This window comes from Barbus barbus (assembly GCF_936440315.1).
Source record: "Barbus barbus genome assembly, chromosome: 26".
Taxonomy (NCBI): domain Eukaryota; kingdom Metazoa; phylum Chordata; class Actinopteri; order Cypriniformes; family Cyprinidae; genus Barbus; species Barbus barbus.
In genome coordinates, this window is record NC_136754.1 from 9,956,293 (window position 1) to 10,100,471 (window position 144,179).

At 36.7% G+C, this 144,179-nt stretch overlaps 10 protein-coding genes and 1 pseudogene across 16 annotated transcripts in view; 4 read left to right on the plus strand and 7 right to left on the minus strand.

Annotated features, from left to right (window-relative positions):
- Positions 1-3,966: 3,966 nt before the first annotated feature.
- LOC306845623 (growth arrest and DNA damage-inducible protein GADD45 beta-like) lies at positions 3,967-5,782 on the minus strand. Its single transcript, XM_079378529.1, has 4 exons — positions 5,549-5,782; positions 5,339-5,440; positions 5,008-5,233; positions 3,967-4,612 (listed from the first exon to the last, which is right to left on the minus strand). The coding sequence occupies exons 1-4, from the start codon at positions 5,599-5,601 to the stop codon at positions 4,508-4,510; spliced, it is 486 nt and encodes a 161-aa protein (XP_079234655.1). The 5' UTR covers positions 5,602-5,782; the 3' UTR covers positions 3,967-4,507.
- Positions 5,783-9,299: 3,517 nt separating this feature from the next.
- Positions 9,300-17,672, plus strand: LOC306845802 (microtubule-associated protein 1S-like; the record flags this gene model as incomplete). The annotated part of the gene is made up of 7 exons (XM_079378784.1): positions 9,300-9,447; positions 10,871-10,972; positions 12,159-12,241; positions 12,590-12,730; positions 12,944-16,064; positions 16,148-16,353; positions 16,647-17,672. The coding sequence occupies 7 exons, from the start codon at positions 9,300-9,302 to the stop codon at positions 16,803-16,805; spliced, it is 3,960 nt and encodes a 1,319-aa protein (XP_079234910.1). The 3' UTR covers positions 16,806-17,672.
- A 2,635-nt stretch (positions 17,673-20,307) lies between these two features.
- Positions 20,308-23,836, plus strand: LOC306845522 (interferon-induced protein 44-like; annotated as a pseudogene). Its single transcript, XR_013786004.1, has 8 exons — positions 20,308-20,438; positions 20,657-21,140; positions 21,244-21,295; positions 21,436-21,631; positions 21,749-21,901; positions 22,087-22,258; positions 22,799-22,899; positions 23,390-23,836. The product of XR_013786004.1 is annotated as an interferon-induced protein 44-like (transcript).
- LOC306845523 (rab GTPase-activating protein 1-like) lies at positions 23,760-27,436 on the minus strand. The gene is made up of 8 exons (XM_079378386.1): positions 27,263-27,436; positions 26,473-26,541; positions 26,218-26,328; positions 26,009-26,113; positions 25,843-25,926; positions 25,685-25,756; positions 25,402-25,593; positions 23,760-24,612 (listed from the first exon to the last, which is right to left on the minus strand). The coding sequence occupies exons 1-8, from the start codon at positions 27,368-27,370 to the stop codon at positions 24,418-24,420; spliced, it is 936 nt and encodes a 311-aa protein (XP_079234512.1). The 5' UTR covers positions 27,371-27,436; the 3' UTR covers positions 23,760-24,417.
- A 6,615-nt stretch (positions 27,437-34,051) lies between these two features.
- Positions 34,052-48,441, minus strand: LOC306845589 (protein FAM163A-like). The gene is made up of 4 exons (XM_079378469.1): positions 48,007-48,441; positions 37,262-37,361; positions 36,944-37,058; positions 34,052-35,708 (listed from the first exon to the last, which is right to left on the minus strand). The coding sequence occupies exons 3-4, from the start codon at positions 37,034-37,036 to the stop codon at positions 35,349-35,351; spliced, it is 453 nt and encodes a 150-aa protein (XP_079234595.1). The 5' UTR covers positions 37,037-37,058; positions 37,262-37,361; positions 48,007-48,441; the 3' UTR covers positions 34,052-35,348.
- A 3,327-nt stretch (positions 48,442-51,768) lies between these two features.
- Positions 51,769-63,647, minus strand: LOC306845831 (nardilysin-like). The gene is made up of 31 exons (XM_079378807.1): positions 63,596-63,647; positions 62,987-63,198; positions 62,457-62,706; positions 61,692-61,773; positions 61,441-61,594; positions 61,175-61,248; positions 60,990-61,085; positions 60,775-60,897; positions 60,631-60,688; positions 60,476-60,549; positions 60,323-60,392; positions 59,940-60,017; positions 59,680-59,800; positions 59,296-59,354; positions 59,124-59,178; positions 58,881-58,985; positions 58,652-58,775; positions 57,850-57,936; positions 57,627-57,746; positions 57,440-57,491; positions 57,093-57,243; positions 56,884-57,011; positions 55,861-56,023; positions 55,621-55,652; positions 55,385-55,523; positions 55,220-55,267; positions 54,484-54,536; positions 54,313-54,396; positions 53,273-53,480; positions 53,074-53,163; positions 51,769-52,597 (listed from the first exon to the last, which is right to left on the minus strand). Exons 2-31 carry the CDS (start codon positions 63,160-63,162, stop codon positions 52,376-52,378), a joined length of 3,276 nt encoding a protein of 1,091 aa, XP_079234933.1. The 5' UTR covers positions 63,163-63,198; positions 63,596-63,647; the 3' UTR covers positions 51,769-52,375.
- Positions 63,648-69,479: 5,832 nt separating this feature from the next.
- LOC306845849 (SLIT and NTRK-like protein 3) lies at positions 69,480-72,128 on the plus strand (the record flags this gene model as incomplete). The annotated part of the gene is made up of 1 exon (XM_079378834.1): positions 69,480-72,128. One exon carries the CDS (start codon positions 69,480-69,482, stop codon positions 72,126-72,128), a length of 2,649 nt encoding a protein of 882 aa, XP_079234960.1.
- Positions 72,129-114,137: 42,009 nt separating this feature from the next.
- On the minus strand, positions 114,138-119,801 carry LOC306845582 (programmed cell death protein 10-B-like). The gene is made up of 8 exons (XM_079378462.1): positions 119,650-119,801; positions 118,609-118,770; positions 117,589-117,642; positions 117,275-117,392; positions 117,045-117,171; positions 116,464-116,542; positions 115,083-115,165; positions 114,138-114,923 (listed from the first exon to the last, which is right to left on the minus strand). The coding sequence occupies exons 2-8, from the start codon at positions 118,696-118,698 to the stop codon at positions 114,842-114,844; spliced, it is 633 nt and encodes a 210-aa protein (XP_079234588.1). The 5' UTR covers positions 118,699-118,770; positions 119,650-119,801; the 3' UTR covers positions 114,138-114,841.
- A 79-nt stretch (positions 119,802-119,880) lies between these two features.
- On the minus strand, positions 119,881-129,320 carry LOC306845989 (uncharacterized protein). 4 transcript variants are annotated; one of them, XM_079379024.1, is made up of 14 exons: positions 128,811-129,285; positions 127,664-127,738; positions 127,438-127,487; positions 127,285-127,338; positions 127,021-127,171; positions 126,799-126,881; positions 126,525-126,608; positions 123,919-124,080; positions 123,238-123,571; positions 122,817-122,887; positions 122,220-122,357; positions 121,255-121,323; positions 121,073-121,150; positions 119,881-120,874 (listed from the first exon to the last, which is right to left on the minus strand). In XM_079379024.1, exons 1-14 carry the CDS (start codon positions 128,995-128,997, stop codon positions 120,785-120,787), a joined length of 1,626 nt encoding a protein of 541 aa, XP_079235150.1. In that variant the 5' UTR covers positions 128,998-129,285; the 3' UTR covers positions 119,881-120,784. The 4 variants fall into 4 exon arrangements, with proteins under 4 accessions (XP_079235150.1, XP_079235152.1, XP_079235151.1 ...); XM_079379026.1 differs by lacking the exon at positions 123,919-124,080 and having other exon boundaries at positions 128,811-129,320; XM_079379025.1 differs by lacking the exon at positions 121,073-121,150 and having other exon boundaries at positions 128,811-129,274.
- A 4,268-nt stretch (positions 129,321-133,588) lies between these two features.
- LOC306845571 (pentraxin-related protein PTX3-like) lies at positions 133,589-136,832 on the minus strand (the record flags this gene model as incomplete). The annotated part of the gene is made up of 3 exons (XM_079378444.1): positions 133,589-134,205; positions 135,466-136,023; positions 136,700-136,832. The coding sequence occupies 3 exons, from the start codon at positions 136,830-136,832 to the stop codon at positions 133,589-133,591; spliced, it is 1,308 nt and encodes a 435-aa protein (XP_079234570.1).
- Positions 136,833-143,727: 6,895 nt separating this feature from the next.
- The window catches only part of LOC306846634 (cyclin-L1-like), a 4,634-nt gene continuing 4,182 nt past the window's right edge, over positions 143,728-144,179 (plus strand). For 2 of the 3 annotated variants that reach the window (XM_079380131.1, XM_079380132.1), the window contains exon 1: positions 143,731-144,048. In XM_079380131.1, the coding sequence (XP_079236257.1) occupies positions 143,809-144,048 (240 nt within the window). In that variant the 5' untranslated portion in view covers positions 143,731-143,808. Of the gene's footprint in view, positions 144,049-144,179 lie in introns of all 3 variants that reach the window. The other variant, XM_079380130.1, reaches the window with a different exon arrangement.

Sequence of the window (144,179 nt, forward strand, 5' to 3'; positions counted from 1 at the left end):
TTCGGTTCTTCCGTATTAGCAGACCATTAATTTCCAGTGTCGTAAAAGGAAACATGCTGTGGTGACAACAGGAAATGTGGGCTGTAAAGCTGTGTATGATATGCTCATGATTTTATTTATCATAGGACTGGCCCAGTGTTTGCAAAGGTCCCATTGCGTCAAGGAGAAGGGTGGGCGGATTGATGCACCATTAAGATTTAATGGTTAATAATAAGTGATGCAAGTTCAACTCTTTATCAATTGATACCTGCTGTCTTTACCTGTATTGTCTAAAATAAGTGTGCTCCACAGTCTTAAAAATAAATGTTCTTAATTGGCATTCCATGAAGAACCTTTAACATCCATGGAATCTTTCCACTGGACAAAATGTTCTTTAGATTATTAAGTATTCTTCAAAATAAGACATATTTTTGTTTAATTCCCATATGGCCACTATCTCTGCTTAAGAACACTTATAGCCTATAGGTTAGAATGCTATAGCCTATTAATGCACTTTCAAATAAAATATGAATTGTACAAATGTGCAGTTCTGCTTTAGGCTATTGTTAAACAGACATTAACATTCAGTCAGAACTAATTGAATCTACTTTCAGACATTAGATGTCTTGTGAGTCTTAAAAGTCATGTGACTGCTTTGTTTGCTGTTATAAAGAATGCATAATGAATGCAGTGATGAGAGGGTCTTATTTTTCTCGTCCTCTGACCTTGGCTCAGCAGAGCATTTGAACTCATTAGTGTGTCAGAAATAGAGGGTGACCCAGCTGCACATGACATTTGTTCTGACTCCAGTTTTGCATGGCATATTTGAATCTGTTATGTTTTATATTGACTTGTGATTAAATACAAATATATTTTCTGAGTAATAGATTAAACTCTTTCTTGTATATACAATTTCTAGTTTATATATTTGTATTTCCTATATATATATATATATATATATATAGTTGTTGGTTATTGTGATGTTTTTATCAGCTGTTTGGACTCTCATTCTGACGACACCCATTCTCTGCGTGATATGTAATGTAATGCGTGATATGATATGTAATGTAATGTAATGTAGTGTATTTAATGCTACATTTCTCCAAATCGGTTCCGATAAAGAAACAAACTCACCTAAATCTAGGATGGCCTGCAGCGTGAGTACTTTTTTTTTTTTTTTTTTTAGCAAATTGTAATTTTTGGGTGTGCTTAAAAACCTTAAGGGAATTAATTAACATGGGCATGAACTAAAATGACTTGACAAATTAGTAGGTCACAATTAAACTAAAACAAGGGGAAAAATGTATAAAACATGGCCACAAATTAAGTTGTGGGAGCAAATTCTTAATTCTAAATAATATCTACAGTATGTTTTCTTCTACATTACACTGCACGACAGATATATTGTATATATTTATAAAGCTCATAGAATATTTTCTGTTGGAATAAATATGGAAAAGAATCTTCAAACCTGTTGATCAGCCTGTGATTTTCTTTATTTCATGAATAGCCTGCCCTATAAATATACACACTAAAAACATCATAATTCTAATGTGCTGTGTTCAGATTTAGACTATAATGTTTACATCTGATGTCAAAACCCCACCATGCTCCACTTTTTGCTTTTCAGTGATTATTTGAGTCAGTGACATGCTCAAATATAGCTCAGTCTAAGAATAGAACATGCAGTCAGACTATTCATAGTAGTGGCTGTTACCTCAGTATAGCGAGTATCATTGTTAAAGGGCTGCGCTATTGCTGCCATGGAAATAAGAGCCTTCTGTTCCTGTTTTTCTTCTATTTTCTCCCTCCGGCTTGACGTCAGCGCAGCCCTGAAGTGCGCAGCTCAGCTCAGCCCAGCAGCCGCCCAGGGTACGCACCATGCTTTAGTCATGTCTGTCTGCAGAGGAGCCTGTCAACGTCGGCTTTGTGCACGTACGAGAGCCTTGGGGCAGAAGACACTGTTTTCTCTCGGGCTTTTACAATGAAGATACAAATATAACTGAGTTGTTAACTGATCCAACCCACCCAAACAATGGCCCCTGTTGATGACTTCATAAAGTGGGTGATTATTGCTCACCAACTTTCTTCTCATCACCGTTCTTGAATTGTGCCATTGTTTTTTTTTTGTTGTTTTTTAAACTCGCGTTCAGTAAGTGAATATTTTTTGGCACAAGGAAACTGTAAACACTGCCACATGTGAGAACACAGCTCCCAGTCAAAATACAGACATGCCTTTCAAACCCTTCCGTGCGGCATGATATGTTCTCAAGAAAAGACTGTACTCTCAGACTGTACAGATGTAGACGTCTCTGAGTCATCCGTATGACATTATTCACTTCATATTACTAAAGTTGTAGTGGAATCATCGCCAGACGTATTAGCTGGAGTTTAAGGGAATATGGTGAGTCAATGCAGTCTTGTGGGAAATCAGAGCACACCCATAGTCTTGAAGATGCGGGGTCTAACACGTGCAGTAAGGGCAGATTCTTTCATCCAGTCTGCTTCACTGTCTGCAAAGTTAATGGGACAATCATCACAGCAGACCCCTCGTGCATGCTTTCTGTGGCCTGCAGGCAGCCACCAAAGTCAGTCACCAAAGAAAAGGTCACTGAAGTCAGAGTGATCAAGCTATTTTTCCCTCTTTTTTCAGTCTTCTGAAGAACAGCACAAGTGTGTGACTAATAAGATGTTTGTGCATGTTTTCATGACAAGTCTATAAAGACACCGATTGTTCTTTTGAAAGAAATATTACTATATGACTAAGGCCATGTTCATACTGCAAGGCTTAGTGCTCAATTCTGATTTATTTGACTGTTCACATTATTTTTAAATGTGGCCAATATCAGATTCAAGTGTGAATTGGACAGAGTCCCAAACTGACCCGCATGTGCAAAAGAACTATAACAAGACGGCACAAATATGCTGTAATACGAAATTAAACATGGCGGAATTTATAAAGTGAAGTACCATGGCAGCCAGGCAATTTGAAGATGAGGATGAGGAGAAAGAGAGCAAGTTTTTTTTTTTGTTCATTTGGTTTTCTTTCAAGTTTTGCTTGTATGGAATTGTTACTGTAAAACTTACGCCTGTCGCTCCACTGATTACCTGTCTTCAAAATGAATCGAGTGAATAAAGAACTGAGTATGTAAACTCTTTGGAGTGAATTCTGTCAGCTCAGAATTGTGATGAACGTCAAGCTAGAGTGACGGAAAAGTCATGTATTCTGACATGACTATTCAGACTGAGGTTGCATTGTAAAACATTCAACGTATCTGATTTAGTATCAAATATGGAAGTGGCACAAATCAGCACCAAAAAGTCTGATTCCATATGATTTGTGCTATTCGTACTGTTATGAATAACAGATCTGAGTCACATCAGATCTGGGCCACTTTAGACAAAGCCACTTTCTTTTCCTGACTGGTAGTATTATAGTATTGGAATCAATCAGTGAAACAGAATTGCTAAGCATTTTATGATCTTGTTGTGATTTGTCTGGCGGTTGTTGCTCTTTCATCCCTTTATGCAGAAAGATATTAAAAAGCAAGTGCAGAATTTATATCTGCAGAGTTGTGCCCTTGTGTACATTTTGTACCTCTTGCAAACAAACCCCTGTGTTTGAGAAACAGATAAGGAGCCTCTTATATTTGTAAACATTGTGCTGCATGATTTATGATCCAGGAAGAGGAAAAACAGGTGTCAATATTTGAAAAGCTATCTTCTTGGTAATAATATTTCTTTACCCTTAATCAGAACTGTCTGTTGTCCCACAGAACAATTTAAGCCCCTTTCTTCCTTATTGTTGTGCTTAAAATAACATGAAATGATAATACTTGACTATAAGGAAGCAAGAATATATTTAAGTAATTTGTTTTTGTTATGAGCGCTTAACTGAAGTCATGTAAGTCATGTTTTTATAATGTCCAACAAGATGCACTTTGTTTTTAAATCTGGCATAAAAAACACAACAGGAACTGTTTGTTTTAAATCATTAAGCATAAAATTTATTTCATAAGAAAAAATTAAACATTTATAAATGTATAAATAACCAAATATATTATTTGTTGTGAATGACATCAGTGTTATACATAAATAAAAACTGAGACAAGTTCAGTCCTCATTTTTCAGTCTCATTTTAAGGCAGATCTTCTTTTCCTCTGTAGACCCATCACAATATTGTCAGGTCTGGGTCATGTGTTATTCATTCATTGTCCCTCCACGTGGAGTGCAAAGTGTGGCATTACGCCACGGTCCGGATCCCCTAACATCCTTGCTGCATCACAGTCCACTGACCACCCTGGTGCTCCTTTGGTCCCTCCAAAGGGCGACACCACCGATCATGCAATATGAGAGGAACGTGGACGGATGTCTCTAGTATCCTCTGACACTTAGAATTCCATAAATATGGAGATGGAAGCTCCGTAATGGACTATTAGACAGTCCCCTTGATGAGTATGTCCTCATGACTTTTGAAGGACCACATCAATATTCTGGTTCTCCTCAGCACATTTCAGTGCACAACACCTCAGCGCTCTTGCAGGGCAATGGAGGGCACCCACTGGTTCCGGCAGCGGCTTTCCTTGCAGTAACTCCCCACTTCGTTCAGCTTGAGATGCTCGGCTTGTGGGTTCTATATGAGAAGCAACGAAATATGATTAGTATTGAATATCTTTGACAGTAGCTTGTTTGTTACATTCTTAGTTTGTGATAAGGTGGTGAATTACGGTGGGGGTGGGAGAGTGGGTTTCTTATAACTAGCCTACAACAGGTCTTTATGAATAGTATAAATACATTTCCAGTTTTAAAACATTTACACTAGGAAAGTTAGTATAAGCTAATTTTCGGACAGAACATTGGGAAAACTGTCATTTTACATTCAAATATATATTTCAATACTACAAAACACGTGTTTTCATTTTAAAAAGTTCAAAGAACTATCGACGATAAAAGCTACAAACTGCACCCCCTCTAGCAAATGTTATACTGCACGTGTATTTGTAATATGCGTATTAATAGCCTACTTACAGTTACAAGTATGCAGTGGAGGTCTCTAGGTTCGTTAGCGTTGTTGTCGGTGGACAGAGGCTCCCCGAGGACCTGCGCCAAACGCCTCATGCCGGAGACGCGCACGATGTTGATGTCGATGTCGCAGCAGAAAGCTTGGATGAGCGTGAAGTGGATCTGAAGCGCAACATCATTCTCGTCCTCCTCATCGGTCGCTAAAACGCAGAGGACCACGCTGTCTGGATCCCTGTACAAGTCAAGAAATGCGTTTAATTTAATATGCACTTAGTTTTTTACAGTTTGATCCAATGCATATCAATGAATTACATTGTAGACTGAATAAAATACTTACACATTCATGAGCTGTGCAGACTCGTAGACTCCTACTGTCAGACAGTTTTGTCGTTGTGCAGCTACTAGCAGCTCTTCAAGAGCTTCACTTACAGTTTCCATTCTTTAAAGAAAAAAAAGACCAGTTTTAATTTTTGAAACCCCTTAAAAATGAAAACAAATATTTTTGAGACTCATTCTTTTGAAATGCTAAGAAAAACATGTAACTTACTTTCTGTCAGTGCTGTTGCATCCAACAACTTCTTCCAGAGTCATGTTTGTCATTAAATTATATTATTATAATCCAGAAATCGAAATTTCCTCCAAGTAATAGGCTATAATTCCAGTGAAAACGGCGATCTTTGACGGCAGTAGTAATCCACAGAGATTTCGAGTGGTTTCTCTTTCGCACTGCTCAGATACTTGTCTCTACGATACTGTCTCGACTCGTGTTTGACTTGAAGCTGTGGGAGCCGGAGTTTTTATTGCAGGAGAAGCATAGTAGGCGTGGTTGAAACTGCAGCCGAAACCTCATGCTATTTGGCCCCGGAGGTTTCTATGGAGTCTCCTATTTTGTGAAGTATTATGTCAACTGAAATCCTGCAGACTAATTTGTTAAAAATTAAAATGCATGAATATTGATTTTTTTATTTTTTTTGTCAACTGCAACCCAGCCTACACGAAGTACCCTTTTGCGTTTTTAATTATTGTTAACCTTTTAAAAGATAACAAATACATGATTTACATGATTATATAATAGGCTATATATATATATATATATATATATATGTATTTTTTTTTTTGCAAAAGACGTCATGTTTGCACATTAAATAATCAGTAACAATAATGCATCATAATATGAACTTATATACGCAAGATTGCTACATGCTAAAAATGCACTGAGAAAAACAAAAATGTCAATTAAAAGAATTTATTAAAATGCATTACTTAACCATCTGCATATATTGACTCAAATGAGAAAAACACATTTATTAATATTTAATAAATAATCAAATTCTCATAAGTATTTTGAAAAGCATTTATTAAACAGTCATGAGCCCCTGTTACTGTATTTTTTGTCCAGCGCTCCATCTAGTGGCGAGAACTTTACCTTCTCGTGGAGGCCTGAGCACGAGGACAGGAACATGTGTGGGCATGCCATGGACCTCAGAATTAAGATGATCACGAAGGTACTCATTCGGTGATTACATCAAAACTAATAACTACATTTAAAAATGACACGAACTTCGTTGGTTTCGGTGATAATGGCTAGATAGCATACGCTTAAAATGTTCGGTTTTAATGTTATGTTAGTGATAATGTGTTACAACAAAATAAAGAAGAGCTGTGAATCGAAACACGGAGCGGAGGATTACTTGATTGTTAGAGGAAAATCATTTTGCATGATAATAATCAGCTCAGTCAGGGCTATCATGATTACATCAGTTGAATAAGATTAGTTTGACAAAGTTTGTAGGACCACAAATCGGCTGTTGACAACGTGTTTATCATCTTAATCCTTTATCAAGTGACATAAGCAGAGTTAGCTAATAGCTCTTCATGTTTGCAAAAAGACCTCGCTCCATGATCAAAAAGTTAGTTGCCTATTATAAAATTCAAGCAATTCCGAAATTCTTGTAGGTCATGTACACAATTTAACTTTTAAATTTACAATATATTTCTAAATTTTTATATAGTATCTATATTCACGCACTTGATTAAATATTTGAGAATTATTCTGACCTTTTTATCTATACTTAAGCTATTTCTTATGTTTTGCAATCAACATCTGGCCTATAATGTCCATAAATAAATAAAATAAATGTAACTTAAGCTTTTTAATGTGCTTTCCCAATGTGTGTTTGTGATATATACATACACACATACCTATGTTATCGTTATAAATACATAGGCTAGTGTACTATATGTAGTGTTTAGTTTAAGAAATATTAACATGGGATTAAAATGACTGGAGTTTTATTTCTAATTGTCTGAATTAGGTTAGAATTACTCACTTTTCACTGTTCTGTCACCCAGACATGCGCATTGCCTTTGGGTTTGTCCCTTACAGGTTGTCTCATTAGTACCCGAAGAAAAGCCACTGACCCTGGTTACTCTTCATACATGCCCCCAATCATCTGTTCCTCCTCGCCAGATCAATGTCAATATTGGACTTGACCCGCAATCATCCAGACCATGCAATCCTCTGGAGTTTGTCTGCCACATATCTTTAGTAATTTCTATATTAATTTTAGTAGTTTGCTGTAAAAATGTTAATGAAAATATGTTTTTAAATGATTTACTTTGATTATTTGCTTAGAACATCAGCCCAAATTTAAGGGCCACACAATTGTTCAGGATTTTAATCAGAGGTTTGTCAACCCCTGCTGGTGTGTGAAGGTATTGCACTGATAAAGGCTAACACTAAATACACTATATTGCCAAAAGTATTGGGTCACCCCCTTCTAATGAACAGGTTTGACTACTTTAGTCATTTCCATGAGTACAATGTTTAATGTTTAAGCATATAATGATATTCTAGGGAATTGTGTGCTTCTAATTTTATAGCAACAGTTTGGACAGGACCCTTTTCCATTCTAACATGTCAGTGCCTCTGTGTATAAGGCAAGGTTCAAGAAGAAATGATTGATTGAGTCAGTGTAGAACAACTTGACTGATCTGCTGAAAGCCAAGTCTTAATCTCATCTGAACACCTCTGGTTCAACTTGTTCAAACTTGTTTCAGCATCATGGTTAGTGGACGGATCATTCTTATTGCTGCTGCTTCTGCCCTGTCCTTTATTCTCACAAGCTGTGATGACTCACTTGACAGTCGTTCTTTGGAGAGTGCCACAAAAACACTGGAGGAGAACAATTTGGTGAGTTACGCATTTTACCCTTATTTCACGATCGAACACTGGAAAATGAAATGAGAAGAACCAGTCATCTTGAATAATCTCAGGAAATGGATTTAAACATTGTAATTATTTTACAGATAGAGGCACTGCAAGAGGTTCTTGAGAAGTTAAAGAATAAACAACTGCCACACATTGGAAAAAAGTTTAGCCTACTTCCTTCGGTAATGTAGCATTTCACACAAACGGAGAATAATTACACTTTTTTTTTCAATTCTACCCTCATTTAGAAATTGTTTTAATCATAATTATGTGACTTCATTCTCTGAAAGGCTTTAACTTTTAACTTAAGTAAAATTATAAGTTCACGGCACTTTTTCACTTTGAATTGAATCATTTACAAAGAATATACAGTTGACATCAAAATGAGTACGTATTGTGACAAGTCAAATGCATGGAAACAAAGATGTTAACATTATGCTGTAATGATTTTACATAGATAATAAGAAGTAGGCTACCCATGGCATCATGCACTGCAATATGTGTGTCTGTTCATGTACTGTTATTACATTGACCACTTCATTACTCATATATGTTCTTCTTTTTATCTAAAGTGTGATGCAGGTGAGCAGTGTGCAGTACGTAAAGGTGCAAGAGTTGGCAAGCTATGCGGCTGTCCACAAGGAACATCATGCCACTTTTTTATTTTGAAATGCCTTTAATAAGACAAAGGAAATCTGGGAGAAAATCTACAATTTTTCCTGATGCGTTGTTGCCTTTTACTTCATTTTTTCATATTACTGCTGTGTAAAATCCATTTAAATTTAAAATAAAGTCATCATATACTGAATGCTTTACTTGTTTTGTTTTCCTTCTTTACAGTAGCCTACACAGTGTGTGTGTGTGTATATATATATATATATATTTGATTGACAGATTAATATGATTATATGGGCTGTTAAATGCATTCCTTAAAAAAAAAAGACACATTTCAGATTTCTGAGAATGCAACAAGGCGGTCTGAATACCGACTTTGATTGGTCAGCTGCAGTTCCATTCAAATGATCCGCCTGTTCCTTCAATAATGCTTGATTGTTGGTGTATTACATCATAAGAATAACTTTCCAACATGGCGTCGGGTCTAACGGCAGCGATGGAATCGGAGGACCTGACAGCCCATCCTGGATTCAGCAATGACAAATACTCAATGTTGATTGTCATCGGTGCGCTCTATAGATCGCATATACTGGACTATATTGTGGTGGAGATTGAACGAGGTATTGCTTTTTTACATTTTGGATTTAGAAGAAATGAATAATAACACCGTTAATCAATGCTGTTGTCATATTACATTAGATATTACCCTTATCTCTCGTATCTGTATGCTATAGAACAGGTTGCGAGCATTCTGGATATTTCATTCTTTGATTTGAAGATTCACCGGTTTCCTGGTGAATTGAGATGAAACACAATGTGACTTAATGCGCCAGACAGTATCTCTCGCCTTCAGCAATACATGAGATTTTTTTTTCATTTATTATTATTATTTACACAATATAGTTCCACAAGCTTTCCTACTGTATACATTAGAGTTTAAAGCAATAATACCATGCTCTGGGACAATATTCGTGCAGCTGTTCTCTGCACTGCAGTGTTATGCATAAAATATAAAACAATAGAAAAAAACAATAGAAACCATCACAGAAATTCCAATGGTTTCCATTAAAATACCATTATAAACCATTAGCTTTTTAAACCGTAAAACCATTACAAAATTCCTTTTTGTAGTGTGTTTTGGGCATTTTTCCAATAGGATTTAACATCCCACCAATAAAATCCATTACACACCAGTAGACACCATTATAGTTTCCATTAAAACCAATACAATTCCCATTATAACCATTAAATCCATTACATTTTCTATTGTGTTTTGGGCAGGGTTCTATTGTTTTTTTCAGCAGGGGCATCAAGATAGTAAACATCAAAAATTGCTTTGATGTTGTTACCATTTTAATGTGACTACGGAAGGCTTTAAAGACATGTCAGATATTGACAGATGTGTGGGCAATCAAAACACTGTGAAGAGCCAGTCTCCATGGTAGTGAGCAGCAGGCAAACATGGAAATTTGTCTACAAAGGAAAATGATTAGCCTAACAGTTAACAGTTAAATGAAAGAAAAAAGGGTTTTATTTAGGTTTTGCCGTACACAGGGAGCAATTCGCCAGGTTACAATATTGTTTTAGTTCATTGTCAGTAAATCCCTTCCTATCCAGATCAGGAAATATACCTGATTTAACTGCTATTTATGCCAACACTGTTAGATGTTTTCTTATGTCAGTCCTAGCAGTAATGAGTTAGCTTCTTTTTTTGGCCTTAAGAGATGAGAACATGCTGTTCAGAGGCTTTTATATTTCATGAGTACAGAGACCAGGATGAGGCTTTTTTGAGGGCTAGTCAGCCAACCATCTCATTTGTCTGAAATGCCACATTGTGTCTCACATGATGTTTCTGTTACATGCTGACTGCAGTGCTTTTGCTCTGGGGGGTTTAGAAAGCAGTTAATTCAAATCAACATTCATTGTTTTTGCAATAAGCCCAGTACATCAAGTGTCAAAAAATAAATAAATAAAAATTAGCACGTGTTTTGATGTATTGAGTTTATATTAAATTTTACATATATTTGCATTGCTTTAACACAGGTATCCGTGCATGGGATGTGGACCTGACAGTGTGTAATTTGGATGAGCAGCTGAAACTTTTTGTTTCTCAGCATTCTTCTTATCAATCCAAAGACATAAGAGGTAAGGGTCGCCATCTTTTGGGTTTGCAGTGAATGACATGAGCTTCAAGTACAGTAGGCTACACTTTTAAAGAATACTGGGCTATCTTTTGATGCCCAATTGAAGCACATGATATATGTGTGGGATGCAATCTTGTGAATTACCAAAGAAGCAACTGTGTAGATCAGGCCCAGCACAGCTCAATATCAGACATGCACAGCATTATTCCTGTAAATAATAGAATATGGTCATATTAAGCCAATATTTCAGTTTCTAGACATCTGAAAATGAAAACAGGCATATTTCTGTATTGAATTATGGGTCATGCAAACACAAGAAAAGTAGAAAACGAACATATGCATTAGATTATTCAGAATACTTATTACCATACGTAATATATTACATATATAGTATAATATATAGCTAGTAAATATATTTTTAAATAAAGTCTTAATATGGACTTTTATCAGAAAATTATGTGTATATAAATCTGTTTCTTGCTTAGTTTACATGTAGAAACCCAATAAATACTTGTTCATTACAACCATTCTGATGTAAAAAGGCAAAGTATGTTTTGTTTTTTGTTTTTTATTGGGAGAGAATCATTTATTTATTATCATTTTAATATTTATATTGTGTAATGTGAACTGTCTAAACTGCACACAGTTGCAGCTTCTGTACTGCTTCTATTATTCAGTAAAAGTTGTAGGTTGGCTAATTTGCTATTTCAGTAGACAACAGAAAGACAGGAAGGAAGTGCTTTCTACCAATTGTTCAGACTTTGGCTGCTGTGGAAAAACAGTACTGGAACATTTTGTTGCAGTAGTTTTGAAAGTGATTTTTGCTGACAAATTATATTGTGGTTTGGAGCTCTAATACTCAGAGAAAACCTTTTAAATTTTCATTAGTCTGGTTGAGAATTGACTGTCAGCATCAGAACACTTTGAAGTGATGATTTAAAAAGATTTCAGTATATCTAAATATTTAATCTCTTGCGCTGTAGAATAGTGCAGTTTTTTTCCACTTTAAAATTTTGTGCAAATTTAGTTGACTTAACTTATTGTGCATTCCTTTTTATTAGTAGATTAGCTATGCATTAATGTTTGCTATTGTGAAATGCACATGTGCGTGACATATTTGTGTGCTTATTCTAATTAATTCTAATTAATTATTTAATTTTGTCTGTCTCCCAACAATCCCATCATAGGTCAGAAGACATTTCATTTCAGTTCAGATGTACTGGACATTAAAGTTGTAATAAATCCATCTGAAGGGTTTCTCTACTCTGAGGTGTGTGACTGAAAGGCATCTCTTCTTCTGTTCTTCAATTCCATTTTTTGTTTTACATGACAGTCAATAAATGACAAGGGTCACATTACATATGTTAGGGCTAAAATTATACAGTGCCTTGGGAATATTAGACACCATAACCAATTCAAAATTTTGAAACTGCTTAAACTCAAATTTCAAAATGAATGATTGATGAATCTTTTTGTATCATTTTGTAATACTCTTTAGAGGCACATTTTTACAATAATAACTGATTGAAATTTCATTGAAATGTAATATGCATATATTTTAAATAGTTAAATATATATTTAAATATTTTCACAATTTATAAATATTTTTGCAATTCAGGTCCACAGCTTGATATCATCCACACCTCGACACAAGTTGCTGGTGCTCACAGGACAGTCTCTTGAGGACTCCGGGGATCTGGTCCTGCTCACGGGCCAGTTCACTCCAAATGATTTCACCCAGATCTTTTCAGATGAAGAGGTTTGTCATACTGTAAATGTGTATGCCAATATTTTTTAAAGTCCTTTTAATTGTCCTCACATTAGCTATGGATTTGAAAAACTGTCCATCTTTGTAATATAATATAATATGACTTTTCTGAGCATTACAAATAATTCTGTTGTACGGTAATATAATATCTGTTTTTTTTCATATATTTGACTTCATGCCTTGTTTTCTGTACATTTTCAACAGATTCAAACTCTGTTAAATTCTGTTAGCATACATGGCAAAGCAAACCTCACCTTAAGCTGCCCTAAAACTGGAAAATGGAAAAACTCTGTGCTAGGGAAGCACAACATACATGACATTATTGAAATTAAGGTGAATCCTCTAATGGTACTACCCAAAATGGGGGGCCTTCAAGAATTCACAGACCACCTTTTTGAATCCTCAGAGCCACAGTCTCCATTTGACCTCTTAGAGCCTCCTGGCACAGTGGGATTTCTCAAGCTATGCCGTCCGTGCTGTTATGTCTTTCCAGGCGGGAGAGGCGACTGTGCTTTTTTTGCTGTCAATGGCTTCAATGTTTTGGTTAATGGTGGAGCAGATCCACGCTCTTGCTTCTGGAAACTTGTCAGGCATTTGGACCGTGTTGACTCAGTGTTGCTTACACATGTTGGAACAGACAACCTGCCGGGAGTTAACAGCTTGTTGGAGAGGAAGGTCGCAGAGCTTGAGGAAAATAAAACTGACTCACAGGAAAAGGAGCAATGGGCAAAGAATCTAATATCTCCAGAGCTTGGTGTGGTTTTCCTCAATGCCCCAATCAGACTTAAAAAACTTCAGGGTGATCCTAATGTACTACGAAGCAGTGATCTATCAGCACTTATTTTACAGCATTTGGAAAAACTAAAGATCTCACCAGAACCACTTTTACGCAGTTCAAGTGGCTCCATAGAACCAGTCATTTTGTTTCAGAAAATGGGAGTGGGATGTCTTGAACTTTACATTCTAAATCCAGTCAAACGTAGCAAAGAAGTAGAGTCTTTCATGAATAGCTGGCCAGATAATAGTTCCAAATCCAAGAGTTTAGATGCCCACCTAACCTCTTTGGTCTCTATATGTGCTTTGCTTGTTTGGCATCCTGCTAGCCCAATGGAGAAAATCATCAGAGTCCTCTTCCCTGGCTCTACACCACAAGGGAAGATAATGGATGGTCTGGAGAGACTGAAGCATCTAGAGTTTCTCAAGCGGCCTGTAGTGTGCGCCAAAGATTTTGAAACATCAAAATCAGAAAAGAATCCAAAAGTTGCAGACAGTCAGGATAGTCCCAAATCTGGTAAAAATGAATCCATACTAAGCAATGGTGCTTCAAAGGACCGAGCTCTTCGTGGAGATCTAGAAATAAAAGACAAAACCAAAGGAATAAATGGGAATGATCCAAAAAGTGAAGAAAAGCTGAAAACTGTAGAAAGCAATGTGAAATATAAACCCTCCAGATTAGTTACAAGAAAGGAGTCTTTGAAGGACAGAAGCAATGAAAAAACAAACATATCAGACTCAAAGAAACCAGAAAATGGACAGAAAAAAATGTCAGGTAGCAAGGATTCTTCAATGAGAAGACCAAAGTTAGATAGCAAAACCGAAGAGAGAAAGTCTCTTGGGAAAGATATCAAGAAAACCTCCACTGGACAACTGAACTCAAATAAGCCCGGTAATGTAAAAAATGAAGCAAAGTTGAACAAACAGGCCGAGGACAAAGCTAAAAACTTTAAATCTAACAAGGAACAGCAAAATCAGAAGTTGTCAACAGACTCGGAAGATGTAAATCACTCTATGTCTTCACCAGAAGATATGACAGCAGCATTTCTGGAAATGGATCAAGAGCAACATGAATTACTTGTGAAGAGGCAAACTGTTGACTCTGGGAACTTGAAAAATGTCTCGACGGGTAGTGTACAGTCTCAGTGTAGTAGCATTGTAACCCCTATCAAAGCTGCAGCATCTGCAAGACCCTCTGTCAAAATAAAAAATGAGCAATCTGTGAATGTAGACCACACTCCCACTGAATATACTTTGCTCGATGGGGCTTTGAAAGAAAATATTTCAACAAATGAGTGTGAGGACATTTGTGTCAGTCCTGATGAAAAGACGTTAGAGCTAACATCCCCTAGATCAGGTCCAAATAGTGCTGGTCATACTCCTTATCACTTGTCACCTGAAGAGACCTGGGCCTCAAAAGATCATAGTAGCTTTGGGGTTAAGATGTGTCTTGGTTCAGAGAGCCAGCAAATGGGATTATCCAAGTTTTCAGAGTCCGGATGCCCTAAAAGTAACCAAGAGAGCATCTCAACTTCTTCCAAAGAGAAGCATTCTAGCTTCCTGTCTCTTAGCTCTTTCAAGGATATAATGCCTGATATATCTCCCACTGTTACCACTACTCACTCAATGCCTGCGGAAGTATGTTCACCGCAGTCCACTGAGGTTGATGAGTCATTGTCGATGTCTTTTGAACAAGTGCTGCCAACGGTGAGCGAGTCCACCAACGAAGACGAAACATCCTATTCCAATGGACACCAAGTCAGTTCTGATTTTAAAGTAGGGATGTCTTTGTCTTTAAAGAAGCCTCACACTCAGAGAGCACCTCATGATGGTCCAGACGGGTGTCCGTCCGGACCTCAGGGTCTATTGTTTGATACTACCCATGATGTTGACCTCTGCTTGGTCTCTCCATGTGAGTTTAAACATTTCAAACCAGTTGGTGATCAAGAGGATCCACTCTCACCAGGTTTTAGTAACACCAGTCCGTTGCACCTTTCTGATGATAGTGACCACTCCCAAGATGCAGCTAAACCCCTTCCACCTTCATGTTCAGGTAATAAGGCCACTCATCCAGCTCAGGAGACCCCTCTTACTTCTAGCAGTGACAATTTCCCAATGGCAACAGACTCAGATGTACATCAGGGTGTAGAGGATTGCCCATCCATTTCAGCAGACGGACTTCTAGATTCTGATGAAGAAGGTGGTGTCCACCTGCAAACGCAGAACCTAAATGATGGTTTGAATTCTTACAGAGGAAATCAACCTTTGCCAATGGATCCCCCACCCGCACCTGTGAAAGACTTACCTCCTCTTCCCCCTCAGCCTGGCGCCTGTATGCCTGATCCTGTTAGAGCTGTAAAGTCTGCAACAAAAGGCAGAAAAGCTGCAGGAGTTACACAGAGGTTAACATCTTCTAGTGTTTCAACACAAGGCACCAAATCCAGAGCTGGAAGTCAGGGTACTTCTGTTAGTGGCTCGAGAAGCAGCTCAGCAGGAGACATAATGGCTAGTCGTAGCACAGGCTCCACTTCTAAAAGATCCACAACAGCAGGTTTGAACTGATCTTACATTGTTGATTTTTGTATGCAAGTGCATGTTTATTTAGCACTGATTTGTGTCTTAATTCATCAACAGGTAGCAAGGTTGGCACTTCAATATACTTGGACCTGGCTTACCTTCCGTCAAGCCATGCAGCTTCCACTGTTGATGTTGAGTTTTTTTGCCGCTTACGATCATCCTGTTACATAATAAGTGGGAATGACACACTCAAGGAAGGCTTGATGAGGTCCATTCTGGACGCATTATTAGAGGGAAAATCTGTGTGGCCTGAGGACGTGCCGGTATGTATGCGTATATAAATGCAACAGAATTCAGTTTAGGTGCACTACAGAACTTTGATCTCTCTATCACCATCTGTGGTTAATATATTAAAATGCAAGTTACTTGTAGAGTTATTTTTTATGTCTAGCCGCTTTCTTATGTTTTGTATGGCAGTTCTACACGGATAGGTATACCTGTTGTTGCCTGAGAACACCATATAACAGCAGACCCCAAAAAATTCTGTAATGCGCCTTAAAAATCGACAAATTTTTAAGGGAATACTGTCACACACTTAGTCTGTATCATCCTCCAGGTGACCCTGATTCCCACGTTTGAATCACTGACGATGCATGAGTGGTACCGGGAAAGCCAAGAAAAACAACGGCAGCTGGGAATTACAGTGCTAGGCAGCAACAGCACTGTGGCTATGCAGGAGGAGACATTCCCTGCTTGTAAAGTAGAGTTCTGCTAGATGACACATGCTTTATATTTACCATTTGTGCATCCCATGCTTATGTAAAATCACAAGTATTAAATCAGCACCCATAGATGTATTTACTCTAGGAGTATAACTGCACTGGTTAATTATTAAGAAGAGTATTTACTAGATTCCCACTTTGCAAAAATAGTCGTAATTAAATACTGCAAACTTTAACATAGCCCAGAGTTCAAATTGTCACATTACACCTGTGCATGAAGACCACTAAAAACAGTCATTCAGACAGACAAACAAGTTAGCAGTGCCAGCGGAGGTTAGATTAAGGATGGCTAATATTTTCAATTGTCCATCCAGATCAGATCACACAACATGATTACAAAGAGAGCTATTTTTATATTTTGAGATTTACTTTGTTTTGGGTTGCTCTTAAAGGATTGCGTTTAAGCCATTTCCCAGTCCCTTTGACTGTTTGGGGACCAGTAGCTTCACACTAAGTCACACAAATATTGTATGAATGCAGTGCACTATAATAGAATATCACTACGAAATCTGTAGAAATATGATGGCATGAAATGGATATTTTAGTTCATTCCGTTTGGAAATGTGATGAGTGGTAGAAGTGTCAACTGCTTGACACCAAGTATACTGTAACTTGTAACTGCAGTGCAGAGGCTCTAATATATGCCTACTGTGTTTCTGTTAAATACTGACTGCTGTATAGGGCATACTGGCCTTTATTAATTAATTTTTTAAATGCATCTCCTTAATTCAGCACTGTAAAAAAAAGCTAACTTTGTGGGGTGCAAAAGAATTTTGAATCCATGTATTGCTACACTCACATCGGAAAGTGTGTATACGTATATGTAATATGAATTATATTAATTAAAACATTAAAATGTGCGGATTCTTTGCCAGTATAAGATTAAACAAACCCACAATGCACTAAGACATGATTACTGAAAACAATCAACCAATATGGTAGATAGAGTTGATAGAAACAATCTAATTAATAAAATATTGAATTCCTTACTGAAAATTATCAATAAAAATAGTTGCAGCTAATTTAACTGGACTGTTAGTTTAACAATGTTAACGTTAAATTATGAAAGAGTCGATTGTAAATGTTGGTTCCCCAGTGTTTTGTAGTGCAATTTAGATCAGTGGTTGCTGCCTAATTTGAGAATTTCAAATAAGTCACTTATGAGGGTTCCATTTAGGTTCAGATGAAGAAATTTGATTAGTGTTTGCCGTGATGGAATCCACCCATGATCTCTGGACTGAACTTAAGTTTGCACAAGTCTTGACAGGTGAGAGTTGACCAATGAGATCGACTGCAGGTCGGGGTTTGCACCTAAGGTCAGGGATGGATTAACGCACGGGCCTACCGGGCACGTGCCCAGGGCACTGGACCAGAGGGGGGTCCAGCCGGAATACCCCTACTCCCAGAAGGCGATTTTAACCGTGCCCCCTCAGATTTTTGAGGCAATTGGATTTTGAATGCAGCATCCAAAAGACAAAAAAAAAAAAAAAAAAAAAATTGCAGAATAATATTTTTTATATTTAATAAACGATCACACCGGCACATCATCAGCTGCTAAATTAAAATCTGCGTTCGCTCAACTTCGCTGGCTGGCACGGAGCCAGACACTAGAGCAAATTTAACCTCAAATTTAGGCCCTAGCCCGGCCCACATCTGACAGTTTATCAGGATTACCGACCCGAGCCCCCCCCCCCTCTCCCAAAACAGTTTATACTACTGTTTCGGCTATTAAAATAGTTCAGTTTACTATGTAGTCCTAAGTTTTTGTTTTTTAAAGTAACGACCAAGCGGCCAGCGGCAGACAGTGAGCTGATAGCCTATGTTTGATCAATTTAGCCTCCTCAAATCATCACGACTTGCCTAAAATAAAATCTATAGATATACTAAAACAGTTCAAGTATATAACAATGTTTAAACGTTAAACCTGCGCTATAATAATAATGTGCGCTATATCTGAGTTTGTGCAGAGAGTTGAAGCTAAAGCGCGCTCTGCAGGACATGGAGGCACCAGCGCAAACACCTGCATTGTTTTCAGTGGAAACAACTTAAAATAGCCTACACCGCCTTTTTTTTCCTGATAAAGATAAGAGTAATACATCATTCGGACCTGTAAAGGGTCTACTTGTATATGTGTGCACTCACAATACCAACAAAAGGTAGTTCTTTTATAAAACAAAGAAAACAAATGATGCGTTTTCTGCCGTCTTGAACAGGAGCGCTTCACAAAAATGAACCGAAGCTGAGCAAATACATGCCTCACAGACATGATAAATATATCTATAGAAAGCTGCTCTCAGTCACGGCACGGTCTCGTGTTGTTGTTTTTTTCATCACTAATTGATGGATGTCTACAATGTAAAAATAAGGAGAAACCTAAAACAGGCCCGAGGCCCGGCCCCCGTCTGAACTATGACGTGAAAATTGGCCTTTTGCCGAACTTTATTTCGCCCTTTTCAAATCTCATATCACATCTAAATTTACGATAAATACACTAATAAATAATTTTCTGATTAAAATGTGCTTGTGTGTGTAGTTTAAATGTTGTGTTTCATCTAAGGTTGATTATACATATATATGACCATGTTTGATTATAGGGGCTCAACTTAGGACAAGACAAGAGCATGCGTAAAGTACAGCCTTATACTGCTAAACTGCACTGTGTTTTATACATGTCTTAATATGCTGGACATTCATATTAAATTTGCATTATTTTCCTATGTTTTTACTTCATCAAAAACTATATGCCTTTAGTTGTATGTAGGACATATGATTAAACATACATTAATATTATGCAATTGATATATGTGTGTTTTTGCAGCATATATGTCTCTTACAATATTCTGTTGGAACATATAAGAATCACAGGTTTTTTTAGCAAACCTTTTCCATATGGGAAGGCATTTATTTTTTATAAAAATAAAGTATCGGGTAGGGTTAGGTGTAGGGAGGGCTTTATTATCAATAAGGTGGCATCCATTTAATAAACTGAATTAAAATTATAATTTACACTCAATATGTTATTATTGCATACTGTTTTATAAAGTAATACAATACTGAAGTGCAGATAATTGCCACTATTTTGCAACAAGTAGTATAAATAGCAGAAAATCCTGCTATTTTAACATAGTGTAAATATAATCTATAGCTATTTGCACTTAGTGTAAATAACATATTGCTAAAAATACTGCTGTTTTCACTTAGTGTAGATAAAATCCATTGCTATTTGAACTTTGAAAATGACCGCGATTTCAACTGAGGGGGCAGTGCCCAGGGCGCCTCTGCGTCATGATCCGTCCCTGCAAGCTTAGTGAAGAAGTCAGGCATTCAAGGCAAGGGTCATGATGATGATAAAACATTTGGGAATTGGGATACAACGAAGTGTCACATGCACTGTATGAGTGTGGATGTATTAAGTAAATCAGTACATTTAATCTAGAAACGATTACACTGTAAACTGACTTTCTGTAAACTGGCACAAGCGACCCTGCGCCGCCACTCAAATGACGTTTTATTTTTATGACGTGCGACATAAGTTTCGTTTCTGGTAAAATGAAATTCATCTCTTCTGGGGTCCCGACTGAGCGAAAGAAAGCAGACGAATCCGACGTCTTGTACCAACTACCAAGGTGAGCAGATTTAAATCAATACATTGCTTTTGCATGTTTAATATAATGTGACCATTTTAATTAGGCTACTACTTAATTACAACTTGGTTGGAGGCAATAATCTATAGCTACGTTGCACTTTACTGCTTTGTGCAGTAGCCTACATATTTCTCGAAATACTTTTAAAATGGCCTTTTCTTTCTATTTTGTCATAACAGCATACTTTAAATGTTTTTCAGATCATCATGAGCACTGTGACATCAAGCTTGAATAAACGGCAGAAGAAAAAGCTCTGCTCATTGTTCAACAATGCCAACCTCAGCCTGCTGTTCAAAGCTAGTGTGCATGGATTCAATACCAATACATTTCACCAAAAGTGTAATATGCAGGGACAAACTGTCATTGTAGCTTACAATAAGTCTGGATATGTTTTTGGAGCTTTCACTAGCAAAAATTTTGCACAGACAGGACAACATATTGTGGATGACAAAGCTTTTCTCTTCAGCTTTAATGACAAAGAAATGAATGAAGATCCTCTGCGTGTGCTCAGTGGAAATCCACAGTATGCTTTCACTGACAATGGTCCAAACTTTGACTCTTTGGTATTTCTTTACAATAGCTCAGATAATGCCTACAGTAACCCAGGAACATACCAATTTGATCCACAGAAGATGCATGGGAATGACTTACAGCTGACAGAATGTGAGGTGTACAGAGTGTAAGGTTTGTATTATTTGTGCTACTTTTCAGATAATTGCTAAGAGAGTAATGCACTTTCAGTAATGGTTGTGTGAATAACTTGTGCTCTGGTTTGCATTCTCTCCAGACTGTGGAGGACTCATGGAGAAACCATGGAGAAATATGCAGTGGAACTCTGAGTGAGTAAAGCAAACCAAATTCACTCTTCTGTAATAATACAGATGCTACTTTGGTCTGTTCATTTATTTTTTAAGAAATGCTTCTGACTTAATATTTTCCTAGAAATACTTTGACAATTTGACAATGATACTGTTTTTAGGAGAAGGAAGGTGCTTTTGAGCACCATCTCTGGCTGGAAGCCTTCTGTTAGCTCAGTCAAACAGGCTCGAATTCTTCTGGTGGGTCCTATTGGTGCTGGGAAATCAAGCTTCTTCAACTCCATCAACTCTGTGTTCAAGGGTTATGTGAGCATGCAGGCAAACACTGGCACTGCTGGCACCAGTTTGACTACTCAGGTAGACATGATTTTTTCACCTCTGATGTTTCTTGGTGTGAAGTATTGTGCAAAGTATTAGTTATACAAAGTTTCTATATGTACCTGAAAATAATTGGCATATGTTTGTGTCATGTAGTTCCGTACCTACTACATCAAGCCAGGCAGCGGTGTCAGCAATGTTCCCTTCTCTTTGTGTGACTCGATGGGTCTGGAGGAGGGTGTGGACACCGGTCTGGATGTAGATGATTTTGCCAGCATTTTGAAGGGACACGTTCAAGACAGGTATCAGGTGAGAACTTTAGGTAAAGGGTGATCATAATCAGTAATAGGTCTGACAGATGTTTCACTAGCTAATTACATGAATAAAAAAAAATTATGGGCTTTACATTTATTGTAATTAATTACATTTTTAATTCAATATTTTCTGTCTCACGTCTTAATGATTTAAAGATATTCTACATGTTTCTTTCTCAGTTTAACCCATCGATGCCCATACAGCCTGACTCCCCTCATTTCAATAAATCTCCTGGCTTGAAGGACAGGATTCACTGTGTGGTGTATGTGATCGACACCTGCAAAGCCAAGCTCCTCTCTGACAAAATGATCAACAAAATTGCAGTTTTTCGAAGGAAAACCAACCAGCTGGGTAAGGGATTAACAGTAATGAAGCAGAGTTGAATGAATTAAATTGATCAAGTGACATGAGTGTATTGTGTCAATTAAATTATGGAAATTCAATTTGCAGGACACTTACAGAGCAACCTGAAGTTAAAGGGATAGTCCACCCAAAATTCTGTCATCATTTAGTCATCATTTAGTCAGTTTGACTTTATTTCTTCTGTAGAACGCAAACAAAGATATTTTGAAGAATTCTGGTAATTAAACCATTTCAGCTCCCATTGTCTTCCACTGTAGACAACAACAAAAAGGTTTGGTTATCAACATTCTTCAAAATATCTTCTTTTGTGTTCAGCAGAAGAAAGAACTGCTTACAGGTTTGGAATGACATAAGTAAAGATTTTTGATATTTAGATGGACTGTCCCGTTAAGTCCCTTGCTCAAGGGCACCTCTTGTGGTGTTTGAGTGTACTACTAGCGTAAATATTTAACCACTATGGGTTACATCACCAACAGGATAGCAATCTCTGAGATTTGATAACATATAAGGTGTTGTTCTGTACTTCAGGTATTCCTCAGCTGGTTCTGATGACTAAGGTGGATGAGGCCTGCCCCTTAGTGGCGGAAGACCTGAAAAATGTCTACCAGAGCAACTATATCAACAAAATGGTACAAATTAATATATGACTTAGTCAATATTCTGTACTATTTTGTTTCACATTATGTGACCCTGGACCACAAAACCAGTCACAAGTAGCATGGGTATATTTGTAGCAATAGCCAAAAATACATTGTATGGGCCAAAAATCATTAAGATATTAAGTAAAGATCATGTTCCATGAAGATATTTTGTAAATTTATTAAAACTTAATTTTTTATTAGTAATATGCATTGCTAAGGACTTTATTTAGACAACTTTAAAGGTGATTTTCCTCAGTATTTAGATTTTTTGCACCCTCAGATTCCAGATTTTCAAATAGTTATCTCTTGGCCAAATATTGTCCTATCCTAACAAACCATACATCAATGGAAAGCTTATTTATTCAGCTTTCCGAGGATGTATAAATCTCAATTTTGAAAAATTTACCCTTATGACTGGTTTTGTGGTCCTGGATCACTTACTGTTCTTGAGTATTTCTGATTAACTGTTTTTTGACAGATGCAGGAGGTTAGCACTCAGCTTGGAGTTTCTCTGTCTTCTGTGGTCCCAGTGAAAAACTACTACCAAGAACTGGATATAGACTCTCAATCTGACATACTGCTTCTAAATGCTGTGGTTCAGATGCTCAGAGCCGCTGAGGGCTTTTTTGATGATCTTTACAGTGCAGAAGAGTAGAGCTTAGCCTTATTTCCCTGTCTGTCCTAAAGGTTATGAATGCACTGTATATATTAGCATCATTTATCTCTGTTTACATTGTTTTAGGTGACATGGTTATCTCTATTTATGTGTTATGAGGTCTGTTGATTTCATCTGTTGCTCTGCTCTGAACATGTAGACTATTTGTGATCCAAAACATGTAACCAGATGGCTAATATTGAAAGCTTTATTGTCAGTTTGAGTGAACAGTTAATGGTTCTGAATTAAAATAAAGGCATTATTGCAGTTACATTGATAATTGTCTTTACTTCATTAAATTAATTTGTTGTAGAAGATAATGAAAAAATACATTCACATTGTGCAGTACTAACAGCTGACCATAAACCATTAGAAGACAACTATTACCTTCAATTTTGTACCTGATCCAACCCTCAAAAATATTTTTATTGATGTAACCAAGTTAGGTGAATTTGATGAACTTAAATCAATATGAAACTAGTTCACTTAGAAGTTACCACATCAAGCACAATTTGTAGGTTAACTGGCAAAACACTCAGTGTGACTTTCGTAATAGATGCTTGAACTCAGTAATACAAAAACTTCATATAGCCTTCATGTGAGATTGCCTTAAGAGCAACTGATTTGTTGCACTCATCTCTAAAGAGGCAGATATTGCTTCCTGCTGTCACCCATCCTTTGAGAATCCTCTCATTCCCAACGTTAACAACCATACGGATCTATAATGTCCGCTTGTTTGAGGGAATAGCATTCTCATCATTTGTGAGACTCATTTCAGGAGTGCTCTCATTAAATACATTTCTTCTCCACCAGTATGCTAAACCTTTTCATACTTTGGCTGCTCTCCCTTCTCAATGGGCCCAGGAGAGCCTTCTAGTGACCCAGCTGGAGTGGGGGTTATGAGCAGGGCTCCAGGCAGGATCTGTTTGAGATGAGTTCTGATGCCCGCTGGCAGCTGTCCTGAAAGAGCCCAGAGTTTTTCTGAGCCATGTGTTTTTAGCAGCCTGAAGTTCAGTCGTCAGAACTGCATTTTGGTGTTCCAACTCCTTGGGAAATCAAGATGACAGACAAATGATGAAAAAGTGAAATACAATTTGTAGTATAAATCTAAAGTCATTGATAAGACACATTAATAACACATAATAAGCTTCGATTCATTAAAGGTGCAGTAAGTGATTTCTGAGAAACGCTGTTGAACGTGGATCAAACCAAGCACCAAAAAACACTTCTAGCCAATCAACAATAAGTGGCGTATCCACTCATGATAGGGGAGGTCCCTATTGCATGTAGTATGTTTGTGAATTTAGGGGCGGAGCTATCATTGGGGTGTGTTCCTTTTGTAGGAGCATGTTTGCTTTGATTAAGATCTAAGAAATTGCTTACTACACCTTCAGTATAGGGTAATTTATTAGATATTATAAGCGATGAACAACATTTTTAACAGCATTTATCTATATTAATGTTAATAAATTTACTATGGCTCATTGTTCACTCTCAGAAAAACAGTAAAAAGCTATCACTGTAACTAAACTCTGCTTTTCGAAAGGTAACACTTTAGGTACACTGCAAAAAATGCAGTGTATTTATAGACTGATTTAGAAGGATTTTCTAGACAAGTAAAAATAATTGTCTTGTTTTCAGAAAAAAATTGTAAGAAAAGTAAGAAAAGCATTTTTTGCAGTGTACTGACGTATTTTTACTTTTTATGTAATGGATAAAAAACGTTTCCTCCAATGTTAAACAAGAAAACTTTTAATATTGCCTTTCTTGGTTAATTAAGAAATATTTCCAGATTTAGAAGTGTTAATAATAACAAAAAGATTATTTTGCATTGCCTGTATCTTGCATTTGGACTCCACCATTTGCAGCTTGGTCTGGGCAAGCTCTCTCTCTAACTCTTGGACATGTTCTCTGAGAGAGGCCGTCACTTCATCCTGAGCACTGGTATCTTCATTTTCAGAGCACAGCTGAATTGATCCATCAATACTAAAGATGTGTCTGCACTGCTCACACTCCAGCATCTTGCTCTGAAAAATTATCATGTACAGTATCACTAAATACCATGCCACTAAAGCAAGACTAATGGTTAAGGCGCTTTGAGGTCAGTCTCTTTCTTACCTTGATAACTGCCAGATCTTTGTCTGCTTGAGCTTTCTGGTTTTCAAGCTTAGCATTCAGCTGAGAGCAAATCTAAAGGATGCAAGAAATTGGGCTGAATGTTAGCATCAAATGCAATAATGTTTATTGAATGTGTAGAGTTATAATTGAATGTTTACCTGCTTGTAGTCAGCGATAATGTTGTTTGATCTCTTAATAGCTGCTTCTGCTTTGTCCAGCTCTTTCCTAAACATCTCTTTCAGCTGTTGAAGGCATCAATACTTTACACAAGGCCAGAGATTGTCCAAACACTTTACTGTGAACATCAGTGACGTTAAAGCTCACCTGTGCAGCCTCCTCCTCCTTTCCTTTTTTCTCCTCGTCTGTAATCATCAGAAGCTGTTTGGTTTTCAAAAGCTCTTTGGTCAATTCATCCACCTGGTCCTCGGTCTGAAAATCACAGCAGATGTATCTAAACATACACAGCAAATAAAACAGAAAATGAAAGTGGCCTGTTGCGTACAACATCCATGGCTCATAATAATTTGACAGACCTGATCTAGGGCATTCCTCAATGCAATCTTGCTGGTGACGAGTTTTTGTGCAAGGTCATCATTCTCCTGCTCCAGGCGCAGACTGGTCTCCTGAAGCTTACGGTTTTCTCTCTGGAAAGAGAAAGCATTCTTTTATTCCACAGACCTAAAACCCAGTGCATGATTATACAGTTTTCACAAAGCGTAAATGTTGAAAGACTTGTGCTGTGGAGGAGGACTGAAGCTTTTTGTTTTCACCAGGGTGTGATATCTTACCTCGTACCTGTTGAGCGGGTATTCTGGCTGCACTTGGTTATCTCTTAATTTTGTTTTTTTAGAGGGAACCTGTTCAAAAAGAAGATTCAAAGACATTTTGGATCATTTCAGGTGTGCAAGCTCTTAAAGGCATGAAAAGAATGTACTGTAACATATTATACAGTAAAAATTGCAGGATTGATATGAGCTTTATTTCTTGAAATGTATTATTTTTTTCTTAATTTCTATTTAAATACACTAATTTGTATTACAATAGAATATCTGAATTAATACTGTATTTATGACAATATCATAATATGTAATATTTACTTTTTTATTAATTGACATGTAATTACATTAACCTATTATATGCATCTCTATATATTATGTATGTGTGTGTATATATATATATATATATAATATCTAAATTAATAAAATAAATGATAAAAGGTAAAATAACAATAATGTAGATAATTTATTTTACACACAAACACACACATTTATATATATATATATATATATATATATATATATATATAGTGTATGTATATATGTAGCCTATACATTATAAAATGCTAAAACATTCCAAAAATAACTTATTTTATACATGTATTTATTATAATATATGTTTCGTAAACACCAAGTCGTAAAGGATCGCAAAAAGTAAACGATCGCAAATGCACTAATATTTCAACATTGTTGTAAAGACATTTGAATCAAAACATGCTATCGTGCTACGCCTTAAAAATTCCAGTATGCCAGGTTTGAATCAACATGTGACAAACGTGAGGTCAAAGGCTGCTGAACTTACCACTTGCTTTGGTAGAGTCTCCACTACTAGACTAGCCAGAATCTCCTCCTCTGACATCTGGTCAATATGGGCATCATAGGCCACAACAATAGACACTTCTTCCATCATTTTGGCAGGTGAGCAGAACGGAAGCGATCTCTAAATACAAAGTAGGTAGCTAAACTTCGGAGAAATGACAACAGGTTTGACAGGCAGCAGTCTATATCTGTCTGTCTCAACACAAGCCCTGCCCCAACGTAAGACTATGGGAGGGGGTTCATTTCAGTCCACCTTTGTTCTCTGGATCTTCACTTACCTAATAAGCAGGCACCAAAATTCTTATTATTTTCTTACTAATTATTTCCACACACAATTTCCTCATTGCTGAAGCAGAACTCAGTTAAATATTATTAAAATGATTAATCCAAAACAAGTAGGACCTGGAACAGATATATTTTTCCGAAGAGCTTTTACCGTCACTGTTTAGACTTTGCCAGCCTGCCTACGGGTTCAAGCTCAAGGCTAAAGACTGTGAAATTGAAATTCTTGCTGTAATCCTGTAGGTCGCCTCTTACACAAAAAATACCGTGGTTTTCCTGGGACAAGCAGGTGCCAGTACATTCCTGCATTCCTTAAGCTGCTTATATCTGGCCGCTGTATGTTCAGCAGGATTGATGGAGGCTGTGAACTGTTTTTTTATCATTTCACTGCAGCTTCAGAGAGGCATAATGCAGATATTACTCATCAAAACTGGTTAAAGTTTTACAAGTTTCTTGTAAAACTATGTTTGCTTCTTTGTCTTTAATAAAGAGATAATCTGTTGGTCATCAGCCTGAACAAGCTAATAAGAGAGAAAGAGAAGGGGACAAAAGTGAACAAAAGTGGGGGAGGATGTTACTAGTAATTGAAAGAAGGGAGGAGAAGAGAGCAATAAAAATAAACAGCAAAGTGTCATGGTGTTCAAAGGTCCTTGTATTGGAGGAGGTGCCACCTCTCAGTCTTCAGGTTTCGTCATGACCCTGTGAAGTAAACAAACACACAGCTCTCTCCAGGGGGAGTGATTCTCTCATTCATTTGTTAAGTGTGCTGCTTATTATGGCTGAAAACTCAGAGGAAAGCTTCATCATGCTGAGAGTGAAATCCTTTACATTTGCTGAACTGCAGTGCAAATGAGATGCATGAAACAGCTATTTGTTTAACGAGATCTTAAACTGGTCCTTCAAGCAGTTTAACACAATACAAAGAGAGAATGCAGTCCCAGCCCTGCTTGGCACTCCCAAATGTCAAATGTCTTCAGCGCTTTAAGATATAAAAGTGAAAGAAAAGGCTACAAATAGAAAAGTGTAAGATAAATAAAGATTTAGTCAAAATGACATAAAATGTGTTTTCTCAAGCACTGTGGACTACACCATTCAGAAGTTTAGGGCCAGTAATATTTTTTAAAGAAATGAATAGTTGTATTAAGCAAGCATACATTAAATTGATAAAAACTTACAGTAGAACAATTACATTGTTTGGAAAAATCTATTTCAAATATGCTGTTCTTTTGAACTTTCTATTGATCAAAGAATCCAGAAAAAAAATGTATCACGGTTTCCACAAAAGCACTAAGCAGCACAACTGTTAGACACTTAAGACTGGAGTATGGCAGTTGCAAATTCAGCTTTGCCATCATATGCTGTAAATTACTTTAAATAAAAATTAATTAATTAAAAAACACTTTTTTTTAGCAAATAAATGCAGACTTAGCATAACTTCATTAAAAAAATACTGACCCCAACTTTTTTTAATGCTAATAAATGTTGGATTTTAAATACTTGCTTCAAAATCCCTTTAAATGTTTTTGCTATGAATTCTATCTTCTAAGCTAGAATAACAATATATTTTACTATAGCTGTTGAGTAAATAAGTGAACACAAAAGGCACATTGGCATTCACATATGAGTCAATGTACTTATTTAGCTTATGCTGAAAAACTTATATATGACCCTATGATGTGGGGCATGTTGTCACAAACTGTCAACATGTGTTCAGTGAAATGGGGAGTAAAAGTGAAAATGTTCAATCGTTTTTTCAAATGTAACAATCAGTCTTTTTATGGTTTTACTTAATCCACTATGTGCCAAAGCATCTCCATGCAGAGTTAGTGACTCGGACTCGAGTGGCATTTTTATAGACTTCAGACTTGACCTGAAATGACTCCAGACTTGACTCGAGGAAAAGGACTCGTGAATATTTTAAAAGCAACTCGAATCTTTTATCCTTAAATACTTATATAGGCTAACTGATATTTAAAAGGCTGACCGCATCCTCACCCCGGCATCCATCCGTAACAGCAGCACCATTTTAAGTGAGCAGCGCATCAAAACAAGGGGGTGGATCACATAACAAGCGCTCAGGGTCGTTTGTGGCAAATATCTTTCAGCGCTATATCCTCTAGTATTTTTTATTTAAAGCTAAACGCGCTTTATTCAAGCCCTTTCAGCTCCGTGCGCTTTCTCTCTCTGTCCTCGGGCGCGCCCCTGCGCGGATGACGCGGTTATTTTAACAACAACAGAAACACGGTGAGCAGCAAAATTATACATTACTTTCACTAAAACACAGCAGAAAAAAACAATGCTGCAAATATAGCTATTTTTCGTACTATATTTATCTATCTATAACCTGACTCCGACTGTTCAAACCAGATGTGACAAGAGGTTTCTGATCTACATTTAGGATTATTAATCTGTAGGCTAAAACATTTCAAAAGAATCATGTAGGCTAATTATAATTGGGGAAAATGTTGTTACATGGCTTGGATAGAACTTAAACTTTGAAACTTCTAGTTATCTTTCTTTTCTGGTCAAGATGAGAACGTTTTGATTATTGTAGCTACATTGTTTTTAGTAGATAAAGCTTTTAACCCTTTAAAACCGACGGGTGCGCCCGCGCTCCGGTTTGCGTGTCTCTGTTTAAAAGCCAATAGAAACCGAAACCAAAATGGTAGCGTTATAATTCTTTTTGCATACAAAATCAGAGACATTACACATTCAAATCGAGCCAACAACATGCTCCTGTTGCGTTGTTTTCACCCTCTAATGAGTCCGCACAAATTGCATAAAATGCAGCGCTCTCTCCACCCTCAATACCACGACTGAGGTGCCCTTGAGCAAGGCACCGAACCCCCAATTGCTCCCCGGGCGCTGCAGCATGGCTGCCCACTGCTCCGGGTGTGTGTTCACGGTGTGTGTGTGTGTGTGTGTGTGTGTGCATTTGTTCACTACTCACTGCTGTGTGTGTGCACTTGGATGGGTTAAACGCAGAGCACCAATTTCGAGTATGGGTCACCATACTTGACAATACGTCACGACTTTTTACTTTACTTTTTAAAATGCGGTTTTTCAACAACGGCATTGCACATCTTTGCACACGTTATACAGATCTGAGGTTGCTAGTTACCTTTTCCTACGACTACTATGATGTAATCACGTTCTGTGCAATATTATATAATTGTAATATTTGACAATATTACTGATTTTGTCTGTATTTTTGATCAAATAAATGTAGGCTGATAAGCATAAGAGACTTCTTTCAAAAAACATAAAAAAATAGTAATGCGTCCAGAGACATTTGACCAGTACTGCATATAAACAAAAGACAGAGACCGTTTCCAGCAAATTTATTAGCGTGGTCAATATCAAAAGCAGCAGGCTGAACATGAGCAGCTTTGAGTACTACATTGCATTTCATCCTCAAGTTCTCAAACACATCTGGGTGTTCATATGGTCACATGTGGTTTGGCACTGAAGAACAACCAGCTGTTTTAGGTGTCTTACATTACAGATGATGGCTTTCCTAAAGACAAAAGTAGAAAAACTATTTTATTTAATGCACAATATTTACAAATAATAATACTATTATTGTTTAATACATCTACATGTTGGAATTAACATTAGACAAAGTTAACTGTTTCACTATTCAACATTCAAGTTTACAGTAGCTATACATTTCTATAACGTGTTACTCTCTGCATTTATCTGCTGACAAGACAGCTAGACAACTAATGTGAACTCACTTAATTATAGCCCACATAACGCGGAAATAAAAGCTTGGCCTTTCTCACCAAACATGAATCAAAACGCATATGTCAACAATGACGGAAACACAATGCTGCATCATACTTGAAGAGTTAACGTAAATAAATACAAAGAATCAAATGGAAAAAAACAAGAACTTGTCCTTACCTGAATATCCAAGAGCTGCTAGTGGCTATTCTGCTTCTCGCTTCACTGCTGCAATCCAGGCGCGTTTCTCGGACATTTAACCCGTTTATTTATAGATTAATGTTAGTTCCAGCCCAGAGGGAGCACCGAGCAACAAGGATCTAATTTTAATTTCGACATTTTAAACAGCAGGATTAAATAAATTAATGTCAATCCCACTGTGCATCAAGCGCCTGCCGCCATTGTTTTGATTGCGCTCAAACGCTGACCGGAAACGTCCGAGGAACATAGACGTCACTTCCTTATACCGCCGAATATCCGTTGAAATTGTCCATACACGACAGGAAACTGCGGAAAAGATCAAACATTGCTTAGCAAACATAATTTCTAACACTCAATCTGGATTTCTAAAAGGTAGACATATTTCTAATAATATTAGATTAATTATAGATATATTAGATTATTCAGAATTCATAAATAAAGAGGCATTAATTTTGTTTATTGACTTTTATAAAGCTTTCGATACAGTGGAGCATCTTCTTATTTTTGAGGCCCTTTCTAAGTTTGGTTTTGGTAACGTTAAGTTAGATCCTTTATTAACGCGATTCGGACTCTACAGTATATAACGGTAACGTTAGTAACAGTTGTGTTTCCTTAGCTTCTGGCACTTCCCCCCGATTTTGTGTGGGCCGAGGTATTCTCCAGGGATGCCCTATCTCTCCTTTTCTTTTTTTATTGGCCGCTGAGCTATTAAGCCTGCACATAAAGCACTCCAATATTGAAGGTATTGGAGGGAATACGTTGATCATAAGTCAGTTAGCTGACGACTTGTCTTTTTCTTAAAAATGATTCGCAAGTTTCTGCTGCTTTAAATGAATTTAATCTTTTCTCCAAAGCTTCAGGTTTAGTAGTAAATTCCAACAAAAGTGAAATTTTATATGTACATGATTCAAATAAAAATTGTGTTGATGGAATTAAAGTTAAATGTCAGGTAAAATATCTAGGGGTTGATATCTGCAGATCTGATTCAGACCGTCTCCATCACAATTTTCAACCAAGGCTTGATAATATATAAAAAAAAATTATGTTGGCTGCAGAGAGACTTGACTATTTATGGGAGAGTCCTGCTGACTAAAGCTGACGGCATATCACGCTTACTTTATCCTGCTTTTTCCCTTTATGTTGATCAAAAAACTGTCAAATCTATTAACTCTTTGATATTCCGCTTTATTTGGAAAAATAAGACAGAGTGTGTTCAAAGGAAATCTATGATTAAAAATTATAAGGAGGGTGGTCTTAATGCGTTAGATTTTAAAACCATTAACCAGACTTTCAAAATGAACTGGATTAAGAATTGTTTATCTAATGATGAGTTACCCTGGTTTTGGATCCCTAACCTAATCTTCGAATGTTGTGGTGACCTTAAATTTTTATTGTCCTGTAACTTTAAGTGTAGTAAATTACCTACTAAACTCTCAAATTTTCATAAACAAGCCCTAGAATCCTGGAAGATTGCTTTTAAACATAATTTCTCCCCGCACACATGTATTATTTGGAACAATGAAAATATATTGTCTGGTAATGAATCACTTTTTTTCATTGAATGGGTGAATTAAAATATTTTTTTGTTTGTTTCTGATTTATTCAATGCACAGGGAGACATTCTTTCTTTTCCTGATCTTGTGTCTTTAAAAGGTGCAACAATCTCACTAAGAGATTATAATAAAGTGATTAAAAGTATCCCTGTCAGTTTAAAAACTTTGTTTAAAGCACATTTATGTTATGGCTGTGTAAACAACCATTTTTGCATTTAATGGAGTTTATGTATTAGATAAAAAAATGTAATAACGTCTTTATCAGAAATGCCCTATCTTCAACTCCAGGATGCCCCTCTAAAGCACAATCTAAATGGAGGATCTGTTATCCGGTCTCTGATTTGAATAACTTATGGACCTCTCCTCACAGATTTTTTATTCCAGGTAAAATTAAAGAACTCCATTTTAAAATTGTTCACAGATACTACCCTTGTAATTTATTCTTAAGTAGGTTTTTCTAGAATATAGCTTCATTGTGTTCATTTTGTAATACTGATGAAGAATCTATTCTACATCTGTTTTGTCATGGCCCATTCTCTAAAACTTTTTGGTCAGAAGTTACCGTGTTAATTTCTTTCTGTTGTAACAAAACGATCGAAATTACAGAAGCTATCATCTTCCTGTCAGATTTTCACTCTAAAGACAGTAATCTTGAACTTACTGTATTATTGCTTTGTCTTCTGGGTAAATTTCACCTTCATAAAGCCAGAACTATTCATTGTAAACCTAATTTTAGAATTTTTTCATCTGATGTAAAATCTCTTTTTACTTCTTTTAAGAATGTGTCCAAACCTTTGAACTCAAAGGCTTCTAAAACATTTAACATTCTTGATTCTGTTGTAAGGTATCTGTAATTTTTTAATTTTTTTTTGTGATGATATACCATGCTGATTTATGTTGTCCTTATATCTACATGTGATGTTGTTCGTATACCCCTTGTTATTTTTCAAGTATTGTAATGCTTTTGATTTGCCAAAAAAAAAAAAAACGACAGGAAACATTTCAATCATTGAAATAATTTGATCTTTATGTACATGTATTTGTATAGATGTGAAATGGCTCTGATCACAATTGACCAATTTTATAAAAGTCTACAGGCATATTTATAAATGCTTAATTTATATTCAAAAGCATTCTGTGAAATACGCTTTTTTTCCTCAGTATTTTAACCCGTAGACTGATATACTTCCATATTCTTTCCCCATTTTTGCCAAAAAGTATTCACGTGTAAAATAGAAGTGGCATCCTGTGATTTGTAATGTGATCCAGTTTCTAACAAAGATGGTGAACACAGACACCAGAATGCACAATTCATAAACCAATGGCTACTGAAACAAGAATGTGAGAAAATATAATAATTTACATAAACACATTTGCAAAGATAAGGAAACTATCGTTCCTATAAGTATCATTTCCACTGCCATAATATCATACAAACAGGGACAAGATAATGAAATGTTTTTAATATTTTCCAGTCATTTTCTCTCAGTGCCTCAGAAGACTTTTGAAAATGCTGCATATAAATGTGAACATTTTATGCCATTTGAGACTTCTGCAATGCTACTTTTAAAAGCTCTTAATTGTAGCATAGTGGATATGGACAAAAAAGTGGCCAACCTCAGTATTATCTTACAACTCAACAACTGTCAACACTCTGTGCCATTGTGAATATTAGTTAATGTGACACATATATTCAAACATGAACTGTATTCCAATATAACACTCATCAGTAATTCATTTAACATTTTCCCAACAGTTCAACACACATGAAGACAATCACATTTGGGTTAATTTCTCATCCTAAAATAACTTTTTCCAAAGACAAAATTTCAGTATATCAGGGGATATTTAGATAAAGTTGAATGCCATGCTCTTTTCAACAAAGGTAGTTTTTTTTAAAGCTATTAAAAATGTGTGTGGATTGTTTGCCTTTTATGTCACAATAAACAACAAAATACTTGAGATGAGCCTAAAAGCTTCCTTGGGCTGCTCCATTTCGATTTTACCCTATTTGCATTTAACCTTTAAAACTTACATTAAAAAGGCCAAAAACTCCACAAACACTTCATAACATATAACACATGGCCCTCAAAGCACAAAAGGGAGGGATGTGCGAGAAGAAGAGGTAAACAGCAGGTGAAACTAAAGACAATGGAAGACTAAAGATGGCCTTAGACCTGTGCGGAAGAATAACATGGCATCCCGTAGGTCTTTTTAACTCTTGGCACGTGGAGATGTAACTGCCCCAGTTGCTCTGGTCCACAGAGGCGGCTCTGTCCCTGGGTCCATTTCCCGGGTCTGTGAGGGTCAGACGTCAGTGCTGATGGCTCGTGTATTGGTGTAAAAGTCCGGCGTACTGCGATGGCTCAGCACGGGGCCGTACATTGCGGCCAGACCAAGGGCAGTGGCGCCATGGTTCTCGTAGTGAGTGGGCATGTAGGACAGGCGTTCGCCGCCGTTCCGCATCTCATCCGTGCCACGGAGGTAGTAGGGTGAGCAAGTCGGGCAGTAGCTGTGAGGCGGAGCGGGGTCGTAGGGCAGCGAGAGAGGTGTGACGGCCGCCCCGTCCACTCCTGGAGCGCTGCACGCGTTGCAGGCAAACTGTGGCTGAGGATCTCCGACCGAGCCCGCCTCCCCTTCTGACTCATTCCTCTTACAGCAGTAATACTAGGATGGAGGGATGGTTTGATTACAGAGGAAACTAGATTAGACACTGGAACTTCGATGCAGATCTTCCTCAAATTGTTGAGTAACACGCAGAACCTTTTTTGGGCATGGAATGATTCTGCAATGGATTTTAGTTATTTAAATAATAGAGCTGTTCAGTCATGAGCTCATTTTTAGGTCAACAAGTAGCTAAGGCTAAACTGTGCATAGTGAAACATAAATATACTAAAATGTATTTGAAATACATTTATTGCATGCTAAGTATACTACAAATACATTTACATATTTACAGTATGTGCTTAATAAAAATACCCTGCAATTGTATTTTTAGTATACTGACCTGGTATACTTAATATCTGCAACTAATTTTGTACTTAATGCACTTTGATTATGCGGAAGTAGTGCTGAAGTCCAACTAAAGGTATACTTAAGTACATTTGATTGTTCTAAAGTGGAACTATGGCAAGTATACTTCAGGTACACTTTAAATATCTTGCATTTAAAGACCGATATTATTCAAAGATCATGCAATCCTCATCAATAGTGACATTAAAACACTTGTAGATTTAATATGAACAAATATGCATTGTGCACAAGTAGTACTCAAAATAAAGTTTAATTATCATTTTTATATTTGCAAGTCTCAAGCGATATGTCCTTAAATATGTTAATAGATTTGAACTGTACTTAGTATGAAATAAATATATTTTAAAAATATTACTTTTTTACTAGGGGACATATGGGTTTTTCCAGAATAGCTATTTTTTATTATGAATAAGATAGGGTCTTTGGTTAACACTACTTGAAGTCAAGTCAAGTCATAAGTGTTAATTTTGAAAACATTTTGGTAATCATCACAGATATGTAATTTTAAATCTGAAACCCCCTTATTAAAGGTAATTCTTAAAAATGCTGTTTTTAGTTTTTAGTAGGTTTTAGGACGGCAGACTAAACAGATCAACCAATTTCGGGTCATTCACAGAGATCACGTTTTAGAATTTCACTGCGCTGCTTTTCTATTGTTTTCAGTGTAAACATGCACTAGACATACACATTTGACTGTAACTGTACCTAAAAACACCTAAAAAGCAAGTTAAGCTTTTAAGAAACACATCTTGAGATTTTGCATTTTGTTTCCTATTCATTAGCTCTGCGTCTTGTGTTTTTAAACTCAAAAACCTGTCCTGTGTGAATGGCTCCTTAACCCTGCAATGAAATGCAAATTCAATGCTCACCTGGAGTCTACAGTAACAAAGCACTGCAATGATACACAGGAGTATCACTGTTGCGAGAATTCCTCCGGTTATGACAACAGTTCCAGCTGTCATCCGACCAGATCTCCATCAAACCCTGAGAAAAAGACAAGGAGTCAATTGTCTCACTGAAACTTCATTTCCATATGTAAAAACAAACAGATACTGAAAACAGTTCGCAACACCAAAACACAGATTTGAAATCATTTCAGCTAAATACATTTAAAGGATCCCCAGCATAGCACAAACAGCTGGATTATATGTGTTAAAGCTTGTGGATAGATTGCACTCAGCACTTACATTAGAAGAGAGCAGATAGGACGACAGGCCACAGAGAGTTTGAACTGCTGCTTCTCCTGACACACGGCTCATGGGTTGCAGACACTCAACTGTACAGTTTCTGGATATTACAGAAGAAGTAAAACATGTGATGTGAATGATAGATATTTTAAGAAGTTCTGTTACAGCAATAGTATAACAGCCACAATAACCCTTCCGTCCAGAAGGAGGCAGTACAATATAAGATATGCATTCATTACCACAGCACAGTATACTTGTATGGCATCACAGACATACACATTGCATTTTTAACACTTATTCAACTAAGAGCAATGTGTTAATGGGATTTTGACATCTACAAAGATTGTAAGCATACATTAAGTTTGGAGACATTTCACAGTCTTTATTTCACTTGCCTTTTCCAAGGCAATAAATACGTAATCAAGGATAAGGTAATAGAACCACTGGCTGAAAATGGTGGAAAAGAGACAGCAAACATGGTGGAAAACAAAAACAAAAAAACCCTGAACAGAATATTATCCTGACTTTTTGGTTCAAAGCCTGACATAAAATACTGTATAAAAACCAATGAAAAACATATAAACTTAAAAGCAACATTACTATAGAGGACTTAAAATATAATTGAAACTAATGAACTGATAAAATAATTAATGTCCCCTTATACAGAACCCAGACTTATTTGGTTCAAAATCAGGGATGTTATCCCACACATCACAAGTCCTCTTCCTGTCCATTTTCTCAGAGTAAAAGCACTAAATTATATACAGGAATGGTGGAATGCTAATGCTGTTAAAAGCAATGTGCCATCTATTCTCCCTGGAATGTGGCCAAACAGTGTGTTCCTGTCCCATGTGCTGCTTGCCAGCAGTTAAACGCCAAGAAAGTACGGATGTAAGATCTTTTGGTGGGCTGCTGGAGGTCAAATCCTTCTGTCATGGCAACACTGACAGCAATGGACCATTGACAAACATGCTTGGACAATTACATGCAGCTGATAGGCTAGACAAGGTCACTGTAAGTCCACCGAGAACCCTTTCAATAACAAGGACGGATGGGAATTGGAGAATGTTTGTGTTTATCCGAGTATTTTCTTGTGCTAATTTGTGGCGATACTGAACTGTGAAATTTAATATCAAAGTAATGGCATTTCTGCACACAATACCAAAATCCAAAGTCCGCTCACTTGGTGATCATCTTGGCAACACCCCAATGCATCTATTTTCTGTTATCTACTAGAACGAGGAAAGGCCAAAATGAAAAAAGGCTGCCAAGCTTACATAATGTCATCCATTAATGAAATAAATACATCTATAGACACAAAATGGACTAGCAGCTACTCAACAAAGGTAATTGTAAATTTTTTCAACAAAAAATTATTTTAGTTTTATTCATATATTATTTTAAAGCAACTGCAACAAGACAAACACTGCAACATATGAAAACTATGTCCTTTGTTATTTTCAATTCAAACTCTAAAGATGCAAGATGCAGCTAACCGTGTTTCTACACTAAAATAGGTGCAAAATGGTGGGGAAGTCGTGGCCTAATGGTTAGAGAGTCGGACTCGTAATCCAAAGGTTGCGGGTTCGAGTCTCGGGCCGGCAGGGATTGTAGGTGGGGGGAGTGAATGTCCAGCACTCTCTCCACCCTCAATACCACGACTGAGGTGCCCTTGAGCAAGGCACCGAACCCCCAACTGCTCCCCGGGCGCCGCAGCATAAATGGCTGCCCACTGCTCTGGGTGTGTGTTCACGGTGTGTGTGTGTTCACTGCTGTGTGTGTGCACGTTGGATGGGTTAAATGCAGAGCACGAATTCCGAGTATGGGTCACCATACTTGGAAGTATGTCACTTCACTTCAAAAGCTGTCACTGAGGTGGTACCCTAAGATACAAAAGGTACATTTTTGTTCCCTATTTACCCATAAATGCCTACTTAATAGTAAAATAAGATAAACTTAAAAAAAAAATACGTATCAAGACCCTTTGTTTTTCTCCTATTCCACTGTTTGCTTTCCACATTTTTCCGTTTCCTGTGTGAATGGCCCCTAATATGCTAAGTGCTTCCAAAATCATATGTAAAAGAATTAGTGATGGGTCTTTCAAGAACATTTTGTTTATTTTTTGTCTCAGGAATAATGAGTTGTCTATGAGAATGATCTGTTCATTTTCATAATCTTTTGACTAAAAGCTAGATGGGACTTCCTTTCCTACGACTACTTTATAGAACAATACCATTCATTTTCCTGTGTGGCTTGTCTTTTTCTTCTTACACCCAGTGTGTCTCTGACCATACATACTGCACAGCCATGTAACAGATAAAACCACACTGCAGTGTACACTAAAGCCAAAAAAGGAGAACCATTAAATTGAGCTCTGTATTAAATTGGTCCTCAAGTCCCTGGAGAGATTTGTTGTAAATGGATAGTCAATTATTCACAGTGAAAAGTAAAAGACACCACTGGGCGAAATGAACACTGTGATAATAGAACTACCATACCGTTCATTTGGCAGATTACATTTCAGTGTTTTTGAGTTTATCTCAGACTCACAAGCTGATGGCAGCTTCCCCATCCCACAAACATGTTTGAGAGATTGTTTGTTGTATGTTTTCCTTTGTTTATTCATGAAACGTGCATAATATGAGATGACCATCCCATATATATTATGTAGGTAAGTAGGTGTGAGGAGATGCCGAAGGAGATGTGCTGCAAAAGGAAGTGTGACCCGGCGCAGGCCTTGTCAGCATGCTCGTTTATCACCTGGCTCACTCTATTACACCAATGAGTCTGCAGATCAATAGACAGATGCTCGTATATCTCCGTTGCCATGGTACCTAGGGCTGCTGACCCACTTCTCCCCAAATACCCCAACACCCCTCTCCTTCGCCCAATCTCTCGTTCCTTTCCTTTTACTCCCTTTCCTCCTTGATTTCTAGTTACCACTATATTTCAGTCCATCACCAGCACATGTCAGCTATCTTCGCAAAGCAGCAAAGAAGCCACATCTGGAGCTGCACATATACTATGAAAATGTGTTTTGGTATTGGAAAAATTAAGTTTTGTATTTTAATATATTTTTAAATGTAATTTATTCCTGTGATGATACAAGCTGAATTATCGGCGTCACATGATCCTTCAGAAATCATTCTAATATGCTGATTTGGTCCTCAAGAATAATCTCTTATTATTATCAATGTTGAAAAAATTGTGCTTGTTAATATTTTTTGATAGATTCAGGATTCTTTGATGAACAGAAAGTTCAAATGATCAGCATTATTTGAATTATATTTTTTGTCACTTACTGAATAAAATAATTAATTTCTTTTAAAGGACACCTGTTATGCTCCTTTTTACAACATGTAGGCCTAATATAAGTCTCAGGTGTCCCCAGAATATGTCTGTGAAGCTTCAGCTCAAAATAAACCACAGATCATCTATTATATCATTTTGAAAATGCCTATTTTGAATGGAAGCAGGAAACAGGCTGTTTTCAAGCATGTATCTTTAAATGCAAATGAGCTGCTGCTCCCCGCCCTTTTTCCAGAGTAGAGCTGAGCCATTACAGCTCACACCTCTGATACTCTGCCAAAAAAACATCTGTTTGGTTTTGATTATCATGTCTATCATGCTGAAATCATGCGTTTTAAAGCCATATCAGTTTAAACTTCTGCTCAGAAAAATCGTTTTCTGAGCACACACATCTGCAGCACGCGCACAGAAAGCGGCTGTCACATTGCATGTGAGTACTAAACTAAGTTCTCTTTCATGTCTTATTGTGCTTAAACTGTCAAATACACACAAGTTTATGTTAAAAACATGCATAATTTAAAAAACATGGTTGTGTCTGGGAAAGATTGCACATTTATATTAGATGTGACAGCAGCGTAATATATACAATATCTATACTGCTGTCTCCGCTGTTAATATGACCCAAAGTAAATAAAAACAGAAAATCACTCACTCACTGCTCTTAACTGAATAACTTCTATACATGTAATAAAAAGACATTTCTTACTTTAATGCTGCTTTTAAATGCTCTAGTGTGAAGATAAACATGGCGGATTGTTTGCGGCTTACTCAGAGCTGGGTCTCTGCTAATACGACATTGTCCGTGAAGTCACATTTTATGGATTCTATGAACGGCTTGTTCTGAGACACTACTTATGATTATAGGGATTTTTTTTTTAAAAGGAGCGGGTGGACTATTTTATTTATTCATTTATTTTTTTCAAGGAAAGGTCCTTGAGCCGGGATTCTAACTTGAGACACCTGTAGTGTAACGGCACTATATGCTGGTGCACTTGCCCACTAGGCTATTGGCACAGACAAGAGCGGGTGGATTTTTTTATCATTGTAGGGTGGTTGTGTACACACACTGCCAACACACATTTATGTTCAAACAACATGTAAAAATTAGCTTTGCATAATAGGTGCCCTTTAAACTAAATCTTACTTACTCAAACATTTAAGACATAATATAATATTAATACAATATAATATAACAGCTTAATAACTGCTCACCACCTGCTCACCTGCTCAGTTTTCTTGTCTAATTTCTCTTTTTCACTCCTTGCCAAAAATAAGACTCTTCTAACTTCCTTAGCTTCTTTTTAAAGGAGCACATGATGACACTTCCCCTCAGTGCTCTGGTAGAGTGTGGCATCTGTCCTCCCTGTCTTTGCTCCAGAACAGTTATGGACTTTTTATCTGGCAGCTCTATCTGACCTCTTATCTGTCCGACCGCACCAGGCCCAATATAGCTATGGATGTTCTACATGCTTACGACACAAATATGTCTGCAATGGGAAAAGTAAAGTCAAATCACATCAAACATGACAGAAAAACAACACTGAACTTAATTTAGTATCTAGTGTGAAGACGTCACATTAATGTCTCCAAACAGAGGCTGTCATATAACATGTTAGCAAAAGTCCTAGATGTTCAAAACTCCTCAAAGGGAAACAGGAAAGCAGAAAAAGCTTAGAAAAACTGTCATCATGTGCTCCTTGCAAACTGAAGACCACCATAAACAAAAAGAACATTAATAAGATGCTAAAGTTTAGCTAAGCTAATACTAGAATGAAAAACCTGCTAAAAAAAGGCCAGGTTGCGATATGAATTTCCATGCTGGTTTATGTCATGGTAGTTTTGTTGGTAAAGCTAGTTAAGCTGATTTAAAAAATCAGCATTCAGTGCTGGGCACCAGCATCCAAAACAACATACAGTATGCTGGTGAGCAACTTCGGTGGTCTTATCAGCAGCAGTGTTGTTTTCTCAGTGTAAATAACCTCATATATCACTATTTAAAGTGGCAGCAAGACATGTCACTGAGCAAGCTAAACAGGACAAAATAAATGTCCTATGGTTAAGAAAATGCTAAATATAAATGACTAGCACTGAACGAGCCCGTTTGACATGCTCTGACATGTTGAACACTGTGTGACTATTAAACAGCTAATTTCCCTCAACATTCTCATTTTCCTGCCTTATGATTATGCCAGCTTTGCAACAAAACAAGCACTGCAGCATGGTGCTAATAGAGAACTACTTGCAAAGAGCTGAGATTGCACTCTCTATGGACAGCCCTAAGAGCCATTACTGGAACAGTCCGAGCTTTCATTTATTCTAATTGCAGTTCTACCCTTTATACCATACACTTAAACCACTGGGTATAATAATAGAAGAAACAGACGGAAATCAAATCCCATTCATACGTAAATTTTCTCATAATCCTTCTTCGTTGTGGAGAATTCTCTTACAGTGGTCTACTTTCTTAAAGGACTTGGAGATATCATGTTCAGTTTCTCTTTGGGAGCTGAAAGTAGAATTGAATTGAAAGTTAGAGGTTTTATTTTAATGCATTTTTGTTATCACAGGTCGCAGTGGTGTTTTTCTTTCTTTTTTTAAACTGTGGATTGTTCTCAGACTTTTAGATCAGAGTAGGAAATAATTGAATAATAATAGACCTTTTATATCATAGTGGGATACAACTCTCATTATCATGCCATAACTCGTTCTGTCTGTCAAATAAATTAACATTCTGTCATCATTTACTCACCCGCATGTCATTTGAACCATGTAATGCTTTTACAAATAAATAAATATTGGACCCCACCGATTTTCATTGTATGGATGAAAAATCACTTTTTCAAAATATCTTCCCTTATATTCCACTGTAGAAAGTCACAGAGGTTTCAAATGACATGAGGGTGAGAAAATCTTTTTTTTTTGAGTGAACTATCCCTTTAATACCAGATTGCTCTGGGAATTCTGTCTTGTAAGTTGTTTTGGATAAGTGACAGTTAATAATATCAAGTAACTCACTGACAGTTGTAAGAAGCACCATACATGCATATATTAAACACTCCCTGATGTATAGAAGCACTCAGATCAGCTCAATGGGCTCTGACACAGTCAATGAGAGACATTTAAGGAACTATTTAAAGGAATCACAGTAGTGACTGACTTGTATCATATCAAATCCCATGTCTCTGGTGACAGCGAGAGTTTTGGAGATGGCTGACTGAGAAACTAATGACCAGAGAGAGCTTGCTAAGTTCCTTGTTCTCAGGCCACCTTCATTTTACTCATTTCACCATCATCAACTTTAACGTCTCCTGGATTGATTGAAATTTCTTATTCCATTTTTCATTTCCCTTTATCAAGACATCCAATTTAAAATCAAAATTTACATAAAAGCACATTTTAGAGATTTTCATGATCAAATTAAACCTCAAATGAAACCTCAAACGCTCAAATGAAACCTCCAAACCTATAATGTTGCAGCTTTAGTTTAGCCTCTTTCCAGCTGGGCCTGTATATGCCAGCGGGTCTCTGTTGCCTGATTTATGGACGGCCAGCATGCACATCCCGCCCCAAGGACAAATCAAGAGACAGCTTCAGATGTCAGGCTATAAAGCAGCTGCTGACTGGATTCTTATTCAGCAATTGCCGCTACCCCACTTAATTCACTGGCATTTATTTAAAGCACAAAAAGAGATGATCAAAAATTGTGGGGTGATTTAAAAAAATATATATATATGGACATGAGGCTCATGGTTTAGGGGGACAGCCAATCTGTGCACAAATGCAAGAGTAAAGAAGACTATAAGCCTCTCTAAACTAAAACTTGAATAATAATAGAATAAAAATAAACAGATTTTTTTCAACTTATTTTATATTATATGTATATATACTGTATAAACACACACACACACACACACACATATATATATATATATATATAATTTCTTTCTACGTGACACTGGACCGCAAAAAAAAAATCAAAATATTGAGAAAATTGCCTATAAAGTTGTCCAAATGAAGTCTTTAGCAATGCATATTACTAATCAAAAATTAAGTTTTTATATATTTACATTAGGAAATTATCAGTATACAAAATATCTTCATGGAACATGATCTTTACTTAACATCCTAATGATTTTTTGCCTAAAAGAAAAGTTGATAATTTTGACCCATACAATGCTATGCTACTACATACATGCTACTTATGACTGGTTTTGTGGTCCAGGGTCACATATGTAAATATTTGTTTTTATTCCATAAATATTTTATAATTATTTGTATATAAATATTTGTAATGTTCGGAGATGACAATTGCTAAAAATAATAGCAAGACATAGTTTTAAGAAATAGTTGATTTAGCAGTATTGTGGCAACAAATCTATTAATATTGGCCAAAAATAGTTTCATATCAAACTGGAAAAAATAAAGGCAATGGCGCAAAAAAAAGAAGAAAAAAAGCATATTTGCTTGACTTGCTTGTATCATTGTAAAATGTAAACTATATTGTCACCCAGCTCCAATCTGTTAAATGCGACAATAAGCCATAAAGATATTAAGTTATAAACATTACCATCATGAAAAGGGCTATACAAATAAATTTGTCCCGACTTGACATATATAAGCAGACAGCAATTTCAGGACAAGAAATCAGTCATGTAAATAAATACTAAAATAACAAACAGTCACAAAATTTAAATGCAATTTTGGCTTGTTCACGTGACAAAAACTCAAAACCAACCGACAGTACATTAGGTAGCATGCTAATGAGTCAATTCAGTAGAAAGACAACTTTTTAAATCACTGTTTACAAGTCATACAAAGTGCAAATGCCAACGCAATGAAGCATGCACATGTCCAACTCAGCAGCAAGTATTAAAGCTCTCACTTTGGATAGCTCAAGCAATACTGAGCAGATGAGTCAGTGCTCTGTTCACTCATAAACACATTGTAATTTGTTTTTGATGTGTGCTACATAAGTCAGCAACAAACAGAAACCGCCGCAATCACAATGCTGAGAGGCTTCTCTTGACACAGCTTGTCGGCCTGATCTATGATGTCACTTATAACAACGCTGTGGGGAGATAGTAAGGTGAACGTCCCTCTTCATTATTAAAATGAATCTCTCCTCCGCAGCCACGAGAGCCTGTTCTCGCTCTGAAATGGAGAGGCAGGAGCTCTGAATGAATCCATTCTCCTGATATATCCACTCTTAAATAATGGCATGAATATTTCGGTGAGGAAGCCTCTAACTTTGCACTTGAAATCATGGCAAGCCTGCAATTTTAAGTCGGTCCTTTTCAATTATTCAAATATCATTCCTGTAACAATATTTTTCCATCACCGGGCCATTTAGCCAGGTAGTGAAGGAAGGATTTTTCACCCCATTCTCTTCAAAAAGCACTCATCTCTGCTGTGTGGAGAGAATATATTCATGTCGAAATCTGGGGCAGCTGCATGGATTTAAAAAAATGAACAGAGAGAAGAGGAATATCATCATTCGTTTTATTTGTCAAAAAGAATAAATGCAGTCCTATCCATTTATAACATTAGGAATCTGCCAGTGGAAAACCATCTTTGCCATCTAATCTGAACATTAGGGGTCATATATGTCCCCTTTCTTGATTATGGAAGTTTACAGTTTTTCTACAAATGTTCTCACCTTTACTCCAAAATGTAGATAAGTTTGTTTTTTCATCGGAACAGATTTGGAGAAATTTAGCATTATAACACTTGCTTACCAATAGATCCTCTGCGGTGAATGGGTGCCATCAGAATGAGTGTCCAAACAGCTGATGAAAACATCACAATAATCCAGAAGTAATTCACATGACTCTAGTTCATCAGTTAACATATTGTGAAAAGCTGTGTGTCTGTAATAAACAAATCCATCATTGCTTTTTACTTCAAACCATTGCTTCCAGCTAAAATACACATCCTTTATCTACAATATTGCTTTCTCCAGGGAAAAAGTAATCTGGTCTCCATCAGGAGTGAAATATGCACAAATCATTCATTGTTTACAAGAAAAAACAGTTCTAAACAAATATATCAGTGGATTTTGATGTGAGGACAGAGGATTGACTTTTCACTGGAGCAAGTGTTATTATGGAATATGGACTCATATTTTGGCCAGAACTGATGGTTTGAAGTTAAAGTGCCTTGATGTATTTGCTTCTTATACAAACAGCAAACTTTCTTATAGTTTTTCACTTCACAAGCCTTTAATAAGATTAAAAAAAAAGTGATCACTCCAAATCTGTTCTGATAAAGAAACAAACTCATCTACATCATGAATGGCCTGAAGGTAAGCAAGTTTTCATTTTTGGGTGAATTATTCCTCTAAATACTACAGTAAGCAGCTAACAATCTTAAACCATTTTCCCTTTTAAGCGTCGTGTAGTAGTATTACGTCATGTTCATGTACACGTGTTATCGCCCTTTAGCTTTCAACTGCATTTCTTGCAATAGACAAGAATTGTTTCCAGAAAAGCCCTTGATGGGCTCTCCCCTGTCAAGGCGACTCACAGTGAGGCTTTAAAAACTTCAGACTGCGTGGTTTACCATAGCTTGACTCAAACAAACATGCTCCCTCAAGCAGTACATCTGCCAAGAGCACACTGCTGGAGAGCTTGCCATGTAAATCCAGCAAAACAAACAGCAGCTCCAATCACACCAAGCCCCCTTGGCAGATAGAGCATCACTGGCCTAGAAATCATGTCTCTACTAAAACAGCATCTGTGTATGAGTCATGTCTGCTAGAAACAGACAACATATGCTTTCCCACGTGTGGAAAACATGACTTTTTTGCCAAAAGCAACAGCTCTGCATGAAATATATGACTACTATCATGTTCAACCATCACAAAAATGTCTATCTATCTATCTATCTATCTATCTATCTATCTATCTATCTATCTATCTATCTATCTATCTATCATCTCTTTGATCAATCTGGCTGAACTAGTCATTATGTATAAAAACAAAGATAGATAGATAAATATTTTTTTTTTAATTAAATTAAATACAATTTAAATATCTTAATCCAGGATTATTTAACTACTTTATATGAATAGAACATTTATTTATTAGAAATTTTACAAACTAAATAACTTAATCCTGGATAGTAAAACCACTGTGTGTGTGTGTGTGTGTGTGTGTGTGTATAATAAAAATAAAAAATGGTGCCAGCATCAACATATTTTTGGATTCTCCCACCTTTATAAATATATTGTGTCCCCACTTTCATGGCTGTTGCATGCTTGCTTACAACTATATGTAAGATTTTTTAATTCATGCAAACAAAGAGCATGCACCAAGATCCATAACCTGACACATTTACAGATTGAATTGGCACTTGAACACTTCCATTACACTGCAAAATCCAAATCAGACCATTTCAGCACACGTGCATGTCCACTCATAGAAGGGCATTTCAGTTACCTTAAAACCTGTTTCTCCTCCTCGCAGAATGTTTGTAATGGAGCGTGCAGTGTACTATTCCCAATGACTGATGCTTCTCAGTAGTGAGCACTACTGTATCTGTTCATCTGGGAAAGACTCGTCTGAGGCTTTGCTTCGTTAGCAGAAATGCAGCGTCCACTGCACAGCGAGCTTTAATTATCTATCTGAACGGATGGCTGTCACATCATCATTTGTTGCGGCTGTAATTCCGTAGTATCCCCGCGAACAGCCGCGTGTATGCTGTGAGAGACAATATAACACATCCGAGCTCGCAAATGAATGAGTGACATTACCCAGATTGCGAATCGGAGACGGTATGTAGTGTACAGGCGGTGAAGAGCGCCGACGGTCCCTCAGGAGGATGCAACAGCCTGCGAGGAGATGATGCTGCACGCGCGGAAAGGGTCAGGAAATGAACCCACACCTTTACAGACGTTAAAGGAGAGCAAAGCGTCAGCCTATGAGCGTGCGTCATGTTTCACATGACCACCGTCCACAAGAAAAGTGACAGCGTTCACATGACACTTGGCTTTATCTTTTAGAAACGCGCCTGCGAGTTTATAATAGTCAGACAATTAGGAAGCTTGAATGAAATTATAAATCTATTCTAAATCTTTCTAATGAATTTCTAAATCTATCTATCTATCTTATCTCGAAATAACTATATATAAAAACAACAATAATGTAGGCTAATTATATAATAATATATAATAACATATCCAAGCCAAATTAACCACTTTATATAAATTATGTATTAAGAAGTATAGTAGACTTTAACATGCTTTTTCATGTATAAGTGTTGTTGCAGATAGATCTTCGAAATGTACTTTTTAAAAACACTTGTTTAAAACAGAGCGTGATGGTCTACTGATTGTTTATTGCATATTTCCTGTTACATAACTGGACAAAACTGAACTGTCCCTTTAAGTATTTCTCAATTTGTTTTTGGAAACAAGCAAAACTAATGTGGAGAGATGAATGACGTTTGAAGTAAATGAAGACACAATCGCATGCACATATGCAAATCCCATCACACACTCTTCCTCTCATATATGCATGCATGCACATTCATGTGTGCTCAAACACACACAGCAAGCTAGGTGCCACATAATTTGACAGATTTGATTATGAGGGCTGGCAGGGATTTGCTGCATAAATTAGAATAATACCAGCAAAGGTGACCTGTAACAAAACTGAATGAAGGAGCTTAAGAGCTTGCTCAACTCATCTGTGTCAATGCATGTAATGTAGGGAAAGTGCTTTAGTGCAAAGCTGTCATACTTGTTATTTGACATCTTTCTAATTAAATATTACACACAACATGGGAATGCCATTCCCTCCTTCTTGACTGCCTTATGAAGAAATTATTTCATTAAAATGTCACCTCGATAAGCATGTCTTGAACAAGACTCTAAGAACACGTAACAGTAAAAAAAATATATTTATGTCATTTTTGTAGACATTTGTAGAGTTTATGGTACATTTTTTTGTATAAGTGATAACCAGTGCTGGGTAGATTATACTTACAAATTGTAGTCTTTTCAGTTTACAAATTACATGATGACAGATGTATTCAGTAATGTAATCTAGATTATTAATTTTAAGTAGGCTTAATGTATTTTGACTACTTTTGAATTACTTTTAGACTACCTTTGACCCCAATTGTTTAGATTTAAAAGGGGTTGTTATAAAAAGCAAAGAGAAATTAAATATATTCCATTCTTTGTTATGAACATTATGAAATGCATTTAAACTTGAAACATGAATAAAATAATTCAATTTCTACATTTGAAATATTTTATTTGTTGAGCTGCATGTCAGTGACCATAAACAGTTCACAGAGAACTGTGAACATGCAAACGTGTTGTTTAATTATTGAAATATTAACATGGTATAATTGACAGTTGCTTTTGTCTCCAAATTCAAAAGCATGGACTGCCAATTAAAATTTACATGACATTTACATGGCCAGCATTGTGATTATTAAAAGCTAAACAATATGACAGACACAGTGTAATTTTAACATAAAAAAAGTAACTGTAGGAATGTAATATAATCTAATTACAGGTACTACATCTTTGGAATCTGATTACATAATCCAAATTACATGTAATCACTTACTACCCAGCACTGATGATAATGTTCAGCTTTTTAAATTCATAACAACAGTGCAGTTCCACAAAATAAAAAAAGTTATAATTACAACTATGACTTTATCTGTTATTACATGAATTAAATTAGGCTGTCTGAATCTAGTATTAGACACCAGTATCTCAGTATCGAAAGGCCAGACCCAATTAACCTGTCTTACATAAGCCCTTGTTTCATTCCCTGAGCTTTGCTGCCTGGGAGGCACATAATTCATGTCCTTCTTATATTTAACATGATCTCTAAGAGCAGCGAGACTCACAGCTCCATGAGTAAAGCTGAGAGAACTCCCTGTAGAGCAGGAGGAGGACTTTTCACATATATCTGCCTTATTTATTCATATTCTCCACCCGTTTTCTTTCTTAGCTACAGTACACCTCCTCCCACTTAAGCAATTAAGACACCCGGCAGGAGTGAGATGTAGTGATAGCGTAGTGATGAATCGTCTAACTACAAAAGGCAGGCAGTGTATGCCAAGACAGTCTAAATATTTAGAACGTGATCCCTCTTAAACTGTGCAGCTTTCAGCAGACCGATGAAACTCTAGCCAGTGTACCACATCTCTATAGAGTGCTTCAGGACAGCAGGATCAGAACAATGAAAGGCGGGGTGGTGAGAGAAGAAGAGCTATTCTGGAGCACAAAGAGATCAACTCTCTTGCTGTGTGCTGCTATGTGCCTCCTGCCTGGACAAGGAGAACACAATGCCAACTACAGGTTATGCCTGGTAACTGTTGGCACTGACAATTCTCAACATATTTTCAGCTGAATCTAAGGTCACTTTGGAGAGTTGAGGGCACGCTTTTTAAAATGACATCGTATTCGGTATAAATATCCATATAGAGTTCACATGATTATCTATAGTAAATGGCACACTTTTGACATAGTAAACATGAAACATTTACAACACATTTTACTTCTGTAATCAGATCAAACAGGATATTCAATTATCGTATTGGATTTTTATTTTACGTTTTCTACAGAATTTTGTTGGTGCAGTGGCAGTCATGTCCACCCCCACTGCATTTTAAATATGATACATTAGTAATAGCCTATCATTTGCACATATTTGAAATGTAATATTAAAATGTTCACTTTTTTTTTTTTACAATAAATTTGTGTTTAATGCCACTTTGTCACATGGTCAGTCAGTCAGTAGGCTAATGCTACTGATAACTTTCTTCAATCCGACACGGAGTCTATAAAATAATAATCATTTGCAATTCAGTGTGTCAGATGATGATTCAATTCAAATTCGTGTTTTTGAACTATTTATAAAAAGATGTTTATTAAAAGAAAAGTCTCCTAAAATATTAGCAGCAGAATTGAGCGATGTGATTGGAGGAGTGAGGATACGCAGTACGCGTGCTCCGTGATGTCAGCTGAAAAGAAAAGTTGTTTCAGTGACAGAAAAAAATAAATTTTCATTGATTAATAATACAAATATTTTGTTTTTCAGAATAATATGCATTATGAATCATGTACAATACCACAAACGTGTATTAAGTAAATAGTGTACATTTTGATTTCATGTTTGCTTAATTTTTTAAACAATTAAATGGTTATTTATAAAAGAGATGAAGACATTCAAATTCAGTCTATTAGTAGCTTCATGGTGCTTTTAATAAATATATATTTGAACATTCTGAATGTAAGCAGTGATATGAACCATTGCTCAGTTTACAGGTTGAAGTTGTTCCAAATCCTCAGCATCAGGCATCATCAAATGGCTACATAAAAAGCAGTCCAGCCATTTCTCTTACAGCATTTCATTCAAATATATTTTATACTTTTCAGCACAGTGTCAGAACATTATAAATGTATTATTACAAACTTAACACTGCAGACCTATTGATAAAATACACACAATTCTGAGTAGTTTAAAGTCATGTTTATGTTCTAAATCATGTCTATGATCTGCATCTGTCAGCAGGACCCCCAAATCTGAGCCCAGTCTATGCCCGCCCGCCCGCACACACTAACACACAACATTCACAGCAATGTTATTTCAACAGCAGGGCTCATTATATGAATGCACACATGGCTGAAGCTCATTTCTCAAGTACGAGAGCATCGGGAGAAAGCCAGCCCCAGCTCATCCTTGCCCAAGTATGACAGAGTACACGAGAAGAAAGGATGGAAGATGGAGGTATGGGGTGCGTTCCTGTGTGCCATCTGGCAGAGTACGTCCATGCTTCTGTTTATTTAAGAATCTTGTGGTAAGGGTAGAGATTGAGGGTGGAAGTGAAGGCCTGGATATCTGTGATGGAAGTGGCTGAGGCCAGTAAAGTGGAAGCAGGAAGGAAGGTAAGTTTGGAAACCTCCCCATACAACGACATCTTACTGCCTTCCTCCTCTTTCTCTCCAGCGGCTGGCTGTTCTTCACTAGGAGGGTCATTCTCTTCAACTCCATAACCAACAACCTGAAAAGAAACCATTCATCATTCAGACTGGCATCTAAAACAGTATATTCACTAAATAAAATATGAACAAACAGATGTGCATTACACAGAGGAAACTAGTTCTTTAAAAAACTGGGAATTTTTGCTAAAGCCCACAAAAGAAAGAATAAAAACCTGAAAACTGAAGGTAATACTAGTAACTGTAATAGTTAAAAAAGTTACTTAGCAGACTAATATCAGTTAAAAGGTAAGCAGATTAATTTGAATAATGGTATACTAACAATTTGATAAAACTATGAATTAATCCATTACGATTTTACAAAAAATAATCACAGCTACAGAAATATCTACTGTAATATCAAAGTTTTAAGTGAAGAAATATATATAAAGTATGCATTAAAAAAATAATATAAATGGAGAAAGATGCCAGATTTTGGTCAGCAGGGACTGGATCTACATATATTTAGGGGAATTAATTGAAGAAAATTGAGACTTACATGTACACTGAGCTTCCTTTTGCCTTCGCCCCGGTGTTCCATGAACCAGTTCACGAGTTCAGCCTTGGTCATGAGTTTCAGTGCATCAATCTGTTGTACAAGCAGAAAAATATAACTATGTCCCAGTATATTCCCACAATTCATCATTAACACATTGCTGAACTGTCAGGCTTTGCCCATGTGCAACAGGGCTTCTCACCTCTCGGCTGAGTCTGTCGAAGACGTATTGCTGCGTGACCACCTCTGTCCAGTTCCTGTCCACCTCCTCACCGAGATGGGTGTCTTCGCAACCCTTCAGTTTGACGAGAGCAGTCACCTGTGTCTTAAAAGCCTCATCACTCAAGCTGCTCATCTTTTCTCCAAAGCTCACCAGAAACTCCTCAATCTTTGTCTCCACCAGCTCAGTGCTAGAATGCAGAAAATGAGTCCAGAATGGAGAAGAGAAAAAGAGTTTTTGCACATTTAACATCACTCTGAAATATTACAGAGCTCAAATTAACAGTTTACATCATTTACAATGCGCCGAAGCCATTTTTGCAGCATGCAGCAAACTCAACCCAAAAACTAAAAGAAGTCTCTTATGCTCACCAAAACCATTTGATAAAAAAAATACACACACATTTTCAAATGTAATTTGTTAAGCTGAATTTTCATCAGCCATTACTCTAGTATTCAGTGTCACATGATCACCTGATACATTTCTTATTTTTACTAATGTTGAAAACAGTTGTGCTGCTTAATATTTCTGTAAACTGCCATACTCTTTTCAGGAACTTACTGACCCCAAATTTTTCTAATTGTGAAGATTTTTAAAAATCATTTAATAGAAACCTAATTTTTTCTACCTAAAGAAATACTTTAGAACAAAAATTTAAACTCCATTAATTTTTTAGTATATGACTTGTGGAAAGTCACAATTCCCTTATATTTATTACAGTGGTAACCCTGATATATAGCAACACAGCATTTCATAAGATAGACTTTTATAAAGCAATAAAATGTTATGCATGTTGTAAGTACGTGGATGTATTGCTAACATTTAGTGTAGGCTGTATTTCACGTCAGAAATAATAAAGACAACCAATCAGTGTAAAGTAACAACGCAATTTAGTGGAGATAGAGGTGGAGATAAAGGTTAATTATGATTTTGAAGTCAAGAGGCAGCAGCTGCAGCACATAAATCAGATAATTCTGATGCAGCAGTGAACTGCAACAAAAAAGCACAGGGAGAGAGCTTACTTGAACTTGGTGGCCTGAGTCTCCACTGTGACTGAGAATCCAAGAACACCTGATGTGTTTCTACAGGTTGGGTAGACATGATATCTGTGAAAACAGATGGAGTACAACTAATTAAAACCAGCAACTGGAGCAAGATAATGTCTTAATGTTGTCTCTGTGACACAGACTTACCCCAGTGTCTCTTTGGTTCGGAGGAAGTCAAAGCACGGCTCCTCCATGTGCATCTACAACAGGAGACAAAATGATAAAACATAAGTTGATAAAAACGGTTCATGTAATGTCGGCCAGTCTGCAGCCATAACAGCAGAACTGCACAGAAGTCTGATATTGGATTTATCTGATATAAGGCGCAGAGAGAGATAAGAATTTCTGAATAATTAGCCAATGGTTCTTATATTAAATGCTTTTTGGTGTTTCTTTAGTGAAGCTATAGTTTAATATGCAAACAAAAAAAAAAAAAAAAAGAAAAAAAAAAAAGACAACACCGGTTATAGACATTTGTAGCTCCAAAAGCTGTTATCAGCAGCGATTCACCAGCAAAAATAAATAAAGCGTTGAACCTTTAGAACAGCACATTACACTTTACAATGAGAGCCAGCTCAACCTTTCAGAGTGTTTTAAAGTAACTGCTGAGAAAGACAGAGAACTGGACAGCATCCAAAGTCAGTCTTCAGTATAAAGTAAAGTGGATGAGTTGAGCTTATGGCCATGCAGATGTGTGTGCTCAGCGCCCTAGAGAGCAATAACTGAGAACTTCTTTTGAATCTGGCAAGAGGGACTGGCTTTATTGCTTAAAAAACCCTGGGGCAGCTGTTCTTATACTTTTTATACATACATAAAGTTACAGTAATGTTTACTGTAAGCGATAGCTTTCATTATGTAGTCAGCAGCCAAAACTCATACTCACCACTAATAGCTCCATAAGAGTGTGCTCACGTAGGTTCTTAGGACCGGACTATCAAAAGAAATACCAAAAGAATATTAGGGACAACCATTGATATTTTATTTGTTGCAATATATAAAAAAGTAAATATGCCTATATGTCTGATCTAATCCAATAAAGAAGTTTTACCTGGTAATACACAGTGACCTCAGAGTTTGCATCTCCCTTGTTGAGAGACTTCACTTTGCAGAGATGATGCTTCTGAGGAAGCTCTACCACTCTGAAGAGAACAGGGACCTCTACTGACAGCTTCTTGAATTGCAATTTGCTGAAAGTGTGGAAAGAAAAAAAAGTGCTATCTTATTCGGTTTATAAAAAAATTGTGGTAGTGCTACACAAAATAAACTGGTGAAAAAAGTACTTACTTTGCAACATACTGCAAAAATCCCATGGATTCCTACAGATAAAAAAAAAAAATCTGTTTCATAATAGAACAACTGCAGTTATACACAGTACAATTAAAGCTTTTTACTTGTAGAAGTATTACATAATTTTATAACAATCCAAGTATACATCAATACACAGTAAGCTCTATCAGCAGCATTTGTGGGATATTTTGAATCTGGAATGTTCGCAGTGCATGTATAAAACGTGTGAAAACTCACAGTGCTAGTGAAGTTTCCCTGCACTAGTCCTTCAGCATATAGCTCTGACTTGAAGCTGCCCACAAAATCCATGAGCTCATGCACACTGAGCCCATCCAGCACAGCCTGGTACTTCTGAATGGTCGACCAGCGAGAGTGCTCTAGAATCAGAAGCCTCACATCTCTGAGACGACACATATGGACAGACAGAGAGCAATGAGTGGAAGATCATGCATTTTTTTTCATTGAAAAGATATATATATATATATATATATAGCAATAGTTATATAGACACTGGCATATGGGACTGCGGGGGTTGAGGAAGGACCCATCATGGTGTTCCAAGCTAATTATATTATGCTTCATTTTGCCTTTTCTAGTGCAGTTTTGATACTAAATCGCTGAAGAAGCGGCATCAACGTGCCATACGCTACCAATCAATAGTTTGAGGTCAGTAAATTTTTCTTATCTGGGTAATTTAATTTACACTTTTATTCAGCAAGGATGAAGGACAAAAGTTAAAATAGTCACGATTACGACATGAAATATTTAGCAGCAGCTGTTTCTTGAGCACCAAATCAGCATTTTAGAATGATTTCTGAAGGATCATGTGACACTGAAGACTGGAGTAATGACTGCTGAAAATTCAACTTTGCCATCACAGGAATAAATTTTAAAGTACATTATATTAAGTAACAGTTCTTTTAAATTATACTAATATTTTACACTGTTATTGTATTTCTCTGTATTTTTAAATGCAGCCTTGGTGAGCAAAGACTTCTTTCAAAACCATTTTAAAAATGATCTTACTGACCTCAAACCTATGGAAGGTAGTGTATATACTTGTATTTGCCCAGATGTTTTAAGGTGGCATAAGTGTATTCATACAAAACACTCTAAAAATGGACTTGAATTAGTCAATCTGATTTGTATTTTCTAAATTAAAGAAAACTTTTTTTTTTTTTTAATATAAAAAAAAATTGATGAGTGCTTGTGTATGATGTTGCTACAGATATATATGTAAAGGCAAATGTAAAGACACACTTTCCAAGCTTCTCAGGCTTGATGAGGATGTTAAAGTAGGTTTTCTTTAGCTGCTCTGCAAACATGCTGAATACATCAGGAGCGGCGGAGAAATCAGCGAGATAATCCACAATCAGGTTGAACAGCAACTGCAAAAAATATTAAAAATATAAATAAATAAAAAAAGACACCAATTTCTTCATATAATCTGATTTGTGCCTGATAATTACCGGTAGTTTGTGGTTGAAGCCCTTGACCTTGATGACAAGACCATGCTCTCCTGCAACCAATTTATATTCTAGCTGGGCCACATCAGCCTCGTAGGCCGGCTCCGCCAAGTTATGCACCAGGATATTCACAAACAGGTCAAAAAGCACCAGGCTAAGTGGAGGTGAGAAGAGAGGACAAAAAGAGAAAGTCAGATGGAAAGGTAAATGGATGAGCAGGAATAGAAACTAGAGATAGTGATTCCCAAGACCTGAGCAGACACACTAATGACTAGATGGGGTTTCCATGGCTACATCATTTACAAGATCTGCTCGAATGACTGTAGGTTTTCACATGATCTTCAGCTTACTTTTTTGGAGACTTCTGAACCACAGGTGATATGAGGTGGAACCGCACGTACGCTGTAGGAAGAGAGAGAAAACGTAAGTGTGCGCTGGGTAATTTAGCACAGAGGTTCGGTACTTCCCACTCAATCTATTTTGCTATTGGACATCGGAGACATGATATATTGAGTGTAGAGACAAATACAACGACACCTTTGGGGATCTTGAACTTGTTGTCCTTCTTATACCACAAACACCCTCTGTCATTGTTCATTATTCTGACAGGGTACTCTGTGTCTGGACAGTCCGAGGTTTTGAGGGCGAAATCGGTGGCTGGAGGTGAAAAGAGACAAGAACAATTGCAAATGGTCTTGAAACAGGCTACAGATACAGTACATAGCAACAACATTAAAAGACGTCAACTGAAGACACCCACCGATGAACTTATTTTCAGCAGGCAGGTGAAGGCTTGGGTTTAAATCAAAATCTCCTGCCCAAAGCTCTCTCCAGTGCTGCTGTATGTCTGTTTTGAAAAAAATAAAACAGGGTTCAAACAAGTGCTTGTGTCTCCAGAGCTGCACAATATAGAGGAACAATGCTTAATGCGATTTCTTGCATAATGTGAGATAAACCTACGATTAATTAAGAATAAATTTAAAGTAGATTTGAAACCAGGATATAATCTCATTTAATAAACATGTCACCCTGAGAAAAAGCATTTCAAAATTCTCAACTTTTTTTAACTCGAGCAATAGGCAGAAACTGCTTGTTGTGCTTGGAATTAAGATTTATTTATCTTTTGAGTAACCACCCTCAGTCTACTAGTATAGCTAATATCAGCTATCATTTCCTTCAGTTATCATGTTCAAAACCAAAATATTCCCACACAACCAAAGTATGTCTTAATTTTGGCATCAGATATCCTTCTATTGCTGCAGTGGCTACACTGACTCATTAGCTAGAGCAAGTTCTCCACTTTAAACTGGCACCACTGCTGTGCGTTTTGAATTTATTCGTTTATTAAATATATTATTGTGGGATTGAAACCCTTGAGAAATTCTTATTAAAATAAGTAAATCCGCAATTTTATAATTCAACACTGGCTTCTGAGTTTTATTTCCAGAGTAATCTAATACGGACACAGATTCTAAGACACTAATGTTTAACTTCTGATCCTGAATATTGTATTTTTTTAAACTGAAAGTAGGGCGCTAAAATAAAAAATAAAATGTACAAACCCTCTAGACTGTACTGGGTCCCAAACCATTTTTCCCTGAGTGGGCACTGGCCTTCATGCTCTGGAGACAAAAGGAGCAAGTTGGCCTTCTCTGCTGTAAGGAGGTTTAGTGCAGCAGAGATCATCTAAGAGAAAAAAACAAAATTAATGTATTTTCACACAAATGTGCACCCATATTTTTCAAAACCTGTAATACATCAAAATCAGTGCTGCATGTGATGGGCAACTACCTCCGGTTTGAACTCAAACATTAGTTGGTCTCCTGTTAAGAAGTCCTCTTTTGGGAACAGCTGCATGTTTTCACAGATATCCTCCACATATTCAATAGGATCAGTCTGTAAAAGCATCACTGTGAGTGCAGTGTCTACAAACAAATACTCATCCATCTCTTTTTAAATTGCGTCTAAAAGCCAGAAATACTCCATTGTTGGTGAGAAACAGCTAAGCGCTCATAGGCTGATAAATAACCTTACCTGCTCCTGATAGTGGAATTCATTGGCCTCAATCTTTTGAATTTCTTCATATATTCTGCCAAAGAGAAGCAAACTTTTTATGATATCTTTCAAGCTACATTATTAAATGTAGTGTGAGTATAAGTTCTGCAATGATCCTCCTCAAAATAAACACTTCACGTGAAGGGCCTACCTCTGTTGGGGCCCAAGGGTCTGAAGCATTTTCAAGTACTGGAAGACCAGATGAGCAACCTGAATGAAGAAAACCATCCAAATGACCATGGATGCATTCATTCTCAGTTGGATTAAACTTTATAGCAATCATGTCTGTTATAATTTAGGATGGAAAAGGAGTGTGTTTGCGCCTCAGAGGCTTTGTAATCCTATTTTACACACATTTAGCAAAGCTGTTAGTTTCTCAGCTTCCCCCACATTTCTATAATGACATTAAGTGTGAAAACAATATTATATCTTAAGGATGCTTGTAAATGTAGGGTATAATTTTGACATGCACTTGTAGTGTAGGATCACATAAATGTAAAACAAAGCAATGTCTAGACTGGTGACCCTTGCAGACCTCATAGAAGTTCTGGAAGCCCTCATCAGTCAGAGTGATGGAGATACTAAATATTGAATAGGTGGAGTTCTGATCAAAACCGGTTTCACTGTTTCCTCCAAACAAAGCCAGAGCCCAGCACCTAGACAGAGAGAAAGAGATTCAATTTCACAGTTTCTGGGGTTAATGCAAAATTTATGCAGCATGTTCAGACTAGTTACAGTGAAAGTAGAACCACCTTGTCATTTATTAAAAACCAAATCATAAGAGAAAGGACTTACTTCCTCCTAAGCATGGACAGAATACTTCCAGTTCCTTCATGGCCAATCAGCCAAGCAATGTAATGCAGAGGCTTTACCCTGAGGACCAACATAAAGAGCTTTGGTTAAGCATCATATTATAAAAGATAATATTGGCATTTCAATAAATACCAACAAAATCAATACGTTAATTCCCAGTGAAATGGCCATCTGTGACATATTGGGGTGGGACATATCAAAGATGTGGATATATTGTATACTGTAGATGCGTTTTTAACAGCACTTTTGAAAGCTGTTTTTTGAACCCATCTCAGTAAAAATGACTGAACCTTATTGTGGATCACTTATTTATTTATTTTTTATTAAAAAAAGGGCCACACAGAGCGCCATCATGATTGGTTTACCTGTAGTGCTTCTCTTGAGGGGGTAGAGCCCATGTGATGGTGAGGGCATGTACTTTTCTAACAGGCACCACTGCAACAAACAACAAACAAAACATTAATAGTGAGTTCTAGAGTTTTGTTAAACCTCATTTGAGCATTAATTCTACGGCATACCTCTGTAAAGTTTGTTGAATGCAGGTGTTTCAAAGGGGCTCAACTGGTCTGAAAAATCAGGTTTCGGCTGTCCACTGAATAGCATTGAGAAACTTTTTAAACATTTATACTATCACATTTTACAGATATTCAAATAGGGCTTTGGTTGAGCTTACTTGTTGGGTACCTGACTGAAGATTTCTCTAACCCATTCCTCAAGGGTGTCAAGACTCTCTGTGAATGTTGGAGCAGAAGAGATTTTAGGATAATTTTCTATTAGAAATTCCATATCCAAGTTGAATCCTGCATACAGTACCTACCTTTAGACTGCACAGATAAGGTCATATAGTGGGCAGAGTAGTATCTCTTCCAAAACTCACGGAGCCGCTGGTAAACATTGATATTCTTTTCCTTAGGCTCAGTCTTCAGGGTCTGTGCATTTCCTTAAATACAATCCAAAGACCATCAAAAAAAAGCAACTTTAGAATAAACCTAGGAGCTACTCTAAAACATGCTTTTAACATGTTTGACTTACCCCAGCAGAACTTGCTCATGGGGTGGTTGGGCTTTGCTAGGCTGCCAAAGAGCATTTCCTTACGATGAGAGTCTGAAGGCTTAGCAAGCTGATATTCTGTGGCAAACAAAAAACACCAGACTGTTAAACTGCACAGTTGAGCTATCAACATTATTTTTAATCTATAATATAAATGCTTTACTCACCACTGTCCACAGCCTCAACCTCTCGGTCAATGGCGTCTTCAATCATAAGAGGACAGATGAAAAACTGAGCCCATCTGAGATAACATAAAAAAGACAATCACATTATTTTAAAGGTTACCTACAACCAAAGGTTAAAACATATAAATAATTGTATTTGCTTTTATTTCAATGCTTTTGGTTAGAAAAATATGCAAAAAACAAAAAGAGGCCATCAGGATAAGAACTGCTGTAATGTGATAAGATCTCATCTTTTAGAGCTGCTTCACCTGTCAAGGGCTTCTTTGAAGCGTTTTCTCTGGACGTCGAATTGGAAAATGGTTCTCTCACAATCAGTGGAAGCATTATCACTGCCGCCATGCTTTTTAAGGAATGCATCAAAGCCATTTTCAGAAGGGTACTTTTCGCTGCCCATGAACACCACTGGGAAGCAGAGAGATATGTTTGAGTTAAACATTATCACTGAAAATAAAGCATTATTGAATACAGTAATGGCAAAACAACTGCATTTGTCACTTACTGTGTTCCAGGAAGTGTGCAAGGCCAGGCAGGTCATTAGGGTCACTAAAACTCCCTACGCCAATACAAAGGGCCGCTGCAGACTAATTTCAGAAAAAGAAATTAAAAATTAAACTGCACTAAAATACAAATACTGAAACACACTTTAGCTGATATTTTTATGAAATGGCCTATTTAATTTCATATTATTGTTCATAACTGATAAAATAGCTTTGAATTACTTTGTCTAAGAAAAACACTACAAACTAAGATGAGTCATTTTAAATGCTACAAGTGAATTTAGGCATCAAAACATTATAATGTACAGTAATATGAAATGGATATTCATTGAGATTTGCTAAATATTACATGTACCATTGCCATTAAATTAAAATGTTGTAAATCTAAAAAATAAATCCATAATGAAATATCCAATCCGGATAAAGATAACTTAACACACACACAAATCTGTGATATCAGCTGATATAGCATGCATTCTTCAAGTTACAATGAAACAAGTAGTGACAGATCCGAATGATTATTAAAAAAGAAAAAAAAAAGTACAGTGGGGACTATCCATCAGTTGTTGTCTGGATGACCTGAATGAGAGTTTCAGTTGATTGTAAGAAAGGGGCACATTAAATGATTGGAGAAGTAATTTCACAGGAATAGCAGATTATGATGGTTTGAAAAAGAGGTGAGGTAAAAAAGTGCTTTAATATATAGGTTTAAACAAAAAAAAGCAACCAGTATCAGAGTCTGAATCCCTAGACAACAAAACACAAACCTGTTTTTCAGATCCCTTTTTCTTCTTCCTGTCACTGTCCTCGTCAAGCTCCTCAAAGTCACTGTCTTGACTGTCCCCTTCTTCTTGAGATTCCTCGTCCGTTCCTTCCCCTGAGTCTCCCTCCTCTTCCTCTCCCACTGCTTCCTCCTCCTCTTCTGAATCTTCATCATCCTCATCTTCAGCGTTCCCATCTAAACCACTCAGATCAGAGATCAGGAGAGCCCTCAGTCCGTTACTCAGCTCAATGTATCTGTTTAAAAACCAAAAAAATCTGTTAGCTGGGTTCAATCATCAGCACTTGCATGCAGTGTTGTGTTACACACTCAAGAGATGCAACCAGAGCTTGTGTTTTACTTGTGTGATCTCATATTTCTGTTAACTCCCTGGCCTTAAGTGCCAACATACTGTATCATTCATAATGTAAAATGATCTTTTAAAAGGATTCATCTGTTACTTTAAGAATAAGACAGATGCTGACCAATAGTACCTAGTTATCACAGTTTAAAATCTGTACATGTGGACTTGTATACCTGTATTGTTTGGGGTCACTGGGAGATTTAATAATTTGAGGGTCTCCTTGGTTGTCATCTCCACTACTGTACCCTGGAGGTGCGTCGGGGTCTCTGAGTGCTTCTCCCCGGTCTGGACCAGCAGACTGAGCAGCACTGCTGGCTGCAGCACTTTTGAACTTGTTTGTCTGGGGCATCTTGAGCAATGATGCTACTTTAGAACTGGAGTTGAGCTACAAAACAGGGGAAACGCACGCGCAGCCTTGAACAGAGCAATACTGACTTTATCAGTCTAAACAAAACAATACTCATATTAGAAACATGGTGACCTTAAAAATAAATACATTATGCAATCTACCCTGAATAACATAATGAGTCTGATCTGGTAAGGGAATATTTTAACTTCAGAAACATATTTTGACAATGTAAATTTGTATCATCACCACTGTGCTACAATGAAGCTAATCTGCTACATAGTGACACAATTTAATATAAACCAAAAACGCCTGGATCGCTTGCTATGGATAACAAACAGGATTAGCTAATTTATCTAAAACATGATATGCCCAAGTGCGATCAGTCCTTCACATTATTTCACAAAGTTAGCCAAGTTTCATCGCATTCTCATACCTGCTATCCTGATGATGGGTCAGCCTAACCTTACAGCACTCAGCCTGTCACTGGTAGGGTGCGTCAATGCAACAAGAAGAGTTGTGATTCGTTAGAGGTCATAGGCAGAGTAAAACGCTACTCTCTGATTGGCCAAAATTCTTGCTAAGGTAAATAGATGCATGATGCTGTTTTATCTGTATCAGCAATTCATACATTTACATTGTGGACCGTTTACTAAATTAGCGGTTAAATTATGTAATGACATCATGTCTATATTACCTGTCTGTCTTTTAGTAAAAAGACTATATATATTTTATTTAAGAGTTACTTATAAGCGTGTTTACATCGACAGTGATTTTGGAATTGATCCAAGATTAATCATCCAGAAGAAAATGATGTACAGGATTGGTAAAACATTTACAAAGTATATGACTGAAGATGCTTTCATGGCAACTTAAATATACACCTTTCCTTATTAATATACATACATTTTAACCTTATTTTTTGACAGTAAGACAAGTTTATGGACATGTTAGGCTACACCAGCCACCCAAACACATTTATGACTTCATATGGCCTTTAAAAGAGCTGTAATGATCCACCAACATATAATATGCCACCAACATATTTGTCAAGTCATTATTAAAGTTTTACATGTACTATATAATAGCCAGAATTTATTTATATTTTGTAAATTTATTTAACATTTAGAGAGAAAAAAAAGTTAGCATATATCAAACATTTATTTTTTATTAGATTTTGTTTTGTATCTTATTTGGTACACCAGGTTTTTATGGCTCATACAGTATAATATGGAGCTCACACAAAAATTTAGCAATTTTACTCGATGTTGTTATTTACACGGCCAAAAAGTAAGAAGAAATTCAGATGAAAAACTTCTCTAATGTATATCAAAATTAGATTTTTTTAAATAACTAAACAGGCTGCTACCATAAAGAATCTTGAACAACTAATCTCAGGAAATGTGATTACATACCTCAGATATTTCTGGCTATTTAGTCATTTAGAACGAGGCTATTTATTTTAATTGGCTTCATTATATCTTAGATTGCTAACCAGCCTATATTGAACATTCAGTAAACTGATATGAACAGGCACAGCTTAAGTGTTCTTTTGAACCTTTATTAATTTCCATTTAATTACCTACAGATACCCTGTGAATGGAGACTGATAAATACTGCATCCATGACAACCAGATGTGGAACAGTATACTGGTATGCTGAACTGTCTTTATAAGACTATCAAGTGTTAACTCAGTGTTTTCAGTCGCATATCACATCATTGCTGCTGCTGTGGATGAGACGGTGCTTGAGTCTTATGTGACGTGTTTAATGAGTTCTGCTGTGGATGAAAGGAATGGATGGTTTTCTTGCAAGGTTCTTATTTGCTGATGTTTAGAACAGGTAATCTGTGTTTAGTAATTTAATTCTGGTTAATTGTTTCTATATTTTACAATGGGAAGGCTCTCAAGTGGAGATAATCATAATCATTGGATTCCCTGTATAATCCTGTGTGGGTATTACATGCTCATGAACACGCTTGCATTGTTTAGCAGGGGACGGCTGAGACTGTCTCCGCCAGTAGGGGGAGCTCTCGTCATGGCATACTTTCTGCTTCATTTAGTGTGGCTGCTTTGATGTAATCTTTTAGCATCTCAAGTATGATGCTTCACATGATAAGAGGTGATTTCCCTTGGAGCACTACTCCTGCTTTGCGGAATGTTGTGTCACAACATTTTGAGTTTAGGTCTGGTGCGTTTCAATTTTTAACGAGATCCTTTTGACAAGGAAATCTAGGCCAGAAAAGCACTCATACAGGCAAGCCAATGAGACTGAAAAAGCCCCTGTCCAAACATTTATTTATGTTAAGGATAATAAAAGTGTGCCTATGAAAAAAAATCCAAGCAAAATAACTTCAAATTCAAAATGATTAATAAAACACCAAATAACAACTGTGCAATATTTAGAAAGAATACAGGTAAAGTGGATCATTAAAATATGTGTTATGGCTATATAAGTGTCCTTCTGTATTAGAAATGAATGCTTATTTTTAATGGATGAAGATACAAATATTATATAGATGATTAAGCTATTGTGTCCCACTTTATCTACAGTCACCCTATTGAATGGCCCTGAATGGTTTTATGAAAACATGATTTAACATAAGATTCTGTCATGCCATTCAGAGTCAGATATTTCCTACTATTTGCAGTCGTCCATGGCAACACTGTATATCCGGTAACTCAACCAGTGATATTTTTTTCAGAGCACATTAGTATTAATATATTAATATTACAGGAACATTGCTGCAGTGTTTGTCTTGTTGCCAGGCTGTTTTGTAAATTTTAGTATGTAATGGAAAATATGATTTGCATATACAATTATCTGTTTATATTGTAATATAAAAAGCAGCACTAAAAAATCAAATGCATAATTTTAGAATTTATGTGTTAGTGCCTGTCTGTGCCGACTGCTGCATGTATTAAAAGGGCGTCTAAAATAGTACCCTTCATCCACTGCACTTAATCCATCAGGAGTTTACATGGGGACTCCAAAGGACAGGTTCCCATGGCAACTGATTTATATCCTAATTAAAATGGGAGGGTAGTTTAATTAGCTTAACACTGGTTATTGCTCAAGGCTGGCCGTCCTTGGTGGAGGTCCATGTGTGTGAGGAGAGGGGTCATTGCTCTGTGCTATCCACGAGGTGCGCCTAACCAAATAGTAAGAGCACCTGTGGATCCAGATACCCCCTTCTCCAGCACCTCAGCGGCAGCGACACCCTTCATCTTCTGGGTAATTAATGACCACCTTCAGGCTAAACGAGCTTCAAATGGCCTGACCACCAGATTACATCTCTTGATTTTTTTTTTCTGGAAAAATTGCACCTCTAATTGTGTCTCTTCAGTTGTTGCAAATTGAGACAGTTGGTTTTGTTGATTTCATGTGAGGGGGATTTATAATTGAATAAGAGTGCTTGAAGTGATTTGTTAATTAGTCAAAGGTGGTGAAAATCATGTAAATCCTTAATATAATCATTCTTTAAACAAAGCTAATCTTTTGTAATAATATTAATTACACACAATTACTTGCTTAAATTGATCAGTGTGTGAAAAGCATGGCATGGCTATTATACTGTTATGGAAGGGAGATTGAATTTTTTCTTTGAAGGCAGTTGAAATATGCTTTAGGTCAGAATCCGGCATTAGTTTTCATAGACGGCTGGGTTTCTGGACCCCATTACTATCTTGTCAATCACAGTGCTTTCTTCCTCCTCGCTATGTGATGGCTGCAGAAAAATGGAAGTCCAGCACCACATATAGCGAATAAAGTCATATAAAGCCTCATAATTTCAACCTAATGATTTGTTTGTTTGTATTTTCCCAGCTTTTTTCTCTTCAAAGGGCTCTGGTAAATACTCTCACAGCAATTTGATAGAGAAATAGTGCTTTAATCACCTTTAACAGGCTTTGAAGAGAAGGGAAGCTGCTGTCTCTAGCTAATTCACTGGAACATGTTCAGATCCGTAGCGCTCATCTGTGTGATGGCATTAAAGATTTTTTTAAGGATCTTCAGGAAAATGCTTTAATGCTCAAAGGCACAGAGAGCTGCTGAGACAGAGTATTAACTAGCTTTAGCGCAGATTCTTTGTGGGAAATTCACAATAAAGGGAAAAGTAAAGTCGATATGCTTGTGTGTTCAGAATATTACTTTGGATATATGTGAGGAATTTAGTAGTTAAGGCTTAAAATGAAGCATGCAGGATGGTGTGTTCCACAATAAACCAAAATGATTGGATTGAGAAATCGCATTTATTTCTCTATGCATATCACTGTCAAATGACAAACTCATTATGAAGTAATTAACTGGTGATTTATAAGATAATTAATCAGCCATATGAGAAATCAGCAAAAGTGGGCATCAAGTCAACATTGTTCATTCTCAGTTCCAAAATAAGCAACATGCCCATGTATGAAGCACCACATTGTTGTGCAATAGCAGATGGCACTATGTTTCCATGGTAACCAAAATAAGGTTTCATTAAATTGTTAGGGCCCTAATACCGTGAAGGATGATGAATAAGTAACCCAAGAAGCCTCGTCGCTCTGGGAACAGTTACAGTATTATTTAATAATACAAGAATGTTGTGAAACAACAAAGTAAATAACCCGCGTTACGCATTACGCGTACAAACAATCTCAACTACTTTCTTTCGTAAATCAACGCAAATCCAACAAACGTGTCTCAGGAGAGCGAGAGTAACGCATTAAAAGCCCCGCTGAACCTGAAGCGGTGTGTTGCGCGTTCATATTATTCTCATCATCTTCACATATTTGGAGCGTTTCATAGGAGGGCTGCGAGCGGGCGGGTGCGCTCGGTGCAATGTATTTTACTTGGAAACCGAAGTCCGAGGCAGCGCCATCCTGTGATTTATTTCCATGCCAACTTGCATACTTGAAGCGGTTTAGTTTTTCTTACTGTTTCTAAACGAGATGTACTAAGATCTCGCTCATGATCAGTCAGTCCTCACAGTGGTGCTGAACTGCAGCCTTCGCTGTCTTCACTGTTGAGCGCTCGTCAGGGGAGCGGACCTGCATCCTAAAGCAAACCTTTCTGAGACATTGCAGTCCTGTCACGTCTTCGGCTTTCCTATTTGCCTCCACCACGAGAGCGGAGAGGAGGAGAAGAAGAAGAAGAAGAAGAAGAAGAAGAAGCGGCTCAACGGTGGTGACATGGCAAGAAGCAGCATCATTTAAAGTGGTCCATCTTCTGCTCTTTTAATTCCACTGCAGCAACCTGAGTGAGTAGCGCACATTTCTGCAGTTAATGCCTCTGATATGGATCCGGACGCGGGCGGTGGTAAAGGCAGACAAAGGGGAATGCTAATAGAATTCATTTTAGCGCATTGGATTATCATTATGTGTTAATTATGTCTCTGACAGCGTAATATAATGGCGTGAATCGCTCTTGGTTAGCTAATGAACATTGTGTTCAGCTTCCATAAGTTCAGCTTTTTCATGCAGTGCTTGAATGGTTTCCTTATATGTCTGTATTGCATATTCTTTTCAAAGCTGGATCTGATCTTTAGGTCTATTCTGCCGAGAGAGCAATGACTGGATTTCAGTTTAACTTTGTCTTAAACAGTTATCTTGTCTCGTTTCCAAATATGAATATTACTATTATTATTTTTTTTATCATACTTTACCTCAAAGTACTGCAACTGCAAAATAATGATTTCTGTTACCCTAAAGATTTTGCTTGCAATAAAATGCTTTGCATGCATTAGTGGAGGCCTGAGGTATAGCTACATTATTTCAATGACCTGTATGCACATAGACTCCTTCAGCAATCAATAGAACCTAGGTCTTATTAACATCACATTCCTAAGTGCCCTGCTGTGCACATTAGCTAATAGGTGCTCCTGGAGGAGGGGAGAAAGAAATATTTTCCTTGGAGGTCAAATTGATATTCCAGAGTCATTAGCTGATTTAGAAACTAAAGCGAAACCTCTAGAGAAGCATGATGTCTTTAAATGGATTAGGTCATATTTTGCTTCTTCTCAATATCACTGGAACAAATGCAGCAGGCATACTTTGAAGTCAATATTAAGCTCTGGTGCATTTGCTGACATTGGTTATTGATGCCTTATTCTATATTTCGAATATATTGTTTGCAGAAAAAAACTGCAGTCAAAGCAGCCAAGCTGCATTCTGCTCTGTCATACTGTATAGATGATAACCTCCCCTATTCTACAGTCATATCACGACTAACTTGTCAAAAGTCAACATCATTAGTATTGAGCAGTGTTCATCATCTTCTCTGTATTCACGCCACTAAAACTGTTGTATTTTTTTCAGTGCAGTGAAGGAGCTCTTGAGGCTATGCACTTGCCTGCTTTTGGTGAAAGCATGTTGTGGGTTACACTGCTAAGCACAATTGCACTTGGATGGACGACTCCAATCCCTCTACTTGATGATTCAGAAGAAATAGACGAGCCTTGCTTTGAGCCCTGCTACTGCGAAGTGAAGGAAGGCTTGTTTCATGTTCATTGTGACAGCAAAGGATTTACAAATATTAGCCAAGTCTCACAGTCATGGCTTAGACCATTCAAGCTCTACCTGCAGAAAAACTCTTTACGGAAGCTCTACTTCAACAGTTTTCTGCACTTGAACAATGCAGTTGCCATTAATCTGGGCAATAATGCCCTGCAGGATATCCATGTTGGGGCTTTCAATGGTTTGAGCTCCCTGAAGAGGTTGTACCTTCACGAAAACAAACTGGAAGTGTTTCGGAATGACACATTTCTCGGACTGGAGAGTCTAGAATACCTCCAGGCCGACTATAATGTTATCAAGAGAATAGACAGTGGGGCGTTCCGAAATCTTCACAAACTCAGAGTGCTCATCCTTAATGACAATTTAATACCCATGCTGCCGGCGTTTCTTTTCAGATCTGTCTCTCTCACACACCTTGACTTGAGAGGCAACCGACTAAAGACGTTGGCTTATAAAGGGATTTTGGAATATATTGGCCGCAGTCTCATGGAGATCCAGTTGGAGGAGAACCCTTGGAATTGTGTCTGCGATATCATCCAGCTTCAAGCCTGGCTGGAGCGGATTCCATATACTGCAGTTGTTGGTGAGATCACATGCGAGTATCCTTTCCACCTCCACGGAAAGGACCTCAGAGAGATCAAACGCAGTGAGCTTTGTCCCTTATTGAATGAAGCCGAGATTGAATCAATTCTAGGCATTCTCCACTTACCATTCTACACTGGGAGGGCGAGACCTACAAAGCCGTCATCTATAGTCTCTCCCAATCAAAACACCGTTTCCTCCGTGGAACAAAGAGAAAGACCCCCAAAGCCAACAAAAAGACCCAGGCCCTCAAAGACACCACCAACACCACGCAGCGTGTTCCCTAATCAGCCGCCTGTAGCCGGATACCAGACAAGGCCGCCTATACCGATCATTTGCCCCATTGGATGTACATGTAATTTGCATATTAATGACCTTGGCTTGACAGTCAATTGTAAGGAAAATGGGTTTCGGAACATTTCCGAGTTAATGCCTCGACCCTTGAACGCTAAGAAGCTTTACTTGAGTGGAAATCTCATTCAGAGAATTTACAAGTCTGATTTTTGGAATTTTTCCAGTCTTGATTTATTGCACTTAGGAAACAATCAGATATTTTACGTGCAAGAGGGGGCTTTTGTTAATCTCCCTAATTTGAGAAGCCTTTACCTGAACGGTAATAACATTGTGAAGTTAACTCTTGATATGTTCCATGGCTTGCACAGCCTTGAGTATTTGTATTTTGAGTACAATGAGATTCGTGAAATCCAGCCAGCTGCCTTCAGTTTAATGCCCTCCCTGCAGCTAGTCTTTCTCAACAACAACCTCCTGCGAACGTTGCCCATGGGAGCGTTCGCAGGTACCTCGCTGACACGGCTGAACCTGCGGAACAACTACTTTCATTGCCTCCCAGTCAGTGGCGTTCTGGAACACCTGCATGCTGTCGTCCAGATCGACCTGAATCAGAACCCCTGGGACTGCTCCTGCGACATCATCCCTCTCAAAGAGTGGCTGGACACGCTGAGCTTAGTGGTCATAGTTGGCGAAGTGGTGTGTAAGACCCCCGAGCTGGTCTCAGGAAAAGATTTACGCTCTCTGAATTCTGAAGTGATTTGCCCTGAGCTCCGACAGTCCTCGCTGTCTCCTTCCGAATCAGATAGCAGGCTTATCACCACATATCCCGAGGTGGGGCCGCACCCGCCGAAAGGTGCTATACCCCTCTCTGTTCTCATTCTCAGCCTGCTGGTTCTGTTCGTATCTGCCTTCTTTGCTGCTGCGGCTCTTTGCGCATATGCCCTTAAAAAGCGCGAAAAGCTACCCTTTAGGAAGCAAGGTGAAGTGGGACTGGCAGGCATTCAGATGGAATGTGGAATATTCACAGAGCAGCCACCCACCTTACCAGAGACTCCTCCTTCCAATCACGTGTACGATAGCATCGGTGCTCCTTCCTCGCACATGTGCAGCAACCCCATTTACAAAAGTGGACAGGAGGAGTCAGGGCAGAAGCATCCATTCTCAGAGACAAAAGAGAGCGGATCGCACTACAGAACGCTGGTGGAGAAGGAAAAGGAGTGGACCATGGCGATCTCCAGCTCCCCCATTAACACTATTGTCACTGTCGGCGCGCCATGTGGTGACATTGCCAGCTTCCACGAAAACGGAATACTCTGCCCGACTGTCATTGATAGCCAAGGTCCCACGCCCAAGGTGGGATTAGTGGACAGTCTTTTTGGCACAACATCCCAGTTTAGCAACCTGCCTGACAGACACACGCACCCTCCCTCAGAGTATCCACATGCCAAACAGGATGCCAGACAAAAGCAAATGATCACAACCACCACAGGAACAAGGACAGGATGTCCTAATCAAACCCAAAGTGAATACCCTGAGCTGAGGGCTAGACTCAAAACAAAGGTGGATTACATTGATATGCTGGAGAGGTCATATCAATTCTAAGACATGCCAGATATAAGACTGCACATCCAAAATGAAAATGGTAAGATGGAAAAAGTATTCACGCGATGTACGATGGTACGGTTTTCCCTCAAGTTGCTCTGGAGGAAATCCCTTGTTCAGATTTTTTAAAGTGCCTTCATAAGAGCAGCCAGCAATGTTGTAAATGAGTATTTTTGTATCACAGTTTTATTTATCTAAAATGCATAGATTTACATTCGAGGGAAAAGGATCCACTGCTGTTTCCAGACTTTGCGATGTTGGTAAACATGTGACGCAAATTATACATATGAATGCAGGGTGTGCGGTCTTGGCTTTTAACTTGTTTGCATTGAAAACTTCAGAAATATTTTTTATTTAACTGAAAATTGTCCTTCAGCAATAGAGATACTGCAGTTATTGTATAACTGTCAAGTGCTTTGTTGAATCTGTATTTTCAAATTGAGTAGATTGTCTTTATTGGGACTTATTGAATGGTTTTATGGACCAAGGTAAGGTCAACACATGTAAAAGCTTGGGAACTATCGATCATGTCTACGGACGTTCCTTTTCATGATCTATCATACAAAAAGGCGAAGACAGATCTGTGCATATATTTATTCTTAGATTTCAGTGTTGCAATTATTATTGTTAGACATCATGTTAAATCAGTGTATAATGATTATGCCTCTGGTTTAGCCTTCCTTGAAAAAAACCCATGAATTCAATAAAGGGTGCTAAACTAAGCCAAGTTCTGCAAACTGTACCATTTTGAGTAGCGAACATGCAGATTTTGGCCTCTACATAGCATGCGCACAGACACACACAGCACTTTATCCACGTGCTTATAGTATGCTTCAGACAAGATTTGAAAGAACAAAGCATTTCTGCACTCTAAAAATGCTGGGTTAAATACAACCCAGCGCTGGGTCAAATGTGGACAAACCCAGCAATTGGGTTGTTTTGACCCAGCGGTTGGGTTACTGGCCAGAAGGTTGAGTTAAACATTTAACCCAACTGTTGGTTGAAAACAACCCTATCGCTGGGTTTGTCCATATTTAAACCAGCATTTTATAGAGTGTAGTAAATAACAGTGTGAAATTTGTCAGAGATTGCATGATATTGACACAGTCAATTTGCGAAAGACTCTGTCAGGTCAGCCGCAGACCTGGAGGAGAGGAAGCAGAGAATATGTGCAGCATTCTTATAGCATCCTCTGCAGTCTCCAGTCCCCTGAGTGTCCATGGGAGGGCATCAGTTAGATACACCTATTCACCATGCATAAACTGGCTTAACCTAGTTACGCAGCATTGCATAAGGGAAAAAAATACACTCTTTGGCATCATACTGTAAAAGCCTTGAATAAAACCAAACCTGGAAAGAGATGAAGCTGAATATTTATGAGCGTCGAAGTTCCGTCAACCCACGATTTTACGTTTGTCATTTTGATTTCCTCATTCTCATGATCTTCTTCCATAATTTCTTCTCTGATTGCATGAAATTCAATTACAAACCTCCACTCAGAGCCATCTGAACACATTAGCCCATTTCAAAGAGCTACAGTAAACATTAATGTAATGGAGCATCTAAAGTATGAAAGTGTGCGCCTGAATGTTTTAGCTGCTCACAAAAGGGTTTTGCTGTCGGTCCGGCTTCTCTTGAAATTGGCCAGTCGATGAGCTGAAAGTCCAAGGACATGTGTGTGAAAGGAGGATAACGTCAGAGCCCCGGATCGGCTCTTATCGCGCTGCCCCTGTTTATTTTTGCTAATGTTGTACTTGGCAGATTCCATCCCTCACAGGTCATCCATCATTTACACAGTTGGACGTTTATAACGGCATTTCTGCTTCTGGAACCCGGACCTGCTTGTCAAAGAGAGCAGCTTCCTAACCACCTTTTCTCGGTGATAATTCACAAAGCTTTTGTCCAAAGTATGAGGAGAGATAATTCTCTCAATGCCACTCCAGTAACCCTCATTATACGCCTCTGCCGCCCAATCCCACAGACGGCCTGGCCAACTGATCCTGTATGCAGCGAATGCGATTGCAGGGGCAGTGAGCTGCTCTGCTACATAGTGCCCATGTGCCTCGCCAAGACAAAGTGGCATTTAACCGAGAGACCATGAACAGAGAGAAACGGGCAAATGTGAAATGATCGCTCATGTTTAATGGTTGATGGAATCGAACTAACCAGCAGTTACTTTCTTTGATAGTATTGTGTGACTTTTTTTTGATGGGAAAGCTCCTAACATAAAGTGGCGTCATTATGAGGTTAATAATTACTTCTGAAAAATGCTCTCAGAACAGTCGTTTAACAAAACACCGTTATTATGAATTCTGAACACGACATATGGCGATGAATGCGAAAATGTAATGTGCCGCACCGCGGATAATGTGTTCCCAACACGTAAATGAGCCACAAAGTACCTGCAGAATTTACAATGGGATGCAATTAGTCAGCAAACGGTGTGTGCCGGTGCTCTCTGACATTTGCATTTTTACTGGAGACTGTGGCCTTTTCCTCTGGCTGTCACGCCTGTAATGTGTCTGCTCAGACATGCCGTCAAAACCCCTGCCCCTTGGGAAATTCAGGGACACCACAGTGCAGGCAGTTGTCATTTTACTTAGTTGAAATGCTGGACAGCTTGGACATGGTTCAAGTGTTCTGCTGTCGTCAGAGCTGTTCTTGCTCAAAATTGATCAATGAGCAGAAAAATATGAAAAAGTTTGCACTGCCTTGCATATAGATTAGGTGTGATATTGTTATGAAAAACCCTCAGCAAATGCCTTTCTAATATTGATGATACCTTTCTATATTGACCAATATTGCTGCGGTATTACGTTGGGTGATATTTACTGCATGTGGTTTGCTCTTTAACCTTTCACTATATTGAAGTTGCTTGTTTGAGAGAGAGAGAAGAGGAATAATAAGAATGTGCTTGAAAGGAACAGGTAAGGGACATAGAAAGGTTTTTTTAGAAACCACATATTTAGTTTAAAATGAAAAAGCCACAAGACGTCTTTAGTTATAAGATTTTAATTTAAAATAGCTGCCTGTTTCATTGAACTAATTTAATCCCTATTGATTACTGTACTACATAATACTATACTTTTGACATAAAGACCAAATGTTACTAAAGAGCTATTTGTTAATTAAGAGCTGTTTAGTTGTTTAGCTGTTACCACATGAAGCAATTTTAATAAGGATGCAAAATATCCAAATCTGTACCATATTGGTTATTGTCCAGTATATTAATGTTCAGTGAATAATAAATGATTATTTAATATATAATATTTCATTTTCATTTACCATATATTTTATATTACCTGCGTGTCAATGTCAGTGATAAACTTAATCTTTGAAAAAATAATTAATAACTCTTTTAACTTCTAAACGAATATTCTTTTTTCATATTGTACACTACAATGTTGTGATGCCTAAAATCACTTTTAGGATTTAAAATGATTTTAGTTTTTTATTTTCTTTTTTAATTTATTAAGACAAAATTGTATAGCATGTTAATATATTTAATATCAGTATTGGTATTTATTGGTTAAAGTAAAAAAAAAAATAGCTTCATGTTGTTGGTCAGAATTTTAATTTCAGGGCATCCCTATTTTCCCATTTCCTTCTCTCTCTGTGGCTCACATCCACCTGATTGTCAAATCAGCTCACAAACCCTGACTGAAAGATAAAGTGCGGTTGCTAGTATAGGAAATAATAAGAAAATATTACCTCACACCGCAAACTTCTCTAAATGTACAGCCGGTGCAAGAACAGGCTGGTGTTTTGTATGCTGTACAGGTTCAATCTCTGTTTGAAGCAGCTCTGACACCATGCTGAGAGCTTTGTCTTGGGAAAAGAGAGTAGGATGCTGTCAAACCAGATCTTTTGTTTCTCCTCCTTTACTTTTCCTTCTTCATCTGGAATTGAACTCTGCCAGCAAGGAGAAAAGTTGTGTTTTAGTGACTGACGAGTGACTTTTTATGCCCAATTTCTTAATACAGTGCGGAGTGCTGATATAGTTAGCGTGAGCTGGTTATTCCCTGTCCGTGGTGCTGAATTTCTTTTGTGCAAAGGAGAGAGGAGGTATCAGCAAGGCGTTCTGCAATGCCTTGTGCTGTGCTGTGCAACTTTTGCAGTGTGCTATTTCCTGCAGTGGGAGCTGTTTTTATACATTTGAGGATGAATCTGGAAATCTAGTACACTGTGATGCAGCCATCAGCACCGTCTCTTAAGTCCACCATCTGCTGCAGTTCTTGGACATTTATGGGAGATCTGTCAGTGTAATTGTGTGTTTGTCTTGGCTGGGAGGGCATTGCTCTGACCCACGGCATCTACCGGAGCACCATCACAGTAATTACATGTTTTCATTAAGAAAACTTGATCAGCGTGGAAGAGGGAGACAAAAGGGAAAAAAGCTAATTATATGTGGTATTGGCTTATTTGATTGTCTTGAGTTTGTATATTTAAACATTCAAAAGTAATGCTTTTTGTCTGTGATATCTGCCAAAGGGTTTATTGGAAATCACTATATAACAAAACAGGCTTTTTGGAAGTTTAGATAGCATTGGAATGCTTTGGTACTGCGTTTTATTTTTAATTAGGCTTATTTGTTATTCTCAATGGAGAATTTTGCTGATCATGTTTTTGCCAGCAGCATGTTTCTAGGAAGTATCTTTCACCTAGCAAATTCCTAATGTCTTTCTTCAGCTTACACAATATAAAGGGAGTAAGAGACAGACATGCACACACAATGGGAGTGATGATTTTATTATACTAATATTAAAAATGCTGAAGTTTACACAGAGGTGTTTACGTCTGTGTCAGATAGAGCTGCTTTGGGCAGGTGGGAACTAAATATCGAAAAATAACATACAAACAGGCAAAAAAATAAAGCAGAAAAAAGCTGAAATGGACAAAGGAAGCTCTTTGTTATCCTATACCTACATATTTTAATGTCCTACTCAATCATTTACTATAGAAAATTATGTTCGAGATTATGTACAGTCAGTCGGTCATTACCACAAAATACAACAGGGTAATTGGGAGTGTATCAATCTTATATCAGCCAGAAGGTGTTTATTTTGCAATAATGACCATCTGATTGTACATTATCACGGCTGATCACTAAATAAATAAAGACATGTACATGAAATGTTAAATTGTGTTATATTGAATCTAAGAAAAAAGTACTTACAAATAAAGCATTACCATGGACAATGGTGAATGTAGTTTGGCTTCTAAAAGTATTCATTTTTTAAACACTGGAATTGATTTCAAACAATAATGTACATTTAAGGATAGATCTACTTTGAGCTACGTCGATGGCATATGCTTTTTTGAACCCACATTATTTGAACTTTTTTTCAAAATAATTGTGGAATTCCTGGTGAAAAACTACATTACCCATGATTCAACAGAGAAATCTCCATAATCAGAGAATTATGACAAGTAAATTGGGCTAAAAGAACACTTAAGTGCCTGTCCACTCCCATGAAGCACCGTGAATGAGGTGATAGAGTCTCCCATGCTCCCAATACTCTCAAACTACGAATATATAAACTTTTATATTTATAACTATGTATTGTCATATTTGAACATTGTTTTCTAATTAATTGTTATTCACAGTGCTTGATGGGTTTGTAGTTCTTTCCCTCAGTAAAGCCTTTAAGTACACAGTTTTGTACCTTTGTCTTTTTTCTCTGGTTTTCAAAGACTTTTTTTTGCTTCAAATTAAAGTTTGTAATGTTGTAATTCATCTTGTAGCTGTTTGATTTGGTTCATGGCTTATAACTCTAAAGCAAAGACCATTGAAAAGGCAGACAGGCACTGTTGCAATCTATTAGGAAATATCTGAACGTTAGCAGCATAATTGACCAATCAGAATCAACTATTCGAGAAAGCTGTGTTATAAAATAACATACTGCAGTAATGATGGAATTTAATTTCATTATAGAGCACTAGTTACAAGATTCCACCGAGCTAGATATGACCACAGCTAGCGAAATGTACATGAATGAATGATGCATTTATATATATAGCGCTTTATTGTGTATTGCTGTACACCCAAAGCGCTTTACAATCATGTAGGGGGGGTCTCTCCTCAACCACCACCAGTGTGCAGCATCCACTTGGATGATGCGACGGCAGCCACACAACAATGGCGCCAGTGCGCTCACCACACACCAGCTACAGGTGGAGAGGAGAGAGAGATAGAGCCAATCAAGTGCATGGGGATTATTAGGAGGCCATGATAGACAAGGGCCAGTAGAGGGAATTTGGGCAGGACACCGGGGTTACACCCCTATTCTTTACGAGAAGTGCCATGGGATTTTTAATGACCACAGAGAGTCAGGACCTCGGTTTAACGTCTCATCCGAAAGACGGTGCTTTTTACAGTATAGTGTCCCCGTCACTATAGTGGGGTGTTAGGACCCACACAGACCACAGGGTGAGCACCCCCTGCTGGCCTCACTAACACCTCTACCAACAGCAACCTAGTTTTCCCAGGAGGTCTCCCATCCAGGTACTGACCAGGCTCAACCCCTGCTTAGCTTCAGTGAGCAACCGGTCTTGGGCTGCAGGGTGATATGGCTGTACAGTATAAGTGCAACCTTTTCTTCATTGTTTTGGCAGAATGACAGAAATAGTTTTGCTATCTTAATGTTTGTATAAGCAACCTGAAGCTATGCAGTGTTTCTGCATGATAAGAAATAATAACAATAATAATGAGGGTTTAATGTTTTATATTGGATGCAACAATATAATTACAAAGAGCATAATTAGTCTTTTGCCCTTCCACCTTAAGAATATGAATTTCTTTTTCAGTTGATCTCAAACCAATCAAAATATCTGTGGAGAGACATATCCAGGCATTTTTTTCTTTTTCCTCCATTTTCCTTCATTTCAATGAGAGCACTGACCCCATTAGATAAAAAATAGAAGAGGGGACATACTGCATTCATTTTGAGAAGAGTGATTAATTACAGATGTTACTGAGACAATGAAATATAGATCATACCGACTGGGACTCCAGCCGGGTTTACTCAGTGTCAGGCTCTTCCAATTTTGATCAGAGGAAAAGAAATTCATCGCTGAGCTATTTGGCACAGGTTTCCATGATCATTAACATTCTCTTCAAAGGCTTGCAAAAAAGCATGCTAACCAAAAAAGAGGGAGAAAGAAAGCTATGACTTATTGTGACATGCTGTGATAGATTTATCTAGATATTTTGTTTTTGCAGCGTGTTACAACTCATTTGGAGCTTGTTGCTTGTGTAAATGGCGTTCTGAAATGAAATCTCTAAACCAAATCCTCGACGAACATTTGCTTCGGTTGACAGATGCACGAGAGAACGAAATGGAATAGAGAGGATGTGCGAAGGAAAAGGCGAGAGATATACTTTGCATGGCTGAGATAAAGGACAGATCATTAGTCAGGGCTCTTAATATAACTGCAGGAACAGGAGAGCATGGCACTGTCAGTTTTTAGACATTTGGGATCTATTTTCATTGTATGTGTGCTTATTTCACAACTATCTGCAGAGGTTTAACATTTAGCTAACATTAATGAAGTATTAAGAAGTGTGTGGGCATGTTTATTTTTATACTGATGTCCTAAGTTAAGATGTTTTTTTTAAACCTTTTTGTTCTCTTATCACCATCTTTTAAACTCTTAAAAACAATGACTAATTTTTGTTTTATGTATATCCACCTACATTTTGGAAAATGTTCATTATGAGGAAACATTATGCAAAAAAGCAATTCATTTTTATAACAAAATGCAAATCGTGACAGACACAATTCAGGTGTAAATGGAATAAGAGTTCTTATTAAAACACACACATAAGCGGACACAAAAATGTGGTCATGCAAGGTTTGCTTAAATCCGAAGCTAAAGGTGTTAAATTATTTTCTTCGTAGGTTTATACTTCCAAAAAGTATAAGCATTGTGGCGCTATCAAAACTTTGCACTGTTTGTTTGAGCAATGTGTCAGTGGCTCAACCTATTTGGGACGGGACTACTTGATTTTTTGGGAAATCATTTTTTTCTGTTTTTTGGAAATAATCATTATTGTTGCAGTTCCAGTTGGTTTTGCTAGTGTTGATGAAATGACACACTTCAGCTTTAAATGCACAGTCACATACTGCACTGACCACTGTTGCACCTTAGTTTTCAGGTTTACTGTGTCATTCATCCAAATTAATTAAGCAGTGAAGCTACTTACTTGGTCAGACAACACAATTTTTGGCTTTGTAGCACTTTCTTTCATCTAGCTTTGGTGTAGTATGACATATACATTCTGATATTGTGATCAAAGGCAGAGGTATAACTCTAAACCATCAGATTCATCATAAAACAACTCACAAAAGTGACAGTAGATTTCTATTTTAAACCATGCTGGTTTTAACTTTCTGTTCATCAAAGAATCCTGAAAAATATCACTAAATATCACCAGTTTCCAAATAAATACTAATTAAACATTAATAAAAAATTGCACCAATTCAGCATATTAGAATGATTTCTGAAGGATCCAACACTGAAGACTGGAATGATGGCTGCTGAAAATTCAGCTTTACCATCACAAAAATAAATTACAATTTGAAACAGACAACAGTTATTGTAAGTTGTAATAACAATTCAAAAAAATAAATAAATAAATGCAGCTTTGGTGAGCAAAAGAGTCTTCTTTCAAGACCCCAAACTGGCAATTTAATGTTTCAACCACAGATGGTGATAGGGAGACCAAACTTCCGTCTTTGAAGGGACAGATCATCCAAAAATAAAAATGTACTCACCTTCATGTTGTTTCAAGCCTCATATGACCTATTTTCTTTAGCAAAACACAAGAGAAGATATTTGTAAAAAAAATGTCTCTGGGTTTTTTTCTTCATGCAATGAAAGTAAATGGGATTCAGTGTTTATTCCCCAGTGTTCTTCAAAATAACTTTTTGTATTTGACATGAGTGATTAAATCATGACAGAATTGTCATGTTGTTTTGGGTGAACTATCCTTTGAAAGAAAATAGAAGGCTTTTGTAGTGCCTGATTTCTGACTAATATCTGACTAAAAAAAATTAAATTGTGCTATTTGTGGGTTGTGTTTCTCAGTCTGCATTAACAGTAGTTTTGATGATGTTTAAAGTCATCATGAATTCAAAATTGATCATTTCTATTTCAACAGAGTATCAGACTATTGCAGTTTTATTATAAATTATTTATCCATGTACATTATTATTTTTTTCACAAGACATGACTTCTCTGCTGACATGTTCACCGGCATGGGTGGGAAAATAATACCTCCCCTCCAGCAACCTGTCACTCACATAAGAGGCCAGAAAATAGCAAACAACAACAACCTAATAATCTAATCAGTTCCAATGGACAAAATCAAGTCCCGATATATATATATATATATTTTTTCATTTGAGAAGAAGTTTGAAGAAAGGACAATTTCTGTTTCATGACGACTTTAGGACTGATCTTCTTTTTGTAATTGATTATAAAAAATCCAACCTTGAAATGTCAAGGTTTACACAGACATTTTTAAGTGAATTACAGTACTATATTACATTACATACCATACCGGAATTATGGATTAAAACATCAATTCTCTAAATATCCAGTTTAATGCCAGTGAATCTGCTCATGCAGTTTATTTTTGCAATTCTAGCGAGTGAACAGGAGTGATACGCTAATGTAGTTTTCTCGAAGCCTTTTAAATGTTGATGGCAGGTTGTTGGTGTCAAGGGATGAGCCTGCAGACTTCATAATGAGAGTGAGAAGATTCACCATCCACTCATTAGTACCATAGTGAAAGGAAATTTTGTACCGGGGAAAAAAAGAAAAAAATGTTCACAAGCTTGTCCCATAATGCTCCAATAAAAGCTTAATGATTTCCTCAGTTGTAATGAATGGGTATATCTATGCAGGCAGAGTTTAGCGGCTTCCATTATGAGTCTTTTTTCATTTCCTCAGTGGAGGGCAGGTTATTGTTCACATCATCACTAGTCTCAATTCCAGAACGGTTAGTTTCAGAGAGCCCAGCGGCTTCAGGGAGCCTTCTTCGCTCTTAGGCTCGCTGCCAATCGTCTCTTAACTCCGACTGCTGGAATAACACCCTCACAGTATCAATTATTCCAGTCTATTTCCCAGTCTGACACTCGCCATTATCCTCTCAGATATCATCGCTGTCATTGAAATGGAGCCAAGGCGGAAGTGTTTGTCTACCTGGGAATTTGCGCCTGCTCATCCCTGACATAGAATGGATGCACAGATGTCACATTAAAATGATGGTTCATCTTTTGCGACCCACATGTTCTATAGCCCATCTTTGGTAATACGGGCCCCCGTCATAATACGGCGGGCTTCCACTTTGTCTAGACTCTTGAAGACGGAGGAGGAGGAGGATGAGGGTTCAGATGGCCAAATCGATTTTGCTTCAGTAAGGTACACGCATGTCATAACAGTGACATTCAAATTATTTTTGAAGTGCTTCGCTCACAGAGAAAGCTCCTTACCCAGCAAGGGTGAAAAAATGGGCTGTGACTAAGCACAATCTCTTTGATTTCAGCTTGGAGAATTCTGGGAATCCAGATGAATGATACGTAATGGTTTCAAACTTGCGTTCAGATCAATTATGAAAGGAGCCTCGAAGTGATCAGCACTTTTTTTTTTTTTTTACTGTTAATTTTGGCCTGCTTATGAAACGTACACACCATCAAACGTGTGAGCGGGACTGACCTTGGCTAGCGCACATGAAAGGGAAAATGACAGTGGCAGCTGTATGATATGCAGTGCTGCTGTCTTCTGCAGTCTCTTATTTAGGCCTAGTCCCCGAAGTCATTTGCAAGGATAATTAGAGAGGTACATGAATTGTATCTGCAGAGCTTCTCTCCCCATCCTTAATAAAATATGAAGTTTTTAATGACAGTGTGGTGTTATGCACCATTCATTATTCATCACTTATGTAACCTTTATGTAAGTCCTAAATTAATAGCAACTTAAATAAGTTTGAGGGACGGAATTTTGGAAGGTTTCACGGTAGTTATCGATGGATTGGGAGTGGGACAGCCCTACGGAAATCCAGTTTGGAGGATGAGGAAACATGAAAGGAAGTCCTGCGAACAAGCACATCGTAGATGAAAATGATGAGATGAATCATTCAGAGGTATTTGTTCATGTGCTGGATACATAATCTGTTAAAAGAGATTATAGTTGTAGTTCGGTTGCATTTCAAAGCGCCGTACCTGGTTAACGGATTTCATGGCTTCGCAGAGATAGAGAGAGTGCGAATTTGCATTTCCCTGAAAACAACACAGGGAGAGCGTGTTGTTTTAAGGGAATTAACCTTTGATGTTTATGAGGCATGTTTCCAAAGCATATTTCAGCAGCCATATCTGAACTCTCCACTGCACGCTATCAGCTAACATCAGTTGCCGCAAAGCAAACTGTTCTCTCAGTCCCTCTCTCTCTCCACGAGGCCACTAGCCAGGTTTTGTATCCCATGAGACCAAGAGGGAAGAGTTCACTGAATTATGGATGTTTTACAGTGCCAGAAATTCTGTCGAAATCTTCTGCAAATAAGCTTTAAATCACTGTGGTGTCATCGCAGATTACCTTGCAACCACTGAAACGCTGAAAATGCAGCCAAAAACTCAAGTACAGCAAAGCAATTTTGCAGACAATGCAGCAACGGATATTCTAATATTATGCTAATGCTAAGTTGTTTGTTTTTGCGGGAACTTAAGGGGGCGTTCACACTGACAGCTATTAAAATGTTGGAGGTCACTGAGTTTTTTGTGGGTGTTCTTATTGCTTGCGTTCCCATTGGACGTTGTTGTGTCCTGTCGCTGCTCATTTGTATAAAGTTGAGCTCTGATGGTTGAAAATAAATGATGTCTGGTTGCTTTGTGACTGCAAATCACTGTCAATGTGTGGCTGGTTAGCATTGACCCTTGCTTGTTAATGTCATAATTCGTTTTCCATTGATGGCCATTTATTTAAAAACCAAATGCATAGCATATACTTCTCAAAATATTTGTGACCATGGACCACAAAACCATTCATAAGGATCAATAAAAAAAAAAAGATTTATACATAATCTGAAAGCTGAATAAATAAGCTTTCCATTGGTATATGGTTTGTTAGGACAATATTTGGCCAATATACAACTATTTGAAAATCTGGAATCTGAGGGTGCAAAAAAAATTAATAAAATAACAATATTGAGAAAATCACCTTTAAAGTTGTCCAAATGAAGGTAATCAAATCCAATTTAATTACTAATCTAAAATTAAGTTTTGATATATTAACAGTAGGAAATTTACTAAATATCTTCATGGAACATCATCTTTACTTAATATCCTAATGAGTTTTGGCATAAAAGAAAAATTGATAATTTTGACCCACAGGCCTACAATGTATTGTTGGCTATTGCTGCAAATATACCCGTACTACTTATGACTGGTTTTGTGGTCCAGGTATGAAACTATAGTAGATATTTTAATCATCCCTGATCCATTTTTGGAAGTTTTTAAGATGAATTTGACATATTTTTAACATTATTTATTGTATACATGATCATATATTACATCACCACCCAGGTAACCACTAGTGAGAAGAATGGGAATGTTAACACATAGCTCTTTCCAGACACTATAGACCTCCTTAGTTTGCTCCAAATAAACCGTTAATAGGATTTATTGATCACAAAGAGAGAGGGAAAAGTAAATGAGGTTTGGTTGAACCTGTAACACACAGTGTCATTATGAGCTCTCTATATTCTGACTCTAAGCCTTCCTCCATTCAATAGAGTAACAGCTGTGGTTGTTTGCAGCGCTAACACAACAGCTATACCTCAATCTGAGCTTAAATGTGCTGTCGCCACACACCTCTGTGGCCCGTTGTTAGACGGCAGCTACAATATGTTCGTGCCAAAGGCCAGTTTTTATTCTCTTATTGGGTTTGGTCTGAGCACTCGGGGTTATTCCCCTGTATCACGTTTATTCTCTCAACACATGACAGGTCCAGTCAAATCCTAAGAGATGTTTTTGAGGGACATTTTACCTCCCTACTGAATTAGAACACAAGCTATTAAAAAATAAATAAAAAATCTGAATTTAGACTGATATATTTTTAGATTTTTGTCACCATTAATGATGTTACTTTCTTAGATCTTTTGAGATGTTTTCATCATCATACCTTTCTAAGTAGGGATGTATCAATATTAAAATAATTTCTGGTACTGATAAGCCAATAATTTTTTTCATGGTATGGTTGATATCTGATAAATGGGCAATATTAACATTCGGTCACACTTTATATTAGGTGGCCTTAACTACTATGTACTTACATCAAAAAATAAGTACAATGTACTTATTGTGGACATATTGTATTGCAAAACACTTCTGCTATTAAGGTGGGATACAGGTAAGGTTAGGGACATGCTAGGGTGGTATGAAATTTTTTTTTTTAACTGCTGCAATGCAGAGAAATATCCATCAAGCCTGTACTTGATATGTCTGTTTGGTATATTGTTTATGCCTATGTCATCATCATGGCCACCACCACAATGATTGCATCATCTCTTACACTGAAACATTTGGACCCCTAGAATCCAGTAGAATTTCCCTTATGTATTCTGTGCGAGTTTGACTGCAGTCCTTATTTCAGTATTTATATTTTTCGATTTCATTTCAACACTTCGACAGATTAGTGAGCGAGAGAGAGAGAGAGAGAGAGAGAGAGAGAGAGAGAGAGAGAGAGAGAGAGAGAGAGAGAGAGAGAGAGAGAGAGAGAGAGAGAGAGCAAACGTGTGTGAACATCTCATAGCGTTTGGCTTAATAAATGCAATTCTATTCCAAAGTTTCAGCACAGCCGAGTGTCAGAGAGAGTGTGCTATTAAGCATTGTGAAGTTCAGAGAATTCCATGAGTTGCTTCACACAATGCCTTTCGTCTAGATTAATTGAAAATGACTTCGGCTGAGTACAGCCTTCGCAGACACAATGTCTGCGCGGTGCTGTAATTATTATCCGTTGATTTGGACCATGCTGTACAATTTACTCTTTCTCCCCTCTTTTTTCTCCTATCCATTATTGTTGTTTGCTAAAGTAGAAATACAATTTCACAGCTCAGAGGCTGGGTCAGGACTGGAATTATGATTAATAATATTTCACTGAAAATGATTCAGTCCTCTGTGTGTTGGTGAAAAATAATTACTCTTCTTAATTGTACAAAATGTTGCCGCACGAGACACAGAATATTAGAAAAACAAAAGACGTGCATAAAACTAGTATATTAAACCCAAGTTTCGCCCAGCTCTTTGTAATGACCTCTCAAAGGCATATTATTGGTGGTGTGCAATTATTGATAATTCAAGAAAAATTCCTATTGAATTATTCAGAAACAGAGTCAAGGCTTTCATTTAATGTCTCAAGTTGTCTGCTTTATGGTCCCTGTTCCCTATTCAGATAATTGAGCCAATCCATTTGGCTTGGTATGGTGATAAAGTCCTCAGTGCTGTGAGTTCAGTTATGACACTTGAGTTATTAATTACTGCATCTTAAATTTGGTCATTGACCGTAATGCAAGGCAGTTAAATTGCCACCAGAACCCAGCTGCACATTGTGTCAATTTACATGAAGTTAAAAGACTTTCGTAAATGCATTATCTTTCCAACTTCTGCCCCATAGCTCATCCCTAGTTATTCTTTCCCTCCGACAATACACTGAGGGAGAATAATCTGATCCTTTACAGAAGCAAGCGCCGTTTATTTATCACATGACCGCTGTTGCTTGGCAACCCAAAGCCTTCGGTTGATCCACCAGCACAAGTAATAAATCCATTAAACAGAAAAGCAAAGTAGCCTCCAACAACAGACATACAACTCATTCTTGTATTTCCTACTGCAACGGAGCTTTTTCATTTAATAAGATATAGAAATGTCCATCTATCTGGCTGTCTGGCTGGCTGTCATACACTAATGTTGAAAACACTGCAGAAATTAAGATCTTTTAGTGTTTTTGAAGGAGTCCTCTTATGCTCACCAAAGGTGCATTTAATTGATCAAAAATACACTAAAAAAAGTAATACTGAGAAATAAATTTGAATGTATTTTAACATTTAACTTATTCCCTGGATGAAAATCAAAATTTTCTGAATGAAGCAGAAATAAATGTGACCTTGGACCACAAAACCAGACAAAAGGGTTTTTTTTTTTTTAAATTGAGATTTATACATCATCTAATAAGCTTTCCATTGATGTATGGTTTATTAGGATATGACAATATTTGGCTGAGATAGAACTAATTTGAAATCTGGAATCTGAGGGTGCAAAAAAATAAAATATTGAGAAAATCGCTGTTAAAGTTGTCCAAATGAAGTTCTTAGCCATGCATATTACTAATCAAAAATTAAGTTTTGATATATTTACGGTAGTAAATTTACTAAATGTCTTCATGGAACATGATACATGAATAAAATGTATTGTTGACTATTGCTACAAATATACTCGTGCTATTTATTACTGATTTTGAGGTCAAGGGTCAAAAATATATTTGAAAAAGCTGAAAAGTCTATAAATAAATATAATTTTCACATCAATCTACATTCTATTTTCCATAATAACAAAGCAAAAACTTTAACAAATCAATAAATTTATTGAAAAACAAAAATTATTTGACTCTCCAGTGTCACATAATCCTTCAAAATCATTCTAATATTCTAATTTGGTGCTGAAAAACATTTCTTGTTATTATCAATGTTGAAAAGAGTTTCATTGCTTAGTATCTTTGTAGAAACCATGATTTCTTTTCAGAATTAATTACTATCAAAAACCGATAGATAGACAGACAGACAGACAGACAGACAGACAGACAGACAGACAGACAGATAGACAGATAGACAGATAGACAGATAGATAGATAGATAGATAGATAGATAGATAGATAGATAGATAGATAGATAGAAGCTTTTATAGACAAGGAATGAATGCTGTCAATGCAGTTCGTCTTATCAAATCAACAAAATGAGTTTTCTGTATGGGAACCTGGGAACCTGCGAACAATCCAGATGGTTCCAATATCAGATAAGAGAGAAACAATAGCTTTCTCTTGATACAATCTCTCTAAAATGTCCTCTTGATTTTTTAGATTGCCCTGTGCTATCTGCTACTGGACTATCTTTAGATCCTGTCACAAGTGTTGCTGCACTGACTTGGAAAAAACAAAGGCCATCTAGGTGCTAATCTGTAAAAAAAAAAATCCCTCTGAATGTGGGGTGTATATTGCATATGGCACTTCAACCACAGAGACAAAGAAAGTGAACCGGCTTTCAATGTTTTTAGACTTCCAGCACATTCTCTTTTACTCGGCTGCAAACATTCGGAAACATGATCGAATGTGACCTTTTTTCCTACACAGAAGTGGGAGTATGTTTTTGAAGAGTTAATCTCAAAGCCTTTGACTTGATTACTCAAGCTGTGTTGTTTGTGCTTGCAGGCATCATAAAAGACAGAGAAACACGGAAAATAGCAGTTTGAGAGCTTCTATTCATGTGGCAGAAACACAGGTCAATGACAGAGCTGAAAAGCTCATTATCATTGCAGAAAAAAATTATAATTAAAATATTAGAAACAAAACCATTAAATGAGCAGCCTATGACATTACGTGTTAAAAATGTATTTATTTAGCCTGAATTTCTAGGAAGAAATTTTGTCCTTCACAAAATGTGTCTGTAAGCAAACCGAGATACTACCCAGATGACCTTGGCACAGAGTGAGCAGAGAGCAGACTCATCTTTGTGTGTGGTCACTGGCTGTGACTGTATTTAATGTTGGAGGACCAGAGCGTCAAGTGTGGTGCTTACAGGAAGGTGCGGGAAGCCCTTAACTGTGACCGAGAATCCACAAATACGCTAATTCGAAATAATGCCTCTTACCTGCATTTCATTTATTTCTTTTCTCTTCTGTAATGATGTGGTGGGTTGACGTCGTCCCCGTGACCGTCTGCCTGCAGTGATTAAAATAATGATCAATCACAGTGCACTGGATGGGCCCTCATCACGCTCACATTCCCACTGGGGCTCAAACACATTGATGAGAGCGGTTGATCCATTCACTAATGATTCAGAGCTGAGTTAGAGTCAAGACTCATTACAATAACAGATGATGTGCTCTTTGATGACATGGAATTGCTCCAAGGAGTAGTTATTGAAGAAGCCCTCACCAAAATGAACGGTGAGAAGCAGTGTTTGTGCAGGAATAATAGTGCAACCTTGAGATGCAAAGAAAACAAATGCAACAAAAAGCTGTGTGCTTTCCTGATTCCTCCAATTATTTTCCATCGTGCATCCATCGTGCATTCCATCAGCCACGAGTCTGTTATGCGTGTAGCTTCTTATTTGACAGCGGAATAATATGTCTCTCATGTTTAGAGATAGGAAGAATTAAGAAATTTTGATCTTTGATTCTGAACAATTGTGATTCTTAATAATCCCATTAATATTGATTGATTAAGAGTAAGAAATATTTGGAATTACAGATATGTAACTTTGTTGCCAAATGTAGGATCAGTAATGTATATAAAACAATAAAGAACAAAATATATTTATCATATATATTTATATAATAATCATTTATCATATATTTACTGTAATGTTTTATAAAATAAACTTAAGCCTTACAGTAAGTACTGTAACACAGTATCAAATCTTGGCACCAGTGTTATTTTAGTATTATTTATTAAATAATATAGTATTTATATTTATATTTTGAATTTTATTTTATATTTCAGTGTTAGATTAAGTTTTAGTATTTTGGTTTGTGCTTTATTCATTTTTATTGGTTTTTTATATTTCTATAAAGATATAATATATTTTTATTTCAGTTTTTGTTTCAGTAATTTATTTGTTTCAGTATTTTAATGTGAACTTATTTCAGTTAGTTGCCAACTTTCGTTTTTTTAAAGGGGACATCAGATGCGCATTTTACACAACTTGGTATAATTCTTTAGGGTCTTAAAGAAAATTCATACTTTGGTTAAAATTTCCCATAGTGTAAAACAACACCCATTTTACCTTGTCAAAAACACAGCGACCCGTTTCGGTGCATGCCCCTTTAAATGCAAATGAGCTCTGCTCACACCGCCCCTCTCTTCTGTGGGGGGACGAGCTGCTCTCTGAGAGATTGTTACTTTAGCTGCATTCGTCATGGAACTTGCTAACCAGAACATTATTAGGAAAGGCAGTTTGCAAAGATTAATAAAAAAAACGTACACACTACTTCTGGAGGTGAAGCTGGATCACGAATGATTCACGCGAACATAGACGCATTTAGGTAGATCGGGGGGGCGATTCCCTTCAAAAACAAAAGTAATCCACTGTGTCTTCAGCAGCTCAGATATCGGGAGTAAATGAGGAATTCTATATGTACATTATTACATCCAACAACAAAATACCTCAATCGCTTAGGAGCCATTTTTGTCAACACCCGTTGAAACAATGGCAGACTGATGACACAGCTCACTCAGGGTGGGTATGTGCTAAAACGGCACTGTTCGTCAAACAATCATGGGAGGGGCCTGCCAAAAGTACGTCACACTGCCAAGAATCTGTGAACGGGTTGATCTGCGAAAAAGGTTATGATTTCTGGGGATGTTAAAAAAAAAAAACACTGGGTGAAATTTTATCATTATAGGGTGGTTGTGTACACACACTGCCAACACATTTATGTTCAAACACCATATAAAAGTGAATTTTTCATTTAGTTAATATTTGTATTATCATCTTTGTTTTAATTACAGACAACAATATTGCATGATTTAAAATGGTTTAATTTTTTACATGTACCAAGATTCAGAAAGTGAGTCGATTTAGTGAGTGAGTTGCATTAATTAAGGAACTACTCCAACTAATAAGTGTTTGTGATTCACTAAAAATAACCGTCTCATAGGTGTCATTCGTACTGAATTGGGATGTTCTAGTTGCATTGCATGTTTAAGTTTAAGTTTATTTGTTTACAGGGGCAATGCACATTAATAAACATAAATGTAAATGTGCCAGAATTAGCCAAAAAGGCTATATTTTATCTGTAGACCCTTGACAGTATGTTAAAAGGTCACCCTAAAAACAAAAACAGAGCATCATACACATATACACATCATATGGAGAGAGAGAGAGAAAAACAAGGAAGTAAAAGTTTTCAGGGGCTCCATTTCAGAAAAAAGTGTTTAGTTCACTAATAAGAACCCGCTCAAAAGAGTCACATTAGCTCGGGAATCAGACTTCACTAGTCACGCTTGTATGTTTTTGATTCACCAACAATAATCTGTATGTTTTGTTCTAAATAGTAATTCACTGAACACTTTCAGAACATTTTAGTACGGTGTTCATCTGCATCTGTGAAACAACGCACGTACGAGAACCATCAAAGGAACCAAGCGACATGAAAATGATTCGATTTGCTGTGTTTTTTTTAATGAGACGGTTCTTGGTTCGAAAACGTATTCATGTTTAAAACAAGTGATGTTGTTGGAGAACTAGCCAGTTCGTGTTCGAGGCCAACATGTGGGTGGCCAAATCTGGCCAAAGTAGAAAAAACCTGTTAAAAGATGTTAATGCATGCTAATGGTAGGCTGAAAGTAAGCCTTGTTCATGCACTTTCTACATCAGCGTTTTCTTTCCCATATTCACTATCACCAGCTCTCTCAAGTACTTATATTTATTCTTTATTTTTTGCAGGCAAAATGTGTGGAGCTCTAAGCTCCTCATGGCTGCAGCATGTGTAGTACGATAACAAACAAATCTGCTATAAATTCTACAAACCATTTATGAATCACTTTGGAACTGTATGTATTACATAAAACATTTCCCATAAAAACCATAGTATCAGAACATTCAATAGATACCCCAGAAATTTACAAACCAACTCGCTGCACTTATTACCAGCTTAACTGCACACAATCTGTTAAAAATATATTTAACTATAGGTTTACAGTCAAACTGCCAGATATTTTTAGGATGGGCTAAAAAATAAGCAATCTTTGCATAGGATACATTGTTGTCATCCAGCCAGCTATTGCTTGCTGTATGGGGCGGAGTGCATTTCTGTGTGTGTACAGCTGTGCAGCTTCTGTTTAGAATCTACTCCAGGGACGTCGCTTGACAGTAATCCTACTCCAACCCTGATCTTTCAAACACACTCACAGCTACGGTGTACAAAACAAAGAAATGCCTCTAACTCTAAATCGATTGTGACTATAAATAATGCTAACTAGCCATTTGTTAGTGGAAAACATCACTCACCTGTAGCCTGTTCAATCAATAGGTTCTCATTAACGTTATCCATCGTCATTATCATCTTGGCGTTAAGTGCAAGGCTTAACCTAAGCGTTAAGTTCCTCATGCCCGGCTAACAAAAAGTATGATCTAAGAAGATTTTCCCATTTAGGAAGATATTTTTTTATGAATGTTCTCTAAAGTCAATTTGTTAAAGGTTTTAATATCATTTTTCTTGGTTATGCAAACTTCAAGGTGATATTCTATTTTAGAATTTTGCAAACAATATGGTAATGTTAATTTTCAGTGTTCTCTCTTCAATATTTAAGTGGTAACATTAAGCAGTAACATTTAAAAAAATGTTTGTTGAACATTCAACTAAAGCATTTCAGTAAATAATTGTTTGTGCAAATATTTTATTAAAGACCAGATCAATTTAAATGAACATTCTATTATGAAGAATGTTTGTTTATAACTTTGAGAGAGCCTTGCCAGCCACAGTTCTGGGAACATTATATTGCATTTGTTTCAGTTTGATCTATGCATTTATGCCATAAGTAATTCATGAGCACACCTTAAAATGGAGCAAATAAAACTGGAATAATACTTTTTCTCTGCATTTTGCATTGACACTGATATGCCGTGTCAAAGTAATTAGGATCACTGTATTTAAAGCACAATCTTAGTATCTCTTTCTCCGGGGAATGAGAACAAACAAGAAGCACTTTTTGTGTTTATGGCAAAACTAGAGCATTCCTCTCATCACTGTAATCTTGCAACTTCCATATTTGTCTCCTCACTGTCTGAGCTTTTGTGCATTTAAAATAATTAAAATACTTTAATTAAGCCCAGCATGCAATAACAGTCTTGGAGTGTTTAATTAGTTTAATAGTTTTGATTCAGCTGTAATACTTCAATGGTGAATTATATGTCCCATTTATCACAAGATGTAATAGCTCATTTTGCAGAATCATAGCATAACTAATAAATAAAAGGTCTTCTTGTGTTGTTTTTGAGGATTGTGGCGCACTCTAAATCCATGCTCCAGACATTACTGAGGCCTATGGGCTTTAAAAAGAAAATTAATTAGATTTTGACAAATAAAGCATCTGTATGCATCCTTTCAAAGATGAAAGCACTTGATTACCTTGATTCTTCAAAACGAGTTGAGCCAAATCTAGGACATTATGGTAAATTAATTTGCAGTTGTACGTAACATCATACAGGTAGTGAAGTAACAACCAGACATAACCTGACTTCAGTGGCGTATTTAATTATGTATCATGTAAAATAATATACCATGATTATAATGGAAATTTATCCTTAAAGCTGGCAGTTGCTTAGTAGGAAGAGATTTATACCATAACTGCAGCTTAGAGAAACAGGGCTTTAACTATTTAATGACACAATTATATTGTATTACTTTTTGACATCATAATGTGGGCTGTGAGTCATCACTGTTAATTAATGCTCGACAATGGCCAATGTTGTATTGCACCGCGGGACGTCAGAGCATTCATGAGGTATTAGACAAAGCATTCTCCAAAATACTCACTTTTAAATAAGCATTCATTTGAAACAGATCAAACTGTGAGCTCAAAATGAGGTTCTGAGAGAGGGTGAAAAGAGCGGCTCCAGTATTGAGCAAAAGGGCTGTTTTGTATGTACAGACACAGAGCTCATTACAGAAGAGGCAGAAGCCAAATCCTTCAGTGCCCATAGGCAGGGATTTACCGAGGAGGAGATAAAAGCTGGTTCATGATCGCAATAGAAGTACATGCTTGGTCACTGCACTTAAACACTTCATTGTTTTGGCATTCAGTTGAAATTGTGTGAGCACAATTGTTTCTGTCAAATTACATCTCTGTTCTTATATAGAAAGGAGTTTTACGGTTGCTGTGGAGAAAGTACTGTAAAACACATGGGCTAAGTTGGGAAGCTGTAAGAGGGAATTTTGCACTCTTCGAAAACCATTGTTGTTAACACTTTATGTGTGCTTTGCAATTGCTTCTAAAATGTGTGACCTCTAGCTGCATGAACACAATTCATTAGCAAGATGCAAGGCCATCAGTGAAGTCTTAAAATAGCTGCAAAAATGCATGCATTTTTGTGAGTATGGAGCTATGCATTCATGTGGGCAAAGGTTTTGTAATATCAAGAAATTAAGTTAATTTCCTACTGTAGGTATTGACATTGATTCCTAGATGTGTTTGATTTGCCCCTTCATTTTCTTTAAAGCCATTCCCGAAGATTCAAGAATATGGCGAGAAATATATCAATGCTAGACTGCGTACATGACAGATATTCTTCTTTGACTTTGTAATCCCATGAAAGTATAACTACCTGGAGGCTGTATTTGTGTAGGCTGGTATACATTTTCTTGATGTCTGATTAAGAATATGGTAAAAAAATCAAACCTCAAGGGCGAGGATGAGAGATGAACAACAAATAAGTACATGCGTATATCCTCTTAATAACTTTCTGGGGTTCTGTTGTTTCCCTTATTATGTTTAATATCAAGAAGATTAAGTATGCAGATAGTACATTGTATTGCAGAGAGCAGTCACGGAATATGGAGTAGTCCTCATTACATATCCCTCACCAGTCTAGCGTTTAATATTTGTAGAACGTTGTAAAATGATGAAAATTAAACTGCTCGGATTCATTAGCTCTATGTGTTGCAGCAATAAGAAAGTAATTAAACCACTGTAGGCATTATGATGCTCCAGTTAAGAAAGAGGCTAAGTTCTTTGAAATTGTGCTGTAAGGAAAAATGGATCAGCAGATTTTTGATAATGTTGTTTTAGATTAACAAAAAGACAAAGGCCATAATGTTGTCTTTTTAACCTCTCGCAGATTTACAATGGTCTCACTGTTTGTTAATTTTTTTTTTTTAATGCTTGATTCTGATCAGTCATCGTGCCCTCCAGTGGTCGGATATTTTCTAATAGAGTGCAACAGTTGAGTTTCGGAAGTAAAAACTTCATTTATTTTCTGCATAGGGAAATAGATTTTTTGCGGATAACTTATAAAACTTTAAAAACAGACCTGTTGTGCTCCGAGATTGTTGATTGATCAATTGTTGAAGTCATCTGTTCACATTATTTCAACTTACTTTAAAAAAAATGATGTTTAACAGCAGTATTTGTAGTCGAAAACTACATTACCCATGATGCTGCATGGAAAATTCCACCAATCAGAAAGCTGTGGTGAGAAAATCATATCAAAAGAGCCTTCTCCCTACACTCTCAAAATACTTAAACTAAAAAAAAATTATATATTGTTTCTATAGATGTAATTAACAACTTTAAATAAATAGCTTTATAATTATCTATCATTTTTAACTCAATTGTCATTTGCAGTGCTTCATGGGATTGTAGTTCTTTCCCTCAATATAGCCATTAGGTACACAGCCTTTGTCTTTTTGTCAAATTGTTGCATCATATCAAAGTATTTAATGTTGTTATTCACCTTGTAACCGGTTGTCTTTGTTCAAGGTTTATAATGCTTTAATGAAGACTTTTTTTTATCCCTATGGGAAAAATATAAATGTCTATAATAATTTCAGTGTATATAAATATTTTATTTGGTAAGTAGCCATGTTAAGTGAGATAATATCCAGTAAGATCAAATAAACCCCTTGAGTTCAGAGATAAATATATATCCTGATCACCCTGTCTGGGTAGATTTTGTGATAATAACCGATTGACGGTACGTTTTCTCATATTTATTCAATTTATAGGGAACTTACAAGATTCTTCATCAAAAATTTACAAAGAAATGAAGCAGCTAGCAGCCACTCTCAGAGAACAGAAAGCCAAAGTACAGAAAGAAAGAAAGAAAGAAAGAAAGAAAGAAAGAAAGAAAGAAAGAAATGAGGACATGAATATGTGCTGAACAATAACAGTGCATCATATTTCCAAGCAGAGTCTTATTGGTTTGTTTATTGAAGATGGTGAAAAACTCATTTTATGGATAGTAATAAACCTCTCTGTTTATTGAATACACAGATCAATTATAGACTGGGGAATCAAAACTATAATCTTTTTTCCCTCCTGTGAACACAGACCCACAATTCTGCTTCGGCTGATGACGAACAAATGAACCTCTTTGTTGGAGTTTTTTCAGAGTCTAGATATAAAAGAACACTATGATAACAAAGGTTGAATTGAATTCTCTTTGTCTATGTCTGTTTGTAAAGAAAAGCTTTTTTTCACTTAGTGTCACAACTGTTTCATGTTTTTCCTCCATCTGTTGCCAAAGAGCTTTGGCATGCAGCTTTCATCTCTACTCTACTTCACTATCATACATTTGTTCTGACCCCAGCGAGGACAAACGTGATTGAACATACCTTGTTCAGAGAAACATAAACATCCTGTTACAATCAGAGCAGGCAGAGGGCAGGCCAATTAAAATTGCACTTGCAACAATGGATGCCTGAAACTGAAACAAACATTAGACTAGTTGGACGGAGTGAAAAGCATGATTCATATGATGGCAAGGTCACTGTGTCACTCAAAAAAACAAACAAAAAAAAGGTCCCCATAAAACAGTGTACATGCAGATACATCAGCTTCCAAAATCACCTTTGATTTGCTATGATGGCAAATTAGTATTGTTCAATCTTATGTGCTCTAAATCATGTAACCCCCCGCAGATGCCTTCCCTGTGCACTCTGAAGTCGGCTCGTAAAAACACAGACGGCTAGCTGAATTTCCAAATCTGCCGATTTGATTAATGTCAAAAAACAATAACCATCAATTACTTTCACAGCGACTTCCTGACAGCCAGTTGCCCATACGCTGCGATATTTGATTTCACATTAACCAACTGCTTACATGAATAGTGGCACATTTCATAGTAGCTGGCAGCTCGCTATCTCTTTGTTAATCTGTTTTTTATTAATGTAAATAAGTGGCAATTGTGACATCCTCTGGAGAAAATAAAAACACAATTTAAAGATATTTATGCTCTTTGAACTGACTTAAATTGTTTAAACATTTGTTCAATAAAACATGTTAATGGCTAAGTGTATGTTGATTTCATTTAGCTGCTGTTTGTGACTTATGAGTGACTTGTGAGCAATTTATTTTGTGTGTATATATATTTTTTTAAATAGTTCTGATTCTATCTATCTATCTATCTATCTATCTATCTATCTATCTATCTATCTATCTATCTATCTTTATTTATTTTTTATAAATCTTTCTCTCTTGGGAAAAACATACAAAAAGTTTGTCGTATAGCTATTTGTTTTCGCACAATTGCACAGAACGGATTAAGTTTCTCCATTTTGATTTATTGTTTTTATTGTACGTCTATAACAAAGTTGAACATGAGGAATGAAGTAGAGGTATGATTATTGATTGCATCCAGCAGGTTTTAGTTATAGCAGAAAACCCGTCAACACCTGTCATGCGGTACTGGAAGAACAGCAGTGAGAAAGTCAATGAGAAAGAAAAAAGCAAGAGAGAAAGGCGGCAGGAGAAAAGAAAGGAGAAAGAGAGAGAAAGAGTAAGAGGGTGGGGAGGATGAGGGACCTCGCGAGAATCGACTCAATTCTCGTAAATCGGAAATCAATTCTCAGCCAGGTTTCACAACAGTCTGAAATCTTCTATCATCATAATGAAGTATGAAAACACAAAGGAGGAGAAAAAAAACAAGACTTTTGTTAAGTTTTACACATCAATATAATGTCTGTGCTTCTCTCTACATAAAAAAAAGCCGGCCCACGTTTGTGCAAGTGGTGCATGTAGCCTGAGGTACCACCAAAAATGACATGGCATTCCTAAAAAAAGGAATAGGAATTTGTCTGCCAGTCAGGGCCTGTTTTTAAAAGATTGCATTGTTATCAGTCCAACGTGAAGCAAAATCACATCACTGAATATCAGTAGTCTTGCTTGTTTACACAGCAGTTCTATAGCCAAGAAATTCAGTAACTTCAGACGAAAAACTTTCAGACAAATTGGCCAGTTAGTTTGTACATTGTACACAAAAATGTTCTAAAACAAGCCAAACCATCAGTCTTCGTGTGGCCCTAAGCAACACATAGACGGAAATAGAATATATTCCAGCCAAGTGTTCTGAAATTACTCCACTCCAGGTTTCTTGTTCCTCATTTGCTGATTCATATGTTCCTATGAGAGATAACATAAATGCTTTAGCCTGGAACATAAAGAAAACAGGCAAGTGAAAAAGTTAAAGGCCTCTGCAGTTAAAGTTTCACTAACTTTCCTTGTGATTTGTCCAATCAGAACTGATGAATAAAAAAAGTTTAAACATTTTTCACACCTAAAAAAATATATATATGTGCAATAAAAAAGTGTTGTCATTAGTAATTCATGCAGTGTCATCTATGCTATTCTTTGCCCTTGTGAATGACTTTATGTAGAGGAAACATCCAGGGAGTTGAGAACATATGTCATGCTGATTAAAGTAATCCCAAGGCACAACATCTTAAAGAAAATTCATTCAAAGTTATTGAACATGTTAACGCATACGGTTAAAGATAAATTATGCCATGCCGATGCTTTGACTTCTCTCAAGTTTATTTAGTATGTTGGTTGTGCCCTCTGCATACATCTAGATAGAGGGTGAGTGAATTTATTAGCTCATTCAGAGGGACTTTACCAATTTGAACAGGTTTTTATTAAAATGTTGTGTACACTAGAAATTCAAAATTTGGTGTCAGAAAGGTTTTTAAAAGTAGTCTCTTATGCTTACTAGGGTTGCATTTATTTGATCAAAAATACAGTAAAAACAGTAATATTGTGAAATATTAATACAATTCAAAATAACCTTTTTTGTTTTAATATATTTAAAAATATTATTTATTCCTGTGATGGCAAAGCCGAATTTTCAGCAGCCATTGCTCTAGTGTCACATGATCTTTAGGAAATCATTCTAATATGCTGATTTGGTGCTCAAGAAACATTTATTATTATTAATATTGAAAAGAGTTGTGCTGCTTAATATTTTTGTGGAAACAGTGATAATTTTTTTCAGGATTCTTTTATAAATAGAAAGTTCAGAAGAACTGCATTTATTTCAAATGGAAATATTTTGTACTGTCACTTTTCTTGATCTAATAAAATAATTTCCTATTGACCCAAAACTTTTATAGTCGTGTATATGTTGTTCCTGATGTCTTATGAAGGCTCTATTCGATAAATTGATGGATCTTGTGCATCTTAAAGTATGACATTTATATTTTTTCCAAGTCAACCAACTTATTTCTGTAATCAGTCCAGCCCACTATAGTGTGACGTTGGATAAGTTGGACAATGCATCTTCTTTACCTGGACTGTACGTAGAAAAAAACTCCAAACAAAACAATGAAAACTCTTGAAAGTTCACACTTTTGGACAACATTGTGGTTTTTATTTGGAGCTCTGGGGAAAATTGAATCTATTTCATGAAGATTACACTCCTAGAGGCTGCAGATGGCTCTCACCGGGTTACATGCTTTTGATAATTGCTACTGCAGAGAGGCCTGAGGTTACAGCAGAGTAACGGAGCATTCCGAATGAGAGCCATCAAAGTGCTTTTCATTAGCCTCCTTCAGTCTCCTTATCAATTAACTCCTTTAAATCACACATTCACAAAGCTACCCAGACGTTCTGCGAATGTGGAACAGGACGTGAATACTCTGTCGTAGAGCACCCTCATCAAGACAACAGCCAGACATCTCACCTTTCCAGAGTTATTCTAGCGGGAGTCATCTAGTATCCTCAGCCTTTTACTTAGCAGTTGTCTCTAATAGCCGTGATTATGAATTATTAGTTATGCCGGCGGTTGGATTGACTTTATCAGCTCGAAAAACAGTGAGGTGGGAGTTTTCGAATGAGACCCTGTTTTGTCCCCGCCTGACAATGAGGCTGCAATTACTGATTTGCCATTTCCAGCGAGTTCCAGGCCCATTGTTTTAAAAGGTGCCGAGGCAATGATTGATGCGGATGTTTTTGTAGCTGTAATAGAAGCCCTGTCACTGACAGTGAAGACGTGATGGCTGCATTGTGCTTTTGTGGGGTATCCATCTATCAGATTGTCATATGGTGGCATGCTTTGCACCGATAAGCTAATTGCCTTTTATCAAATAAAAGAAAGCAAAAATTGTCAGATCGATAAGGCTATCTTTAAAATGGCCTAATTGCTTAAAAAATGGGAGGAGAAAGTATGAATGTGGCTATTAGAAATGTTTGCAGGGATAATTCGCTCATTAAAGGCAAGCCTTGATCCACAGATGCACTGATACAGTTAGCATTGAAATCTGTTCTACACGCCAGCGCTTTAATTGCACATTCACGGCACGCGTGATGGAAGAACATCCAGTCTCAGTAGGACTCGAGATAACCCTTAACTCATCTAGCACACTCAAAATACGGTTCTAGTACAGTAATTTTGTTCTTAGGCTCTATGATTACAACCAACATGCTACTTGTAACAACCAAAAATCATATACACAGTGTTTGCCATTTGGATACATTTGGATTGGAATCACTGCCATGACTGATATGTTATTTTTTGCCCTTGCATAATCTTTTATTGTTATTTTGTAGAAAAAAAATATAATATTTGTTAATATTATGAAAACTTTTGTGTAGCAAATTTTGTAGTACAGGTGGACAATATAATAGGCTATTTAAAAAAAAATTCTATCTTGAAAAATCTATTTAAATACAAATGCTGTCAAATGATTAATCGCGAATAATCGCATACAAAATAAAAGTTTTTGTTTGCATAATATGTGTGTGTTCTGTGTATATTTATTATGTATATATAGGCTAAATACACACACATACATACAGTAGCCTATATATTTTGAAAATATTTACATGTATTTACGTCTATATTAATATTCATATAATTTATATTATAAATTAAAATAAAAATTTTCTGAAATATATACATTATATATATATAATAAATATACACAGCGCACATACATAAATTATGAAAACAAAAACTTTTATTTTGGATGTGATTAATCACGATTAATCGCTTGACAATATCACATGTTCAGTAAGTTTTCTTTGTGTTTTCATTTGGCCTGTTCCCCTGTGACCTAGGCCGTATCTCAATACCAAGTATGCGCATCCTCGGTAGTTCGGACTTCACAAGTTCAACTTGGGAGTCAGAACTCCCGAGGAAGGGAGGACACAAGTCCGGTAATTCTGCGAATGGAACAGCAGCATACTTGATAACGTCAGTCAGCTCGTCTAAGTTATCTACACTGTATTACAATATGACAATATAAGATATCAAACACCACTGCCTCTTTTTGTTTTCATGTAAACATATTAATAGCCGCAAAAATGTAGTTCAGGGAACGTACATACATTACAGTGAAACAAAATATTATATCAAACAGTGTTACCTCTTTTCTGTTTCTTTTAAAATATTAATAGCCACAAAAATGTGGTTCATGCAATGCGTACACTTATTACAATTAATCAAAATGATATCAAACACCACTGCCTTTTCGTTTTGTTAAATGTCAGTTTTAATGAACAATAATAGCCATTATAAAAGTAAAAGTATAAAGCATAAGAGACTTATGTAATAGGAAATAAAGACAAAATCAAACAATTGTCAAATGTACGTAACGTTAACAAAGAAGCTAATTTTCAAATAGGCGCTATCTTTAAATAAACCGATTTGAGTTTTAAACAACTTCATTCTCGCCAGAAATACGGCATTTCATGACACAATAACAGTAATATTTTGAAAATTTTTCGGTTTTCCCCTCCGCCAGTAACGCTCACTGATTGGTGCGAAATGCATTCTGGGATACCTGGCTGCCTCAATTTTGCACAATTCACTTCTGGATGCATCCTTGATAAAAGGGGCGGAGCAAGAACACATCCGGGGATTTGAACACAGTACTTGGCTAGATGTGAACTTTGAATTGGAACAGTACTTGGGCAACTACTGATGATGTTTCACAAGTCCACAAGAACACAAGTACAGACAAGAACGCATATTGAGAAACGGCTCTAGTTTTCCTTAGTTTCCTGATTATAATTTTGTTCACCTGTGTCTTGTTAATTTACTCATTAGTCCCTCTTTGGTTTAGTACTTATAGCCCTGCCTTTCCTCAGTTTCTTTGTTCTGTCTACGTCGTGTAAAGAGGTTGTGTTCACTTATTTTTCAATGTGTATTTATTAAAGACTCTGTTTATTTTACTATCTGCCTCCTTTGTGCTCCTGTGAGCTTCTTCCTCCCGGCAACCTGTGACAGACAGCACTATTAAATGCATTTTTTTTAATAATAATTATTAGTAAGTGTATATCTTTCTTACGTTTTACTTGATTAGACCACATTACATTTCTCAAAGCATTTCAACAGAAACGTTAAAAAACTAATAAAATGCGAAAGCACATAAAATTACTAAAATTCAAACTAAATTTAAATCTAAAAATAAAAGGCAATTCAAAATATTAATAAATATAATCTTTTGATTTGACTAACCTTTTAGTATTTCACATATCAGGTATATTCAACTCTTACATTATTTTGTTTCCTCCTGTTAATGTTTAATGGATTGTTCTGTACTGTTTTCCCCTTTTTGGACCTCATGTTTGTTTTTATCAGAAAACTAAATAAAGTTTATAAAACATCTATTTAATTAATCATTTAAATGTTATTAAGAATATATCTATAAAAATAAATAGAAAATAAATAAATAGTGTGTGTGTGTACGTACATGAATGCAAAATGGAGATTTTAAGCAGATTGATCCTTTTTGTTATCACAGACAGTCTTATTTCTCATTGACCTAAAGAATGAACCACTAGCAGAGCAGTACATTATATACAGAGCCCAGTGAATCTCATCTCTTTCCAACAGACAACATTTGGATAATAATGGATTAATTTGACATAATTATTTCGTCTTAGGCGCAGACCTCTAGTCACGGCTATAAGAAGATGCAGCGATGAGCTAATTTACTGTATTGTCAGAGGGCCTATCATGGCTTCTTATTAGGCTGCATAGCAAATCCTAAGCTAAATGATCTGTGTCTGGCCTTCCGAGGGAGAAAACGGCATTCTGCAGCACAAGATCCGCCAGCGCAAATGAGATGCAAGATTTGAAGAGAAATCCTCTCCCCCATACAGATATAAAAGCAAGGACGTGCACACAGCCGCCTCACGATCCAAACATTGACTCATCAGCACACGCCACCTGTGAAAACACCAAGCTATTTTCACAAGAATAAAGAGATGCACCAACTTGCGCGTTTAACTGTTATGCGCCACACTTAATTCCAGCACAGTTGTGTACGTGTCCTAAACCTACAATTTATCACATAAATGCCAGATAAACCTAATCACTATGCTAACATTTGCAGCTCCAATTGTGCCAAACACAGAAGCGTTAATTAATCTAATGTTGTTGCGGCAGACGCACGCAGTAGCACATGCAGTCACGCTGTGGGAGTGATTTGTAAGGCACCATGTGGGGCTCTAATCTGCGGGTTGCAGCGGGATCTTTACAGCCTGCTCATGGGCCCGAGTGGCAGAAATTAGGCCCAAATTCAATCAGTCGTACAGGCAGGCCCGGGCTTTTCCTGCAGGCCTCAAGGTGCCTTGGGACGCAAGCTCCATCTGCACTAGGGGTACGGAGAGCTTGCCTCGCGGCGCTGGGAGTTATGAGTATTGCGGGCCGCCATCTCTCCGCACATTAGTGTCATGGCTAAACTAAATAAGGACTCAGGGTTCGAGTGTTTAGCTGAGGAGTAATTTAATTTGGGCAACAACGTGCTGTTGTAAATCACAAGGATGAGACAGTGGACTGCATCTGGAGAAGGGTATTTATCTCAAGGCAATACCAGAACATTGAGTTAAAAAGAAATCACACCCTGAGATTATATTTCCGGAGACAGCGTTCGGATCTCTGTATTTCTGCCTTATTTGGAAGCCGAAGTAAATACGGAGCCAGAGCCAAAAACAGCTCCTATTTTTCAAGCAAGTTAACTTTCATACGGTCATTGTTGAGGGATTTTTGCAGCGGCATCGAGCGCTGAGAGCACTGTATTACCCGATTGCATCAACTAATCCGCCAACCTATTTGCTGAGGAATATACAGAGCAAGACACTGGAGAACGCATTCGCGTCTGACTCGGTCGTCTGTGAAATTGATAAGCCACAAGAGATCGACCGTTTTTTACGAAGCCACAAACACGCATAAAATGTTGTGGAACACAGAAGAGCGGGAAAAGCAGGAGCCATATGCACCGTACTCAGGTAAATTGTCTGCATATCTCAAATATAATTCATCATCCCCAGCTGCAGTCCTGGCATATTCATTTTTCTCTCTCTCTCTCTCTGCACGCTGAAGGATCGTGGGCGATGTGATAGGGTGCATAGGTTGTCCCTTGAGAACAAACTGACATGATTGGAGCTCCCATTAAAACCAGAATGAAAAGTCCTCACAATGGGAGAAACTCTTGGGAGCAAAATCGGCCCTGGAGACCGGAATAATCCCAGGGTTTTTTAATCAGCAGGTGAGAATCTTGCATACCTTTGCAACATTCATGGGTAATAGAATTGATTCTGCAAGAGTGAAATGTACGGACTGTGCAAATTAAAAGAAAAAAGGTTAGGGCAACATAAAATAAAAAGCTAATCCACAGCTGGAGTTTATTCTTAGGTGCAAATGGGGTGTAGTTAGGTTGTAGGAGCTTTAGCCGCACAATCAGTGCAGGGGTTTGTGATGCAGTGCTCCATTGGGACCTAATTTACAGAGAGAGGTGCTCCACAATACTACAGAGCAAAACCCCAACAAACAAACTACTTACCGATTCATTTATTCCGGCACTCATGCACAGGAGACACAACTATTTTCACTTTTACCTTGTGCTTCAGGAGCACCATTTCAAAAGGTTTTTTCCTGCAAATCTTTTAAAGAAAGAAAGAAAGCAAGCCAGCATGTAAATAATTCTTTAGGTTCTTATCAACATACATTCATGAGTATAGATTTAAGGCTTTGGTTAAGATGGCAGTCTATAACTTTAAATATTCATATGAAGCATGCATTGTAGATTTAGCTTTAGAGAAATGTACTTTTTCAGTGAAGTAGCAGAGCAACACTGAGTCGCTCTTGCATGTTTTATGTGTCTTGGTTTTCAATAAGTTTGATTGTAAATCATAAAGATTGTTATTTGTGTTTAATGCCTTCAAAAAAAAACATACAATGGGGTTGTTACAAATTATGTTACATTTCGGTTGTACTTTATTTACAGTATGTGCACATATGTGTACTTATCTAAGAAATAAATGGTAATATGGTAATAATAAATGGTAATAGTTAAGGTCAGGGTTAGTACCTAGTTATTAACCAGTTATTGTAAGTACTATAACAAGTCCTTGAATATCTTAGAATGTGCTATGTCCACTTCTGATTTAATGGGTCTGAGCTGACATGGATCTCTCAAGTGATGATTCATATTTTCCTGCATGATTTGAGAATCTTCCAAAGAGCATCTTTTTTTGCTTCAATGGAAGCGAGACAAATGTGAAAAAGAGCTGTCACAAATTTTCTTATTTGATCAGTGACCTAGAAAAAGTGTGAAATCCTAACTATTTCTCATTATTACACAGCACTATGTAATAGTTGATTATAATTGGTCAGTTGTGATATTCAGTGGTTGGATATTTTCTAATATTTACTGTTATCCTTGGCAGCTCTGTATATCTGGGTAACTGAAACAGCACTATTTTCATGTCACTCAAATCACACCACAGACTTTCTCTTTTTTAATAAAAACACAACTGGCACTATTTTGCAACTCAATTGAAGTTAAAATGACCTTTTCAGTGATTGATTATGTATAAATGGGTGCAGTATTAATATTAATCTAACATTGTTACAGTGTTTTTCTTGTTGCCATGCTGATTGTTTTGTACACTGAAATGTTTTGAAGATTTAAGATAATATACTGGTAAAACTGTATTGAAAAATATAGCTTTTTTTGGGTTTTTTGGTATGTCACTGTTTACTTTGCAATAATGAATGTACCTTGATGAATGTAGTCACATGCTTCATTTGTGGCACGTTACTTTGTTTTAAAACATTCAAAATCCTAAAACTAAAATTTTGAACCAGACTTTCACTGTGACATGTATCTAGTTTATCAGGGTGCTTTGTATGGTACCAATCTCTTTTTCTTCCAGATGCTGAATGCAGCATACATTTGACTTCACAGTAAAGCTGTCATTTATAACCACTCTAAGCAAAATAATAGATTTGAAGGTTTGGGAATATTATTCAATTTTACAGCCCACCGTGAAAGAGGGTTTTTATTTCCCTTACAGATATGACTCCGTCTGACCAATTGCTGTTCCTGGTAATATACAATAAAAAATATCAAAATGCATTTTTGCAGAACAGGAAGGGCAAGAATTGATCCCACTCTTCCATTACAGAAGCAAACAGCGGGCTAGAGGGAGAGGAGGAGAGATGAAAGAACATCAATGCGGAGAAAATGTGCAAAGCCACAGAGAAGCACTGCCCGGCATAATGACTCAGCTACCGCGCAGGGACCAACAACTTTCTAAAGCATCTCAGACATTAGACAGAGAGACGGGATGCTCCTTGCCCAGTACTCTAGCTGTGGGCGCTGCCTGATGCAATTAAAACAAGCCTACAGAGCCTGTTTGGCGCAGACGCAGACACAGTGAGGTGCCTCGTACTCCTGAAGTATCACATCAGTGTTGTAAGGCCGACTGGGCCCTAATCTACACTTTTTCAACAGCCGGCACACCATGCATAATTAACACACATTACTAATTCAAACCTAAAGTGGTTCCCATGTAATCTACTGCAGTTCACTTTAATTAAACACATGTACTCTCGAACGATCTGCAACCGTGTAATGTGTGAATGAATAAAGAACAGCAGTGGGATTGCGGTCATGTGCAACTGCAGACCCATAAACCAAAAACGAGCTGGATAATTTCAGGGCATTTTAATATTACGCAATACACTGGACCCAAAATGTATTTGGACACTTTTGGACACTAAAAAATTTATGAATTTAGTTACACATAAAATAAAAGAGGCATCTCCAAACAAATTATGCTTTTCTGAGATAACTTCACTTTAGCGAGGTACGATATTTTTGCAATGATATTAAAATTTAACTAACTGGTTAAGAAGGTGATTTTTAGTGGATGTATGAAGCTGATCATTACAATAATATATTCCACTAAAAACTAAATTTAAAATACACACACACACACACACAAAAAAACATTTGTTAATGTTGTTAATTGCTAATTTACTCACCCTCAAGTTCTTCTAAACCAGTAGGAGTTCCTTTCTTCTGTTGGGCATAAAATAATACATTTTGTAGAATGTTGGTAAAAAAAACAAAACAAAAAAACAGTTGATGGTCCCCATTAACTTCCATAGATGACAGAATTTTCATATTTGGGTGAACTAATCCTTTAAGTGTCCAAATGTTTTTGGAGCAACTGTGTATTTTTAATCTGCATGACTTTAAGAATTCAAAACATATATAAGTAAATCTTGGGATTGTGCATAAACAAGACGTGTTTAAAAGCAAATCCTTTATCAGCTGGTGTCATAAAGTATACATGAAGTATAGGCCGAAACTCTGCAGTGATTTGTAAGCGAGCGTTTGAGATTGCCAGGAGCCAGGCTGACCTTTGACCTCTCCTGAAACACATTATTAAGATAAACCTTTTAAGGAAAAGTCGGAAGACTGGATTTACTCTATTGTGCTTTAAACACAGTAATGGAAAGGCAAGCCTTTGCTGGAAAGTGTTATCAGACAGATGACCTACTGAAATATCAGTGTTGTGACCCACGCTGCCCCTGCATTAAAAACAGTTGTCTCCTCACAGAGCAAGTCGGCTGGAATGGAAAAAGACTCTTTGCTAAATTTGACAAAGGATCCTTAGTGAACTGAAATTGTGTTTTCAATGCAACTTCGCTCATTTCCTTCTCTCCTCCTTTACTGTTCCAGTTCTGCACAGGCTCATACATGTACACTGAAATATTCTGAGGCAACACGTTGTGGGTGTTACGAAGGTGAAGTTCAGAGACAAATTATGGAGGTGTAAGAAAGGCAACACAGGAAAATGATACATCTGTTCTATTGCTGCTCAAACATGTACTTTGACACAATTACCTTGTGTGAGTGAATTTTCACCCTTTGGCTCGTGAGAGGTACAGCATGCCGGTGACAGGTGGGAACGGAGCTGAGGATTGCCTCCAAAGAGCTTGGAGAAATTGACAAGCTGCTAGAGGGATAGCAGCAGTTGATACTTCACTGCCAACAAACATCTCAAGCTTAGTGATATGACTGCCTATCACTGTTTTAAAGGGGTGACCTGTGTTGTATGTCATACACCAGCAGCATGCATCTTTTTAAAGCTAAATTATTTTTTCATTGGTCACATTATGGTAATAAATACCCACTGTTTAAGAAAATGTAAGAATAGAAACTATTATTAGGGTGCAGTCAAGATATCAAGTCAGTACTATACTGGCATCCAGTGGCTGATATGGGAAGATTGTGGGAATGCCTAAAGCGATTCTACTTCTCTACAACAAATTACCTTCTTACGTTCATATATGACCATTTACACACACATTTGTCCATGCATGTGGAATGAAGCATGAATAATTCATCAACTTGGTCAGCATTTTATATATCAAATCCTTTGCGGTCTATATTAAAGGAATAGTTCACCCAGAAATGGACATTATGTCCAAAAAAAAAATTTTTTTATTTTATTTTCTAGAATATACAATGAAAGTCAAAGAGCCCCTGTGTTGTTTTGGACCCAATTGACTTTCATAGTACTGACAAAAGAAATAACCACAGAACAAATAAAGTCATAAATTAAGTCTGTAACAGTAAATGACAATTCTACCTTCATTTTTTGTTTTTGTTTTTTGGATGGTCTCATGATAAGACAACTATTTTAGGAGATGATGATTTTGTATGAATTAGTAAAATGAGATTTGTAGCTACAGAAACATAGGGCCTATACCATTTAATTTTTTTTAAAGGGATAGTTCACCAAAAATCTCCATCTGATTTTAGGTTTCTATATGCTGACAACGAAAGATATTTTTAAAAATGTGGGTAAGCTGTTAATGGTACCCACCGACTTCCATAGTAGGCCGTTGGAGGAAAAAATACTAGATATGGCTACCATCAACTGCTTGGTCACCTAAGTTCTTTAAAAAATTTGTTTCAGCAGAAGAAAAAAAACTATGGGAGTTTGGAACAACATAAGGGTGAATTTTATTGATTGATTGCGTGAACTATCCCTTTAAGCTTGAAGATCCACCCTTAAAGGGGACATAACACACACAGTTTCACCCAATCTCATGTTAATCTTGAGTACCTATAGAGTAGTATAGCATCCTTCATATCTCTAAAAAAAGTCTTTACTTTTATCATATTTATAAAAGATACAGCTTTACGATTATCTCCGGAAAAGGCAGAGCTCCTAGAGGCACGCCGTGGGCGGAGCTTAAGAGTGACGAGCATTTGAGCGCCGATTGCCAACAAAACAGACATTTGATGCCGTTTCTCTTACCGCCTGTATTTCTGAATCATGACCGGGATCTTTTATACCTGGGACTGCTCCATCTTTCAGTATCAAACGATGTGCAAATCCAGCGTTGAACTGGGCCTAGTTTATAAAACGTTCATCAAAAAACACACTTGAGAAACTGTTGCTGCCCCGAAAAAACAAACTGCATCCATTGTTTATGTAATGCTGGGTTCTTCGGGAAGTTGAACAAGGTTATCCTTCCCTCACAACCCTTCACGAGCAAATCCCGTGCAGTTCAGCCGAAAGAAGCGCGTTGATGAGCGCGCCCTGGTCAATGCTTTCATGATGGCGCTTTCTTCCGGGAGAAATGCCCATATAAGGAGTTCCACCCTCGTTTACGTCATGACGAGCCATGATCAAAAAAACAAAAAAAAACCTCTCCGAAACTTGTACAAGTATAAGATTTTGGCACAGAAATACTGTCATACGTCCAAATAGTTTTTTGAAACTTTGTCCATGCTTAGCATTAGAGCCCAACTCATTAACAGTGTAAACAACTCTGACTGCATGAAACAGCATTGTACCCCCCCACCCCACACTGAATTCTTACGACTTAGCAACCAATTTGCTAAAAAATGGTTACGAATTTACATGAGTGTTCTGTTTGCTGACCTTGTGAGCAAAGTGAATGTAAAAGGAGATCCATAGATGTCAACTTTTTCTTCAAAGCCGGTCTTGAGTTTTGAATCACACAAGGACTGAAAAGACGCCGGTTCGTATTAAAATAAACATGCTATTAAATGTATGCTGTGTGCTGAGGCAGGAGACTCACTATACTCTGAATGTGCTTACGCTTATGTATTCAATTACCTCGCCCCAAGTTAATCCATGGTTCAACAACAATTTTAATTTCATGGAAGAGTACACAAATACCTGGGGATTGAAAGATTTATGCATTTTAATGACCTGGGTTACAGTAGGACACCTGCCAGCACCGTCTGCAGACCTTTTTGTACAAGGGCTCTAGTTCTGACTGGCGAAAATAACCAAACGCTCAGCAATCTATCAATCAATCGTGTTGCTATGATAACTAATGGTGTGAGGAGGTCCCAAGTCTCTGCATAAGTGCTCTCTCCATCAGTAACACCAGCAGGGATTCTCTGATGGCTCTTTATACATCCTGGTAAGAGAAGGGAATATTTCCTCCCAAAATCGGTGTGTGATAGAACAGAGATAACTGACATGAAACGTGTCTCTAAAAATGATTGAAAGCCTCAGTGCTCGCGCACGCTTGTGATTGTACTTCGGATAGGCGCAATAAATGTTCAAATGGAAGAGAAAGTCAGCATGTTTAGCAGAGAAAGAAACATTCTGTGAAACTTATCCAAATTGAGAACTCTCCTAGTGTGGTGCGGTCAATTTGATTTCGAACAGCTTGAAACACTGGTTAAACTATTTCTTCTTGTTGACTTTTCCTCACAGTCATGAATGTGCCTGCAAATCTTTGACACAGATGTGTTTTGGAAAGGCTGTACAAATTTTGGCGATTACAATGGTGTTGGGGTCAAATTCCCATTGGTTTCCATGCAATTTGTCAAAAAACACTTGAAGAACAGCAAATATTCAGAACTGTGGGGGAAAAAAACTAAACATTTTACCCTCAAAACCGGACAAAACAAAAAATGCAGAGGCTAAAAAAAAAATTATTTATACCAAGTAAAAATAATGTTAGTTATTATAGTTATTTGCATCCAAGTAAATAAACTGTCACTACAAAGTAGCCATGACAAAAAACATCAAAGAAAGCCAATTTTGAACAGAAATATGTGGCACAAATTGACCTCTAAAACAAATAGTTAATCATTTCTCATATTTTAAAGTTTTTATGTTTTTTTCATGACTACCGTGTTTTCGGTAGTGTTGATTTTTGGCAAATTGCACTGAAACCAATCTAATGCCCAACACAAATGGGGCACCCATATTATAAACACAAAAGGAGGGTTAAGCTAGAAAGAAATCTGCATTGACTGTTTTAACTCCTGTTTGTGACTAGACAGACTGGTGTCCAAATGTGTAAACTTGCTCTGATATTGCAAGAATGCAGACAAAAACAAAGCTGTCCCTGGTAGAAGCTCATTAAACTCCACTCAGACCATTTTAAATGCTAATTCTGCAGTGGCTCGTGGGCATTCTGCATTAATGCCAGCACTTTTTTTCTGAATCCAGAAGACTGGAGAGCATCACATGAATATCAAACATTGTGTATAAATTAAATTGGAGATTTTGACTGGAATGACTTCGAGCATCTGATTTAAATTTAAAATTCCAAATGCAAAGCCCACTTTGGAAAATGAAATGGTATTTGTACTTCAGAGCCATCAACTCTCTAGGTTGTTTTTATTCTGTAACAAGCACTTATTATGATGAGAGCTATTAAAGCCAGCAGTAGAGGAGACCATGTCAGCAGTGTCTGCAATGTCAAAAGCCCCTGCGAAACATCCAACCGGTGGCCTCTCTCTTCATAAAGAGGCTTTTCAGCAGGTTCTGCCAATGCCAAAGGTCAGATTACGCACATAAACGCTGTTGCTTTATCAGACTCGCCGACAGAGCCCCGCCAAACCCCTCACCAAGAAGCGGTGGCCCTCGGTTTCATATCGACAAGTGGGGAAAAAAATTATGAATATAATCGACTCGCACAGTCATGCCTGCTGACATTTTCAATCAATGTGCCTCTATAATTGATCAATCTGCTGCCGCTTCAAACTTCTAAACTGTTTCAACAAATAGCTTCAGACTAAATAGTTTTCACAAGACAAATCGGTGAGCCTAAAAGGGCATCATTAGATATTAAAGCAGAAGCAGCAACTTGTCTGTGCTGGCCTTGGGCGTTCTATTTAGAGTCAGTAATAAATGGTTTGCTCACCAGTATCATCTGTCGCCTTGCCTTGGCAGTCACTTACGCTTTTCTCTCAGGGACTTTACCACACACAAAACTGCAGCATAAGGCCTATATTGGCTTATATGAGCATAAGGTAAATATCAGGATAAATAATAGCAAATGCTGTGGGAAAGAAAACAGTTGAAAAATGAAAATTCATAATTTACTCAAACTTTGATCCATTTTTTTTTTTAAAGAAATTAATACTTTTATTTAGCAATGGCAAATTACTGCCAGTTTTGATCAAGTTCAAGGGTTACTCCACCCCAAAATGAAAATTTTGTCAATCACTTACCCTATTGTTGTTCCAAACCAGTAAAAACTTAGTTTGTCACAAATTAAGATATTTTTGATGCATTCTGACAGCTCTCTGACCCTCCCATAGAGAGCAATGTAATTAACACGATCAACGTCCAGAAACGTAGCAAGGAGATCGGTAAAATAATCCATGTGACATCAGGGGTTCAACCGTAATTTTACGAAGCTACGAGAATACTTTTTGTATGGAAAGAAAAAAAAAAAACGATTTTAATCAACAATTCATCTCTTCCGCGTCAGCGTAGCGCCATTTTGGAGAGTATCCACTGCACGCAAACAGTGTATGACGTTCTGTGTCAGCCGCACCACACAGATACGTTTTCTACGTCATTTACGCATGGGATTTGAACAAAAACAGCGTAACCGTGTGGTGCGGCTGACACAGAACAGCATACGCAGTTTGTGTACAGTGGATACTCTCCAAAATGGCGCTACACTGACGTAGAGGAGATGAATTGTTGAAGTTATTTTTTTTCTTTCCATACAAAAAGTATTCTCATAGCTTCGTAAAATTACGGTTGAACCCCTGATGTCACATGGATTAAGTGATTAATGACCATTTTTATTTTGGGGTGGAGTAACATTTATAATGTTACAAAAAAAAAATTACACAAATAAATACTGTGCTTTTAACTTTTGAATAATTTCCATTCTTTTTTCAGGACTCAAAAGAAAACCTGAAAAAAGTCATCTCCGTTTCCACACAAATATTTAAGAAAACTACATCTAAAGGATCTTGTGACACTTAAGATTAGAGTAATGGCTGTTAAAAAAAACAGCTTTGCAATCACAGGAATAGTTAAAAAATATAAAGAAATGGAAAACTTCTTTTAAATTGTAATAATTTTTCATGATATTACTGTTTTTACTGTATTTTCGATTGAATAAATGCAGCCTTGGTGAGCATAAGAGGCTTCTTTCAAAAGTACGAATAAGAAAAATCTTACAAGGCACAAATTTTTGAACAATAGTGTATGTTTTTACATAACAGCAAATATACATGTTTTGGCTTTCAGTTTCAAAACTAATAACATTATGAGGTTGGGTGACAATTAGACTATACTCAGCATTTTTCAGCCCAGGACACTCTCTTCTGCATCTACTCTGAGACCATTAAATATCCACTAAAACACATAGAAAGTCAAAGAGCTCTTCCATTAACTGTGCTTCTTAATGTATATTACAGAGCGGACTTCATAAAAGCCGTTTTTATCATCCTTAGTGCATCTGTGGGGATATATTAATTGAATAAATTAAAAACCTCCCGAGACAAGAGAATATTAAACATTTGGAAACTATTTATTGAACATTTATAACCAAATATCTGTTAAATACATCATCTATTCTTATTCTTTATGTCTGAATGACAAAGAAAGAATACCAATATTTACACTTTGTATATGGAATGTTGCATGACACTTTAAGGCGCAAAGTCTTTTGGCTTTCGTTTGATCGGAACACCAGTGAAAGAAAAAGATAATGAAGCTGTCAGTAAGGGTGAAAATCATGATTATTCAGCTAAGAGTAAATTAACATGTCTTGAACTCCTCATTTCAAGTTCCTTCAAATGAGGCAAAGTTTATAAATTATACTTTGAAAAGACAAAAATCTTTGTATATTACACATAACCGGCTCCACACTCCCGCACACATCACAGCTCCGTCTCCTAGGCCACGGTTTTGAAGGTCTGTAGTATCAAGTTAGTTTGGTGGATAAGCCTGTTGGCACTGATAAAGACGTTTATTGCCCTGTGGACAAGAAAGAGAAAAGTCACTGCTCAGGACATCAATTGGCTAAACATTTTTCATTGAGAAATGCACTTTCTTAGAAGATCTGTAAATCAGATGTCTGCTAGAAGCATAAGCACTGCACTTTGAAAAGACATCCGGCACTGTCTGCTTGCTTACTTTCCATCTTTGAAGTATGTTTTCAGCGTATCACTAAAGCTTTTGGAGTACTTCACAAACTCCTTCTTTTGGTGTTCAAGTGCCTGGGAAAAAAAGTTAAGCATGTTAATATTTGGCTATTAAAAAGATTTGAGCTTAACTAGCAGCATTTGTGACATACTGTTGATTATGCAAAAAAAAAAAGACACTTACAATGGAAGGGGCCAATTTTTATGATTAAAAAGAAATGTGAAGCTTATTTTATAAAAGCACTTACATTACATCTCAAAAGTTTCAATAGAAAAAGTCAAGTCAATTAAAGGTTTTAGCCATTAGGCTGTCATTGCAACAAATTTGTAACAAGTGAAAGAAGTAAATTCCACTGCAATTGTCTCACTGCAAGCTACATTTTATTTTTTCAAGAAAAGCAGGGACAAGTCGAAATTAATGTATAACTTAAAGGAATATTTCACCCAAATTTTCTGAATACTTACTCACCCTCAGGCCATCCAAGATGTTTCTTTATCAAAATAGATTTGGAGAAATTTAGCATAATTTGCTCTCCAGTTAGTTTAGTTATTTTCTCTGCAGTGAAATGGGCGCCGTGAGAATGAGAGTCCAAACAGATGATAAAGACATGAAAATATTGTGAAGGGAAAATCTGAGTTTTTGTAAGAAATCCACCATTAAGTTATTTTAACTTTAAACCATCCATAAACAACAATAATGCACCCTCCATTTTTTTATCAGCTATTTGGATTCTAACGGCACCCATTCACTGCAGAGGATCCATTGATGAGCAAGTGATGTAATGCTAAATTTCTGTTCCCATGAAGAAACAATCTCACCTACATCTTGGATGATCTGAGGGTGTACATTTTTTCAAAATTTTCATTCTTGGGTTAACTATTCATTTAAAGGTATAGTTCACCCAAGAATGAAAATTACCCCATGCCTTACTCATCCTTAAGCCATTCTAGGTGTATATGGCTTTCTTCTGTCAGACAAATACAGTCAGTGTTATATTAAAAATCCCAAAAAAGTGCATCCATCCATCATACAAGTAAAATTACCAAATTGCTTCACTTCAGAATGCCTTTATTCACCCCCGGAGCCATGTGGAGCACTTTTGTGATGGATGGATGCACTTTTTTCAAAATCTGAATCCCCATTCACTGCCATTATAAATCTTGGAAGAGCCAGGACTCCAATATAACTCTGATTGTATTTGTCTGAATGAAGAAAGTCATATACACCTAGGATGGCTTGAGGATGAATGGGGTAATTTTCATTTTTGGGTGAACTATTTGTTTAACTTGTATTAATCCCAGAATATTCTTTTAAAAACCAAAACCAACCTGCTTGTGCAACAGTGAAAATCGGTGAAATAAGAAATACTTACCCTGCGATTCTGATACTGATATTTCTTAAACACACTGTTGACTGTGTCCAGAAGCTCTTTTATAGCACTGGCGATGTCTCTGTGGAAATGAGCGAGAGGTCAGGAGTGATGAATACATTTATGAACAGCGAAGCACTGACTCAGCAGTCAGGCAGTGGAGAATGGCAAGATAATAGAGCAGAGGCCCATTAAAATGTCTACAAATCTTCCACGTTTGAACATCTCCTGAGGTCTATGTATCCATGGTATTGTCAGCTATGTGAGATCACTTAGTCGGTTAATTGTTGGCTGATTGCTTGATTAAAACTAAAGCACTAGACTTTAAGCAAGACTATAAGGGGAGAAAAATCTATAGGCTCCAAATGATTTTGACTGCAGTTATTGCGTGATAATTACTCTAGTTTGTAGTAAGAACAACGTAAGTATTCATTTAGCAGATGCTTTACAGCAGATGACATACAGTACACTTATTACTGAGACAATCCCTCTGGAGTGACCTGAGGTTAAGTGTCATGCAGATTACCAGGCCAGATCTTTAACCACTATGCCATCAAGGTGAAAACAATGGACAGGATCCTCACTTTATGGTCTGTAGGAAGCGCACTCTGTCGTTGATCTCATCTGGGATTTTACTCAGGATATGTTTGAGGGCTCGTGCTTTCTCGTTTAGGTCCTGGAATTCCTGCTCTGGTCTTTCAATCATGTACTCTGTGAAATATTAATCACAAAACTTCAGATACTAAAACAGTCATTATTTCTATCATTCTGAGTGTAGGAAAGATCTGCACCAGAAGCAAATGATATTTTTCACCTTCCACGTCATCTGCAGCCATGCGCAGTAGTGACTCAGTGAAGTTGATCTCCATGTTCTTCTTCTCCAGTATCTTCATGATGATATCCTGAGTGAGGCCTGGGTTCTCTTTCTCTGCCTTGAGAGGGTGGCGTTGATTGAAGAGCATTAAACTCACATCAGTAAAACTTATATTATATTGAGCATGAAATTAATTGTTTTTTAAAACAAATACATCACAAAGGCCAGATGAAGAGAGATAACACCTCAGAAAAATAAATACTGTATCATCGGCATCTGTCAGCTGATGAATGGACACTTTCAGGAAGTCTTACTTTGATAAATGCTGCCCGCAACGTCTGTGCTGCTGACAGGTTTATCCTCTCCAACTGTCAGATGAACAAATTCAAAATCAGACATTTTATATTCAAATACTTTATGATGTAATATCAACTGCTTTAAGCTACACTACTGTTAAAAATGTTGGGGTCAGTAAAGCTTTTTTCATATATATTTATCAAGAATGCATTCAGTTTATCAAATAACAATAAAGACATGTATAATGTTATAAAAGATTCCCATTTCAAATAAATGCACAATCAACATACACTATATTGGTGTTTGGTGATGAGTTTTTGGCTCAAGGTCTGCATTTAAAGTCACACCAGAGGTGTTCAGCTGGGATTAGGACTTGGCTTTCTGCAGATCAGTCAAGTTGTTCCACACTGACTCAATCAATCATGTCTTTTTAAACCATGCCTTGTACACAGAGGCATTATCATGCTAGAATAGAAAAGGGTCCTGTCCAAACTGTTGCTATAAAATTAGAAGCACACAATTCCCTAGAATATCATTATATGCTTCAACATTAAGATTTGTACTCATAGAAATGATTAAAGTAGTCAAAACTGTTCATTAGACTACTTTTATTTGATTGATAGGAAAGGCCTTCTTAAGCAGTTGGCTGACCTGTGCTCCATTACACTCACTGTAGGGTTAGACCCAATAGTTTTGGCAATATTGTGTATTTAGAATGATTTCTGAAGAATCAAATTACATTTTAAAATATTATCAAATAGAAAACAGTTATTTTAAATTAATTGTGTTGTTCTGAATAAACAAATTCAGCCTTGGTGAGCATAAATTGTACCAACCCTAAATTTTAGACAGTACTGTATGCTATCCAAATTGATCAGAGTGCAGAGAACAGCCTGTAAAATGTTTTTATTGTTAGATAAAAACTCATTAATTCAATGAAAGATACGCATGTTCAATTATACAAATATAAACATAACAGTTTTATATGGTCAACAAACACTACATATTTACTTATACTGAAGTGTAAATGTAAATACCTCATTGAAGACTGGGTACATGACTGAATATAATGTCATAGAGACTATTGAATTTGTCTCAGCTTCATTCTTCATCTCTTCCATTGTCATCGTCAACGGGGGCCCACCACAGGTAAAAACGGGCAGTTGAGCCACACAGTTCACTCAGTTCTCTCAAGCACACTACAATGTTTGGAAGGAATACATGGAATTAATGGATATCAAAAAGTTATATTCTCAACTAATAACAATTCACTTCATGACAAATTTAACATCATTTAACAGATTAAAGATACAAAATGTTTAGTTAAAGACTATTCTTATAAGCCGAAAAACTATTTTTAAATTCATACGACTTGGACTTAAGTTTTAAACACATTATTAGTGACAGCCAAGAGAATACAATATAAAAACTAAAATATTCAGTAACATGAAATTATTAATATTTTTACTCTGAGGTGCAATTAATAATATAACTTATTGCATTGAAATAAATATTATGATCAAGCCTGTCTCAATGTAAATATTTTAATACATTACTATTGCTGCATATGTTTTATACCAAAAGATAACGGTTAAATATATAATAGTTATGAAGGGATGTATATTTGACTTCTATGGTTTCCTCAGTCAAACTTGACTGCAGAGCCTCACCTAACTTACATGGCATAATATCGACCTCATCTGACACAATCTAGACACCTTGTTTTTGTCACAAAATATAGCCTAGATAGTCCATTATAGTGGAACTGTGGTTAATTATTTAACCTGCTAACCCGTCCATTGCAATGGACATGTAAGTTAGCAAATGTTTTTCTGGCATCTGTCACAATCCCTCCGGCTTCTTTCGATTCACTTTGTTTGTTTTAAACCGTCAAATCAAACAGACCTCATTCTGACATTATTCAAGCTTTGCTTATTTCTCAAGTGTTTTTTAGAGTTAGCATCTTAGCTAACTCCTTCATAGCCAAAAATGAGCAGGCTGGCTATCAAAGTTAGCAGACACTTCTGTTCATCTCGACGCCCGTACATTTAATATGACCACAATCTCAACAGAAATACCTGCTCTCGTCTTCGCCTGCACGTCTCACAGCTGAGGGATAAGCAATAAAGGTTTCCTTGATGCTTAGCTAGCAAAAATATAGCTGTGTTTGTTTTCAACTTCGGAAGTCGGAAGTTTTCTGCGTGAGCTGAGCTGTGACGACTTCCGTCTCCTGACCAACCAGGCTGGACCTCCTATGGGCGTTTGAACGTGTCTCATATTTTGTAATGAATATAATGTAGGCTAAATTACTGTAGGAATATTGTAAAATCTTTTTATTAGCAAATCAGTAAACATACAACATTTAATACGCAAAAACAAATACAGATATACAGTATAAATAATAGTATTCAGCAGTTGAGAGAAGAACAAAATTAAGGGGGTGAACATGAACAAAAGAACCCACATTAATCATAATTTTAATAAAGCTAAAAAAAAACATATTTGGCTTTATGTAAATATTTCAAAATATAGTGTAATTTTTTTTGTTTGATGTCCACATGTCCAAATGATTTAAATTTCCTACTGAGAAGCATAAAAAATTCATTTGATAATAACAGAATATAATATAAGAGCTCTTGTGCAGCTTTAATGTATAATATTTTTATACTTTACAGGGAAAGTCCAGATGTGCTTTAGGTTTTCAGATGAAAGTAGTATACCAGACCAAAAAAAAAATATATATATTGAAAATAATTTACAATTTAACTTTCATTCCTTTTTTCTTCATTGTTACTTTTAATAAGTGAGAGGCTGAAGTTGAATTTGAATACATATTTTTCACTTTAAAAATCTAAAGTACAGAACTGAGGGAATATTAAAAAATAATATTTGCCTATAAGAAATCATTCAACTACTCTACTCTCTGACATAAGAAATCAAAAGTTTACTTATTTTTATTCAGCAGGGTGCCATTTCATATCGCCTTAGTAAGATCAAAAAGATACAATGCTTTGATTAAATATGAATGCTAAACAAATCCTTGTACTTGGAAGTACAAGGCACTTGCATAAGTAGTCACTTAAAAAAAAACCAAGGGATCACAGTTGTTGCACCTTAAATTCTGCAAAAAGAGACGTGTAACGCCATTCATCAGACACTAGAATCAGTCCCCTTCACATCTGAGGCTTTTGATTTCTTTCCCTAAGATCTTCTTCATCCTCTTTTTATCAGTTTTCCTTGGAAGCTCTCCATCTGATTGGCATCGTTTTCAGCTTCTTGCTTTTCATTCAGTTTATCATGGCCCTGAAACAATTTTTTTTTTGATATTTCAAATCTTCTGTGCTCAAAATGCACTTAGCCTGTCTACGATTTTGTGCATTTACATTCTAAATACACTGCTCTGCATTTTCAGCTAAAGTACAAAGTCATAATACTTTTCTACATGTTTCTCACTACTTTTATTTGATTGATAGGAAAGGCCTTCTTAAGCAGTTGGCTGACCTGTGCTCCATTACGCTCACTGTAGGGATCTTCTTCATCTGCTCTCTTCTGTCTGTCATGCACCGAGTCATCAAGAGTCTAATGGATGTTGCAGTGGGGATGATGGGAACAAGTCATTTTTCATGTAGCATTTTGTATCACTTCCTCAGCACACCAGTCCATCAATGCCTGTATTCCCTCACCTCATCCTCTACACCGTCCTCATATTGCTCATCCGGCTGGTCCTCTTGCTGCTCGGGATTGCCTGCCACCTATTGATATAGTGCATCAGTAATCTGTTTATCGTTCCATACCAGTGGGTTTAGTCCTCCTGCTGGAAACTACTAACAACAGCTTTGTCAACAGCTTTTACATTTATTTATTTACTATTTTGTCTAAATAAAAAAATAAAACAATAAAAAATGTATAATTTTAAATGCTACAACAATACAACATTATAATATAAAGTATTCGCTAAAGTTATTAGTGTTTTTTTTAAAGATTTACTTTAAGATGATAAAGGTAATTTCAATCTGTAAAAATATGAATGATATACACCATAATTCAAACATTTGGGGTTGTTAAGTTTCATGTTTTTGAAAGAAGTCTCTTATGCTCACTAAGGCTGCAAAAATACAGTAAAAACTGTAATACTGTGAAATATTATTACAATTTAAAATAACAGCTTTTATTTTTATATATTTTAAAATGTAATTTATTCCTATGATGGCAAAGTTGACTTTTCAGCATCATTACTCAGTGTCACATGATCCTTTAGAAATCATTCTATGTTAATGTCACAGTTAATATTTTTGTAGAAACCGTGATATTTTCAGGATTCTTTGGTCAAAAGGACATGAAAAAAAAACAGCATTTATTTCAAATAGATTTTTTTTTGTGTGACAATGTAAAAGGTCTTACTGTCATCAGTTATATGTCCTTGCTGAATAAATTAATTTCTTAAAAAAAAATAAAAATCATCTCACTAACCCCAAATGTTTGAACAGCAGATAATGTTCAATATTGTCAAATTATGATAAATTAAAAAATCCTTTGGCAAAATAAATCAGACTTGTAGTTGTACAAATGTCAGAGGTCAGTATCACTGCAGACTTTATTCCATGAATAATATGAGAGGAGCTTGTCTGTATCCTTCTTGTTAACTCACCACAAGCTGCTCATCCTCTTCAGGCCTGATCTTATTCGCATTGCTCTTGTTCTCGGTTTCTTCTTCTGCCTCTTCAAATTCGTCTTCGTTCTGGTTGTTGGCCTCATTCACAGAGTTCAGTTTTTTTTCTCCTATGCCCTGCTCAAAGGAGTCATTTTAAGAGAGAATAAGTCATTAATAGAAATCTTAAACTTCAAATGATATCATTTCCTGTGATAAAACTTTAAAGAGATTGTAATTTGCACTTCAAAGTCAAATAATTGAGTTTTTCGAGAAATAATACAGAGAAAGCACAGCCACAGTGTTTACGCCACACTGCCTTGATGTTATTGAATAATTAATTTATGACTCTGCTTGCAATTTGTCATTCAGGCAGTGTGTAAGTGGTCCGAATCAGTTTTTTTCCTCTCTACATGTGACACAGATCTAATTTCTGCACAGCGTAAACAAACATTGATCGTTTCAAATCTGTTTTAGGCCTCTTTCATGTCTGATCATGCAATTCCTACTGCAAAGAGGAAAATTTGCAAATGCAGATCAAAAAAAGACACTGAGACATTATATATAATAAAATACACATTGCATTATCAGACACACCTTTTCGTGCTTTTGCATCTCCTTTACATCTTCTCGTCCAGCCACAACATGGTGTGATTGCACAGCATTCCCTATATTTCAACAGAAATTAAAACTTTACTGTAAAAATGATTTTTCAAAGCTGTAAATAAAACGCAGATTATTGTTTTACAAGAAAATACTATTTTAGTTTAGCGTCTTTTAAATTTCATGTTTAGTTTTTTTGTTGTAATTTGTGAAATTTAACAGCAATTTCTAAGTAAAAAATAGTTTTTTTTTTTTTTCATTTTATCAGCATAATAACATCAGTGTGCAATTTAATTTTTTTTTTTCAAATATCAGCTTGGTAGCACTTTGGATTTTTTTCCTAGAACCCTTAGCGTCATAAAATACAACAGAATCAGAAAAAGCCAATACCTGCCACAAAAATATCCTTCCTTACCAGCAATAACTGTATCCAAAGCCTCAAAGTGTACTTTGGTTCTGTGAAGTGGCTCTGTCTGTGTCTGTTTCTCCAGGCTTTGGCTTAGCTTGTTGCCAGGGTTAATGCCCAGCTCTTCTGGGTTTGATAAGGAATGTTCCAACACTGCCTTTTCCACCTTATCCTCTCCTCCTCTATGCTTTGATGTGCTTCTCTCCTCTTTCTTGCCATTTCCCTCAGCAAAAATATCAATTTGCCGAGGCTGCTTCATTGCCACTTTGGTCGCATTGTTATTTTCAATCTCCAACACACCTTGAGGGGATAACCCTTTTCCATTTTCCTCATATCTGTCCACCTGTAAAGGAGAAACATCCGTATGACCAAAGTGTGGTGTGGCCTGATGATAAGACACTTGCATTAGCCACAGTCACACATTTACATTATTAGGTTCCGTGAGTCATCTCATCCTGAAGTTGACAAACTAGCCCAAATGGCCTTTGAATATATACTTCAACTGCAATATGAAGTGAGAATAATTTCAAAAAAGGATTAAGACTTAATCCATTTGTGACGTGAGAGTGTGAACAGCACACATTCATGTCCACAGTAGGCTAATCCATAGGCTTCCTTACTAATAAAAGCAAAAAGCCAAATATTAAATGAGTTAGTCTTTAACGATATAAGTTACATTTCCTTTTGTACCTGAATGGGCTTATTATGCAGCTCCTCATTTAGGCGCTCTACTGTCTCCAATATAGAGCTGCGGGTGCGTTCAGTTGCAAATTTATCAATTTTAGCCTCTCGGCCTGCACTGGATGCTTTATTGCGATTCTCCTTTAATCGCCTCAGCTCTTCCACCTGGAGCTTTATTCAAACATTGAATTAGGATGGAATTAAAAAATTCTCAAGTGATACATAGATTGGGTAATGAAAGTCAAATAGTATGAGAGCTGACTCTAAGAGAGAAAGATGCTAACTCAGCACAGAGACGGTAAAACATAAATTAAATAAACAGCCAAAGGAGAAAATGTACTGAATTTATAATGTTATATATTCTAACCTTCATAAATAATTGTTATAACATAAATTCCCCAGTTTTATTTGAGAAGAATGTTTTATACAGCATGACACTACTGAAGGGATCATTTCTCCAATGTAAGGTCGGTGAGGAAGAATAAGTAGTTTACATGTTAGAATGTGTCACAGTGGCACATTATGTCCGGTCAGATATAATGTCAGTATTAAAATGTTAATGGCAGGCAAACATGCATCACTCACACAGGGTCAAATGCCAGGGTGACACATCTGTATTTACAGCTTGAGGTGGCCTAAAGCATAGAAAATGATCAACCATAATAAGAGACTTTACCCACTGGGCAAAGTTACATCCAAAAGACATCTTTTTGAAGTCTTCGCACATGTTGAAAAGACGTCCACTGAGGAGCAAATATATTATAGAGCTTTTATGACGTCTTTTTTTGACGTGTTCTGCTCGTCCAATCTAGACGTTCAGTGAACCTCCATACAAGGTTAACTCCATACAAAAACTAGTTCAAATGTGGTCAGTGGACATATTTTTAACATCATTTAAGGTTCATTTAGACATAATTTATACTGTTTCTGGACCAAATAAACACTCTCAGGATCCATTAGATTTAAACTCATGTTTTTTTCAAAGTAATTTCCATTTGTAATGGAAAAGCGACTCACAGACACTGTGTTTGTCCAGAAATCATGATAATAAAAGAATCTGCACTGAAACAGTGTTTAATTAAATAATCAAATAACTGATGATTAAGCATTTGGTAAAATCAACTGCAAATCAAAGACAAAAAATCTCTGAAGATCTCAGCACAGGAGGATCAAACATCTCCACAAACAGCATCACCAGCTTCACTCATTAGACTGACTTTATTTCTGTCAGACATCTATAGCTTTTATTGATAATAAAATTATAATTTTATTGGTATTTGTTTCATTTGAACTCACCATTGTGTTGGACAGTGTTTTCTTTAGCTGGGATCTTAGTCCTCGTGCTTCTTGCGTTCGCTTTTCTTTGGCTGCTGTAATTGTGTCTCTAATGAGTGAAGCTGGTGATGCTGTTTGTGGAGATGTTTAATCCTCCTGTGCTGAGATCTTCAGAGATTTATTGTCTTTGATTTGCAGTTGATTTTACCAAATGCTCAGTCATCAGTTATTTGATCATTTACTTATTTCATAAACGTCAATGCTGTTTCAGTGCAGATTCTTTTATTTTTATGATTTTTGGACAAACAGCGTCTGTGAGTTGCTTTTCCATTACAAATGGAAATTACTTTGAAAAAACATGAGTTTAAATCTAATGCATCCTGAGAGTGTTTATTTGGTCCAGAAACAGTATAAATTATGTCTAAATGAATAAAAATAAATAATAAATGTGAACTAGTTTTTAACCTTGTATGGAGGTTCACTGATCGTCTAGATCGGACGAGCAGTACATGTCAAAAAAAGACTTACATTCTGGCTCCTCAGTGGACGTCTTTTCGACGTCTGCAAAGACATAAAAAGACATCCACTGGACGTAACTTTGCCCAGTGGGTAGACATGCTTAAGATATAAACATTGCTAGGCAGGCGTTTCCAACAAACTTCAAACTCAATTTCACATCTCTCCGCGCATTTCAGCTGTCTTTGTAGGGTGATGGCATGAAATGAGATGAGAACATGATTAGTAGGTTAAAAAGTTTAGGGTCAATAATTTTTTGGAGAGAAAGAACTAATATGGGTGCATTAGGATGCATTAAACTGATCCAAAGAAACAGTGAAACAGTAAAGGCTTTACATTGTTACCAAAATGAATAAATAAATGATTTCTGAATGATCATGTAGCACCGAAGACTGGAGTAATGACTGCTGAAAAATCAGCTTTGGAATAGATTACATTATTAAATATATTAAAACATAATAAATTGTAATATATTTAACAATATTGCTCTTTTTTGCTGTACTTATCTAACAAATGCAGCGTTTGTAAACATAAGAGATTTCTTTCAAAATCATTACAAATCTTACAAACCCCAAACTTTTGAACAGTAGTGTGCATTGTTTTAGTTTAGCTTGACCATACAAACTTAAAATTAATGTTTTCTTACATTAATAGCAAACACTGTATATGAAATTTTAAGAATTAGTATTGGGATACCCAGCAATGAATTGTATTTATTTCCTAATCTGTTTTTGCATCTGTTAAAGGTGTTGCAGTGGCAGAATTTGATTGACTTCAAGCATGATACACACAAACTTAAAGTAGTGGTCATGACTGTGTGTTACCTGTGCGACAACAAGTGCATTTTTATGGTCTTGTAATGTGAGTGAGAGATGATCTTTTGAAGCTTGCAGGTTCTTGTGCTGTTCCTGAAATGGTGAGGAAGAAATGCATAACTGTCATTTCAGTAACATCGAGAAAAGTAAAAGTCCAGGTTTTAGGATTACAAAATGAACAGCAATATTCTCTGTCCTTAACTGAACTACTACATGCAAATTCAAACTTTCTTGAAACACTAATCACGTAATGCATCACAGAATCCTTTGTAGTTTCTCTGACCTGCACATCAAGTAACTGTGTGTAGATGTCCTGATGAGCTTTCCGCAGCTGTCTGTTCTCCTCTCGAAGGTTGTACACGTTCTCTACAAGGAGGAAATCTGGTGATGAAAGATTCTAGCAAATGTATGTGGTCAGGCGCATTTTATATGGCTGGAAATGGATTTGGTCTGAGCCTTAAATCTGATTACTCTAAATACATACAAGAGTAGCACACAGATTCACCTTTCAGTCTGGAAATTTCAACCACCTTCTCCCTCTGCAGGCTGTCTAGTTCCAACCTGTGCTCATCCAGAACACGTTCATGATGCTGCCCTTGATTCTGGTGCTTCTCTTGAAGTTCATAGTATTGCATCTTCAAGTCATCATGCTGGGACTGATTTAGTCATATGCAAAAGGTGTCCGAATTATTATATTTAACATCAACCGCAATTAAAATACCATAACTAGTTTTTGGACTTTTGAAAAACTTCTATTATTCCATCTCACCTTCAGTATTTGATGCTCTGTCTGCAGAGCATTGAGTCGATAGGTTGATTCTTGCTGTTAGGTCAAACAAAACTGTAAGTCCACAACAGCTGACAGCAGCTCTATCATGTTTACACATCATTAGTAATCAAAACACCATACGTTTTAAATTACCTTTTCTTTGTTGAGGGCCTTCTGTGATTCCCGCTTAAACACAAGCAAATCTATGATGTATTGACAATCAATAGAGGCTTTTAAAAACAAACGTGAAGCAGACTGCATTCAGCACAACCTGGACTCATTATCATTCATTATCTATCATCATTATCAAATCGCATCCAGATTAAGTGGGCTGTGTATATCAGGAAATCAATTATTGTGCAAATGAACAGGACATTACCCTCTTCAGCCTTCTTATGCTCAAGTCTTTCTTTCTGGAGGGATTTCTCTAGTTTAGAATGATGCTCATACACCACTGAAAAGAGAAGGAAAAACATTATTTCTATTGTGTTTTTTTTAGAATGGAAATATATTAAATTTCCATATATGAACTATACTGACATATGACATAAAAATATATGAAACCTCTCAGAAATCTGAATAATGTGGTATATAATTTGATATAACAATAATTTAATTTAGCTAATTATACAAGCATATAAAAAAATTATTTATATATATATATATATATATATATATATATACATACATACGTTAACTATACATATACTATAATTTTCCTTTCTTTTTTTTAATGATATTATTTTCAGGATATTTAAATTAAATTTATCCCCAAATCATTACTGTAATGCAAATCTCATTACCATTGGAATAACATAACTATTAAATAAAAAAATATTAATATATAAATTGTTTTATTTGATAATAGTAGCATTTATTGTACTGCCTTTAATGAATTAAAGCTAATTAATTTTTTATAAAAAAAAAAATCTTTGTAAATCACTGTTTTTTCCCCTGCAATATGGTAAATGACTGTAATACAGTAATGAGAATCATTACTGAAAAAATAGAAAGAGAATACCAGACACTTTACAGTGATTAGAATATAGGGGTAAAATTAACTTAATTGCCCTGAAAATGGTTTCACAATATAAAAAGCCAGTTGTATATATTCAACTTCTTTTATGCAAGATATGTTTTCTTTTTGGTCAGAAAAGTGATCTGGATTTTATGAGATTCACCTTGATATAATGAACACTATAATCTGGCACAGAAAGGTGAAAATCCTCAGTGTGGTGTTACCCAATGTTTGTCAAAGGACCCCATTCAAAAGCTTAGAGGCAGAAAGCATTGCCATCAAGTGAAAGCAAGTATTCTCAAGGAATGTTGTTCACAAGAAAATCTTGATGATGTTCTGATGCGTGTCAATTATTATGCACCAACTATTAGGCTTGGATAAGAGGAATTACGAAAACATTTTCAATAGAAATCTCCGGAGGCATGCATCAGATATCTCAAAACAATCAGATAAACCCTAATCTAATACAAAGTGCCTTCACTGTAGGACTTTTTCATTAATTTTCTACCTTGCAGCTGCGCAGAAAGTGACTCTTGATGCTGCTGGTACTTCAAAGCCGTCGCCTCAGTCTTTTTCAGCTCTTTGTGCATCTCATATGAGATCATGAAGGCGCACAACGTCCCGCAGACGAAGATGAGAAGTAGGAAAGACTGAAATATTTTTCTCTGTCGTCTCGAACAAATTCCTTTCCCCATCCTTTCCTCCTCTTCGTGAGTAGACAGTAAAGACTATGTGCCATCCGATTCTTCTTCAGTAACGTAAATGTTTAGGAAAGCCACAATGATCCGTCTGTTTATTTTTTTCTTCTTCTCGCGATGCTGTCCCTTTAATGAACGCACCAGTTGATTTCTCCTAGACTTCTCAAGTTAGCCCTAATTATAGGCTACTCATCCCTTACGGAAAAAGTAAGTCCGACTAATGGCTATGAATTGGCTTTTTCAAAACTTTCATACGTGTCATTCTCAAAGGACTATCATTATAGTGAGTTTGTTCAAACCAACTCCTCCCTTTTGAGTACAGTGCCACCCAGAGGCCTGTGCGCTGACTTACATTTACTTCAGTTACTGTACTTCATAAAGATGAATGCACATCAGAAATCCATCCAAAAGATGACATATTCGTATAAAAGAGCGTTTTCTCTCCTAGGAGCACAAATATTTATTATATATTTTCTGAAAGTCATTAGGCTACAACTTTTCATTTCAGATAGGCCTAATGTATTGTGTTTATTAGCGTTTTGTGGTGAAGAAATATGGTGAAGTTTTAAACATTGCTGAAGTGAAATATAAATGTATGGGCTAATTTATAAAATAAAACTATTGAATTGCTACGGCTAACTCATAACAGTATATTATGTAGGTATACAACTGAATAATATTTCCACACTTTTTGCACAGTTTGACAAAATTACAACATGAAATTACAAACAATAAAAATTGTATTAGTGTTTTATTCTCATTTCTGGCTACTGCAAATTAAAGCTTGTGAAATTCAGATGAAAGGTTGCATGGATAGTATAAACTGACAGAAGGCAATCTATTGAGACCTTCTAGTTCTGTCATTTAACTTTCATGAACATGATTGCAAATCATAAACCATAAACCAGATGTTTGTAGTGTAAATACTTTCATTTTTATGCAGAGGAAGTTTCCAACATGACTAGAATGACTCTAGTAAATGGAACTTTTCTTGCAGTGATGATGATGTCACAGTGGTGGTCTTCATTCTACAAAGCACTTTAAATTGAGCACAATCATTGCTCTGCTCAGATCATTCATATTTCTTTGTGATATGTTTCTGAGTTGTGCAGCTGTGAAATTTTGATGGTATCGTGAGAGAAGAATTCAGGAGCAGAAGAGCTTTAGAAAGCTGATCCGCCATCATGCCAGGTGTTCTTTGGGAAAGCTATCGACTAATGCAAAAATGGTTGAAACTTGTTTCTTTGGCAGCAAAGGTTCCAGACCTGACAAAACCTCTGCTCAGACTGCTGCTGTTATCTGGGATGAGCATGTGGGCTGGAATACAAGGGTTGATGGCTGGAAGGAGACCATTGAATGTGCTGGAAAGCTGAAGAGCCAGATGTCAGATGTCAGATGGGATGGATCCACTGCCTAAGACCTCTTAATGAACACTGGGGTGAGTCAAATGACGTACTGTACATGCTGTTCACTCCTATAAGCTGGTAAGCAAGCCAAAGGGAAGAAAGAAGAATGTGAAGTAGGCATATGACCCCTTGTTCTTGGGTGAACGGCAGGCAAAGAAGGATCCTGAAGATTTCCTTTGTCACCTTGCTACCTTTGTCTTAACATTTTAAAGTGACAATAAGGTAGGTAATGCTAGTCAACACAGGTTGCAATATTCTAGCATGTATGTTTTGTCATATGTCTTTTCAAAGTTTTATCACAACACTTTCAACACTTCTTTCATCAAAATAATCCTGCTGTGCCTTAAGTATTTGACCTGTGTTTTGATAGACTTTCTTATATATAAAAAAAAATAAAAATTGCAAAGAAATAAATGTTGAGTAGATCATAAAAGTTTCCAAGACAGTTTTAATGTGTCATATAACAAATTTAATTAATTAAAAATAAAAAACTGTTAGTTTTAATAAAAGTTAGAGGGGCATAAAAGTGTAGAAAACACCCCAAAACTTCGTTAATGGCTTTTCAATGACAGCATAGACTGCCAATCAGTGTTGGGTAAGTTACTCTAAAAGAGTAATTAATTACTAGTTACTAACTACATCTTTGACAGTGTTATTAGATGACTACAAATTACTCTCTCCAAAAAGTATTTCAGTTAATTACTTATTACTAATTACTTTATAAATCCTATATCAACCTGGACAAGTTAATGATACAAGGACAGACATGAAATGGTTCATTTAATTATTTCAGATAAATAATATATAACTACATAAATTATTCTGGTCTGGTCACACTATATAGATTAGGATCCAATTCTCACTATTAACTAAATATTAACTAAAGACTTTTGCCTCAATATACTCCTACTTAGTGCTTATTAATACTTAGTAAACTAGTTGTTAAGTTTAAGAATTGGGTAAGGATTTAGAATAAGGTCCTGCAGAATAACACATTAAAATGTGCGTTTTAAGTAATAATAAACAGCCAATATCCCAGTAATATTCATGCTAATAACCAACTAGTTAATAGTGAGAATTGGACACTAAAGTGTTACCAATATTCTTATTAACTCACCAAATTATTTAAAGTGAGAGGGGTACATAAAATGCATGCATTTTAAGGTTAGACTTTACATTTTGATATTAAATCCATTGTATTGTATGTGTATTGTATAAATGTTCTAGTCTATATACAGTATTAAGTTCAATTACATAAAAAGTATCTGTAATTAAATTACAGAAAAAAATAAGAGTAATCCCTTACTTTACTTTTTCTTGGGAAAAGTAATTAAATTACAGTAACTAATTACTGTGTTTTGCTACAAATTCACATATACGGTAACCTCTTTGTTTTTGAGCTTATGGATTTTCAAATAATTCTGAGCTCTGTAAATGTAATTACTTGAACAATGTTGTTTACTAATACATGTCATAATCAAAAAAAAAAATGTCATGTTACAAAACTATCGCAATATTTTTATGATACAATTATTATTGCAATACAGAAATAGCAAGTGATATACATAAACTTTTACAGTCATTGATATTGTTGTGTTAGGCCTTCATAATAAATAATATGGTTAAATATAGCCTATTTTTAGGTTGACAAGACAAAGTTAGGTCATTTAACATGGAGGGCTATTCTGACTATATGTTTCACAAACCACTGGAAAATACTGCTCATTGTAACAATCATTACATGCACACATGTGGGTGTCATTTCAGAGTTACTGTCACTATGGTTAAAGCACACGCCTTGTTTGGGTTCATTTTATATTATTTGTGGTCAGACTGGACCAACTGAAAATAGTCTTGCTAGAGAAACACCTATTCAGGAATACGCCAGACAAACATTGTAAATGACCAAACTATAGAAAAGGGAAAATCTGTTTTGAATCATTGATGACCAATGTAAACAGTCATGTCCAGCATGGTGATGTAATTAAATCCACACTTGCCCCACCTTAAGTCATTAAAATGTTAATTTGGAACAACAGAGAAACATATCTTCGATTTGTAGCCCATCAATTGTCCTCACTGAGCCACACTGCTTTTTACTCATTTAACTAATTTATTTACATGGTAATGCAATTCTCTACTAAAAGCTAAAATTAAAAAAGAATACACAATATTAAACAATTTTAATTGGCTTTGTGTACAGTGTTTTAAGGTTAAAGAGATAATCATCCAAAAATGACATTTGTGACATCATTTACTCATCTTCATGTCGTTCCAAAAATGCTTGATTTCATTTCTTGTGTGGAACACAAAAGAAGATATTTTGGAGAATATTTCAGCTGTTTTTAACTATACAATAAAATCCCATTGGATTTCATTGTATGGACAAACACACTGAAAAAATTTATCAAAATATATTTTGCGTTCCACAGGCGGAAAAATCATATATGACATAAGGGTGAGTAAATGATGACAGAAATTTCATTTTTGTGTAGATTATCCCTTTAAAGGAATAGTTCACCCAAAAATTAAACACTATCAGGCCATTCAAGATGTTTTTGACTTTCCTTCTTCAAAAGAACAGTACAGAAGATTTTTAGCTGAAACTGTGGTCCTTGGTGATTCATAAAATATAGGTCAATGGGTACTGTCCCTTTAAGAGTAAAAAAAGGTGGTTACAGAAAAACTAAATTAATTCTTCAAATTGTGTATTCTGATGATACGTTGAAGTCTTATAAAGTCAAACGATTGCTCTGAACCTGAATGGATGAATAATAATGCTGTAAATAATGTTCAGTTTCTGAACATTCAATTCAGTTTCACACAGACCAATCGTTTCACTTCATAAGACCTCAATATAGCATCAGGAGCCATGGCATTCATTTTGTGTTTTTGTATCTTCTTTTTTTCTCTCAAAGTACAATACTCTTGACTTGCATTTAATGAACCACCAGGGATCATGGGTTCAACTAAAAATCTTCTTTACTGTTCTACTGAAGAAAGACAGTCCCATACATCTTGGATGGCCTGAGGTGAGTAAACACAGCAAATTTTATGTTTTGGGAGAAATACTCCTTTAAGCAGTGCTTTTTATTTGGAATGAAAATACAAAATCATTAATGATATACAATGTAATATTACTTAATGTACAAGATTGTATTGCGATGTATATTGGTGCAGGCTCAGTTGATATATTGAGCACCACCATGTGGAATGATCTCTGAAACACCCCATCCAATCACATTCCCACGGCTATCACAAGAGCCGTCTTGATTGGCGTACTCTTTAATCCTCCCTTCGTCCAGCACGTGGTCCCACATGTTCACCCCTGTCATTTTTCCAGTGAACGCAACCGATGAGTCCAGATCTCTGTAGATACCAGAGCGGCTGCGCTCTTGCCCGAGCAGAATGAACCCATTACCGGGCAATACGTGCCCTTCGGCTACTCCAGGCACTCTGGCAACATTCTCTCCATTCACCCACAAAGCTGCCAGCCCCTGCTCTGAGCTCCAAGCTGCACAGAAGTGTCCCCACTGCCCATCTGTTACTACGCTGTGAGCTTCCACTAGATGAGTCTCACCGCCCACCGTGAGGAGCAACGAGTGTCTTGCCAAAAGAAGCTGGAGCTCTTGAGGGTTTTTCTTGGTTCCGTAAGAGAAAAGCACTGTTTTATTCAGAGACTGAGTCACTTTTGCCCACAGACAGATGGTGAATGATTGTAGAGACATGGACATGGAGGGTATTACCTCTGCGAAGATGTGCTTGGAGCGCATTGGGAATAATAAAGCCATTTCACAGCCTTAAAAAAAAAGAGTGAGCAAGAAATTAAAGCTTCATTATTGTACTAAATCATTTTGCACATACTGACAAAGTGCAGTGTTTGCAAAGCATTTATTTATCACTTCTCAAGGCCACGGCTATTTTTTATTCAAAGTTCAAAGTTTGGAATCATTGTTTTTGAAAGAAGTCTCTTATGCTAACCAAGGCTGCATTTATTTGATCAAAAATACAGTAAAAACAGTAATATTGTGAAATATTATTACATTTAAAAAAATTTGTTTTCTATTTTAATATATTTTAAAATATAATTTATTAATTTGATGGCAAAGATGAATTTTCAGCAGCCATTATTTCAGACTTCAGTTGTGCTCAGTTATTTAGTAAAGGTTACTATTTTACCAAGGTTGAAAACCGTTTTTGCTACTTAATATTTTTGTGGAAGCTTTTTTTCAAGATTCTTTGATTAATAAAAAGTAAAAAAAAAACAGCATTTATTTGAAATAGAAATCTTTTGTAAGATTTTAAATGTCTCTTCTATTCATTAATTTAAAATATATTATAATTTACACTACCCTCCAAAAGTTTGGAAACGCCCTAGAAAAGTGGGGGTTTTAATTTGTGATAATTTTGCACTAAGGGACAACACAAACTACAAAAACATATTTTATTACATAAACAGTTTATACATAGAAAAAAAACTAAAATTTTCGATTAATCAAAATATCCAGCATTAGCATCTATTACAGCTCTGCATAATCTGGGCATCCGAGCTGTCAGTTTATTCAAACCTTGACTTTGAATTGGCAATCAATTGTTGAAGCTACCGTATTAAGTGTGCTGACCCAAATATCTTTTAAAAACCTGTTCCAAGTTTAAACCAGTAACCAGGCATCACAGCTGGCAAAGGCGCATATCTGACTTTTACATGTATATATTGCCATTATTATGTTTTATTGCTGGTCTTCAATGATAATGTCAAGTTACTTTAATGTATTTGCACCAAAAAATTATAAGGATTTATGCTGATATCATCCAAAACCACAATTTGCCTGGGGTGTTTCCAAACTTCTGGAGGTCTTTACTGTTTTTACTGTGTTTTTGATTAATTAAATTCAGCCTTGTTGAGGATAAGATAAATAGACAGTGTTTGTCTGTCCTGTCAGTTCCGTATGCCCTAAACCAAACTGCCCTTTGCAAATTAATAAAGTGTATTAAATTCAAATTAAATTAAATAAAAAAACAGTGAAATCATAGATTTAGTCTTCCTTGAAACATGTACCTGAAGGCAGAAATCGGTGTGCTGTTGCTCGTTGGAAAAGGGCCAGCTGGGCATGTACCCTTTGGAGATCCACAACGGTGGCCATTAGCGCTCTCTCTAGCTTCCCGCCATCTGCATTGCTTGCTTCTTGTTCCTTTGGATAAGTGGAGAAAGACTTCATGGCCACTTGCCCCAGACCTGCTCCCAGCATTGAGCTGCTCTCCAGTTTGCTGAGACGGGTGGCCTGGTTCCTGCTGAACTGAATGAGCTGCTGCAGCGTCTCGTTGTTTTGGGCTTGATATGTATCTGCATCCTCTCTGAGCTGCTCCATGGCTTGGTTCAGATTGCGGTTCATCTGTTCACTTATACATTTACAGGTGTTTTCTGAGGCCTGGACACACGCTTTGTTGTTGTTAAGTTTATGGAGCTCCTTCTGTACGGAGTCCATCTCTGCCTTAACCATGTCTTCATTCTGCTGCAAGAGCATGTCTTGCTTCATTTGAGAGTCCTCCAGCATGATGAAAAGTTTGTCCCAGCGTGAGAGGTCTTGAGGCAGACAGGGAATTTGTGTAGCTCCTGCTGTGAACAAAGAGTATCCTTTACTTCTCTGTGTTGGTGCAACATAACCAATTTTTAAAAGGTAATACCATCATATAATATGAATATGTAATGAATAACATTATTGTGGTTTGTTGTCATCCTTTGTTCTTCCCAGGGCTGCCGCTAAAGGTTTTGTAAGGATTACTAACTGCTGCTTGCTAAACTCTCAGAAACAAGTTTTCTGAAAATGAATAACCTTTATGATGCTCATAAGCATCCTCTGGTTAATATGTTCAAGCTCCAGGCTTGGCTTTGCAGGAGAGCGTCAGTGGAAAGGTATGTGAATGTCAAATGTCATGAAACCTGCCAACACTTTTGTATTTTTGAAAGCCATGGGTCGTGACTCATGACATTATGCTTTCATAGCACTGTGCATTAAAAATACAGATATTTAAATATATTTGGGTTGTTGACATCAAATATTTTTAGAAAGTTGTCTTATGCAGTTATAGCACTTAATATATGTTTCATTTTATGACTTTTAACCTGAACTTTTTACAAAAAATCAACTACCAATTTATTCAATAGTACTGTATTTAAAATAATCTGTCATGCAGTCGAGATTATTTTAAAAATTAAAATTAAAAGCAAAATGTCCGTACAGCTACATGTATAAATAAAATTGAAGAGACATCTGGAACTGAAAAACACTTACTTTGCAGGCGTTCACCATTGGAGATTTCATTATAGTAGGAATCAGAGTAATCCTCTCCATATTCATAACCAAACACATTCCCACTCCAAAAGCAGGGCAGGCAGAGGGCCAGCACGGCCCCAGGCGCATACATTCTGATGTTAATGCTGGTGTGTATGTTAGTCTGCTCCTGCACGTAATCAGATTATTTTGAAGTAAATCAGATGTTCCACAGCTACTAAGATGCCTTGTGGTTGTTCCTGTGTTGTTATACAGCCGCCGTCCCTCATGTGCATGGAAGCCCACTGAGCGTACATGAGGCTGTACAAGCTCTTTTAAACACAGCACTCAGAGCAGGGCTGTCACAGTGTGAGTAATACTTTGTTGGAGGTGGGCAGCATATGTGATGTGATACTCAAATGGTACAGCCTCTACCGCTGGTTGGACAAGAAATTGTCATGGGGGTGTGGAAAGGAAAAGTAGGAAAGGTATTAGATCTCCCCAAAGGAAAATTCTGCCTCAGGTCAAGGTGGAAGCATAAAGAGTGAGATTTGGGCAAAAAGATGTTTGATCTTATGGCAGTAGCTATAATGTCTTCAGAGGGAGCTTTCCTTTGCATGTTGTCCAGGAGTTAACCTCTCCATTTATATCTTTCTTATTGCCGTTCAGCACTTGAATATGTCAGTTCCTCTTTTACGTCTAATTTTTAAAAGGATAGATAACCCAAAAATGAAAATGTGGTCATTGATTACTCACCACCGTGTAGTTCCAAGCCTGAACACAAAATAGGATATTTTGAAGAATGTTTCAACACTCCATACACTGAATGTCAGTGAGGTCCATGAGATATTTTTGTGCTCCACAGAAGAAAGAAAGTTGTATAGGTTTGGTATGACATGAGGTAAGTAAATCATGACAGAATGTTTTTTTTGGGTCAATCCATTTAATAATCTGAGGTTTCAGCTCTCTGAATATTAACAGGTCACATATTAACTGTGGGTGCATTGGAGCATCTACTCTGATTGAACTCATTCACCGTATTGTAGAGAGGGCGAAGAGAACTTGGGAATTGAGTTACGCAACACAATATTGAATTAATTGTGTCAACAACTATATTAATAAATTACCAGCAGATCTTTATAGAGGCTCAAGATAAACAATGAGTGATTGAGTATGTCATGGCTATTTAGACCCTTAGGCCAAACTCTTAACAACACAAACAAGTTAATAAATACAATACAAAACAATGAAGTAATATCGTCTGGTTACCAGCTTTCATACTATTGAAGGAAACATGTGTGAGTTCACTACATTTTGAAAGAAAACTGAAAAAGTCACCTTTCATGCAATATTGTGTCTTGAACACCTGAAACATATTTTTTTGTGAAAGGTCTTTTTCCAGCAGAAATATTTTACCGATGTATTTACTGTGGGGGCAGTCGTGGCCTAATGGATAGTATGGACTTGTAACCCGAAAGTTGTGGGTTCGAGTCTTGGGTCCGGCAGGGATTGTAGGTGGGGGAGTGAATAACCAACACTCTCTCCACCCTCAATACCACGACTGAGGTGAGACCCTTGAGCAAGGCACCAAACCCCCAGCTGCTCCCCGGGCGCTGCAGCAATGCCTGCCCACTGCTCCGGGTGTATGTTCACTACAGTGTGTACACTTGGATGGGTTAAATGCAGAGCACAAATTCCGAATATGGGTCACCATTCTTGGCCACACACCCCTTCCCCCTACTACGTTTCTGGACCTGGGAACATTTCAGTTGTGTTGCTTTCCATGGAGTGTCAGATAGCTCTCCGATTTCATCAAAAACATCTTAATTTGTGTTAAAGGTCTTACGGGTTTGGAACGACATGAGGGTGAGTAATTAATGACAGAATTTTCATTTTGGGGTGAACTAACCCTTTAATGCTCCACCCATTGCTTATGAGCGGAGAGAAACTTTTAGAAGCACAGCCAAATGATTTATTGAGGTGAGGACAAACATCTGTTAAATACTCCTTGTCTGAGGCGTGTCTTCAGTTTCCAATATACTGACTGTTATGAGAGGGACAGAAATAGCATTGTTTAACTGTAGACTGATTTAGTGTGTGTCAGCTTTTGTGCTGTGCACATGTGTGAGTGTTTAATCAGTATCACCTTTTACAGTTTGTTCTTAGTCTGTAAAATAAGAAACGTACATACTTTGTTACAGTATTATAGTTTCTTTGGCACCCAAATTTCAAAATATACTATTTTTATACATTTTATAATCCTGAAAGTTGTTTGAGATTATATGTATAATTTCTGCAGTTTTGTTATAGTGGCTTTGAAATTGAACATATCCCAGAGATATATATTTAGCTTAAAAAAATTATGCCATAAAACAGTTTATTTATTTATTTATTTCCTCAGAGACTGGCAATAAATTATTTTGGCATTATAAACATTTCTCTTAGAGTATTATAATATTCTGCATTATATAATCTTCATTGTTTGTATATAGAGAACACTGACTCTGACTCACATTTCATGTTTTTTTCCCTCACGCCTTTGGCACACACAGTTGTTGACACTATAATTGTCTGAGATATTTGTTTAGAACTCTTTTGGATTGCTTTTGCTTGTAAATGGTGCTTGATATGTGCATATTTCTCACCTGATTCAGACAAGACTCCAGCTTTTTCACTGGAGAAAGCAATAGGCCTATTATCAATATAGGATTCATTTTTTAACTGAAAGCAATGGTTTCTAGTTATATTTAGGTTTACATTTGTAAATGTTAAAAATGCCTTAAAGATGAATGTTTTACAACACACAGCTTTTCACAAGACTTTAACTGATGTACTGGAGTCAAGTGGATTATTGTGATGTTTTTATCAGTTTTTTTGGACTCTTATTCTGACGGCACCCATTCACTACAGAAGATCCATCGGTAATGTAATACTAAATTTCTCTAAATCTATTCTGATGCATAAACAAACTCATCTAAGAGAGTACATTTTGGGTGAACTATTCCTTTAAACTTGAAGTTAAAAATCAGAAGGCATTAAAAACAACTCAGTAAAAGACAGCTTTATTTGTTTTCCATTTTAAAATTATATATTATTTGAACATTGTCTAATTATACTAATTATTTTAAATAGTTTTAGCTCTTTTGAGAAATAGATAAAAACATTTGATTAGCTGTGCTTTTCATTTATATATATAATGTCATTAGCTGTTGTACTTTGCCCACAATTCCCAAAAAGTAGCAAATAAAGATGGTACTGAAGGGCATTTCAAAATTTCAAAATTCAAAATTTTAAGTAAACTATGCACATATGTATATGATTTTACTAAATATCTGCTCATTAAAATGGGCAGATCTATCTACATCAAGTCAGTCAGAAAACAGTATTAAAAAAATTCCAAAAGAAATTCTGAGAAGCATTCATTAATCTGAACGTTTATGAAATCTCCCCTCCAGTGATTTATCATTACTGGCAGAGAGTTTCATTCCATTCTCCTTTTTACTATTTATTTGTGGGGGATTTACAGACATGCCACATTCTATGTGTCACATAGAAACAGAAAATGTGATCACATGTGAATTTGTTCTGCATTCAGTTCACAAAACAGGGCACTCTCAGTCAGAACAAAATTGAGAACATATGGAGATGGAAATATTTACACTTCTGGGCCTTCTGGGGGGTGAGGTGGGAATTAGACCCAGCATGAACCAGGCAACACCAGATCTGGCCTGTTTCTATAAATGGGTTTCAGATTGTGAGGCATACAGGAACTTAACTTTCTGCAGGTGTCCTGTGATGCTGTTTCTCAATAAAGCAATGCAGCTGGTTTGCGGGCCAGGTCAATACCCGTACAACACTTGTAGTGTATACCATATACCAGAGGGGATATAATATATTTACACTTGAATAAAAAAAACTCACCTTTGCTTCCCTCCACTGACACAAATTCAGGAATGGAAAATGACCTCAGGCCTGGCATGGTCTGAACAGCAGAGAGGTTGAGAATGTTTCAGACAACAGCAGTTTGTATGTTCACCATCGGTTGCCAGGTCTCTGCTGTACGTCACAGCCACAGGCTTTGGGAAATCATTAGCATGTTAAGAAAATATAGCTGACTTCGCTTTCTAAAAGGAACACAGTTAGTCTCACTCCCATACAAACAGCCAAACAAATTTGCTTGGGGTAAGAGTGGACGGAGACGTCTAGAAACAAAACATTCCTCAGGTGAAAGGAACATGTTCACCATGAAGTCAGAGACAGAAACATGCTGATTTACATCACCTGGCTGTCCATGCTGAGCTCACTATGGGCAACAACTTTTTTTTTTCAATCTCGGGGGGCTACTTCAAACCTGCCTCATAAAACGCTGTATTGTTCAGTTTTAACTGTGCGGTACTGCTGATGACATTTCCTTCCTGTGGACTTTAGGGTTTTAGATATTCGATTCACTCAAGAATGTCTTGTTCATAATGATGGTACCTCCCGGGTATATGAAGCTCCTGCACTTTGAAATAAAGCACAGATAAATTCAGTGCATAAACATCAAATTTTCACCCCTAGCAAAGATGCAGTGTGTGCTTTTCTGAACCTGTAAGGTGAAACATTACAGCTCTCTAACCAGATCCCAGTAGTGCCATTCAAGGAGCCAGCAGATCTGGAGTACATTATGAATCCCCCAGTCACTGACAGAAAGGATGAATAATTACCTGATTAAAATGTCTCAGTGAGTGATTTATGCAAAAAAAGCTGCAAGATGTTCCTCCTCTGGGACATTCGGTTTATTCAGTGCTACTCAGCTGCCAGTAATACATTGTATGTATGAGAGAATATGACACTTTTCACTTGCATGACTGACACGCAATGTAATTTAAATGGCTGTCCAACTGAGCTAATTTTCAGTATTTTGAAGTGAAAGCCACAACATAGTCACAAACATATTGTGTAACAAACTGCATTCTGAAGCAAAGGGGATGGGGCTCTTTCTCTTGAGTATACAACTGAAAAAGCAGCTTGTGTGCAAGGTGTTATTTGCATGCCTTATTGACATGCTGGCATGCACAGAAACTTCACTGGTGCAAACCTCATGAGAAAGTCTCCCAACAGTGAAACATTTGAAAATAATGCATATAATTGTGGTGATATAATTCACATAACAAACATATATTGCTGGCAACATTCTTTTTTCTTTTTTTCTTTTTTAATTTACAATGCCAGATTTGTTCAAAGGAATTTAATGACATTTTAATGCATATGCATAGGAAACAGGCTATTTTAAGTTTCACAGTATATAATGGAACTGCTACTGCAGAAGGATATTTTGCCTACAGTAGGTCTTGTTTACTGTTTCTCTCAGTAACAAGGATGTGCATTTCTCAAACACAGCCACAGGCAAGGGGGGGTTGTGAAAACAACAACAAAAAAGATTTACTGTTTGCTGACAGTGACATCAAAATATTTTCACTTGGCCTGAGAAAACAGCATTTACACAACTACTCTATAAAAAATGATTCCGCCCCCTGTAAATTTCTTTGAACTATTATGAAAAGTGCAGTAATAAGAGATCAAATTGGGTTCGGATATTTTACAAAACATTTGTTTTATTGAAATCAGTGGTGTTTTGGGGAAAATCAAATGTGACACTAATGAATGTCTTGTGTACTTCTTTTGGACACATCTCATAAGGATATTGGTTGATAGATGAGAGGGGCAAGTGGATAAATGCAATGAGGTCAAAATGAGTATTAGTGACAGCTGGCATCTCTCCTACTTCCTGCTTGGTGCACAGCAAAGGCCGAGGCTATCATTTACCCTCTCAGCAAATGTGGCCAAATAGTATAATCTGAACAGTGCTGATGAAGACATTAAAGAGGAAAATTTAATCACAGTTTTCTGTTCACAAACAGTAGCCTACCAAATTATTCTGTATCCGTGTATTTTAAAAAATCAAACAGTATATTAAATGGAAAATTAATATGTGCAAAAGCAAATGCAAAGAGAAGTATTGTACTTTACTGCACTGGTGAAAAAGGTATTTAAGGTATATAAGACCAGAAATCTGATTTTTTTTTCCTCCTGGGTATGTAACTAATAGTGTTGTTAATATGAAGAGGGAAGCACAAGATTTCCTTAAGTCAACAACTATCTTCATGTCTTGTTGACCAGGTGTCTAGGCATATCACATCCCCTCTGTAAGCTGTCTCATCAGTTTCAGTGATGAGCCCCTTACAGTGGTGTAGGTAATTACTTTGGTACTTGGCAACACAGCACATCCCTGAGGGGACCTGGTGCACAGCATGGCATAGCAAGAAATCTGACCTTGTACTTCTATCTATCTATCTATCTATCTATCTATCTATCTATCTATCTATCTATCTATCTATCTATCTATCTATCTATCTATCTATCTATCTATCTATCTATCTATCTATCTATCTATCTATCTATCTATCTGTGGGGTCATAAAGTTGTTTTATTCCATTTCCCTTCATTATCACACAAAAATACCACTATCATACTTTTTATTTGTATACCTTTTACTTAATTTTTTTATTTTACTTTTTATTTTTTATTTAACACACATACTTATTACATTTAAAATTTGCACCTAACATACCTGTACATACAAATAGTCTTTTTTTGTATATTGTGTTTGTGCTATTTTGCACATTGTCTATTTTGTATATTTGTACATAATTGTTTTATTATCTGTGTCCTGTCCTGTCGCTGTCGTTCTGTCGCACTGTGGAGCTTCTGTCACCAAAACAAATTCCTCGTATGTGTAAACATACCTGGCAATAAAGCTCATTCTGATTGATTCTAAATAAACTATCTAAATGAGGACATGTCGTAGACGTATTTTGTTTTTATGTATTACAAAATATATTATAATTTGCTAAATTTACTAATGATATCCTTGAGAGAACAGCACCAGAGACATAATAAACACTGTATTTATTATGTCTATGAACAGCAGGACCTACACAATATCGCGGTATTCTACGGGATTTCACCATTCCAACAGAACCATTGACGTCACGTACGTTGTTGTATTGCGTCTATTACGAAACGTTGCCATTTCCGCCTGGCGGACGAAAGGTCTACGTTTTGTGATACCGATTTACTCGATCACGATGTCTCTGGGTGTTTTATCTCCTCATATAAACACTCCACCAAGCAGCCAAGGCATACTTATCGGCGATAAAGTGTATTCGGAGGTGTTTTTGGCCATCGATAGCTCGACAATTACCGAGGAGAGACTCTCTACGACCCCGTCCGTGCTGGATGGCCTCGACCATGAGACCGAGACAGACCTGAGGATTCTGGGCTGCGAACTCATCCAGTCCGCCGGGATTCTTCTGCGTCTGCCACAGGTTACTGTCTGAATATGTTAATGTATTTGTGAATTAGTCCATTAGTTTAATTCCCAAGCATCGTAAGATATAAGACGATGCGCTTAGCACAGCTAGCTAGCCGTAACCGGCACATTCAAACCGGCGGCCTT

What these genes read in the sequence shown, in the direction of transcription:
- LOC306845989 (XM_079379024.1), bottom strand. Translation starts at nt 128,997, where the DNA reads ATGGGGAAAGGAATTTGTTCGAGACGACAGAGAAAAATATTTCAGTCT. An exon ending in GCATAAGAAGGCTGAAGAGG is followed by an intron (nt 127,488 to 127,663) that starts GTAATGTCCTGT and finishes AATACATCATAG; the next exon opens with ATTTGCTTGTGTTTAAGCGG. An exon ending in AGATGCAAAAGCACGAAAAG is followed by an intron (nt 122,358 to 122,816) that starts GTGTGTCTGATA and finishes TCCTTTGAGCAG; the next exon opens with GGCATAGGAGAAAAAAAACT.
- LOC306845589 (XM_079378469.1), bottom strand. Translation starts at nt 37,036, where the DNA reads ATGACAGCTGGAACTGTTGTCATAACCGGAGGAATTCTCGCAACAGTG. An exon ending in TTTGTTACTGTAGACTCCAG is followed by an intron (nt 35,709 to 36,943) that starts GTGAGCATTGAA and finishes CCTCCATCCTAG; the next exon opens with TATTACTGCTGTAAGAGGAA.
- LOC306845831 (XM_079378807.1), bottom strand. Translation starts at nt 63,162, where the DNA reads ATGCCCCAGACAAACAAGTTCAAAAGTGCTGCAGCCAGCAGTGCTGCT. An exon ending in AAAAGGGATCTGAAAAACAG is followed by an intron (nt 61,774 to 62,456) that starts GTTTGTGTTTTG and finishes TTCTGAAATTAG; the next exon opens with TCTGCAGCGGCCCTTTGTAT. An exon ending in GCTTCAACCACAAACTACCG is followed by an intron (nt 57,012 to 57,092) that starts GTAATTATCAGG and finishes TATTTTTTGCAG; the next exon opens with TTGCTGTTCAACCTGATTGT.
- LOC306845623 (XM_079378529.1), bottom strand. Translation starts at nt 5,601, where the DNA reads ATGACAAACATGACTCTGGAAGAAGTTGTTGGATGCAACAGCACTGAC. An exon ending in TCTGCACAGCTCATGAATGT is followed by an intron (nt 5,234 to 5,338) that starts GTAAGTATTTTA and finishes TGACTTGTACAG; the next exon opens with GGATCCAGACAGCGTGGTCC. An exon ending in TCCACTGCATACTTGTAACT is followed by an intron (nt 4,613 to 5,007) that starts GTAAGTAGGCTA and finishes CTTCTCATATAG; the next exon opens with AACCCACAAGCCGAGCATCT.
- LOC306845523 (XM_079378386.1), bottom strand. Translation starts at nt 27,370, where the DNA reads ATGATGGAAGAAGTGTCTATTGTTGTGGCCTATGATGCCCATATTGAC. An exon ending in AGACTCTACCAAAGCAAGTG is followed by an intron (nt 26,542 to 27,262) that starts GTAAGTTCAGCA and finishes CTTTTTGAACAG; the next exon opens with GTTCCCTCTAAAAAAACAAA. An exon ending in ACCCGCTCAACAGGTACGAG is followed by an intron (nt 26,329 to 26,472) that starts GTAAGATATCAC and finishes TTCTCTTTCCAG; the next exon opens with AGAGAAAACCGTAAGCTTCA.
- LOC306845582 (XM_079378462.1), bottom strand. Translation starts at nt 118,698, where the DNA reads ATGACAATGGAAGAGATGAAGAATGAAGCTGAGACAAATTCAATAGTC. An exon ending in TGTACCCAGTCTTCAATGAG is followed by an intron (nt 117,643 to 118,608) that starts GTATTTACATTT and finishes TTCATCTGACAG; the next exon opens with TTGGAGAGGATAAACCTGTC. An exon ending in GGCTGCAGATGACGTGGAAG is followed by an intron (nt 117,172 to 117,274) that starts GTGAAAAATATC and finishes AATATTTCACAG; the next exon opens with AGTACATGATTGAAAGACCA.